Raw genomic sequence first — 121,958 nt, 5'->3', positions numbered from 1 at the left:
ATGTGCTGTTGATGGGTGCTGGGGTGATGGGGCTGAGCCATGGAGGGGTCACTGTGGGGTAAAGGTCCTGGCCATGAAGCATCGTGCTTTTGGCCCATCACTGGGCACCACCCAGAGGTGGTGGGTCCTCCCAACCAGCCCCAAAGCCCTACCGTGTTTGGGTCCTTCCAAGTAGCTCAGAAAATCCTACAGTGTTTAGGTCCTCCCAGTTGACCCCAAAGCCCTACAGTGTTTGGGTCCTTCCAACCAGCACAAAAACCCTACAGTGTTTGGGTTCTCCCAACCAGCCCTTGCATCCTACAGCATTTGGGTCTTCCCAGTTGGCCCCAAAGCCGATCGTAGGCCCCCACTCTACAATGTTGAGGTCCTTCCAACCAACACAAGAACCCTACAGTGTTTGGGTCCTCCCAGCCAACTCAAATGCCCTGCAAAGTCTGTTGCTTCCAACCAGCTCCCAAACTCTACAATATTTGTTCCTCTCAACCAGCCCCAAAGCCGTACAGTGTTTGGGTCCTCCCAACCAGTCCCAAAGCTGGTTTGTTCTTCCCAGCCAGCCCAAAAAGCCTGCAATGTTAGGGTCTTTCCAGCCAACTCAAAAGCCTTACAGTGTTTGTTCCTCCCAACCAGTCCAAAATCCCTATAATGTTTGGGGTCCTCCCGACCAACCTAAATGCCTTACAGTGTCTATTGCTCCCAACCAGCCCCCAAAATCTACAGTGTTTGTTCCTCCCAGCTAGCCCCGAACCCTACAATGTTTGTTCCTCCCAACCAGCCCCAAAGCCCTACAATGTTTTGGGGTGCTTTAGCATTGTAGAGGGGCAGAAGGGTGGGTACTTGGGTGCTGTACCTCCTTGCTGGTGGTTTTCTGCCATGTTGGGTGCTGGAAGCAGCGGGTGGGGAAGAGCATCACAGCTGCTGGGGTTCTCCCGGTCCTGCTCTCGCTTTTCTTTCTTACACTTTGTTGAAACGAAGCAGGGATCAGTGGGATGAGGGCTGTGCTGAGTCCCAGCTCGCTGGCTGATGCTGCCGTCTGCTGTTTGCAAAGCTCTTGGCAGGGATTTGCTGCAAACAAAACCAGACAAACAGAGCTCTGGTTGGAGTGAGCCGCGGGCTCCAGCTGCTGTAGGGTCACCGTGTCACAGTGACCACAACCAAAGTGCCACAGCCTGGGTGACACGAGGTGGGGACAAGGGTGTTGGTGAGGTTGGCAGCTCATGGTCTGTGCGCTCCCCATGGGGTGGGGGGGAGAAACAGTTCTGAAATGTCAGAGCCATGGGAGGATGCCTCATCACAGTCCAACCAGCACCAAAGCAGGAAGGATCATGTTAAATTCATGTTAAATGAGACAGGGGAGGTTTAGGTTAGATCTTAGGAGGAAGTTTTTCAGCCAGTGGGTGGTGAGGCACTGGAACAGGTTGCCCAAGGAGGTTGTGGATGCCCCATCCCTGCAGGCATTCAAGGCCAGGCTGGATGTGGCTCTGGGCAGCCTGGTCTGCTGGTTGGTGACCCTGCACATAGCAGGGGGTTGAAATCAGATGATCATTGTGGTCCTTTTCAACCCAGACCATTCTATGATTCTACAGTGTTATGATTCTATGAAATTCAAGCTAATGTCAGACAAAACAAGATCTGCTCAGGAAGCATAAATCCTAAGAAGCACCAGCAGCACTTCTGAGTGTGGCATTCCCTAGAAGTGCCTGCTCTGGCAGGGTGGAGATGCACAAGCAGACTGACTGTATACAGACACAGCGACTCCATGTAACTCACAGTCACACGTTGCAAAGAATCTTTAATCCTCTCCAGCAAAGATCTGTTTTACACTTTTTAAGTGCTATTGCACAACAAGAAGGCTGACAGACATTAGCACAGTGCTTCCACCGAGGGGCAAGTGAAACAGTGGTACAGGAGGAGGGCTTGCAGGAAAGCAGGGGTCACTTCAGCAACTTGAACTTCTTCAGGTGAGGGTGCACTTGGTCCTTTGGGTAGGGCCTGAGCGCCAGGCAGCTGGGGATGTTCTCAGGCTGCTCTGTCCACACCTCGTGGTCAATGCTGTGCTGCTGCAGGGTCTGTGCCAGCGCGGTCAGAGCGGCTTCATCCGGAGCCTGGGGACAGACAAAGCGTGCTGTGAGAGCTGGCAGTACCTAGGTAGCAAGTGGTTGGTAAGCAAACCAACCTATATCAATTCTGCCTTAACCAGAGTGGGAAATGTTGGAAATATCCAAATAATTTATCAGGATGGTATCTCTGATAAAGGAGATTTTATTTGCAATTGCAATGGCGGGTCTCCTGCAAGCAGGAGTGCACACTGAAAACAGTGTTACATCTTTTATGCTCTATTACTCAACACTTATCTCCTTCTCCCCTGGTTCCTCATTGGCTGAGAACTTCAGGTTCACAAACTTCCTGATGCTTAACAAAACATACGGATACTGGATAAACATAAATCTTTGCTGGCTAAGCATAAACCTCGAGTGATTTAATTAACTTCTAACACTTATTCACTCCACACTTGGTCATTGCTTCTGGACATCTGCTTGTCCTTCCTTGCATAGAGATAAGCTCGGAAGGAGGATAGGGAGTATCTTGATGCCTGCCTGTTGCATCCCATTCCTCCCACAGAGTGAGACAGCCCGGTCTTGTGTAGAGGCCCTGGCTTCTTTGATGTTTGTTAAATCTGTTTTTCTTTTGCTGGGACTCTCCTATCCTAACAGAACAACCCTACAATATGTTTCCTAGTCCCTAATACTATACCCACATTGTTTGGAACTTGCAGTTTTGCAAGAAAGAATTAACCACATAATTTAACAACTATGCTTCTAAAATATGCTACTAACATACACGGCACTCCTACTTTTGACATCAACTATTTCTAAGGGTAAGTTACAGAATACAAATACATGATGTTCTACTTCTTCAGATCAATTGCCCTTTTTAATATCTAATGCAGAAGCAATATTCCATTCCCACATCACCTCCTGTTTCCCCACTGGGTGGGTACTCCAGGTTGACAGTCTTATTGAAGGTTAACATTTGTTAATTACTTGTTAATTCGTGTTGTCTTCAAAGTCTTTGTTAAAGAAAGAGTACCAAGGGGGTAGGGGGGGTGCCAGGCCTTCCTCAATACCTTCTTTAGGCAACCCCTAAGGCATTTCAACACTTGTCTTTTCAATTTGTGCAGGATATTCTTGCAATGTGTGTAACATATCTTTTCATGCTGGCTATACAGCAGTTGTTGGTAGCTTATATATGTATGTTGCTCATAATTTAACTTCTCCAATTCTCTATTACTCGGGTCTTGTCTGCCCAGCACCAAATTTTAGTAAGGCTGGACAGACAGGAGCTGCAGTGTTTGTGCCTGTAAACCTGCTCCATCTACCTAACTTCTATGATTACAAATTACTTCGCCTATATATTAAGCATGCATTCCTGGGGAAGGTTCATCTACAAGATAAGTGATGAAAATTATCAGAGACTCCTGAAAAGAACTATGGCAGCATAGACCATAAAATAAAAATCCTTATTCTAATGCAGAAACAACATTTGATTCCCACACCAGGAACCTGCAGCAAAAGATACACAATAATAAAAGAGCACAAGCAGGCTTCTCACGCATCAGAGAAGCCAGGGCCTCCACACAAGGTCGAAATGCCCCATTACAGGAGCAGCTTGGAATGCAGCAGGCAGGTCCGATCCTCCTTATCTCCCCAAACACCAGTATATCATTAAAAGACACGATGCCCAACTTACCTCTATCCCAGAACCAGCAGATGTTCAGAAATAATGGCTGAGTGGGCAAATGTTACAATTTTGGTACCTATAAATTACTTCTAATGGGCATTCTCTTCCTGAGCATACAACAATGAAGAGAGTTCATCCAGAGGGCAAGCGAGGAAGACCTCTGGAGGAAGTAAACACGCTGCTGAGTGGGTTGTCATGGTGCTAAAAGGACACTAGGTGGCTGCAGAGCCCATGGAATAGAACAACTCTTTCTCACTTATTACTTGAGAGGCGTGTATACGTTAATTATCTCGTGAAGGCATTATGAATATGTAGGACCTGCGGAAATATAACGAGCTCTGATCTCATGTAATCTCAGAAGCACTTATGGTGGAATTATCCCCAGTGCTTCCCAGCCCCGCTATCAAAGAATACCTGCTTAACAGTAACAAAACTTGGCTGCTCAGTTCCTCGCTGCGATTCTTTGAGCCAGTTGGGCACTGCAGATGGGAACATCTCTGCTCGGCTGCAGGACCCGTTGAGAACAGGACTCCCTGGGCACCCCTGGAGAGTTCTCTGGAGGGACTCCTCGCCTCAATCGGATCGCTGCGGGAGCAGACAGGGAACATCTGACAAAGGTATTCTTTGCTTTCAAGTTCTGGGACTGGTTCATTGGAGGCTGCTCCGTGAGCCAGCCGAGATTGCGGGGCTGCTTTGGGGACCATTGGAAGCCAGCCGTGAGCTGGCTGAGGTCGCAGGGTTGGCATAGAGCGGGTTGGTAGACATTTGGAAAATACCCAGCTGTAGGTTGTGTCTTGCTGGTCATGTATGGGTTTTGAAATTCAGCTTCTGTAACTTTTTGCTTTGTTCAACGTATTGTATTCTGCTTAATGCCTAAGGAAGCGGGTACACAACAACAGGACCCATTCCTATAAGCAAGTGTCCCATTTGTGGGGCTCAGTGCTGGGTAGATCAGAACTTTAGGCAATAGCTTCACTGCTTTACTTGTAATTTCTGGAGGGAGTTGGATAAATTGTTTTAATGGTATACGGAATTATAATCGGTGGAGTTTGAGGCATCTTTGTAACAGTGATTCTGCTAAGTGTACGTTCATCTGAACTGCATATAATGGGTGGCAAACAGAGCAAGGGAATTGTGAAGCAGAGCCCCCTGGGATGTGTGCTGGCTCATTGGAGGGATATTGGGGGACCTCCTGGGGGAAACATAAACAAGAAAACTCTGATCAAATACTGTAACCAGTGCTGGCCGTCGTATAAGCTGGAATCTCAGGAAAGGTGGCCGTTTAATGGAACTCTGAATTATAAGACTATGCTGGAACTTATGTTGTTTTTGAGGAGAGAAGGGAAATGGGACGAGGTGCCATATGCCGATATGTTTTTCACTTTACGAAACCACCCTGAATGGCAGAAAGGATGTAGAATTAACTGGGCTCCACAGCGTCCTTTAGTGCTGGCTCTAGAGAAAGAGCAGAAGAGGCCTAATGGAACGTTAAAGCAGTGTTGCTCAGCTTGCAGCATAGGAGAGAAGTGTCTGAGAAATGGAGGTGGAAAGGAAAGATTAGAAGACGATGTGTCTCCGCAGGCTGAGAAGCAGAAGGGATTCTCAGATGAGGAAGAACAGGAAGCAAAGGCAGATCGAAAGGAGGCAGGAGCAGCCGGAGGGGGTTCTCAAATCACTACAAGAAATGGCAGCAAAAAGGAACCTGTAATACTGGCACCTCTAATGCAGGTTGTAGGACCAAAGGGACCAGTGAAAATCAAGGCCCCATTCTCTACAAGTGATTTGGATAGCTGGAAGGAAGCAGTGAAAAGTTACGGGAATGATCCCTCAGGGGTGGCAAAAAGGTTTGAGTTGATTGTTAAAAATCAGGATCTTAATTGGAGGGATATAGACATAATGCTCGATTTCATGTCTGAACCAGAAAAGCAGCTGGTATTGAGGAGTGCTCAGACTCAAGTGCAGGCACGAATCATTGCTGGTGCCCTGTGGGGAAGGCTTGAACAATACATCCCCTTAGAAGATCCTAAATGGAACCCAAATGATCCTGCCGAATATCAGCTGTTAAAGCAATACAGAGAGTGGATAAAACTTGGTTTAGAGAATGCAATCCCACTACCAGCAGCAAACTGGTCAGCTGTATATGCAGTCAAACAGGGGCAGACCGAAACCCCTACTGAATTTTTGGATAATCTCAGGTCTGCCATGAGAAAATATACTCTTTTGGATCCCTCATCAGATAGCGGGCAACGCATGTTGGCATCATTGTTTCTGAGCCAATCCTCTGAGGATATCAGGAAGGAACTTCAGAGGCTAAAAGCATCAGAATTAATGGGCCTGGATAAATTAATTGAGGAGGCCTGGAGAGTGGATAGAAACAGGGATAGAAAGGAAAGAAAGAAACTGAGAAGAAGAATAGCACTAGAGCATGATGTGGGGACCCAGAGACCACCACAAGGAAGAGGCAGAGGGGGTTCTGGAAGGGTCCAGGAAGGGTTTCATCCCCCACTGGACCAGAATCAGTGTGCAAACTGCAGGGAAATGGGACACTGGTGGAGAAGCTGTCCCAGGCTGAGGGGGAGGAACCATCCCTGATGGCAGGGATGACAGGAACCAGGGGAGTCTACCCTAGCAGACCCCCTGGTTACATTGCAGCTAGGGGAGCAGGGTAGGAAGTTAATATTCTGGTGGATACGGGTGCCTCTTACTCTGTGCTAAATGAAGAAGTATCACCCGTAGATGCTGATATTGTAACAGTAGTGGGAGCCTCCTCAATTAATTTATCCAGGGACAACCAGAAAAGGCTACTCTTCAAAACCAATTAAATACAGAATGGAAAAGCAAGCAGGAATACATAAATCCTTGTACAAGCCAGGTTCTCTGACACTGTTACTCAGGTGAGACTTATTAGAACAATAGAATGCAGAGATTAAATACAACAAAGGAAAATTGGAGCTAGGGGTCAAGGAAAACCAATTGATTGAAATTTTAAACCTGGCTTTCACACAGATTGGGAAGAACAATGTGATATCCCCAGAAATTATGGAAATCCTGAATGAGGAACATTTAGGTGTGTGGATGTCAGGGATGCCAAGCAGAACCAAAAATGCAGCCCTGATAAGTTAAAAACATGAGCCAGCCCTGTCAGGGTAAAGCAGCACATTTTGAGGATACAAGATCATAAAGGAATAAAAGTAATAACAGATAACTTTCTGGAGTTTGGATTAGTAATTGAATGTGAATCTGACTCTAACATCCCAGTCTTGCTGGTGTAAAGTCAAACAGCAAGAGCTGTTGCTTGGTGCAGGATCTGATGGCCATCACTAGGATGGCTGAAGATATAGGGTGGTAAATCTGTACCCTTTATTAACCAGGCTGAGGGATGAGCAGGTGTAGTTTACCGTCCTGGATTTGAAGGATGCCTTCTTTTGCCTGGCTTTAGCCAAAGAAAGTGCAAAGTTACTTGTCTTTGAATTGGAAAACCCCAATACTGGGAGGGCTCAGTTAACCTGGACAGTGTTACCCAGGGTCTTAAGAACAGCCTACAGTTCTTGGGAACCAGCTGGCTCGTGAGCTCAGAGCTTGGGCCCTCCACTCACAAGTGGAACTTTATTGCATTACGTGGACGACCTCCTCACTGCCACAATAACAAGAGGACTGTGTATAGTGGACTGTGAGCATGTTTAATTTTCTTGGTTTAAATGGTTATCGAGTTTCTCAACAGAAAGCTCAGTGAATTCAGCAGCAGGTGATTTACCTTGGATTTGAGATCCTGGGAGGACAAAGAGAAGTTGAAACAGAACAAAAGGAAGTGATTTGCTGAACACCCAGACTGCAGATGGTAAAAGATCTCAGAACCTTCCTTGGCATGACAGGTTAGTGCAGACTATGGATCTATAATTATGGGCCTTTGGTAAAACCTTTATATGAATTACTGAAAAATAATCAGTCTGTGCTGACATGGACTGGTGAGGCAAAGAGGGCATTTGAAGAATTGAAGAAGGAACCAATGAGAGCTCCAGCCCTAGGCCTCCTGGACAGTACAAAACCATTTTGGTTATTCTCTCACTGTGAACGCAGCATCTTTCCTCAGGGAGCCACCTCTGAGCCAGTAGTGCACGACTGCTTGGAAAGCATGGAGACTGCCTGTGCCAGTGGGCCGGACCCAAAGGCGGAACCATTGGATCATGCTGAGGATTCCTGCTTCACAGACGAAGCAGTTTTGTGAGACAAGGATATGCAGTAGCTACTACTGACAAGGTAATCAAAGCACAACCATTACCCGTGGGGACTTCTGCTCTGAAGGCTGAAATAACTGCCTTGACAAGAGCTTTAGAGTTGGCAAGAGGAAAAAGCATAAACGTATGGACAGATTCTAAATATGCATTTAGGGTGGTACATGCTAAGGGTGCCATCTGGAAAGAGCCAGGATTGCTCACAGCACAAGGAAAACAAATTAAGCATGCCAAGGAAATCCTGCATCTATGGGAAGCTCTAAATCTACCAGAGTGGCTATTAGATACTGCAGAGGACATCAGAAAGGTAACACTGTACAGGAGACTGGAAATAAGGTGGCAAAACAGGCAACTGAAGGAAAAGAAATCACTGTACTAACTTTAATTCCAGACGGTAAACTTCAAATCTCCAAACCTGAATCAGAACCTGCAAAGTATTCTAGAGAGGATAGGGATTTAATTAATGATATAGAAGGAAAGGAGCTAACTGATGAACGGGCATATACACCTGAGTCACAGAGATGAGGTAATGGGGTAATGTATAGGTACAAAGACTGCAGCTCTTGTCTGTCCAGCCATCTGGAATACTTCTGAGCCTTGAGCTAAAGAAAAGTTAAACATCCCACTCCTAAACAGTGTGATAATGCCTTTACAAATCAAAAATACTTGACAAGGATATCAATAGGCTCGTTCTGTTGGAAGACTACTAATTTTTGGTGCAGGACAGACAAGACCTGAGTGATAGAAAATTTAAGGAGGAGAAGTTAAATAATTAGCAATATAAATGTATAGTTAGCAAATTTATGTTTAGTCAGTATGAATATATATGTAATACCTTGTTGCATGCTCTACACATTGCAAGAATATCCTGCACAAGAGATTGATACAACTTGGAACATGCCTACCTGAAGAAGCAAAGGGAAGACCTGATAACCCCCCAGTGCTCTTTGTTTAACACATGGAGCGTCCTTTGGACAGAATGGAAGAGGCCTTGGAGAGATTCACCCTGTCAATACGATAAGGAGAGTACTGAGACATCCTGGAAACAACAGAATGGCAACAAGACAGACTGTGAACTAACTGTCAGAATGTAATTAACGGATGTAAACTTTCAGTAAGATTGTGAACCTGGAGTACCCAGAGAATGGGAAAACAGGGGAGGGGGGAAGCTTGGGGGAGACAAGGTACAAAAGCTGTCATATTGTATGTCCACAGGTGCACTCTTACATTTCTTAGCTCCAATTCTTGTAGGTTCAGCAACACCACGTGCAAGGGCTGCACCTGGGTCACAGCAACCTCTACTGTTAATAAGAGCTTGGGGGCAAAATCATAGTATCATTTGGGTTAGAAAGGCTGCTAAGGGCATCAAGACCAACTGTCAACCTGATACAGGTTGGTTTGCTTAGCAGTAGTGTGGGAATCAAATGTTTTTTCTGCATTAGAACAATATAAGAATTTTTATTTTATGGTCTCTGCTGTCATAGTTCTTTTAGTTCTTTTGGGGAATCTCTGGTAGTTTTTATCACTTATCTTTTAGATGAACCTTCCCCAGGAATGCATGCTCAAAATATAGGCAAAGTAATTTGTAATCATAGAGTTTAGGTAGCTGGAGTAGTGACTTGTGGAATCAAACTCTATAACCTGGAGATTAGGTTATAAAGCAGGTATGATTTATTCGGCGAATGCGCAAACGTTGGGTGCAAGGGGGATCATTCCAACTACTTTGCACACCAACAAGCAAAAGCTGTACAGATTTACAAGCAGATTTTATACATACTCAGAAGATTCCTTGGAGCTCATCTACATATTCATTGTTTTTCTGCGACCTCATTGCTGTCCCCCCCTCTGATGCGTGTGCAGTTCGTAGGGAGGGTCTCCACCTGGTGGTCGTGGGGATGAAGTCAGAGGTCTTCCTCAGCCTGACCTTTTTACATTACAATAGCCCCCCCATTCAAACTGGTCAAAATCAGTTGCTTTAGGCTGTTCTTCCCCTTATAAGGGGTAGATTGCAAGACATAAGGTCCTGACTGCAAAGAGGTCCACAAGTCCTGCTGGTCTTCCCTTATTGTTTTTCTAAGTTTAGTCTACTTAACCCTTATGTGAGTGGCCCTGCTTTACTCAATTCCTGATCTCAGTAGGTTTACAGGCACAAAAACTGCAGCTCCTGTCTGTCCAGCTTTAGCCTTACTAATATTTGGTGCTGAGCAGACAAGACCTGAGTAATAGAGAATTGGAGAAGTTAAATAATGAACAATGTACATGTATAAGCTACCAACAACTGCTGTATAGCAAGCAATTAACACATGTAAACCTTTGATAAGATTGTGAACCTGGAGTACCCAGCCAATGGGGAAACAGGGGAGGGGGGGGGAGACAAGAGGGGGAAATGAGGTACAAAAAGCTGTCCTTGTGTCCTTAGGGATGCTCCTGCTTGTGAGACAACTGCCATTGCAATCATGAATAAAATCTGCTTTTATCAGAGATACCATCCTGACAAAAATTATTTGGATATTTCCAACAATTTGGGGGCTTGTTCAGGATTACTGTCACCTCTTTCGGGGTCCCCCTACTGCTCTGGACAGGATAGGTGCACCCTGCTGATTACAGTGGTCTTGTCTGGGTGGTGAGGTGCCTCCTTGGGATGGCCTATAGGAAACTGATACTGTTGCATAAAGGACAGGATATGTGAAAGCCAAGGGGCAGGTAAGCACAGTATTGATCCCTGCAGACCCAGTAACTTTGTGCACGGACCAAGGTAATGGAATTTAATTCTTGCCTTGGGGGTCAGGGTGAGTCTCAGCAGGAAGCTGTTGCTGTGTGGTACCCTGTGCACTTGACAAAGTGGCAGCAGTACAGCCCTACTGAATCTGAGAATTGGAGGGAGAATTGGAGTGTGGTAACCTGTGAGCTGGGGAATTCACAGCAGTGTTCCAGAGGGATGGGGAATAGGAGCTTCCAAGAACAGGGGAAAAGGGTCCCCAAATTCGTGCCTAGAGATAGCCCCTTGGGAAAGAAGCTTCAGAATTGGAAAATAATCCCAAAACTAGGGACAAGAAGAGGGAAAAGATGTTTAAATACTGTATACAGACATAGCCTAGAGAGCCACTACAGGGAAAGTCATTATTTTGACCAAAATAAGGGTCTGACAAAGATTGGGCATGTCAGACTTTATATGCAAACTCTTTGAAACAGAACTGGCTTTTGCCGCTAAATGGGTGCAAGAAGTAAAACAGTTCTTCACAAGAAGGAGTCGAAGTTCAAAAGAAAAAGGAGAAGCAGAAAGATCATAAATGGGATCCCTTAGATAACTTCCCCCCCTTCGATTTCTAAAGCAATGTAAGATGCAGTGACCTCCCTCTCCAGAGAAGGGGAGAGGCCGTGCTGCTGATCCCATGCAGGGTGCTGGAGAGAGGATGCACTCTCAATTAGTGAGGGAGCTGGAGCAATGTGAATGGGACCTGGAGAGTTTCCCTTTCTCTAACACTAACCTTACTAATACTTCACTGTATCCTCTTAGGGAAGTCTCTTTAGGTCAAAGGAAATAGGGTATGCTGATGCCTGCTGATCTTACTAGCAGAAAAGTTAGAAGTTTCAAGAAGGAAATGAATTCCTTAATTGAGGACCTTGTAAGTGTAGCAGAACGATTAGATCAATTTCTAGAGCCTAATTTCTTCTCATGGATGGAAATGATGTTTATCACTGATATGTTGTTTATTGGAGAAGAAGGAGGTGTGATTAGGTGGGCATCTATGCAAGTGTGGGAAAGAAATGCAGAGGGAAGGTTGGCCCTGGAGGAAGGCAGAGAGAAGAAGGATCCTGAGGATAAATTGTACAGATTGTCACTGTCTTTGTGATTGTTCACTGTTTATGTTGTTAAAGTGTTACTTAAGAGGCTCTTATGGAACAAGAGGTGTCTACAGTGATATGAGAAGACCCCCTGGGTTGTATTTTGGCTCACTGGAGAAACATTGCTGGTGAGCCAGGGGGAATATTGAATAAGAAAACCAGGAACATAAATGGAGTAATGGGACCAGTTTTATAATTGAGTACCCTAATCATGAGACCAAGCGCTGGGTGTTTGTGGAAGTTGAAGAATTCTATTGTTTGGTTTTTGGATTTTGAAGGGAGTGGGAGAAACTGTTTTGATGGTACATGGAAATGCAATTGTGAACGGTACGTGGAAATGTAATTGAGGGTACAGATAGTGAAATTGGTCGGGGGGATGGCAAAACAGTTAAGGAAAACAGTGAGTTTGGGATATCAGATTTTGCACCAGCACAAGAACACATACCCAACACTGCCCCCCCACCCCCCCACATGGCTTGTAAGAACAACTGGGAGTGGATGGGATGGAACACTGGAAGTGAGAATAGCCTTCATCTGCAGAGATCTAAGGAAACCCGATATCCCAGTGTCAGCCCTGGAAGCCTGGGCAGAGGAGGGAGTGAAACTGAAATATAATGTTAATAGCTTCTGTAATGATGAAAATTTGGAAAGTGAAAAGGGTTTGGGAAAGACAAAGGCTGAGGGAGGCAAAGTTGAGCAAGGTATAACAGGGATGTCCTTACTGAGAAGAGAGGCGAGGGATCTGGAAAAACTGATTGAGAAACAGAGATAGCAGGCAAGTAAGGAAATTGGGAAGATCAACAGCAGCTGTTACTGTTGCTGCACTAGAACAGGGCCTGAGGACACAGAGATTCCCTCAGGGAAGAGGTAAGGGGGAGCCTGGAAGGGCCCAGGGAGAGTTCCACCCCCACTGGACTGAAAGAAGCTGAGGAAGCAGGGTAAAGAGGTTTATTTTCTGATACAGCTGCCTCTTACTCTGTGCTGCATGAAGAATTATTACCCGTAGATGATTTCTGTAATAGTTGTAGGAGCTACTGGCAAGAGAAGTTTACTTTTTGGGGACCAATCAAATACAGGCTAGGAGAACAAGTAGGAATATATAAATTCTTGCATATACCAGGTTCTCAAAAAACATTACTTGGGCATGATGCATTAGAGCAGTTGAATGTAGAGATTAAATTCAGTAAAGAAAATTGGAGCTAAGTGTCAAGCAGGACCAACTGAATGAAAACGTTAAGTCTGGCTTTAACACAAACTGGGAAAAGCATTGTTGTACCCTCAGAAGTTACGTAAATCCTAAATCAGTATACACAGGGTTGCAGGCATCAGGAATGCCTGGCAGAGCCAAAAATGCAGAAGTCAAGTTAAAGATAAAAGCCAGCCCAGTCAGGGTAAAGCAGTGACCTTTGAGGATACGAGGTTGTAGAAGGATAAAAGAAATAATAAACACTTTTTTGGATTTTGGATTATTAATTGGATAGAAATCCAAATACAACACTCCAATCTTGCCAATGAAAAATTGGATGGCAAGAGCTATAGCTTGGTACAAGATTTGAGGGCAATTAAAAGGACTGTTGAAGATATACAACCCGTGGTGGCAAATCCATGCATTTTATTAACCAAGTTAAGGGATGAGTAGGTGGGGTTTGCCATTCTGGATTTGAAAGACACCTTTTTCTGCCTGGTTTTGCCAAAGGAAGTCTAAAATTATTTGCCTTTGAATAAGAAAACCCCAATATGGGGACAAAAGATTCAGTTAACCTGGACAGTGTTACCCAGGGTTGCTAGAACAGCTCAATGATTTTTGAGAACTGGTCAACTCGTGAACCTGGGACTTGGGTTCCTCCATCCCAGGGTGAAACTTCACTTCACTGCAGTACGTGGATGCCATGGAAACAAAGTTCTTTGCGTGCAAAGGACTGTGAGTTTGCTGAGTTTCTTGGTTTAAATGATTATCAAGTTTCTCAACAGAAAGCACAAATAGCTCATTTTGTATGAGATTACAGCTGGATGTCAAACCTTAGGACTGTCAGGAAAGAAGCCATCTGCCAAACCCCTGAGCCACAAACTGCCAAGAACTCCATACATTCCTAGGAATGACAGGATGGTGCTGACTGTGGATGCACAGCTGCGGACCGTTGGTAAACCCCTTTATGCTCTTTTGATGGGGAGGCAAAGAGGGCATTCTATCAGCTTAAACAAGAATTCATGAAGGCCCCCTGCTTTGGGGCTATCAGCACTTTTGGCACTTCTTGCATGAAAAACAAGGAACAGCCTTGGGAGTCCTTGCCAAGAACCTTGGACCCTATCAAAGGGCAGTGGCACACTTCTCCAAACAGCTTGATGAAGTGAGTAAGGGATGGCCAGCGTGTTTGAGGGTGGTGGCTGCACTAGTGCTCAATATCCAAGAAGCCAGTAAATTTACACTATGCCAAAGAATAACAGTTTTAATATCTCATACAGTGTCTGCTGTATTGGAGGTAAAAGGGGGGCATTGGCTCTCACCCCAAAGGTTTCTGAAATACCAAGCCAGACTGGTAGAGCAGGATGATGTAGAAATAATTGTAACTAATATTATCAACCTTTCCTTAGCAGAGCTCCTGGAGAACCACTATTTCATTGTCTGCTTTGAAACAACTGAAGCTGCACATTCCAGCCGGTTGGACCTGAAGGACAAACCCGTAGAAGGTTGCAGAAGACAACAGTAGCAGTTTCGTGAGACAAAGAAACCGTAAGGCAGGATATGCAGTAACTGCTACTGAGAAGGTAATCAAAGCACAGCCATTACCTCTGGGAACTTTCCCTCAGAAGGCTGACATAACTGCCTTGACAAGAGCCTTAAATATATGGACAGATGCTAATAATGTATTTGGGGTGCTACACGCTCATAGCACCATCTGAAAAGAGCAAGGATTGCTCACATACAAGGAAAACAGCAGATGTAAATCTACCAAAGAGCGTGGCTATTATACATTATATAATATATAAACATTATATATTGTAAAGGATGTCAGAAAGGTAACACTGTACAGGAAACTGGAAATAAGATGGTGGATCAGGTGGCAGAACAGGTAGTTGAAGAAGGCTTTAATTCCAGATGGGAAACTTAAAATCTCTGAACCTGAGTCAGATCCTGTAAAATATTCTGAAGAGTACAGGAATGTAATTAATGATTTAGAAGGGAAGAGAGCAAGCTGACAGATGGGTGCACACCCAGATGGACACACTGTTATGTCCTTTAGTATTCTGTGGAAATTGGTTTTAAGGGAAGATAAGAAAATACGTTGGGCAAACAGACACTACAAAGTATCCTAGTACCAGGAACAGGGTACAAATGGGTCTATTGGGAAAGAGAACCTTCCAGGGCAATAATGGCAAGTTGATTTCTCAGAACTCCCAAGAAAAGTGGGGGTATCGCTGTATGTTGGTACTAACCTTTTTTTGTACCTTTTTACAGTGGCCGAAGGCATTCCCTTGTAGAACTAATAAGGCACATCGAGTATCTGAAGTGTTGTTACAGGAGGTTATTCCAAAATGCTGAGGAACCACTTGGTCTGTCAAGGAAAGTGTATCGTTGAAAGTTAAACTCATAAAGAGAAGATGAGTCGGTTACTAATTTGCTTTATCTCAATGTACACGGGAGGTGTTTCAGCCTAGGAAGAGAACTCCTTTTTAGTAACTGTTCTAAAACTTTAACTTATCTGACTGCTGGGTCTATACATGTCTACCAAAGGCAGGATGTACCATGGCTTGGGATCCTGTCACTAAATTGGTCTGCTCAGTACAAATATAAAAGCAGTCAAAGGGAGTCCATTTACTTAGGTGCAGGTGAGGAAGCTACTGTTAACAGCACTATTATTCTAGGACCAAAATTCAACCTACTTTGGATCAATCTTACATTTCCAAATTTACATTAAGGAAGGGCTTCTCGTGGTTGTGTGGGGATGAGAGAGAGGTAAATTGGTACCAATCGAAAATTGGTACCAACAACTTGGAAAGGAGATTGTATAGGAAGATTTTTAGCATCTCCTACAAGCGTCCATCCAAAAGAACTCCCATCAGATATAGGGAGAACTATGTGGGGCCAATATCAAAATACAAGGAGAGTAGGAAGCCCCAATATATTAAGTAAAGACTCCGCAGGCCAAGAGGAGGTGTCCTCCCTATCTAAAGTCGTACTACAAAATAGAACGGTGCTGGATTTGTTGACTGTGAAGGAAAGGAGAGTGTGTTCCATTATAAATCAAAGCTTTTGTGCCTACATAAGTAAAGATTGGAAGGTCGAAAGAGATCTAGACAATATCTGGGAGCAAACAAAAGCCCTACATGAAGTGAGTGAGGATAATACTGACTGGGGAACAGCTGTCTCTGAACTATGGGACAGACTTACTACCTGGCTACCAAATTTCAGATAGCTGAAGCAACTTTTCTTAGCGAGTATTGCTCTACTCTTTGTGGTAGCTGTCACATCTTTAGTGCTACGGTGCTCAATGTGCTTATGTCAGAACACAGGGAAGGAATATGAAAAGTGGAAGAGGCACAAACTGAGATAAAAGGTAGAAAGCGGGGCCTACTTTCAGAAATCATTTGAAAGGAATGGGACAGTCTAGCAGATAGGTGTCTCTGCTAGATCAAAGAAAAGGGGGGAATTGAGGCATGAAGGGGTTAAATTACATTAAGTGAATAGAATGTGAACAAAGATAAAGGAAGTTTCAAACATATGGGTGTTGTAAAAGCAAGATAAGAAAACCTTGGTATGAATCTTGACAGCCCAAGGACCTTAGGGAAGGATAAGGGAAACCACAAGACAGGCTGAAATCGGTTAGGGGTAGCCCCTCCTGGGATGGTTAGAAGTTGATAGTGAGGAAGACTACAAGCCCTCACCCAGCGACCACCAGGAGAAGCCCCCTATAGCTTACACAAGCGCAAGGAGTGAGGGCCATATGCAAAGGAGTTCTTCAGGAAATATGTTGAATACGTATGAGCTTGACCTATATATGTAACGAGCTTTTGATTGTCAGTGTACAAGCTAGGAGAAGCGATCCCCCTTTCACCTGGTGCATGTGCAGTGCTGAATAAACACATATTGCTTTATAGCCAGTCTTACTTTACAAGGGGGAATGGTTTTAAACTGAGACAGGGGAGGTTTAGGTTAGATCTTAGGAGGAAGTTTTTCACACAGAGGGTGGTGAGGCACTGGAACAGGTTGCCCAAGGAGGTTGTGGATGCCCCATCCCTGCAGGCATTCAAAGCCAGGCTGGATGTGGCTCTGGGCAGCCTGGTCTGCTGGTTGGTGACCTGCACATAGCAGGGGGTTGGAACTGGATGAGCACTGTGGTCTTTTTCAACCCAGGCCACTCTATGATTCTATGATAGCCTCATTCAGGTCATAGAGTTTGATTCTGCACATCAGGGGGCAAAATCATAGTATCATTCTGGTTGGAAAGACCACTAAGGGCGTCATACCCAACTGTCAACCTGATATAGGCTGGTTTGCTTAGTAATAGGGATTGGTACATTAGTTTTAAGATGCAATATATTAGTTTAGCAAAAGCAATCCATAAGTGATAATTCTAAATCTTTTCATTTCAGCTTCAGTGGGTGAACCGTCTTGTTTTTCCTCAATAATTGCACACTGGGACATAATAGAATACTTTTATCTTCTGCCTCAATGTTTTGCCTTATGAGAAGTACTGGAGTCACAATAGAACACTTTTATCTTTTGCCTCAAAATGCACAAGGACATTTTCCTCGGGTTCCACAGACACTGTTTTTAATCAGTGGCTCCCTGTGGCCTAACAGGCAATGGAAATCTTCCAACCTGGGGAAAAGTGAATGAAAGCGAGTCAAAACTTTACGTGATGAGGATGATGGTGAAAAAGGGGAAGAAGTAGGTGGGCACTCGACCACTCTAAATACCACTGAGCACGTCCAAAGGGACATTAGCACCTATCTATGAGACCTTGAAAATGAGTGCATATGCATGCCAACGTCTCCCCTGAGCTCCTCTGCTCCACACTGACCCATCGCAGTGCCCTCAGCAGCTCCCCTTCACACCTGTGTTCCAGACCCCTCACAGCTTCGCTGCCCTTCCCTGCACACGCTTCAGGGCCTCGCTGCCTTTCTCACAGTGAGAACACAGCACTCGAGGTGTGGCCTCACCAGTGCCAAGTACAGAGGAACGCAGTATTACCGATACAAGCCGAGAAAATAACTGAGCACAACCACGCAGATAAAGGAAGGACTCGGGGGGCCCCAGAGCCGAGAAAAGACCCGCCCCAAAATGGCCGCCGCCCGCTCCCCACAGCGCGGAGTTCCCGCCATGCCCCGCGCACCTCCAGCACCACGGTGCGCATGGCGCCGCCCGCCGACAGGTAGGCGCGGGTGTCGGGGTGCTGCCAGTGCGCGTGCGCGGCGGCCAGCGCTGCGTGGCACCCCTGGGCCACCACCGCACCCAGCGACCACGAGCGGGCCAAGTCTCCCCGCAGCACCACGTACTGCACCAGCACCGCCGTCGCTGCTCCCGCCGTCCCGGGCGCCGCCATGCTGCTGTACGGGGGGGCGTGGCCGCGCATGCCGGGTGCTGAGAGGTACGGGCGCCGCCATTTTGTTGTACGGCTAACGTGAAGGCGCGGTGGTGACGTAGTTCCGGTAGCGCCAGAGCGCGAAGTTCGAGCGCTGAGGTGAGAGCGGGGCCTTGGGGTTTGGCTGCGGTCGGGGCGTCACGGCCGCCCGATCCCCTATCGGCGGGGGTTCTCGCGTTCCTTCACTCCACAGATCGTCCTCGTGACGGGTCCTTAGGCTGCTCGGCTCCCACCCTCTCCCCCCGTCTCTCTGGGGCTCTTTGTTTGCTGTCCTCAGGAGGCCACGCTGCTCTGTCCCACTGACCCCTCAGTGGGAGTCCCCAGGCCCCGCTTCCCCTCCTTATCCTCCTGTCTCTCCCTATATGAGGTCCCTAGTTCGCCTGTCACCTCCCTATTCCCATATGGGGACAGCCCGAGGGGTTCCTGTCACCTCCTTGGGGCTGGTTTGAAGGGATGTATGAGGATATGGGGATGTATGAGGGTAAACAAAGGGATGAAAGTTTATAACGTGCTGTTTCAGCCCTCAGGACTGCCCTTGTGTGACGCCAGCCCCAGAGCCAGACCTGCCCCCAGGCTTCATGGAGGAAGGACGTAACAGTGATGAGAAGAAAACTGCCCTGTGTGGAAGATCTCTCACTGCTGCCTCCCAGGATGGAGGAGGGCGAATGTCTGCGGTCCCACTTGCACAGGGGAAGGTGGAAGGAGGGAAAGTGTATTCAGGAGATGGTGAGCTTGTAAAGGTCATTTTCTGCATTATATGCAGTCCTATAGACTTGGGGCAGAGTTCAGTCTGGATCAAAGGGGGCCCAGGGGAGACCTTATAGTTCTCTCCAACTCCCTGAAAGGCGCTTGTGTTGAGATGGGGGTTGTCCTCTGCTCTCAGGTAACAGTGATGGGACCAGGGAAGGTTCAGGTTGGTATTAGGAAACATTTCTTCTCCAAAGAAGCAGTGATGCAGTGGCACAGCTGCGCAGGGAGGTGGTGGGGTCACCATCCCTGGAGGTGTTCCAGAATTGTGGGGATGTGGCACTGAGGGATGTGGGCAGTGGGCATAGTGGGATGGGTTGGGGTTGAGCTTGGTGATCTTAGATGTCTTTTCCAGCTTGGTTGATTCTATAATTCTGTCCAAGTATGTTCTCTCACAGGAGCTTGGGACCAGGAGTGACACCTGGCTTGTTATGATTTGTCCCAAATTTAGAGTATAGGCACACCAGACAAGCTACTCTTGGTTCGAAATGAAACTTGAGGTTGCAGATCTGTGCAGGGCTGTGTATTTGGTAGCTTACTCTGCTTCTCAGGATGTTAGCTAGCTAATATGGGAAACACCTGGTCTTTGTTGCCTACTGGCATTCAGTCTTGGTGTTTAAAATTCCTTAAAGCAGGTCTTTGCCTGTCCTCTGCCCCCGAGGAGTTGTAAATAATTTCTTTAAGTATCTATACTGGGCCAACTTTGGTTTGTGTCACACTGTGCAGATGCCAACTAATGACAGCTGAATTTTTGAGCATGTGTTGCTGTTCCTTGCAGGGGTGTTGGGTTATCTGGAAATGCTGGAGGCACAGGCTCATGAGTTAGGCCTGAAGCAAGAAGAGAAGGAGCAGCAAGAAAAGAAGCTCAACAGACTGAAAGCCAAAGTGCAGGAGCTGAGAACCCGGAGGGATGAGCTGCGGGCTAAAGTGGAGCTGCAGGAGAAGAGGGTGAGAAAGGGCTTGCTGCAGAGATCTGACAGAGGGGCTCTGGTATGCTCCTGCTCTCACAGATGGATTTACTGAGGTTCTTAATTTATTTTCTCTTTTTAAGTAATGTACAGTTCTGGCATCCCCTGTTCTCGGTACAGTGTTGTCCAGGACTGCTGGATCTTTATGTTTTGAGGTTGTATGGCCATTTATGAACTCTTTTTCCCTTCTTCAGTTTGAAATGCTGCCTCACATTTCTCAGAGCTGGGTTATTTCTCTGTAGCTCGAGTGTGTTCCCTGCAAGTGACATGTTTGGTGTTGTCAGTTCCTGACCTGTCTCATCTTTTGGCTTTTGTAGCTTCTTGACAAGGAAGGAGTTGTGACAGATCCAGCACGGCCCAGTGCTCAGACTGTTTTGGAGTGGAAAGTGAAGAGCATCAAGGCCATGCTGCAAGTCTTTTACCTCACAGGTAATGCCTCAAGACTTGCGTGCGTTCTGCTGATGGCTGCATTTTTGGGATGCTAAATTTTGAATAAATTTTGAATTTGATGTGAAGTGCAATTTCCCTATTAATGTTGCTTGTGTTGTGCTTGAAGCCTTCAGTCTGAAAGCATAGGAAGAGCAGTAATGCTGCAATTTTCTCCCTCTCAGGGAAGGCTTCTGGGATTCTGCAGAAACTCTTGCTTACTGAGCTGCATCATTTGGACTAAGATCTAGATTTTAGGAAGCATGTAAATGCCTTAGTTTTAAAATCTTTGGGCATTAGGTTAAATATTCAAGGGTCTGGGTCTTCTAAGCAAGCTTAGAATGCCAGCACCCTCTTTTCAGCTATTCCTGAGCTTGGTTTAATATATTACTTTTTTATTTGTTACCAATGCAAGTCACCTTTGCACTCTGTTCCAGTCACTGGAAGGACAGTGTGGGAATACAAATCTTATGTTGGTGAGGTTAGGTTGAGCCCATGAGTCCTTTTGCCACTCTTTTTGGGGCTGTTTTCTTTCACTTAGGGCATCCTGTTCTGCACTGTGGGAGTCAGTACTGAGTTTGAAGTGTCAGCATAGCTCAGTTAGTGACAATTTGCTTGAATTTATCTGATGTCCCTTTGTAAAAAGTTGCTGTGTTTTATGTCCCTGAACTCTTGCAAGTCCTTAATCCTCCCATGGACCTCCCCAGGCTGCCATGCTAAGAGCATACAGCCCCTGCAGCCTGTGCTGTCCCAGCAAAACTTCCTTGAGGTGACAAGTTTCTATCAGTGCTCAGTAAAACCTCTCTCTCTGCACCCAAGGGATCAGTGGGAAGCTGACCAAGCAGGGAATATGTTTCTGCATCAGCACTGCTTATGAAGGCACCTACCTGGATTCCTATTACGTGGACCTCCTCATCAAGCCAGAGGTGAAGATTCAACGCCACTCTGTCCCCATCTTCATCCCACTGGAGCAGATAGCCAAGAAATACCTGCAGACGGACATCAGGCGCTTCCTATCCGTCCTGTCTGACCACCTGAATGCTTACGTTGGGCGGAGGCACCAGGCAGACCAGTTGGAGGTACCAGTGGTCACAGCAACAATGCTTGCCCATCTTTTTGCTTTTTATCTACCAAATGTTAATGAGTGTGCACAGCTCTGGAGTGCTGGGGGAAATCTAAGTGGTTTTCTTTATATGGAGCGCTCACCATTCTGGTTTTCAGAGCACAGCAAATGACTGCATGGCTGTAAACTCCTGTGTCATTAGTACATGTATATTTGGATGTCTTGTGGCTCGTTTAAAATACACAGCCAAGTGCAAGGAAAGCTGTCCTCTTCCTCAGAGGTCCCTAAACTGAAGGAGCTGTGCTTTTGTAAAATGCCTCTGGAGGATGTGACTTAAAGATGTAAATGAGCACTTGTTTATTTCAGACTTTCCCTCTCAAGGCTTCTTCAAGGTACAGCACAACAGGGCATGCCAGCCTGGTGCAGGGGGTGGGGCCACTGTCCTTTGTTAGCTCCCAGCCCTACAGTGATGGACTCCTGCCCTAGCTTTGTCTTTCAAAAATTGTCTTTGTCCCTTCAGGAGCACTTTTCAGACCGAATAGAAGGAACTTTGCAGAGGAACTCTTTGTGTAACTTGCTGGTCTTTAATTACACCGTGTCAAGTGACAGCAAGACCTTTCCATTCAATGTGAGGCTGCTTTATAGAGACCTCTGTTGCAGCCTCCCTACTGAAGCCATCATTTCTTGTACACGTAAGTGGGCAGTGCAGGTGTCTGGGTGTGTGGGGAGGGCAGGCCGTACTGCAGTGGATGAGTTCTTCTCTAGTTCAGTTTGGGAACAGAAAGAAGCATGCTGTCATATTTCTTTGGGAGGAAAGATCTTTTTTTGTAGCATGGGGGATAGTGGCAAGGAAATAAGACAAGATCTTATTATCATGAGAAATTTCTTTCAGAGCAATTAGAAAAATGATAAAGGTAGACACTGAGGCCTACTGTTGGGTTGTTTCACACTGTGAAGCCAGGCCCTAATTGGCCACATTGTACCATCCTTGTACCACACTGGCACATCCTGCCATACAGTAGCATAGATGGAGGCAGGAGAGAGATTTACAACTTCTTTCAAAGTATCAGTGAGATTGTGAAATGCTCCTAACAAAGATCTCTGCCTGGAAACCTTTCCTGGTACCACTTACTCCCCCATCTTTTGAATGATGCTACTTCCTCCTGGTGTTGTACAGACTGGCTGATACTGAGTGTCTTCTGCAGCCTTAGCAGTATGACATGGCTTAATCCCAATCTATGCTGTTTTATGACTAATTACTGCAAATGCCCAACTGAGCTGAGGAGGCATTTTCCCATCTCTTCCTCATGGTTGTGCAGAGCTGTGGGCCCACCTGAGCCACCTCACATCCCATTCACCTGCCCATGTGGGCTGGCTAGGCTGGAAAGCTAGATGGAGCTCTGAGCAGAGAGAGACTCTGCCAGCAGTCATGGTCTGAGGCCTCCTTCTGGCAGCAGAACCCAGCTGTGACACTCATTGTGTTGCAGCTAAGCTGCAGAAGGAATTGTGCACTGTATCAACAGCTCCTCCTTTCCTTTCCCCACAGAAATGACCCCTTTATAGGTGAAGTTCTGCACTTGCTCAAAAACATCAATGTCTTTTGAGCTGATAAGGCAGCTGGGTGGCTGAGGTGCTCTCACACTGTTGTCCCCTCATGAGCAGCCCTTCAGCTCTGTGTTTCTTGTGCTGTTTGTGCTTTGTAGCAGTTCAGTTCCCCTGGGGGAGATGCAGGACACAAAGGGTTAGGAAGGAGAAAGAAGGGTTATGAGAAGAAAAACTGTGGCCAGGGAGGAAACTCCCTAGGGGAAAGGAAAGAATGAGAAGCGAATAGTTTTATGCTGGTAAAACTGTGTTTCTCTCCCCACTGATACATTTACTTCTGTCTCCTAGCTGGCACTCTTTCACTCCTAGCAAAGGTGGCAGCAGCTCACTCAAACACATTTCGACAGATGGCTCTGCACAAAGCCTTCGACTCTATCATCAATGCTAAAGAAAGCCAGGACTGAGCACCATAAGCTGCCTTGACTCTCCTCAGTAACGTGCATCTCCCGACTACTTCTGCCTGTGGGGAATGCTCTCAAAATGCAAATGTTTGCCATGGACTGCGGCACTGCTGCAGGGAATCACCCAGAGGAGCAATTGGCCCAGTTTAAATCTTGAGAGCAATATTTCCTTGATGATTTTGGGTGTCTATTGCAGGTAATCTTTCCTCAGCACTCTGCTTCTCGCTTGTCATTTAATTCCTTCTCGTGATGCATCACAGTGTTTGGTGCCCCAGAGCTCCACGGCTATGAAGAATGTCTCACAATTAGAAGGAGAAGCTATATTAAAACATCAACAGCTCAGAAAACCTTTTGGAACAAGAACCCTACAGCTCACCACTGCATGTATCCAGGCAGCAGAACTCGGACAATAGGGAGCAAGCGGAGTAATCTGTGCCCTCCTTATAAAAGCCAAGAAAGGACTTCATGTTAGAAACTGGTAGAGGCTGAAGGATAACCAGGATTGTTATGGCAGCCACTGAACCTCCCCTGGACAAAGGTGAGGTTTCATTTTGCCAGCAGCAGACTGTGCCCTCACGTGGGCTGCATTAACTCCCCCAGCACATTAGTACTGAGCTTTCCAGAAGGTTTCACACCAGTGGTGGTTTTGGACATCTTGTTTTCTTCCTGTCATGGCAGAACTTTCCTGGCATCCCATCTTTGTGCTTCCAAGTTTGGATCGGATCTTAAAAGCTTGCTGTACTTTTATGAGCACTCTTTCAATGTGTTAATTTCAGTAACGTAGAACTTTTACTGTGGTATTTTTAAGAATCTTCTTCTATTGATTTTTTTCTAGACTCATAGGACATGGCTAGGACATGAGGATTTTCTCCTGCCCCGTTTTTGTGCCAACACTGCAAGTGCAAAGTTTATAGTTTGTTTTTAAATTGTTTCTGTAGTTTAAGCTTTGTCCAAATGGCTTATATATAACCTCTGGTTTTCGGATGTTGCAGCTCCAGGTAACAATTTCCTGATGACCCTGGGAATTGAGTAATGGGGTTGGGATCAAAATCTTGTATCATTCTTTCTGTGATTTCCAGTGTTTTGATACTCTGCAACAAGAGAAAGGAGCAAAAGCCACCAGAGGCATCAATCTCCCCTTTGGGACCCCCTCCCAACCCAGTATCCCCTCAAAGAGGTGGTGAAGCCTTTCTCAGCATCCCCACAACCCCAAAACACAGCAGACGCAGAACCAGGCTTTGAAATTCAACTGCTTTCTATTCAAGAAACTAGTGGCATAATTACACTCTGTGTGCCTCCCTTCTCCCCCTGGCCCTGGCAGTGTCACGCTGAATAACACAGTCCCTTCTCAGCCAGTCCCAGGTCCTCTCTTCCATCAAGCAGTGACAGCAGCTGACCACAGCGTGCACGGGGGGCGAACAGGCACAGTTAAAAATATAAATGTCAATCTGTACTCTTATGTATATATATTTATATATCTGAAATACACAATATTTTGTATTTTTTTCTTTTTTTTTCTGAGCCCAAGGTGGTACTGCACTCTCTCTCCCCGATCTCCTAACTATGTTGTTTGTGACAAGGATGAACTCGGTATGGACTAACAGCAAAGCCCGGATGCTCCTGTGTGTAGGAGAGACGTGTCTTTCCATCCGACCCTGAGTTTGGATCTCCTTGTGCTGAGTGCATGGCAGCTGGGGCCCACAATGCTACTTGGATGCCATACTGCTGCCCACCCTGCAAAGCCCTGGGTTGCCTGGGGAAAGGCAGCCCCAGCCCCACATCCACTGAGGGCTGTGAGCTCGTGTGCAGGCACGATGGAGCGAAGGAACTTTCCAGCAGGGAAAGGGTTGTGCAAAGGGGTTGATTTCTCAAGTCTGGTTTCAGATCTGGACCTCAGTGGGACAGATGTCCCTGCTGGCTGTGGTGGTGGGCACTGGGCCCCCCTGGCCGCCCCTCTGGGTGCTGGGGAGGCGGTGGCTGTGCTGGCTGGCAGGCGCCGGGCCCTCAGGAGCTGTCCACCACCTGATGGGGCAGGGTGACGGATGAGCCGTTGACGAAGGAGCCCTGCTTCTCCCGGCCCTTGAGGAAGAAAGTGAGCAGCTCCCCTTTGCCCTTGACGTAGATGGCCCCACGGCGTACAAAGCGGAAGCCATACTCCTTCAGGATGAGGTGCGTCTCCTCTACCACCTGCAGGGACAAACAGACACAGTGGGAGGCTGGGGAGACCCTGCCCAGTACACAGCATAGGGAGCATAGACCCCCATATGCTGCTTAGGCAACAGATTTATCCACCCACCAAGCTGCCCATTGTTTTCAGGTGCCCTACTTTTAGCAACACCTTGCCCCATTCCCAGCTTGGAGGAGCTGTCAACCACTCCCAGCCCTGCTGAATACTGCTGGCAGTGCTTTCCCTTCCTGTGCAAAGCACAGTGCAGTTCAAGGGCTGTGAACACTTCTGAATAATTCTCAGTTTGTCCCCTTGGTTGCCCAGGTTGTGCTGTCCCACCTGTATGTTCCCCATCACACCAGTGGACTCCATCCTGCTGGCCACGTTCACTGTGTTGCCCCAGATGTCATAGTGTGGCTTGCGGGCACCAATGACTCCTGCTAGAACAGCTCCCTTGTTCATGCCTGTGCAAGAGCAGGGTGGGTGTCACCTCTGTGCTTGGTGACATCCAGATGGGACTCCCAGGTGCTCTGGGAGACAGGGCATGAGGTCACCCCAGGCCTCATGAGGTCCCACCACTCACTGGGAAGGAGGAGAGAGCCCCATGTTCCCAGACTTGCCTATGCGCAGCATGAAATTGTTGAAGGACTGGTAGTTGATGTTCATCAGTGTCACCTTCATGGCCAAGGCAAAATCGGCGAGGTCAGCCAAATGCTGCCAGCGCTCCTTATCCGAGAGGGTCTCCTTCTGCAAGAGCAGTAGGTCAGGAATGTCCCCCTTTGCCCACCATCCCCTGCCACAGGGACCCCTTACCTTGGTGCTGTAGCCGTTGGCATTGGCATCAGGGGTCACTCCAGACGCAGCCATGTAGGTGCTGCCGATGGTTTTGATTTTGGTAATACACCGGAATTGGGGTTCATCCAGGAGCTGAACCACAGGAATAGATCTTCAGGTGCCTGAGGCCACTGGCCAAAGCCCTATGTTGCCCCCATGACCAGCTCCAGCCCAACTCACTGCGTCAAAGTCAGAGATGATCTCATTGAGGAACCGCAGGCACTCGATGCCCCCATTGTTGATGCTCTCCTCTGTGTAGAAGTCGGCGAAGTTGGGGAGAGAAGCAAACATGACGCCAATCTCATCGTAGGACTGGCTGTACAGCTCCTGGGGAGGGGAAGGACAGTGGTTGTCAGCTGGAGATGGAGATGTGTCTGCACCTCCAGCAAACCCGAAACCTCCAAACCCAACCCTCCTCCATCTGAAAAAATAAGGGTGCTCTGCAGTCCTGTGCAAGGCCAAGAAATTGCCTCCATCCAACCAAAGATGCTTGACTAGTGTCTTTGGTAACCTCTCCAAATACAGAGGCCATGAACAAAAAAAAAACCGAGTTGAATCACTAAATTTAACCAGGACTCTTGGGGATGCTGCTTGTGGGACAGAAGGTCTGTGTTCCTGGGTGCCCCTCACCTCATCCCGCTTCTTGGAGCCCAGGAAGTGCCGGGCCACGTGCTCGGGCAGCATGTTGGTGACAAGGGCTTCGTTCCAGCGCCGCATCTCATAGACCCGCTCCTTCTGGTCATGGACATCAATCTTCCAGAGGAAGAGTGTCCTGGCTAGCTTTTCCACCTGCAGGCAGGGGGAGATGGGTGCAGCAGGGCCTCACCAGCACTAGGAGCATGCCAGCTGGTGTGGGGCTGAGCCGGGCTTGGATGGAGGCTATGGGGCAAGGTGAAACCGTAATGGGAGACATAAGACCTCATGTGAGAGGTAAATGGGACCTTCATGGTGAAAGCATGGGGTCTGGAGCCACTATGATGCTGCCTGCTCTAAATCTTGGGGGAGATGGAGGTGCCAATGTAGTCCTAGGCTTCCGTGGAGAAGAGCTGCAGGTGGTTCCACAGTTGGGGACCAACCGAGCTTCTTTGGAGCATGCAGAAACCAGGCTTGGGGCTGCAGTAACAACCCAGAGAGAAAGGAAGAAAGGGGGCCTCCTAAAAGGGCTGAGTCACTCACGTGGCGAGAGAAGTAGTAAAAGCTGAGCATCACGATGAAGATCATGGCTGTCATGGAGTACTTGGAGGGGACCAGTGAGGACCTGCTGGGGGATGTGGCAAGGTGTAGGTGGGTGGTGAGCTGGGCCGTGCCCCCTCACCATGCCCTTACCACCCCTTACATGCTCTGCTGGCTGCGGCGGCGGTCGTACTGGTCGAAGATGTGCTCCCAGGCGTAGATGTTGACAGTGCCGGCTGCCCCAGTGATCAACACCATGAGAGTCAGCTTGACCATGTGGCTGACCTGCACCAGCATGATGGTGGCCACCAGGGCCAGCATGGCGATGTAGCTGTAGTACTTGGGCTGTTCCCAACAGCCGCCTGGCCGTGGTGGCACCACCGTCCCATTGCCTGTCCCACTGTAGTCCTGCTGACAGCTGAGCTGGGGGCATGAGGGCAGGATGAGGACGGGGGGCAGGGAGCGACGATGTCCCCCCAAGAGCTGGAGTATTTTGCGGGAGAGAAGAGGACACCCCAACTGCCAGGTGTTAAAATCCTCCCCAGCTTCAGCACAGCCCTCATTGATTTAACAATTGGCTGTGCATGGGACTGTGCACAATTATGGGCTGCTGGGACACGGAAGGTCAGAGAGGGTTCCTGCGCTGACCCCATGTCTCACCATGTCCACAATATCAGCCATGGTGACAATGATGATGGCAGCCATGGCCCAGGTGTTGCGTGCCCAGCGAGTCCTGTCAATCCAGGTGGAGAAGGCCACGAGCTTTTTGGGGAAGACCTGCCAGGAGAAGACAAGGGACTTCACCCAGGTGGGACACAACATCACGGTGGCCATAGAGAGAACAAATAGCAATAATGGGGTGGCACAAAATATAGACGGGGAAGGTGTTGGGGGAAAGAGCAGCCCCCAAACCTCACCCATCCTCAGTGTCCCCCCCTCCTGAGGCTGCCCATCCCGCTCTCACCCGGGGAAAGATGGCAGCCAGTGAGCAGAGGGTAAGGATGAGCAGCAAGATCTCCCCCACCACGAAGGTCACGTAGTTGGCCACCAACCTGTCGCAAAAAGACCCAGGATGGGACCGATCTGAAGCCCTGCGGGGCTGAAGGCAAGCTGGGGCAATCCATCCCCAATGTCTCCCCACCATACCAAGGGTCGATGAAGACCTCCACCAAGGCAGTGAAGAAAAGGACAACACAGGAGCAGCTGAAAGCAGCACCACTCTGCTTCTCCTTCTCCACTGAGTAGCGCGTCTCCATCTCAGGGTCAGTGAAGCGCATGGAGAGCCGGAAGGTGCTCTTCCCCTTCAGCCTGCCAGCAACATTGGCCATCAGCACCCAACAGGGCTGGGCTGGGTCGCACCGCCGGCTGGGTGACTCACGCCTGGACAGATTCACGCTCCAGCAGGGCCTCGTTGAGCAGCTTGTTGAGCTCCTGCTCATTCTGCGACGCGTCGATTACCCGCTCAGCCAGGTCCCGTAGCCGCAGCCGGCGCCGCGGGTTGGGGAAGGATGGGTTCACAGCCTGTGCCACAAAGCAAAGCATCAGTGGGAACGCTGAGGCCATCGTGGTGTGATCATCACGGCAGTCCCCAAAATACAAGCTGAAGGGGGTGCTTCCCACGCACCGTACCTCTCCATCCTCCTCCCCATTCTCCAGGGTGCCCCTCACCCTGGCGTCGGACTCATCAGGCTCCTCCGGGCTGGTGCACGCCAAGCTGGCACTGCCATTGCGCTCCTTGGTGTTGATGAGCAGTGGGGAGCCTCCGTGGGATGAGGTCAGTGACAGCTTCTGCAAGGCCGAGGCGGTGGCTCACAATGTGCCAAGGACGCCTGCTGCGGTGGCACCGGTGCCCACGCCACCACTCACCACCCCATTGATGCCATTGCGTAGAGGCTGCTTGGGCACCACGATGAGGTAGGTGACAATGCCCTTCTCCTTCAGGTACTCGCAGCGAGAGCCACCCTCGCCTGGCTCCACCTCGAACTCACCCTTCAAGCAATCCATGGTGCTCTGAGAGATGTGCACACGCCTGCGGGACACGAGGTGCCATGAACTGGGGCTACCCTATGGGTATGGGATGGTGACACCATGTCTCATCCCCACCAAGAGATGCTCACCCAGGGATGCCACCCGCCTCCATCTTGTTGGCCACGGTGACGTCGGTGGACCACACGTCGTACTGCCAACGCTTCTGGCCCAGCACGCCGCCCAGCACCGTCCCGCTGTGCACTCCCACACGCATGTCCACTGCTGTCTTGGTCTTTTCCCGCACGTAACTGGGAGGGTGACATGGGAGTCACTCGCTGCCCCTTCTGCTTCCAACCCCAGGGCAATAACACTTTCCTTAATTGAGTGTACTTGGTACAGGAGAGGAGACAGAAAAGGGTAGGGTGGTGTCCTGCCTTGGAGAAGCCCAATGGGGTGACCCTGGTGGGGCACTGGGGAGCCCCTGCCTATATCAGTATCCATCACTGGGTCCTCCCTGCCTTCTGCGAAACCCCAGGGACACCCTTGGGACAGTGATCAGCACACGATAGACACGATGAGGATGTACTGGAAATGATGACAAGAACACAATGGGAATGAGGACAAGGACACTATCATTGGTATTGGCACAGGTTGCTGCGGGTGCCCCGTTCATGGCAGTGCCCAAGGCCAGGCTGGATGGGGCTTTGGGCAGACTGGTCTATGGGAGGTATCCCTGCCTACAGCATGGGATTGGAACTGGTTGGGCTTCAAGGTCCCTTCCAACTCAAGGTCTCTTCCAGCCCAAGTCATTCTATGATTCTAAGTTATGCTGAAAACGATGATGAGGACATATTGGGAACAATGACAAGAACACCGTGGGGACAATCCTCTTACGAAATGGCCTCCACCATGGCAAGCCCCATCATGATGGAGCAGACAGCGTGGTCCTCCCGGTAGTCAGGCAGCCCACAGATGCAGTAATAGCAGTCACCCAGGATCTTGATGCGCAGTTGGTGGTATTTCTGGGGAGAGGGGCATGGTATCAGCTCCCTCCCCCTGGCTGGGCTCCCCCCATCTCTCTCCCAGGCAGGGCTTGCTCCATCCTTGCCCATGCCGAGCTCTTCCATGCTCACAAGGGACACAATTAATCTGATTTTCCATTCCCTCCCTGTCTCCCTGAAGATTTGGCCAACTGCAGCCCAGATGGTGGAGGCCCCCACCCCTTCCCCGTTCTATTTTTGCCAGTACAACATGGGGCATCTCCAGCCCATCCCCTTGCTGATGAGCGGGGACACTCACGGCTGCCAGCTTGTCGAAGCGGGCGAAGAGCTCGTTGAGGAGCTTCACCAGCTCCTGGGCACTGCAGGATGAGGAGAGCTGCGTGAAGCCCACGATGTCTGCAAAGAGGATGCTGTGGGGAGCGAGGTGTTACAAATATGCTCCTCACGGGGAGAATTTGCAGCGAGAATTTCTTTTCCCATAACGCAGACATGTCTGCGACGATCGGTTCAGCTATGTCCCTACAGGCTATTTTGGGACGTGGCTGGAAATGATGCTCTGCAAATCATGTCTGGATCAAAAAGTGGCCCCAAGCCATAGTCTGGCTGGCAGCTGTCCCCTGTTACCCTTTGCTTTAGCCACCACCACCCCCTCCTCCCCCCAGTCTCCTTCTAGGGCTTCTCTGGCCCTAAATACAAGAAATTGAGAGATTTTCCCCATTGACCATGGCATGGATAGGAGCCAGCCCTACCTGACATTCTCATGGCGGTACATGTACATGGTGTTGAACTGCTGCATCTCCTTCTGGCTCGGGTCCTTCTTCATATCCTTCAGCATCTCATCCGCCACGTGCTTGGGCAGGATGGAGAGCATCAGCCGCTCCTGGGGGACAGGGCAGGAAGCTGAGTGTAAGTGCACTGTGCATGTGCTGTTCTGAGCAGCCCCCTCTCCATGCGGACAGAGTAGCAAAGGTCAGCCCAAAAACCCATGCCAGCACTAGAAGGTCTGCAGCAATGTCTACTAGTGAGAGGAGAAGAGGTGATGGCCTTAAGTTGTGCCAGGGGAGGTTCAGGTTGAATATCAGGAGATATTTATTCTCCAAAAGAGCAATGATGCAGTGGCACAGCTGCCCAGGGACATGGTGGGGTCACCAAACCTGGAGGTGGTTCAGAACCGTGGGGATGTGGCACTGAGGGACATGGTGGGGTGGGCTGGGATTGGATTTGGGAATCTTGGAGGTATTTTCCAACCTGAATGACTCTGATTTTATGTCCCTGCAAATTGCCCTGGGGATGGGACATCTACACCATGGAGGATCTCTTGATTTAAAGGCATGGTGTGTCCACATGCCACCCCATAGGGCAGCAGCACTGGCCCCAAGGACGAGTAAACCAATGGGGGACATCATACTCCCTGCTTTCCCCACAGCCCTGCAGCTGGAAAGGGGATGCATCCCCCATCTGGCTGCACGTGAGGATCTGTGCTATGTGTAATTAACATTGTTAATGAAGTGGGTTTTCCCCCGGGTTTCTGTGCACAATGGGGCTGTTGCTGGAGGAACAGCTCCATGTCCCCGCCTGTGGCTTTCAGAGCTGCCACCATACAGACAGCACACAGTGAGACACTGCTGCAAGGAAAGGAGTCAGGGATTTCCCAAGATGTCCACTGGGGCTTGATGCTGAATAACCCTGAATTCACCCAGTCGCTTTGCAAGCTTCAAAGCTACTGACCAGCCAGTGTATGGGGCAATGCTGGTGGGAAAAAGGCCACAAAGTGCTCCCTGTGATGTGGGTGTTGTGCTGGTGTCCTCCCACCCCAAGAAACACAGTGCTGACAATGGGCTGGACCCAACACGCATCTCTGTTGCCATTGGGAGCAAATTGCTGGCAGCGGATCAACGAGATAAGAGATGGGAGATGGGGAGAGAGGCCCCAGATAAGGTGCTAAAATTAGCTGGGCTCATAACTGGATACTGGCTGGAGAAAATGAAGCTTTCCAACTGACTTCTGTCAACACCGTGCAGGTTCTCCACCTGCTGTTATCACTCCTGTCCCCACAGCAGGATCAGCCCCGTGAGAAGTGAGGTGGCCAAGATCCCAATGGGGACATTGCTGGCTGGGGATGGGGAAACGCTGCAGGGCCATGCCTGGTGATGGGGACATGGAGACTTCTTGTGTGGCCATTATTTAGGGACAGAGAAATGTTATGTGGCCACACTGGATGATGGGGACGTGACATATGGCCATGCCCAAAGATGGGAACTGTGCACAAGGCAGGGACATACTGCATGGCCATGCCTGAGGACAAGGACCTGCCATACGACCATGTCTATAGACAGAGACATTCCAAGTGTCTGTGACTGGGGAGGGACCTGCTGTATAGCTGTGATCATGGACACATGCTTGAGGACAAGGACCAGCCACGTGTCTACGTCCAGTGATGGAGACCTGCAGCCTGGCCATGCCTGGGGATCTGCAACATGGCTCTGCCCAAGGACAGTGACATGCCACATGGACGTGCCCAAACAAAGGGACATGCCATGTGTCCATGCCTGATGAATGGGATCGACAGCATGGCCATGCCCAAAGCTGGGGACTTGCCATGGGAATGGGGACAGTTTGGAAGTGGCCATGTCAGAAGCTGTGAGGTCTTGGAAGAGGACAGTTACATGGTGAGTCCTCACTGAAACGCAATTCCCACTTCTGGTCCTCTTATCCTTGTTGTCAGCCACCTGTGCCCCATCTTGCTGTCCCCATATTGTCCCCAGCCACAGCTCCTACCTGCTGCTGGCTCTGCTCCTCCAGGTTGAGCTTGACCTCGAGGGACTGCCGTGCTTCCAGGAAGGCTTTTCGGTGCTTGCGGTCAGCCATGTAGTAGGACATGGTGCCCACCGTGATGGCACAAAGGTAGATGGCAATGTTGGACAGGATCTGTGGGGATGATTTGGGGTGAGAAAGCATTCTGATGATGGAAGACGAAATCAAATCTGGGTGCAAGCCTCTGTGCTATGGATAACTGCTGGGGGGACTCACTTCACTGCCATGAAGCGGTAGCTCTGCAGGAGAGGTTGACAGGAGACCTCATGGCCCCTGAAGGCTGACTGCCTCATTAAACTTTGCAGAGATGTTTTGGAAAATGGCAGTGGGTCCACAGGGGCAGGAGCTGCCCTGGGGACAGTTACGCAGGGGCTGAAGTGTAGAAACTAATGAAAACATGGCCAAACCCTACACATATGCACGCTCCCATCCCTTCCAGCTGCCAAAACCTATGGTATGAGGTGGCAGTATGAAAGGTGGATGTGCCCAGGTGCTGCTGGCCATGAAAATCCATTCTGTTTGCTGTGAGCATGGTGACCCATAGGTCAGACCCCGTCAATGGGACCATGGAAAAAAGAGCAAGAGCCCTTCATGGAAAGTATGAAAGTGAAAGTTGAGAGAATTCAGTTTGTTTAGTCTAGAAAGGCTAAGTGTGGCAGGAAGGACATGATGGCAGGTTGCAGCTCTGCTGAAGGCAGCTCTCAGGACATGGAGAAGCTCTCCCATCCCAGAGCACAGTCTAAGTGACAGTCTGTCTCCATTGGGGACTTGCCACCATGCTCAGTGTCCACCTCCTGACCCCTACTCCCCAGCCTTGCATGCCAAAGCCCAGCTCTCCGGCTTGTGCCCATCCCCCATCCCTGCAGCTCGGGATTCCCGGGAAGCCCCAGTGTGGCAGCTGGCAAGTGAGAACCATCTGGAGGTGGGCACGGAGAAGAAACCCCCAAACCAGCCGCTTCTCTCTATTTTTAAGCAGTTGCCATGACAATGCACCGCTCCGCCGAGCTCAGCACTGTTCGGCACACACGGGGTCACTGGGAACCCCGCCTGGATGGAGACATGCCTACCCCAAAACCCCACGTCACGTGGCCATATACCACAGCCAAGCACATCCTTGCGCTGTGCCAGGGATGCTCAACTCCCAAAGCATCCAACAGGTGCTCCAAGGTGGGCCTGCAGACCGTGCCGTTTTCCTCCGGCCCCACCAGTGTCTTGCAGGCTTGGAGGCCATCCAAACTGAGGATGAGTCAATGGCCCAGCCCAGTGAGTGACAATGAAGCCACAGGCAGGGGATGGAGACCCCATGGTAGGATGAGAGGTAATGGCTTGAAGTTGTGCCAGGGGAGGTTCAGGTTGGATATTAGGAACAATTTATTCTCCAGAAGAACAGTGATGCAGTGACACAGATGCCCAGGGGGGCAGTGGGGTCACCATCTCTGGAGGTGTTCGAGAAGCATAGAGGTGTGGCACTGATTGATGTGGGCAGTGGGCATGGTGGGGATTGGTGGGGTTGGACATGGGGACCACAGAGGTCCCTTCCAACCTTAATGACTCTATGATTCTATGGACTGAGTCCCATGCATCCTGTCTATCTCACGGCATGGAGCACCACCAAACCCAGAGCCCCAGACCCCCAGCCCCATTCAGCCTGTGGGCTCCTTCTGGACAGCTGGAGCAGGGCAGAAGCTGCTGGCATTTCTCATCAACCCTCTTGGGCTGCGCCGGTCCAAGCAGCACCCGCTGCTTCATCCTATTAATAGCAGTGCCCTCGGGGAGCCGTACAAACGTCCATAATAATAAAGCATATGATGTTTATTTCTGGACATAATGTTCCTCTTTTGCAGCAAGCAGAGGCTGAGGCATGCGGCGTTGCCAAGGTTTTGCTGGCCTCAGACTTGTCGTGCCACAGCAATGATGAACGCAGGCGCTGCTGGCTGGGGGGATGCCTGCAGAGCCCCCAAATCCAGGCACGTTGTCACCATCTCACTGCAGTGCCAGGAGCAAAGGCAGGAGATGGAGTCCCTGTTGCATGCATCTCCTTTGGGTTTGCGTTTTTTGAATCAGCAGGGAGCAAAACCTGGAAAAGCCACTGCTTGCACAGGTTTCCGTAGCATCTTCTTACGGAGCGCACATGTGGAGCGGGCAGCGTGGGCACTTCCAGCAGGATTTTCCACTGTCAACAGCCACTGCTGCACAAGTTTGCAGCTCTGCCTTTTATTTTCCCATCCCCTGAAGAAGGCCGTGCTACTAGCAGGCCTGGAAATGCTGTGTGTGCTGCCTGCTAGAGCACCCAAGATGGATGGGCATGGGGGACATCAGTGGGGCTTGGGTCACCTTCCTGCTGCAAAACTCATTGCTCTGGGGCAACAGTGACAACACTGTAGCTGCTCCAGGCAAGAATTTCCCAGGAAAAACTGAGGTGATAGGCCAAGGACCACTCTACCCCTGCATCCCCATCGTTTGCTGCCATGCACGAAATGGTGGCCCATCCCTATGGCAGCATTGGAGCTTGGGGATGCTGTTTCTTTCGTTTTCTTTGGCAGAAAATCATCCCCAAAGCATCCCCAAGCATGGGGCTGAGCAGCTTCACATCGGAGCTCCAGCATGGGGGGGTCGATGGGTCCCAGCCCTGTGGTGGGGTGGCTGCAGGGCTGATGGCTGTGGGGCTGGTGCCTGCTTGGGGCCATTTAGTTCTCCCAGCTCCATCCTCCTGGGAATCCTCTGGTGGCTGTTTGTGGACCTGGAGGAAGGCCCACGCTGGGCTGCTGCCAGCCTTTGGCTAAAAATGGCCTTTTAAAGATATTTTTGTAATTTAAGGGGAAATCAGCACAAGTGGGGTCCCTTAGCAGGGAGGATGGGGATGCCCTCAGCTCACCGTGCCTCAATTTCCCCAGCAGCTAAAGCACAGCCCATTTGTCTACACAGCCTGGGTGGCTCTCAGGGTTGAATCTGTAGCTTTGAGGCCAGGTCTGTGGCATGGGTGCCATGGGGGTGTTTTAGGAGAGCACCCTGCATCCAACAAGCACCACCATCAGCTCAGAGTACACAGATCAAAGAAACTCTAGGGTCAAAGCATAGAGCACATGAACACGAGGTTAAGCCATGGGAACACAGTTGGCCTCTTCAGCCTAACTAGAGATAGGATGAGAAGTAATGGCCTCGAGTTGTGCCAGGGGAGGTTTGGGTTAGATATCAGGGAAAGAGTGCAGAGGTATTGGAACAGGGAGGTGGTGGAGTCACCGCCCCTGGAGGCGTTGAAGAACCGTGGGGATGTGGTACTTAGGGACCCAGCCAGTGGGCACGATGGAGGCTTTGGGGTTGGGTTTGGAGATCTCAGAAGCCTTTTCCAACCTGAATGATTCTTTATGACTGAGTGTGGTGGTAACGGGTTGATGCTTGGACTTGGTGATTGTAGAGGTCTTTTGCAAGCTTAATGACTTGATGATTGCACGATTCGCCCTATGCCACCCCCGGGTCCCAACATCCCCCGTCCTGTCCCCGTGTCCCCGTACCTGTCTCAGCAGCGTGCCCTCATCCAGGGCATCCTGCCTCTGTTGGGCGACGGTGACGCCAAGCACCAGCGTGTGGACGCCGCAGGACACGGCGGTGATGAGCACGATGGGCGCCAGGCGCAGCGGCAACGTGATGAAGAAGGAGAAGACGAAGAAGGCCTGCCAGCCCACCGTGTCGCTGGCCTCGGGCGAACGCGAAAAGTTGAGGCCCAAGTAGCAGAAGATCTGGGCCAAGATGAGGACCCAGAGGACATAGGGCAGGAAGCGACGGGCGATGCGCTCGGGTAGCAGCCTGTATTTGCAGAGGGCAAAAAGCAACACGTGGGCGGCCAAGCCGGTCCCTGCTGCCAACGCAGGGGCCAATTTGTCGGCGGCGTAGACCGTGGCACACATGAGAAGGACGTAGCAATCGAAGAGGGCTGCGAAGACCACCAGCACCAGGAGGGTCTCGTGGCGTTGCCGGCGGAAGTAGGTCTGGTAGAGGTTCTCCAGGGACTCGGGAGCGAAGGTGAGGCGCATGAAGCGGGGCAGGCAGAGGCACGGCCCCGAGCTGCGCACCGTCACCTCGTGGGTCCGGCCCACGGCGTGCTCGGGGTCCGACGGCAGGCTCACCGAGTAGTCGGCGGAGTACTCGGCCGAGTACTCGGGCTCCGAGAAATCCCTGTTCCTCGGCATCGCGATGCTTTTCCCACTCCGATCCCGGAGAAACGATGCTCAGCGGGGCATCGCCCTCAGCATCCCCGTTCGGCGGAGCTCCGCGGTCGCTCTCCTTTCCGGGAGCCGTTCTCTCCGGGCTCTCCTCTCGCAGAAGAGCGGCCGGAGGAGGCGATGGGGATTATAAATAGCGAAGGCCGGGAGCCGTGCCGAGCCGGCCTGCCCAGCCCCTGCGCACTGCTTGGCTGCGAGCGGAGCGACGCGGAGAGGAAAAATGTCGCGATGCCTCCTTCCCTCCTTCCCTGCCCCTCCTTCGAGGGCAGCCGGCTTCGGGGGCGACCCCGGCGCTGCCCCGGCCCCGCCGCTCCGCTCCCTCCCTCCCGTCCCCCGCCCCAGCCCCGCCGCCTCTCGGTTGCGGCAGCGCAGGTGCGGCCCCGCCGCTCCCGGCAGCATCCTCTGCTCTCCTCCCGCATCCCGGAGGGCTCCGGCCCCGCGGGGGCTTCGCTCGGGGCTTCCCCGGGCCGGGGGAGGGAGCCCACCGCCGGTCGTGCCCGTACCGGTGTGGCCCCGGTGCGTCCCCGCCTTCCGTAACCCTCTCGCTGCCGGCTGCGGGGAGGCCGTGGTACCGCCGGGGTGGGGAGGTGGGGGTGGGTTGGGAGGGGTTGTACCGCTCGCGGCCCTTCCTGGGTTGTGGGGAAGGTTGGGGAGCGCAGAGGACACTGCTTTGGGGTTTGGGTAGCTGGCAATGCTCCTGTGCCGGTGGGGTTGCTCATATTGCCCCCTTCAGCATCCCAGCCTGCTCTACTCAGTGCTGCTCCCTGCTTCGTCCTTCCCATCCCCTTCTATGCACCAGGGATACAGTCTCCACGAGGATGTGCATCTCTTGAACCAAGTCTTCAGCCTCACTTGGTGCCAGGAACCCCAAACCCAGAGCTCAAAAGATGCATAGGCCATCCATCTACCCATGGCCCTCTCTGGAGTGACAGCCACTTTACAATATCCCCACTGAGGAGCAGAGCAAACCAAGGCTTTCTCACATGTACGTCCCCTTCATCTAGGCTGTCCAAACCACCCCCATTGAAACCTCTTCAGAAAAGTTCCCTCTCCCTCATGTTTCACTGCTGCTCCATTGCCTGCTCCTCTCTTGCATCCCTGATCTGGAAAACTGGCAATGCTACACAGCTGACAGAGATGCCCTGGACTGTAGTTGAAGGAACCCTGCCAGATACCCATGCATCCTCAGCTGAGCTCTGGGCCAGCAGCTGTAATGGGAGACAGTCCTGGCTCCACTGCCAGTAGGAGTAATTGCTTCTGTGTAATAATTAATACCAAAATGAGAGTGCTGAAGCCCTCAGGAGGCTTCTGGAGTGCTTGGGGTTATCCCTGTCCTGCTGTGGCTGAAGGGGAGTAACTGAGCAGCACAAAGCAGACCTGACTCCCAGACACAGTGGCTGGGGGTGATCAGGCACTGGGTCAGACCAGAAATGCCCGTGTGTTCCCCAGCTCCTGCCTCCAGCAAGTGCTGGGAGGAAGGTGGGCAGTACCTGTGAGCCACACTGATGGAGGCTTTGTGCCTTCAGTGGTCTCTAGAAGCAGTTGTTGAATTTCTGGATGCTGAAGGGAAAGTCGGTTTGGCTGGTGCAGAGCCAGCCTAGATGGGAACATCCTTCCTGAAAGGAGCTGGAGTTTGGGGTCCTGAAGGTACAACACAGGAAGCAGATGAGCAGGGTTGTAAGCGCAGAGATGCTGCAGGATGGAGCCAACCCTCTGCCTCTGGGTGTTTAGGGGACCCCTGAAGGGAGGCAGGGAGAGCTGCAGGCCCCACTGCATCCCACATTGCATCCCTGCAGGAGCCACATCATTCTCCTTAGCCTGGCTCCCCTCCTGCAGAGTTGATTCACAGCCTCCATCACCCTCGAGGGCAGCTCTTCACCACCAGCCTCGGCCAGACCCAGCTGGGGCGGAGAGAAATGAGTCAAAGGGCAATTAAACATTAACAGCAAGCAGTCACAACAGGAGGACAGCTCATAGGGCTTTTTTGTTCCAAAGGGGGGGGGAGGGGGAAGGGTTAATTTATAAAAATAACACAACATAGAAGGTCACCGACATCGTTAGACGTGACATGCGTGTGTATAATCGTCCCCAAACATCCGGTCAGCTCAGTAAACAGACAGGAGGAACCCCAGAGCAGCAGCAGGCAGTCACCTGAGAAGCAAACGGAGGGATCGTGCACGGCACAGCAGAGCTGGAGAGCCCCTGAGTAGTGGGAATTGAGGCAGCCTTTAAACTGCTCTGAGATGTCAGCCTGAAAGTGAAGTGCGCCATTCAGCAACGGGATTATTTACCCTCCTCGGTGGAAAAAAATGCAGAGAAATAGGTCTGAAGCCAGAATCAAGTGGTTTCCTCTGGCAGGCAAGTGGGGAGGTTTCCGGTGAACTCTGCAGTCTTATAAAATGCGTGGAACAAGACTCAGAGCAATATACTGCAGCTCCAATCCCTGTCTTGCTGATGTCCCCCAGCCCAGCTCTTTATACACACAGCAGAGGATACGTGGAGCTATTTAAACACTGACCCTTTATGACAACATTTCCCCTTGTGATATCAACACTGGAAGAGCAGAAAGTGCTTCTCAGCAGGACAGCTTGTTTCTTCTTCCCAGTAACCTAGCACCAGAAACTAAAGCAAGTGCTGGCCTTAAAGATCCTTAATGCTTGCTGACAAGAAGAGGGGGATCTACTGTTGATTTATGATACAGTTTGAAAGGGAAACACAGATTAGCTGCCTTTAAGTGAAAAAAATATATATATTGCACTGACCATTGGAATAAACTTTTGAACAGGATATTTCTGGGGGTGAGATATGGGCACAAACACTCACTCACTCACTCACTTAGTCACTCAGTGGCTTCAGTTTCACAGCTTAGTGTCTTGTCCTTCTCTGCCAAGCTCACAGAGCAGCAAGGTAACAAAATTGTCTCCTGACAAAATCACAGGATCCCAAGGGATCTCCCACTTGAGTCAGGCAATCGTTGTGGCTCTGACCTCTCTCAGGATCCCAGTGGCCAGACCCAACCTTCTGCAAGCACTTCCTGGGGTTACCAGCAGTGCTCCTCTCTGAATCAACAAGAATATTCTAAGAAAGCAGCAGCTGTGACTAAGAAGAAGCACCCCAGACCCACCTGCTGATCAGTGAGGCAGAAACAAACCTGTAACACAGCCAGCAAAGCAGGGTGACATGTTGCTGCTGTCAGAAAACAGGGCTGAGGAAGAACATGCCCCTCTACTGCTAACCTAACCAGAGGGAGACACAGGGCCAAATGGGTAGGCAGACTGGCACATGTGAATGGGGTGCTGGATTTTTGGGGGTGCTGTCTTACATAGCCAGGCCTAACACATTCCCTTTGGGGATGTAACTCGTGCAGGGACTCAGCTCCTCTCAAGCAGGCCTGCAGAGCCAGCTGCCACTCTCAATGACACCAACATGCAGCTCTGAGGTGTGGGTGAAGATAGAGAGACCCTGAAGTCAGCACCTGGCATCTGTCTGCAAATAGCCAGGGCCACCCACACCTGAGGACCGTCATACACCAGGAACAAGGGCATTTCCCCAGAGTTTGTCAGAGCAGTGCAGATGGCTAGCAGAGGGCTAGGAAGGAGGGACCATGCAGCTTGAGGGACTGTAGCTCTCAGGGCTGCTGTCCCGAGTATCCCTAACCCATGACCCCAGCACTTTCAGGTGCAGGAGCTTTCAGGCCAGATACTAGGCTCGAAGCTTGAATGTGTCTCATTCCACCTTCAGCCTTTACATAACCCTTCATTCATTTCCATCCCACATAGCCTTGCAACCAAATTGAACCTACCCTCACTGCAACCAGAGGCTAGAGCTGCACATCCAACCTCCTCTACAGCTGGTAGTTTGTGAGAAATGTAAAACAGCTGGGAAAGTGGGCAAGGCAATCACTGCTTTCAGCACTTAAGCCAACTTGAGGCCACAGATGCATGGAAGGCTTGAGGGTCCCTCTCCCCTCCTCAGCACTCTGCCCCCCCTACAACTCATTGCAATAAAACTACGGTTCTGCTCCCATGCTTGGTGGTGGGAGTGTCTTTGTCCAAGCCAGCGGATGAATCTGAGGAGGAAGGAGGTGCCCCACGGCAGTGCAGCTGCCTGGGAATTAGCTGGGAGGAAGGGAAGGTTTCCAGTTCTCAGCAGCTCTGTTCCCTACTTGATGTTTTTGAGAAGTGCAGTTCGGGCGTTCACCACGGCTTTGAAGGCATCTTCACTCCCAGGAGCCACGCATTTATCAGGGTGGAGCAGCACAGCCAGCTTTCTGTAGGCTTTATTCACTTCGTCTCTAGGAGATAACACAAGACAACAGTGAGGGGACCTGAGTAGCAGACAACCATCGCCTTGCCTCTGCTGGCAGAGCACAGTAGAGTGAGAAGCTGCCCCTGCATTAAATACAGCTGTGTAGACACTTCCAAACCCTTCTCTTGCTGACACCAAGTACCTCCAGGCTTTGGAAGTGAAGCTATGGACAAAGAGCTGAAGAAAATGTGTCCACAGTACTTCTAAGCATGGCACAAGCAAAGAATGGGAAGAAACACTCTCCTGAGGCAGGTACACATCCACTGCAGGCAGAGGTCAGAGGGTTGTGATCAGCAGCACAGTCTGGTTGGAGGCCTGCAGCTAGCAGTGTTCCCCCAGGGGTTGGTACTGGGTCTGGTCTTGTTTAACATCTTCATCACTGACCTGGACAAAGGGATGGACTGCACCCTCAACAAGTTTGCTGATGATACAAAGCTGGGAGGAGTGGCTGACACACCAGAAGGCTGTGAATTTTGTGAGACCTGGACAAGCTGGAGAGTTGGGCAGGAAGGAACCTGATGAGATGCAACAAGTGTAGAGCCCTACACCTGGAGAGTTATCTGGGAAGTCAGATGTGGCCTCTACTCTGCTGTGGTGAGGCCACACCTGGAGCACTGTGTCCAATTCTGGGCTCCTCCAGTCAAGAAAGACAGGGAACTGCTGGTGGGAGCCTGGTGGAGGGCTACAGAGATGATTATGGAGGCCTGGGGCATCTCCCTTATGAGGAAAGGCTGAGAGATCTGGAACTCAGCCTGGAGAAAGGATCTTATCAATGCTTATAAATATCTAAAGAGTGAGTGTCAAGTGGATGGAGCCAGGCTCTTTTCAGTGGTGCTCAGCAGTGAGGCAGTGGTCACAAGCACATGAAGTTCCACATGAACATGAGAAAAAACTTTGAGGGTGACAGAGCACTGGCACAGGCTGCCCAGAGAGGCTGTGGAGTCTCCTTCCCTGGAAATACTCAAAATGCACCTGGACGTTTTCCTGTGTATCCTGTTCCGGAGAACCAGCTTTAGCAAAGGGGTTGGGCTCGATGATCTCCAGAGGTCCCTCCCAAACTCGATGATGCTGTTTTTCTGTGGTTCTGCAGGCACAAATGCACCCACCATGCCAGACACGTGCCTGAGCCATGTGCCCTGGTGTGCTGAGTCTCTGGCACCACAAGCAAAGAAAGCTGGGAGACAGCGTGGGGGCACATGCACCCTGACTCAGCTCCACATCAAACTGCCTACACACTCAGGGCGAAGGCACCTCACATCACGTCAGCCCTTTAAACCCTGGTGTCTGGTCCAAGGCAGACACCTCGTCTCCTGCTGCAGGCTGTGGAGAGAGGGGGGCACCCAGTGAGGGAGGTGAGTCCATCCGTGCCAGTGATCACAACATAACCTGCTCTGCAGAGCTGCTGATCTCTGCCTGTGGATGCAGAGGGCCTGGAAGAGAGATTGTACTCAACACCTACATTTCAGAGAGCTGACTGGAGAGTGCTGAATGATGTATATTATCCAAAAATCTACTCTCCATGCTCTCCACAATGTGTACAAAAGGGCAGTTCTTGAGTTTCAGAGAGAGAGAGAAGTAAAACAAAGCTCTGGGGCTTTGTTTTAGCTGCCCAAGTCACACAGCAGAACTGGAAGATTCAACATCCAACCTCTTACACAAATATTAACCAATTCCACCTATCTAGAGATCTTTTGAGGAAGGCAAGAGAAAAGCTTGTCTTGTGGGAGGTACAGTAGAAGAACTGTAATCACTTTTTGATAATGTGGGCAGCAGCCTTACAGCAGCCTAAAAGCTTCCCTCGATCCAGAGAGAGGGCAAGAAAGGTAAAGCTGAAACCACTCCAAACATGACTGGCAACTGAGTGACTACAAACAGCTCAGCCTGGACTCAGGATACAGAGCTGGGTAGATGGAAGAGATGAAGTTGTCATGTTCAGCATCCCCCCCCTTAAATTCAGCCTGGCTTGTCTGGTAGAAGAGGAAATTTGGTGCACAGGCCAGAAAGTTTCTTTTGCATTGCCCTAATTTTGTGGCTAGATCAACTTGTACCTGGCTGCTATGTGAGAAGAAGTGAGCAGCGGGCACCTTACCAAGAGACCAAAGAGGCAAAGAGAAACATTATGGACTGTTTGGCAAATGCCAAAGTCTGCCTCACCTGGTGGCTCCAGGCTTGACTCCCAGCATGTCCCAGCTGTCCTTGCTGTTGCGAATCCTACGAATGGCATCTGCCTGCTCTTTAGTGAAGCCAACCCCCATGCTGGAGGGGGGACGCTTTCCCCCGTTGTCACACAGGTCAATTATGGCAGAGTAGAACGTCTATGGACACAGGAAGGAGTTAGCAGAAGGGAATGGTTTCTGAAGGCAGTAGCAGTGACACTGGAACACTTCTGCCACTCTCACTGACTGATCCTCAAGTGCAGGGGATGCATCTGCGTAACTGCTGAATGCCCACAGTTCCCCACTGCATGGCTCTCCCTCTGCTTTTCGAGCTCCGTGCTACACCTGAATCAGCAACAGGAGCATTTCTGGATCACGTTCCCAGAGCAGCCAGAAGGATCATCAGCTCTGAGCCATGCAATGCTAAGGTCAGCTTAGGACTGAGAGGACCAGTACTGACCCTGAGCTACAGCTTTCTAGGGGTGTCACTTCACTGGGAAAAATCCTATGGTGCAGTGGGCCAAAGAGCTCTGTGGGATCCAGAAGTTCAGAGAATATTTTGCAATCTGCCATCCTGGCTAAATACAGTGTCTGTACCCTCACAGCCTTCTTTCTACATTACCTGGAACATCTCATTGATTCCCTCTCCTGTTTGTGCCGATGTCTCAAAGTAAAGAAAGCCCCGGCTCTCTGCCCACAGCCGCCCCTCGCTTTCATCCACACTGCGGTGCTTTGTGCAGTCAATCTAAAAGAGAGAAAAGGGAAAAGTCAGAGCCCAGTTGAGGTCTGCAGTGACAGCTGGAGGAGCACAGAACCTAGAATGATCATCTAGTGACAACGTCTTGTTGGAGAAGCTGACTGTTTATCTTGAAGGGATGGAGGCAGCATGGACAGAAAACACAACAGGTGTGAAAAGGCCTCTGAGAGCTGATTTAATTCAGAGATAATGTAACCTCTGCTTGATCCCTTTCTGACCAATGTATGGTCATCATATTCCCCAAAACCTGTTGAAATGAGGCCTCCAGTACTCATCAAATACAAGCTCTTAGAAAGTCTTCCCTATAACCTAACAATATTTCCCTTTTGGAGGAAGCTCAATAACTTGGCTCATGCTGGGAACACAATGAGCACTGAGTACCTTGCAACACAAATGTGGCTCCCTGACATGGCCTACCTTGTTTGCACAGACAACGAAGACAATGTTGTCCATGTTTCCATGGGGGCCCAGCTCCTGCTTCATCTCAGCCAGCCACGCATCCAGAGCGTCAAAAGACTCCTTTTGTCCAACATCATAGACCAGGATGACTCCCTGCGTGTCCTTGTAAAACTCATTCCTCACCTGCAGGAACAAAAAGCAAAAAGTTTTTTGTACCAGCAAAAGCTAGACATGCAGTACCCTTACTGCAATAATCCCAGGCCCATCACAGGAGTGATCAGCTCCTAAAAGACCAATCTCTGCACAACAGAGAAAAGAGGAACAAAGTGTCATATTGACTGCTGGGGAGACAATAAGGTCTGGGAATTGTCCAAGGGACCCATTTGTATGAGGCAGAGTGATGATCCAGGACCAGCCACATCATTCAGACACAAGATGAACTGATGTCTAAGCCTCCCAGAGATGCTGAAGAAAGCTGACAGGTGCTGAATGCTACAGAGACTTGCAGGCTCAGGGCAGCTTTGTGGTGTGGTGCTCAGAACTGGGTCTGCCTTACCTCATAGAAGAACGGGTGCCCTGCCATGTCAAAGATGTTCACTTTGATCTCTCGGTCTCTGACTTGTACTCTGAAAGGAGAAGTAAGAAACGGTTCAAAAGGCTGTACCTCAATCCCTGTGCAAACTGTGTCCCCATAGGAATACTCTCTTCTCTGCCAGCCCTCTGTAGAGAGGGAGCTGAGTGATCAGCCCCAGATAGATCAATAATAAGTTCTGATTCTGGGGCTTAATGGATAGAAAATTACACCTAGGGCTAGTCAGACAAGGAGGAAAGCACTAGTTCTGGATGCAACATGGCAATGAGGTTTTATGCTACCAGGGGTACTTGAAATGCAGATTATTTGACTGTTGTGGAAACTAACATGGTTCTGTTCTGTGCTCCACAGCAAGCCTGACTCAAGGCAGAGTAGTCACTCAGAAGCAGTGGGACAGAAAACAGCACCACTGATGTCTTCCCTCTGTCTGCAGCTGCAGACACCTCACTTTGCCCCACACCATCTGTGACCACGCAGCCCACCCCGCTCTCCCAGCTCACCATGAAGGTACTTACTTGGTGACGCCATAGTCGATACCAATAGTTGCAAGGTATTTGGGAACAAATCTCTTCTCACAATAGCGCTTTATAATGCAGCTCTGAGAGAAAGAAAAAGGGAATGTCACTGGGAAGAGACCACACTGTGGGACTAGGATTCACATTAATACTGAATTCACTGACAGGCTGCTCTGTCTGTCTCTATGTCCCTAAATCAACAAAATGGTGGCATCATTATTTACCAAGAGAGGCTTTATTTATGCAAAAGGAAGAAGAAAACAAGATCTCACTCCTGAGTGTTTGTTATCTCTTAGCTGTTTGGAAGAGAAAGCTCAGAGCCCAAGGCCTGACCTTCAGGCCACATTCCACAAAAGAACTGGAAACTGTTTTGAGTGACTGAGATGATAGTGATAGGACAAGAGGGAATGTTTTTAAACTAAGAGAGGGGAGATTTTGACTGGATGTCAGGAAGAATTTTTTTACTCTGAGGTTGGTGAGGTACTGGCACAGGCTGCCCAGAGAAGCCATGGATGCTCCATTCCTAGTAGTGCCCAAAGTGAGGCTGGATGGGACTTTGGGCAGCCTGGGCTGGTGGCTGGCATTCAGCCCACAGCAGGGGTTGGAACCGCATGGGCTTCAAGGTCCCTTTCACCCCAAGCCATTCTGATTCTATGATGTGTAGGGGTGAAAACAGCAGTCAAAGTGACCTCTCATCCTGGCAAAAGGCTGTGGAGCCAGCCAAGGCCACATTCATTACCATGCAGACTCCAGATTGTAAAGTCTACATGTCTGGAGACAGGAGCATCACAAAATTGATTTATTACCCTCTGTAAAACATCAGGACTGCATGACCTACATATCTGGGGGCCTCAGTTCCCCAAAGAACATCTCACGCTGTATGCCCAGACTGCTAAAAAGTGCAATCAGGGTCATAATACGTCCCTCCAGCCCTGGTTCTGTCCCTGACTGGAGGATAAGCCTCATCCTTTATTCAAGGCCAGGCTGGATGTGTCTCTGGGCAGCCTGGTCTGGTGGTTGGCGACCCTGCACATAGCAGGGGGGTTGAAACTAGATGAGTACTGTGGTCCTTTTCAATCCAGGCCATTCTATGATTCTATCCTGGAGAATGGCCAGGCCACTTGCTGCAACAAGAGGACAGTGAGCTCCTGATGGAAGCTGGGATCACCTCAGAGCACCCGAGTGCCTTACAGAGAGGCACTGACAGCGTGGAGCAAAGGCTCCTCTCACTGCAACTCCAACAAGGACTCTCCCTGAAGAAAGCAGAGAGGGATTCCAGGACAGCTAGTTTCTGTTGGCTATAGGACGGGCCTATCCAGAGGGCAGGGCACAGTTTCTGCCCGGAAAGGCCGTGAGAAGCCGTATGAGAGCCGCCGAGTCCGGAGCTCAGAGCAGGGCCCCAACGCCGCCATGACACCCACCAGGAGCCGCCAGCCAATAGAAACATAGCTCAGGCCGTAGTCCCACCCTGCGGAGAGCCGCACGGAACGGCTCGCTGTTGATTGGCTCCCGCCGTCCGCCAAGGCCACCAATCCACCGCCTCTTTGGTAGGAAGCCCGCTTCCGATTGGACGGCTAGCCTGCCGCTCAGCGCCCAACCGCCAATGGCCGCCTTCTCACCTTCCCCACCTCCGCGTTGCCCATGGAGATGACTTTGATCCGTAGCGACTTTCGCGCCTCTTTCCGCTTCGGCGCGTTCGCCTCCATGGCGGGGGCTCTGCGCGGTTGAAGCAACGAAGGGAGGGGAAAAGGAAGGGAGGGAGCCCGGCGGGCCCGGGGCCGCCTCACCGCCCCTCGCCACCGACGCCGCGCCCCGGCCGCTCTCGCCCGACACTTCCGGTTTCCCACTCACGATGAGATCTCGCGAGATGTCGGAACGTTGTTGGCAGGGCGCGTTGCGGCCCGTAGGGGGCGGCCGTGAGGTGCGGGGTGGGGGCAGAAATGGCGGGAAGTGTGTGCTGAGGGGATTGGGTGAATGTGGGGCTCACAAAGCAAGGCCCTTAGGCCTGAGGGATGGATGGAGCTGGTTGCTGTGAATGGAAATGCAGCGTGTTACCAGAGTGGACACTGCAACAACCCCATGGCACCTGCGGACACAGCCCAGAGATCTGAACTGAGGGGCTCATCCCTGTGCTAGCCTGGAGCAGTGCCATCCCTAGGGGACCTCGTAAATAACTCTTTTGATTGCTCGTTCTAGGCCTGGAAGCGTCCTCTTGTGATGGAGGATTTTGGAGTTGTGCGTGGGAGACAAGGTAATGGGAAGGAGGGGCACGTGGCTGCTCTGTAGTCACTGCCTCACAAAGTTTGGATGACAGCTGTGAGACAGGGGGACCTGTGGACACTGGTGTGTGTGCATCTCCCTTGGGAGGTTGTGCAGTAGAAGCTGCTGGGGTTTTTGGGGATTCCCTGCCTGGAGGTAGGGGTCACAGCCACTTGGGAGGGCTGCCTGAGAGACCCTCTTGCAGAGAGTGCATGATCTGAGCATCTCTCAGCTCTTCGGAGACTTCATTGTGATGGTACAGATGGACAACTAGCCCTGCCCCTCACCTCAGTGCCACCCCCAGGAAATGGAGGGGATCCCAAAGGGTTCCCTTGGCTGAGATGACCCATGGTGGTGTGATTGCCCCTCCCACATCCTGCTGGGAGTGTGGCTGGTGTGAGGTCCTGTCTGGAACAAAGGGAAGCAAAGCATTTTCTTGGAAAGGAAAGGTAGAAAGAGTGATTTTATCTTACAAACCTTGGACTAGAGGACTGTACACACTCACTTGCCTTCTCACAAACATGGGGTTTGGGGATCACTGGTGTGTGCCATGGACTAAGGATATTGGATGTTGAGTCTTCACTACCTCTCACTGCTTCCTCCTGACTCGCTCCAAAAAACTGCTTTTTGACAGATCTGTTATGGGCAGTTTGGGATCTTCTGCCTCATTATCTGGTCTCATAAATCTTTGCCAAAAGAGTCCTGCTGTCATCCATCTCTGGGTGTTTTATGCCTCCAGCTCTGTTCTTCATCTTTGTTGTCACCTTATCTTTAGGTTAGTTCTTTGTTATCTTCAGTCTGTTCTTCATCTCCCTGCTGTCTGGCTGTATGATTAAACCAGGCACACTGTGCTCTGTGACACTGTAAGCTGATGCTTTTAACCCTTTCTCCATTGGTCCTGAACATCCAGCCTGTCATTTTTGGTCATATGAATGCTAATCACAGAATCACAGAATCACAGGGGTTGGAAGGAACCTCCAGAGATCATCGGGTCCAACCTCCCTGCCAAAGCAGGTTTCCTGCACCAGGTTGCACAAGTAGGTGTCCAGGCGGGTCTTGAATATCTCCAGAGAAGGAGACTCCATAACCTCCCTGGGCAGCCTGTTCCAGTGCTCTGTCACCCTGTAAAGAGGTTCTTGTGCACATTTGTGCGGAACTTCCTATGCTGCAATTTCTGGCTGTTTCCATATTACTTACAAATCTTCTGATCTGGGGAATTCAGCCCTTCTTCCTTGAGACAGAGAAAGCAGCCAGGAGATCTCTGGGCACAAACAGGTTGCCCAAAGAGGTTGTGGATGCCCCATCCCTGCAGGCATTCAGGGCCAGGCTGGATGTGGCTCTGGGCAGCCTGGTCTGGTGGTTGGCGACCCTGCACACAGCAGGGGGGTTGAAACCAGATGATCATTGTGGTCCTTTTCAATCCAGGCCATTCTATGATTCTATGATTCTGTCTGCTGGTGTCCTTAAGTTAGGAATTTTCTTTGGGCTCTTCAGCTAAGCTGAGGGCATCCTTTAGTCTGTTTGGAACAGAGGAGAAAGAAAGGTGGCTTTTTCTTCTTGTTTTGCTACGAGATATAAAGACTTCTGCAGGCTTTTCTCAGGGCTGGGGAGGACAGAATGCCTCCATGAAGGAAGAGGAAGATAGTTTAGCACCATGCAACATCTTCCTTGGGTTTAGGACAGCTCTGATGTCTTATTCAAGATACAGTAACAGGCATCAGATTGAGAGCTTTAGGGATAAGCAATTTATCTCTAAATAATGCTGCAGTAATAAATACAGATCAGTAATGCAATTACCCAAGTCATAATGATGGTAAATCCAGTAATTCACTAATACTGGGCTAGACTTAGTATCTGGGCATGCAAAGACTTATTGACCCTGGCTATCAAGCAGGCAGGAAGCAGGGCATGGCTTCTTCTCCAGACAAGTCGCTTAGACTACCCTAAGTAAGAATATGTAATTTGGTGAGTAAAGTAATAAAGAAATGGCTCAAAATAAGGATAACAGCTGAGAGATGAAGTTAGATGTTGAACATTTCTGTAGTGGTGGGGTCCCACCAATAAGGGAGATTCTCACCAGCTATGTGTGACTATTTTAGAGCTTGTTTGTGTTGTCTCTGTACTGTCATGGTGAAGAGATATTTATATTTGTCTTCCTGCTCCCTCACCTGTTTCAGTAGTCAGTACAAAGCTGCATGTTTACAAAGCTATTCAATTAGAGATTGGGGTTGAGGTGATATGGTGGGAGGGGTCTGGTTAGTTGGGCAAGCAATAATAGGGGCTGCAGTGTTAAAATAATGATCAGGTGATTGGTGGGTTAGATGACAGGCATGATGCAGCATAAGCCCGGTGATGCAGTGGGGCGGATTTGTTCCCTAGTGGTGTTTTGTGTAGTCAATATGCAGGCAGCAGCTGGGTCTGCATTTCTCAGAAGCACAGAATTGCATTTGCATTGTGAGTAAAGTGACAGCCAACACTGTGGGTTCAGCCTGGATACGCTGCTTACTGCACATTTTAAGGACCAAAATTAGTTGTTGTGTGATTTTCAGAGTTGCGTAGAAGTCTGCCTTGAGATGAAGTCAAGGGTGAGTTGGAAAGGACAGCTGAGAGATTTCCTGACTTCAACCAGGGAAACCAGGGATGTAAAGTGGGGTTGGTCCTTTGGGGCTGTCTGCAGACTGGTAGGCTGAGGCTCCCCACAGACAATGGGGACATTGCTGTGTTGGTTGGACCAACACTGGAATGAGCTGCTCTGTGAGTCTTAGCTTGGTGTGTCTGTGTGAGCCTGCTTGCTGGCAGGGGTGTAGCCAACGTTTCTGGCTGCTAGAAACTGGATATTTTTCTGCCTTCGTGGCTGAGTTGGTCACCATCAACCAGCTGCATTTGGTAGCTTGGAGCAACTTCAGCTGAAGTGTCCGTGTAAAGTTGTGTTGATGACAGTCCTGGGGACCATCAAGCAAGCACAGGGACTCCCTGAAAGTGTGCAGGGAGCTGCTTTGCTGCACTGCAGTGGCAGTCCCATTGGCTGGAGCTAGATCCAAATTAGCCCAAAGCATCAAGGAGAGGTGGTTTGGGCTCAGGTGACCCGCAGCACCTTCTAGAGCTGGGGCATCCCGAGCTGCCACTCTGGAAACACCAGTGCTCCCAGCAGAGACACCCACACAGTCCCTGTGCAGCTGGAGGGAGGGCATCAGCTGCCTTTTTGGCAGAGATCCTTCTCTGTCTGCTGCTGAGGGTGGCCTCACTTGCTCTGCCTGGCACCGTGACAGCATCCTTGTCCTTCCTGCACCACACATGTGCACGAAACTGATCCTCGTGCCAGAAGTGCTGCGAAGACATGCGAGGAATGGTGTGTTGGACATGAGAACTGCCAGGGCTTGAGAACAGCCCGTCCCTGGGCGCTGTGCGAGCGGTGTGGCAAGCGATGGCAACAGAGCAGGCATGGGGGAGCAAGAGCTGGTGCAAACACCCCAAGGCTGCAGCAGCAGCTACGGGCAGCCAGTGTGTATGCCTAGGGCCTGGCTGTGCTCCTGGCTCATGGCTGGTGAAGGGATGCACGGCTTGGTGCCGGAGACCCCGCTGCGGCTGCAGCAGCAGCTCTGTGTCCATGGAAACAGCTGCAGGAGGAAGGAGGGAGTAGACGGACCAGGGACGGACGTGCCTGACAAAGGAAGTGCCCGGGGCGAGCAGCTCCCCACCATCCTCCTGGCATGACCGTGGCTGCTCCAACTGCCTTCGGCTCACTGCCTTCCCCCTGTGCCTGCCAGCCACCTCCCCTCTGGGCTACCCCCAAGCAGGTCCCTGGGGCTTGGGGCAGCGCAGTCTCACATGTCCACCCTGCACACCATGCTGAGCTCTGCACGGCATTTCTGAGCCCAAGGTGGGGACAAAGCCACCTGTCCCAAGAGCATCCTGGACCTCAAACAATTTGGCATCCCCTCTTGCCTGACGGCTGGTGGAAAGGAAAAAGGCTGGCCAGCTCCTGGGAGCAGGGACAGTGATTGTGCCACGTGGAGAGACGTGCTTGGATCCCTTGAGCAAGGCTGGAGTGCACTGGGGTCCCAGTTGTGGCACAACCCAGCATGGCAATGACAGGTAGGGGCTGATGGTGGTGGTGCTTGTGGTGGGGAGGGTTTAACTCTTTTCTGTCCTTGTTTTGCGCCATAAATGAGCAGTAATGTGCTGGAGGCAGCCTGGATTCCACCTGGGCTTCGGGTACGGTTGCTCATATCTTTACTATGAGGGCAGAAGTTCTGCAGGGCTTTTCCAGTGGTGACAAATTTGGGGGTTCACACCAGCCAACCCTGTGTGTATAGGGCAGAGCTGAGGGGACCCTGGGGCTTGTGAAAGCGATGGGACTTGGGTCTGGCAGCTGAGTGGGAGCTGCTACCAGGTCCCTGAAGTGGGGAGCACAGCCCCTTCTCAGCCAGGAAGGCCTCAAAGGAGAGATGTGCAGTACTTCGATTCTCCCTTGTCCCCTGGCCTGCCCTGGACTCAGCTTTGACCAGGATTTGAAGCACAGGAGCTGGCTGGTGCCCACTGCTCCCACTGTGGGCATGGACTGTTGGAAGCAATGAGCAGCTTGGGGGCAGGACAGGCTCAGAGGTGGGACTCTCAGCAATGGCAGTTGCTGGCCAGCGAGCACAATCTCACAAGAGCTTCAGAAAATAGGATAGGGTGAGTAACGTGTTGTGCTTGTTCCCTGTAGCACTGTCTTGATGACCTCCATGTTCCTTTGCAGCAATAAACCGTGATCAAGTCAAAGGTTTCTGGGATGGAGAGATTCACCACATCTGGTTCAGGCTCTGTCCTCATATCACATTCTGCTTTGAGTCTTTTGATTTATTCTGGGCTGACCAGAGACACTCGAGAACCTCCCTCCCTTGGTGTGACAGCTATCATGTCCCCTGTGAAAGCCCCCCAGTCCCCAGGGCTGCGTGTGTAGCTGCTCCACCACCCAGGGAATCAGCAACACAGATTAACTCTCAAAATGTTTTAATTAAAACATAATTTCCCTGCAAGTAGGATGATGAGGCACCAGCTATTGCCTAATTAGCAAGCTTGGAGGCTTTGCTGTGTGGGAAGAGATTCAGCGAGGGCTCAGGGAGGGGGAGATGTGTGGCTGCCTGCTTGGCAGCACCTTCCAAGTCCCCTGGCCCTCCTTGGCCAGGTGCTGTCACCTCAAGCCTTGCCTCAGCCCCAGCCAAGGCCCAGGGCAGCATCTTGATGGGTTACTCGTGCTTTGACACAAGGGTTCAGTATGGATGGATCAGTCTTGCCAGTACGTGGGATTCACTCTGTGGATGTGGGATGGCCGTAGGAAGCGTGTGGGCACTCTGATGTTGAACTTACCAGCAGGGAAGAAGGACAGAATGGCTCTGTATGAGTGGGATGAAGGTAAAGGAGGAAAGCTGGTGCTGTGCCGTGCCATGCTGTGCTGTGTCTTTAGGCTGCAGTGCTCTGTAATGCTGTGTTGCATCCTGTGGTGCCATGCATTGAGAGCACCAGGACACTGTGTTCCCATTTCGGGGTGCTGGATGGGAATCGTGGGATCTGGGAGATGAGAGCAGTTCTTGCAGGCTCTGCACAGGGACAAAGCATGTAGGCTGATCACTGCTCATATACCAAGAGCTGTGTCCAGGCACTGATGCCTATGGCACACGTGGGGCCACCTCTGTGCGGGTATCCTCCTGCTACGGCTCACTGCCTCAGTTTCCCCATTGGCAACAGGAATCGCTGCATTGCTTCAGTGCTGCGAAGGGCGTGGGGCAGGGATGCGGGCTCTGCATTGCGGACAGAGGGGGCACAATGGGACGAGGGCCGATCGGGGCCGAGTCCCCCGGCATCCTGCGGGCTCCATGCCGAGCCGAGCAGCGCCGAGCCGTGCCGAGGGCGGGCGCTGCCGCCGTGCCTGCGGGAGGAGTCCCTTCTGCGGTGCCGCCCCCCGGTGCCGCCCCCGGCCAGCAGAGCCAGGCCGGGCACCGCCGCTTTCAGCCGCGCCGAGTCGAGCCGGGCTGAGCCATGTACGGTGAGTTACCCCCGGAGCCCGGCCGGGTTGGGGCTGTGCGTGCACCCCCCGGATTCCCGGGGACTTGGGGCTCACCCTTCCCCCCCGGGGTTGGGCTTTGTGGCCCCAGGGCCCGATCAGGGTTGGGGGGATCTCGGCCCTAAGTAAGGCTGTGCACCCCCTATTTATTGCGGTGTGTTCCCTTTTTGGCATTTGTGAGGCTTTGGTCCTGAGCATCTCCTGGTTGCTGGGGGTGTATCCCGCTGGGATGGATGCACCTCGGTCTTGTATAGGGCTGTGCACCCCGGAGTTACTGGTGGAGCATCTCTTCTTTGGGATGGGGGGGTCACTCCATTTTGGAAAGAGCTGTGCACGCCCCCATTTACTGGGGGTTGAGCCTTATCTGGGCGACCGTGGTCTTTTTATGGGGCAGCACACCTCTCAGGTTAGTGGGGATTGATCCCTGTTTGGTTTTGGAGGGACCTTGGTTCTATACAGAGCTGTGCATCTCCTCAGTTCTTGGAAGTGACCCCTCTTTGGGGCTGGGGGGAGGACTTTGGTCTTCTACAGGGCTGTGCATCCCTCTGGTTACTGGGAGGTGACCCCTCTTTGGGGTTGGGACACACTATGATCCCTTAAGGAGCTGTGCACCTCCTTTTATCGCTGGGACATTGCCCTATTCCTGAATGGGTAGAATGGGAATCTGTTAATCTCTCCCCTCCTCATTAGCCACCCCACTAGGCTAGGTTGTGGGGTCACCTGCTCCCCAGCCCAGAGAGGATCTTGCTTCTTTATGGGATGAATGACCCCCCACATTGCTGGGGAAGCACTCAGTCCTTGGGGTGGGGAAGCCTGGGGTGCTCTATAGGGTTCTTCAGCTCCACATGGCTACCTGGGAAGGGTCACACATTCCTGCCCCAGATAAGGAGAGGTCTTGGTTCTATATATGAACACCCTGCATGGTACCAAGGTCCTGACGTAGCGCAGACCTCATTCCTACATAAGCCCACGCACCCTGGGGTGCTTGTAACTTGATGTCCCCGATGTTGTCACTGTTCTCACCCTGCAGCATGGCACAGACTCGTGGTGTCCTGCATCCCACACTGGGGCAATACCGGGTGTAATGGGGAGCAGCTGGCAGAGCAGCTGGCCAACCCCCCCCCCCCCGCCCAGGGCTGCGCTAAGCTGCTGGGAGCTTTTGGGAAGAGCTGGGGGGGGAGGCTGGGTGGCAGCCGGCTCTTAAATCCTTGCTCCCTGCTGCCTGAGCATCCTTTTTGGGCAGTCAGCGCAGGGCGAGCACTGCAGACAGAGGTGGGAACCCCACTCCTCGCATCTCTCTGTCCACTGGGGTTGCTGTTGGCTGAGCCTCATCTATGCAAGGAGCTGCGGTGCCAGGGGTGAGTGCTTGACGAGTTGGGGCAGGAGGGAGGTGGATGGGCAGGATGCTGCCCCACTGCATAATGGGGTGCTTGATCTGGGGTGAGCACAATGTGGGGAGATCCTGAGATGCACTGGGACGCTGCACCCATCTCCTGCAGGGAAAAGAGCAGAGCCTGGGGGCTTGGCAGATTTCAACCTAGCGGGCCCGGGGGAAGGGAGGCCTGGGGCGGGATGCCTGGTTTCCTTTCCTTTCCTCCCCTCCTTGCCACTGTGCTGACTCCTCTGTGGCCTCCGTTGAGTCATTCAGGTCTCCCAGATGGTATTTTTCCACCCGCAAAACAAGAGGGTTGCTTCCCTCTTCTCCTCACCGATGGCAGCTCACAGTGACGGTAGCTGTGTGCTCCAGGGATGCAGCCCCTGTGCCCTACAGCAGAGCCCATCTGTCTGCCAAGGGACGGCTGCAGCATTTGAGATGGCAGCTGCGTTCCCCAGGAGCCCTGCCAGCCCCTTTAGTGATCGAGCTGAGTGATGTGATGTGCTCTGGTTGTCCCTTGGACACCATGGGGAAGTGACCCCATGCAGCAGCCCACACCAGACCACAGCTCCATGCCCTCAGGTTGCACCTCCGCTGGCATCTCGGGGAAACCCTCGCTCCAAAATAGCAGGCATTTCCTTCCAGGATGTGTGCAGAGTGAGGAAGGGCAGAGAGTCCCTGTGGGGACCTGAATGTGAATCTGAGGACAAACGCCAGGCTGGTCCCTTCCCCAGCAGCGGCTTGCAGTCTTGGAAAACATCCAGAAGCTGGAAAGCTCTGTGGGATACTTCGGATGAAAGGTGCATTAGGAATGCACAGGATTATTGGTATCTTTTTAATCTCTCTTTTAACTGTCTCTTGGCCTGTGAGAAGGATTAGATGGGTAACTGGGGATAGTTTTTTCTCTGTAGGCAAAACAAAGCAATGCGGGAGAATTGCTCCATTGCAGGGGGACCTGCATGCCTCCCTGGGAGGTGTGTGGAGGGGCAGCAGTGGGAACACATGCCACCCTCCTCCCTGCATGTTCCCTCTGATCCCGCAGTGCTGGCACCCCGCACGGAGCTAGCATCTGTGTGCACAAGCTGCTGCGGAACCATGCCTACTTTCTGCCCACTTTGGTTTCCTTTCACAGCCACTGGTGAAAATGAGAGAGCCAAGCTTCGACCCCAACTGTGCCAGACCCAGCTTGAGTGACTGATGTCATGCTAACTGAGAGTGCACTTCTATGGCCCAAACTGGTGGGAGCTCACTGTACTGAGCCATGCTTGGGGATTAGCTTCTCCTTAGGTTATTTTACAGTGCAGGAGCTGGAATGCTGCTGTTGGGGTTTGGCAGGTAAATGAACCCAGTTGCCCCGTGCTCAGGGGCTGCCCAATGGCTGCAGGGGAAGTGCAGAGCATCTTCAAGAGGCAGGGGTTTAATTTGGAACCATATACAAAAGGCAGTGTAAGCCAAAAGCTCTCCAAGAACGGGGTTGTGGATGCAGAGTGTAGGGTGAGAGTGGGGAACAACGGAGCTTTGGAGATGGGATGGAGTTAACATTTCCATGGGTGGTTCCCAGAAGGGCTTGGCCATTCCCCGCTATATTTGGCAGCTGTGGGGCCAGAGCATGCACACAATGTGTTGGTGCAGCCTTGTGACCCGTATCCAGACTGGCCCTGCAGCCTCTTGCTGTGGTTTGTTTCTGCCACGCTTCCTTCCCTGTGCGTTCTGGTCGGCGGCACGAGCTGTCTCCTCCCACGCTGGTGGAGCTGGAAATAGAGAAGGTTCCCTTTTTCAGCAGCAGCCAGTGCAGGGGAAATGAGGCTTTTCGACTACCCTGGGAGGAGGCGTTGCCGAAGGTGGGCAGCAGCAAGGTCCCTGTGAGCTGTCTGGGGCTGCCAGCGTGCCACTGAGTCACAGCCAGCAGCAGCAGCCTCGCGATCGGATGGGTTTTGCACTAAATGAACAGTGCTCGGTGGGACTGGATGGCTCAGCAGGGGAATGTGAAATGCAATTAAGCCTTTTTTTTTTTTTTTTTTCCCCTTTTCCCTGTGCTTTTTAACTAAATGATCCGCAAATTAATTCAGAAAAGGGGATGATTGTGGTGTTGGCAATGCTAGGGGCTTTCCCAAGCCACTCGGCTTCAGATCCTGTATGCTAAGCTGTGGTTGAGTCTCATGCTTTACTTCTGGATGGCATTGCCACATCCCATCCAGCAGAGTTTGACACCTGCAGTGAAGGTGGGGACTCCTCTGCCTAAGAGGGGATTATGCCAGGCCCAGAGCTGGCATTGCTCACATTGAAGCTCATCAAACCCAACAGCTTAAGGGCTTTCTTAATCAGTTGCACAATCAGTAATTGCACAAGCAAGTGCGCTTCCAGGGATGCTGAGCTCTTTGCAGCATGGTAGCTCCATTGCAGGTTGCTCCCTCTCCACGGGGGCTGCAAACAACCCAGAAAAGATGAAGAGAGAGCGTGGCCAGGGCTGTTTGATCACACTTCTCTCTCTGGAAATGAGGGTGTTTGGTTATGTTTTCTGCCAAAACCTAAAACTAGCTGTGGGCTTTGATTTAGCATATCATGAGAAAATAGGGAGCCACAGCAACAAGGGTGGGCAGTGTCTCACTAAGATCCTTAATGTGGTGTTGTTTTCTTTCTTTCTTTCTTTTTTTCTGTTAAACATGCACAAATACGTATTTTTTTCTCTTCTTTAAAGACCTTTGAAACTTGCAAGCCTTCTAGATTCCTTGGCCGTTCTGCTGCATGTGGCTCACAAAATGAACCTGGCTCTTAATTCAGCAGTTTTCAGAGGTTACTGAGGGCTGCTTCTGTCAGCACTTCCCTGCTTATGGGGCCTGGACCAAAAACACTGCGTCCCCACAACACCCAGCAAACGTCTCGCATCAAGGAGCCGTGCTGCTCTCTGAGGCCACAGTTGGAGTGAGATTTCCTGCTATTTAAGCTCTTTCCTCCCCCATGTATTGTATAATGAAACCAGCCACCCATTAATGCGCTTAACTCCCTTCTCCTCCCCTCGAAGCTGGGCTGCCCTCATGCCAGGTACATAAAGCAAGCTTCCCGGCACGGAGTTCTGCCCTTAATGGGTGGTTTCCCCTGCGTGTAACAGGGTTGGTGCTGTCTGAATGCCCGAGTCTAATCACCGCTGTGAAATATTAATTAATCTGTCTACTATTGAAGCTTTGCGCTCGTGCTGCAGTGTTGGACTGGCAGGCTCAGCTGGGCGGTGAGGTGTGAATAATGGATGGGCAAATCCATCACTGGTGTAAGCTGGCAGTGGGACTGATTTATGTCCCACCGCTCACCGTGGAGTTGTTAAAGCTGCATTTGATGCCTGAATACCTCGATAAAGCTGTTTGCTGCTGACTTTTTCTGAGATCCAACAGGTGCGGTAGTGACTTTGGGTGCTCTGGGACACGACCCTGTGAATCCTGTGTGTGTGTCTCTCATTCCTTTGGAATCAGAGAGATTGGAGGCAGCACGTTTGGGCAAATCTAGGTGGGTTTCAGCCATGCCAGCACCACAGCCAGCATGGATTTGACCTCAGAAGCAGTTCCCATGCAGGGTCACCACACCAACACAGTGATGTGTTGTCCCTGCAGGGCCACGCTGTCTGCCCCACAAAGCCTGGCTGCATCGGTGGAGGCGAGAAAGGAGCGTCGCGTGGAACTGTGCCAGGGGGAAACTGCAAATTTAATTGCTGAGCTAAAAGGATTTGCACCGACGGCTCTGAGCGGGCTGCGGGCGATGTCTGGGAGAGCGTTTGTTGTACTGACGTGCTCCTGTCCATCCTGCTCAGAGAGATGAGAGAGATGGCCTGGCAGCGGCAGCCTTGGCTCACCAGTTCCGTGTGTCACTGCTCTGCTTTGGCTATCAGTGCTTTGAAATGCTTCACAATCCCTTTGTGTCAGCGTCTAGAACTGTGTCTCCCTGCAGCCTGTGCTGGTTCTAGCGGTAGTTGGAGGTTTGGGTCTTCTGCAACATCTCCAAAACTGTCTGCTCACAGATTTGCTGTCTACTTTTCAAACATAGCCTTTGTAGATCCTGGCTCTTATAAAAGGACACTTAGGTGAGCAGCAATTAATGAAGAGAGAAAGGGAACAAGCTGCAGCCATGCATCTCAAACCATTTGGTGAGGTCAGGAGTTGTTAATTAACATCAGGACATTGCTCCAAGTAACAGAGCTGGGGGAGCAAACTGATTATGGTCTTCTCCCCAGCGCTGACTCCTCCACTAAATGTAGCAGAGGGCTCCCTTGTCTCCTCATAGAATCATAGAATGGCCTGGGTTGAAAAGGACCACAGTGATCATCTGGTTTCAACCCCCTGCTATGTGCAGGGTCACCAACCAGCAGACCAGGCTGCCCAGAGCCACATCCAGCCTGGCCTTGAATGCCTCCAGGGATGGGGCATCCACAGCCTCCTTGGGCAACCTGTTTCAGTGTGTCACCACCTTCTGAGTGAAAAACTTCCTCCTAAGATCTAACCTAAACCTCCCCTGCCTCACTTTAAAACCATTCCCCCTTGTCCTATTGCTATCATGATATCATGGCTGCTCTCTCCCAACAGCTCTCCTTTGCTCTGGGCTGATCCCCGTGGTTTGGACTGGTGACAAAGCCTCCTGTCCCAGTTTAGCGCCAGGGCACAGGTAGGCAGAGCCCAATGCTCCAGCCTTGCTCTCCTCTCCCAGTTCCCAGCACTGGGATCTAGAAGGATATGGGGCCGTGGTTCTAATCAGTGCCTGGTGTGTTTGGCTCTCTTAAATGTGATTAGAGAGAGATTTACTGGCTTACTTTACAGCTCTGTCAGCCCTGTGCTGATTTACATCAAGATCTGCCCTGGCTCTAACTGGGTGCAGAGGCAGATGAGGGCCTACTGGCGCAGAAGCTGGATTTTTAGTGTTGTTTTCCTGCTGCTTGAATTGGTGACAGAAGCTCAGAGGAACGCCTGAGAGAGCCTTTCCCTTGGGAGAGCTTCCTGCTGCACTCATTCATGGCACTGGGCTTTGCCCTGAGAATGGCTTTTGGATAGGAGCAGGATCTGCAGGCGGTGCCCTCCTTACCCACCAGCACCCACTGTGGCACTTTGTCTGTCCCTTCTCTCTGCTGGCATCACTTGTTTCTTGCTTTCCCCTGACCTGCAGCTCCCAGCTCCATCCCTTTGCCTCCACTGTGGTGGATGGAGAGCAGGACCGAGTGCTGTCTGGGTCAGTGTGAATATTGCTCAGTGACATTTCTCAAGCATCCCTTGATCCAGGCAGACTTGCCCTGGAGTCACATGCTAGATATGAAGGAGACATTGGCCAGGTAAATGAGATTTTGCTAAACAGATTACAAAAAGGTGTCTGTTTTGGCACATGGCTCAGGGAAAAATGGCACTGGGCTGATGGACACCCCCTGCTTTAGAGCCAATGTTTCTGCTTGGAGTTGAGAGAGCGACCTTCATGGCATGTTAGATTTAATGAGGGATTTTGCTTGATTTAATTAAGATATATTTGCAATCAGATGGAGTGCCCTTATTAAGTAAATTCCATGCCTCAAATAACATGACCGTGATATTTTCCAGCATTGTTTATTGCCGACATGATGTTAAAATGGGAAGAGGGAAGGGGATTAATGGGGAAAGGCTCAAGGTCGGAGTTGTGGTCTGCATGGGAATGAACTGGGCCTGTGTCCCAACCCCATCTGGCTGCTGTGCCATCCCAAACACCCCACTTACAGCTGGAACCAGTGAACCCCCTTCTGGAAATGGATTTATCTGAGAGCCTCGGGGCGCGTGCTGGCATCAGAGCAACTAAATGGGGGCTGTGCTTACAAGCCACAATCTCTGCAGCTGAAATACTGTAATTATTCCCAATTAGACTGACTTGCTTGGAGCTGAGCTGTCAAAGCAAAAAGCCCTTTTGGCTCACTTTGCCCCCCAGCGACAGAAGCAGATGGCACCTGCTGCAACTGAGAGCGGCGATAAAGAGCCCCAGAAATGACTCTGGGGTGTGAGACAAAGGTGACACACATGACGTCGTGCACATGGCATTGCTGGCGTGTCTGTAGGAGTCCCGGGGCTGATACTTATGGGTTTCCCTCCTTATTCCCTTCCCATGGAGAGTGTGACATCTCATTTCTCCCTACCTCCATTAACCTGTTCTTAAAGAAAACCTGTGGCCTTGGTTTTCACAGCTGCCGGCAGGAGGAGAGCTTCATGCACTGTGTGGGTCCGTGCTCGTGTCTCTCACATCCACAGATGCTTTTATGGGGTCAGCTCCGAACTGCTGAGCCTCCCGCTTGATAGCGCTGCCCGTGATGCTCATTTGCTTGCAGCGCTAATAAGGCAGAGTGCCGAATGAGATCTTTGGGCTAAGGGACCTTGGCATGCCGACCCCCAGCACCCCGTTATCCCTCTTTAAATCTCTGCCATGCCCAGCTCTCCATCTACCACCACGTACCGCTGCAGACGCGGGCACAGCAAAAGCAAAGCCAGCGCTGTTCCCAGCTGCCATCGGAGCCGCCTCGGTGACTCAGCAGCCGCGCTGAAAGCTCCTTTATTTATTTAAACGGCTGCTCCCGCTCGGCTGAGCATCCCCTGCAGCGATGCTGCTGCTGCAGCTCTGCGAGGACCAGAGCAGCACCCCAAGCCCCCCGCTTTGCTCTGGCTGTGATGGCTTTGAGTAGCTGGGTGCTCAGCCCCGCTCTGCAGCTCTGCGCCGCCGGCCCTGCCTGCTCCTGGGAGATGCTGCACGTGGCTGGAGCAGGTATCATCCCTTCTTCTGCTCTCCATCCTCTCTTCTCTTCTCCGTGCGGTTCTGGGATGCGTCTCTCAGCTGCTGATGACACCATCAGTGTCATCTTTCTTTGCCTCGCTCCACTGGGGCTGTGGGGCTGTTGAGATGGATGCTGGACAAAATCTGTGATGGTAGCTGGTGGGGGGAGGTTGTTTCTTGCCACGCGTTTGATTTTGGAGCTGTGAAGGTCTGGGAGCATCCTGTGTAGGACAAACACTGAGCTGATTTAAGAGCTGGTGTTAGGACTTGAGATTTTTGCTCTCTGCAGAGCACTCAGGGTGGGTGGGTGGGTGGGGGAACATTCTGTTTTCTTCAAGTTATATGCTGTTTTTCTTCTGGTTTCTTAAAGATGTAGGTTTTCACTGTCTGTGTATTTATTTGTCTGGGTCAAAACTGCCAAAGCAGAGATTTGTGACAGAAAAGTTTCTCTTGGTTTAATGCAAACAGAGAGAGACCCTTTCATTGCCTGACCTCAGTGAGCTCAGCCCTTTGATTAGATATCAGAGAGCCTCACCTGGCAGAGCTGTGGTGTGATCTGCCCACCAGTGTCCCAACATAGCTTTGGAACAGCAAGGTACCTGCCTTCCTCACCCAAGCCGCGCTCATCCTCCTCCTGCTGCTGCTCTGTCCTTAGGTGAGGCCGTAAAACCTCGTGCTTCTGGAAGAAGAGTTCATGTGAGGTGAGAGGGAAGGCATTAGATTTAATTACGCAATTATTATTGGTGGATTCACGCTGTGTCTGCTCTTCAGCTTCATTCATCGAAAGAGGGTGGCAGGACGGGAATGTGGCTGGGCTGTTTGCTCCCCTCCCAGGGCTGAAGATGGGAATGTGCATTCAGCCTGAAAAGTACCCTGAAGTCCCATTGCTGGAGATGAGATAATTACCGATGAGGCTGCAGGGGGTGGAGGGACCCAGCTTCTCAGCTAATGGGATTGTTTATAGGGGATCTTTCAAGCTATTTTTGGGGATGGCTCGTGCCCTTTGAGGATGGGGCATACACCCAGCAAGGCAAGTACTGTCATGCTGCCTCAGCTATTCTGGGTGAAGGAAATTTCTTAAGAGGATCCAGGAAATCATGATGTGCTCGTTTGTGTGAATAGCAAACGAGAATTTATTAAGAGTCCAGATTAAAGGTACTTTGGGAAAAAAGCAGAATCGATCCAAGGCAGCTGAGGGAAAGCAGGGCAGGGAGAGCAGCAGAAATGGAGACTTGGAAATAAAATACAGGATAATAGGGAGCTGCAGAGGGGTTTGCAGGGAGAGCGCAAGAGGTGGAAGAGCGAGTAAGCACATTGCAGGAAGTGAGCACTACCAGCACTGGAAGCCTTTGTCCCCATGCTTTTGCTTCTCAGCAGCAGTTGCTAAAAAGCTGCCCTAAATTACTCACACTTCCCTGAGCTTGCTAAGGCTGGTGGTGCTTTGGGATGGCTGACATCGGCCTCCTCTTGATGTGATCTGAGGCACCCCCAAAGATCAGCTGGGTGACTTGGGCTGCCTGTGATAACCATTGGCTTTCACTCCTAGTTCTGAGTGGTTCTACCTCAAGATTCCTGTCTGCTGAATGCTGTTCTGGGCTTGTTGTAAAGTGGCATTCTGCAATACACAGCTCACAACTGTCCAACTGTCCTTCAGCTCCTGTGGGATACCAAGGGAGTTGTACACAGGAGGACAGTTGAAGGTGTTGTTCAGTTTTGGGGTTGCAAACAGGAAAATGCATTTTCCTTTCACAACCCTAAAGAAGATATCCTATCTTCCTTTTATGTCTTGCTTTCTTCAGTGCTGTTTCCTAGATGTAGGGGAACTTTGTATGCCTTGGGACTACTTTCTTGGGTGAGAGAAGCAAATTACCCCGTGGTCCTACATAAATGATGCTCATCACCCTGCCTCTCAGCTGTAGTTTTCTTCCTGTTTTTTTTTTTTTTTTTGGCTGCAAATCTCAGGCTTAGTACCCTGTGCTCTTCCACATCTTGTGATTTGGTGCCACCAAATCCAGGCATGTGTTTTTCACCAAGGTCATCTCCACGCAGGGCTTTGCCCTGGAGCTGAGGATTTTGTCCCCGCTGACCAGCTGCCTCCTCTCTCCAGGTGTGTGTGGCTGCTGTGGTGCCCTGCGTCCCCGCTACAAAAGACTTGTTGACAACATCTTCCCTGAGGACCCGGAGGTAAGTGAGGTGCTGCTTCACCCTCCAAAGCATCTGTGCTCTCCTGGGCTATGACACTCCTATATCTCAGGTTCGTAAAATCATAGAATTCCAGAATGGCTTGGATCAGAGATCATCCCGCAGTAACTCCTTGCTGTGGGCTGGTTGCTAGCCACTGAATCAGGCTACCCAAAGCTCTGTCCAGCCTGGCCTTGAGCATCTCCAGGGATAGGGCACCCACAGCTTCTCTGGGCAGCGGCGCCAGGGCTTCACCACCCTCTGAGTAAAGAATTTTGTGACCTGCCCAGAAATAGTTCCTGGGAGGCAGACAATACTTTGATTTCATAAGACCGTGTGGAGGGATGGATTTTCCTTTAAATACTGTTTATCAGGGGGAAATATAGAAGCATCTCCTCTATCTCTCCATGCCGTGGTGGGCTGGCTTCCTTTCCCAAATGTGCTGGTGTGGATGCTGAGTGCGGGTGGATGGGGACTGGACTTTACTGCAGTCTCTTTGCAGGATAAGGAAGGCAGCTTCCAAGAGAGGCCCTCCTGAGGCTTCAGCCTGGCTTTTGAGCTGTTTGTGCTGTTAGGATGCAAGAAAGCTGATGCCTTGCTTGCTGCCTCGCTGAACAGGAGACAGGGGGATGTCCAAGGGCTGCCAGCTGCTCCTGGAGCATCCCAAATCTGGTCTCTTTGTCTCCATTTCACAGCTGAGATGCTATGGCAGTGGCAGAGGTGCTTGTGGCCCTCCTGACTGAGGGCAGAGGGGCTGGGATTGCCCAGGAAGGTGATGAGTGCTTGTTTTGTTGTGGAGCTGACAGCAAGGCTAAGGCTACAGGGGGATTAGGACTGGTAGCTTGTTTGGTCTCAAGAGACCAGGAGTGCTGATGCCCCTGTCTGCTGCTGTCCTCAAGTGGTGTGGGGTCACTGGCAAAGTGGTTTACATTACATTTGTGGTGTGTTATTTGCACCACTGCTTGCTGCTGGGGCCAAATGCAATCCTTATAAGCATTCCCTACTGTATAAGATATGGAGAAGTGTAAGGAGGTGGCTGTGGTGCTCCAGGCATCTGACATCACCGCTGTGGTTTGCCACAAAGATGCTCCTGATGCTTGCTTGCTCTGGTTGTGAAGCCTTGACACCCTGCATTGCTTTCTTTCAGGATGGGTTGGTGAAGACCAACATGGAAAAGCTGACATTCTACGCCCTGTCTGCTCCAGAGAAGCTGGATCGCATCGGTGCTTACCTCTCTGAGCGGCTTATCAGAGATGTGAGCCGGCACCGATATGGGTAAGGGCTGGGACGTTGTTTCAGCCACACCAATTCCTTCTAGGCCACAGTGAGGAGCCTGTAGCATCCTTCTGGCCATTAAAAGCCCCCAGTGGCTCTTTTAGATCTGTAAGTCTGACTAGACATGGACAAGTTTGGGTGTGCTGTATCCCATGCACATCTCTGTTGAGCTACAGAGTGGGACTAGGGATTAGGGCAGTGTGATGCTTTCCAGGAGAGTGCATGATGGAGATACCTTGGGCTGGATGAAGATTGCTGTGTTTGCTCTGTCTGGCTTACCTTATGTGGTCCTGTCTGGTCCCTATTCCTTTCATCTTCCCTCCCTGCAAGGCCTTGCTTTGTTTACCACGGGGAGAGCAGTGCTTGCCTGAAACTAGCTGACTGCCCTGGTTAGAAACACTGGGGGAGCACGGGAGGGCTCATTCCCTTTGAAATAGCTCCTGGATTGATTTTTGTTGTCTCCTGAACAAAGCCACAGCAGACAAACATAGCTCAGCTTTGTAGTGCGAACTTCAGCCTGCCTTTTATCCTGGGGGAAGAGAAGCCAGCAGCCTGCCTGAGAAGTGTTGAAGTTGGAAAACCTTCAAAGCTTCACATGCATCACCCGTCATCAGGAGTGACAGGACATTCAAAGCTATGCCTGATGTTCTGCAGTTAACAGGCTCTGCTTGCTATGTTAGGAAAAGAAGGGTTTTCAAAGACTCTTGACATCTAATGGCAAGCTTTGGCAGGGGGGATATATTCCATCCCCATCTGCTTGTGCATATAGGCATTTAATTGGGTTGAAGTGCAGGCTGATTTTCAAAGCCTAACTTTGAAATGCCTGAAATAGGTTTGGATAAACTTTTTATTTATATACCAGCGTCAGCAGCAGGGCTCATCCCACTGCTAGACACCAGAGCTAGGCTCATGGGTGCCTGTCTTCTGCATTTGAGGTGAAATAGCCTTGATTTCAGGCCTGCTGGGTGTTGTCCTCTTATTACCTTTTGTTGCTAGCGGGGAAAGTGTTTGAGTTTGCAGCCTGCCAGAGTTCAAGAAGCTCTCAGAAACATGGATTGAATTCTGGGTCAGCCTGTGTGGAGTCCAGAGTTGGATTTGACAATCTTTGTGGGTCCCTTCCAGTTTGGGATACTCTGTTATTTCCCCAGTGTCCCTTTTCCCTTTTGAAAGCCTTGTTTCCTTTGAGAAGGGAGATTGATGCTTCATGCTGTTGTTTTTCTTTTTGTTATCTCTTCATAGCTTTTTTCCCTCTGGGCCAGTTTTAACCCAGTTTGACAGATGGTTAGGAACTTCATGGATTCAGGCTGCTCATTTTCACGATGTCTAGAAGAGCTGTAATGGTGCCTGAAGGTGTGCATGCCATAAGATACCAAAGGATCTGCTCAAGAATGAAGCCAGATTTCACCATTTCCAGGGAAAAGGGATTAGTCTTGCTGTCATTACCAGCTGGAACTTGGAAGCTGGGGGCTTATCCTTTCTCTTGAAAGAGTTGTTTTTCTCTCCAGCTGCACTTCAATGTGCAGACAGGGCTGATGGGCAGCTCCTGCCTGCCCTACTGTCATGAGCTTGCTGCATTGAGCTGCTTTGCTGCTTTAAGGTTTCACCCTTGAGCACAAGCTGGTAGCTGTGCAGATCTGGCTATGGAAAGGAGTTGGAGCATGAAATTGAGGTTAAAGGACAATTTGTGCTTGATACAAAGAAGTCTGTGCTTGCCACCTCTTACTATCTTGGCCGTGGCAGGAGATCTGAGCTTGATTCTAACCAGTAAGATACAAAGATATGGAGATGAAGGGAGGTGGTAAGGAGCTGTACAGTGCCAGGTGTATTGGATCGATATCATATGTTTGGGCACCTCACAGATCATGCAAGAGGAACTGGAGCCGTGAGACTGAAATCACTTTTTATGTGGTTTGGGAACCTCTAACTGGCATAAATGCTTACTCACAGCACTTGGAGCTCAGGGTTTCTTTTACTGGGTTTTGTGCACAGAGAGGAAAACCAACAGCTGAAGGTCGTGTGGTCATAGCACGAAGCTGCTGCATTGTTCATGAGGAAGTGCTGCAGGACCAGCCTGCAAACAGCAGACTTCCCCAGAGCCACTGTGAGCAACCAATCCAATTTGTCTTGGAAACATGAAGTGACACCCGACAAATTCCGCAATAGCTGTGTAATCAGTCGCCACCTCCGTAATGGGCACCCGAGTGAGATTTATCACTGGGCATGAGCTTTTCCAACTTCCTCTAGAGGCACGAATGTGGCAGGAATGATTTAATAAATAGCCTGGAAGACACACTGTGACAGCTTGCGGAGAAGCCAGCTGCTGGAAGGAGGTCTGCAGTGAGTTGTAACCAGCTCAGCCTGGTCGGGAGGGATGACAAAAGGAATGTGTTATGCTCAGAAATACCCCTTGAATGGCCCAGGGACCTGTCATGAGGACATCCTCTCTGGATTTGGTTCTGGGCTTCTCTTGTCCCTGTGTAGCACACACACCCAGGACTGACTGACCAAAAGCTCTATCCCTGGAGGAAGGATGGGGAGTAAGGCATGGTTTGCCAACTTCTGCTGGAGGAAACACCGCTCACCCAAGGAACGTCTGCAGTGATGCAAATATAGCCATGCTGGGGTAGCCTACTTTGTCCCAGCACTCCCTCACAGGGCAAAAAGACCAGTTCAGAGCAATGGAAACCCACAGGAGAGGCCCCCTCATGGGGGAGAGAAGCAAGATGTTGCTGTCAGCCCCAGTCCTTGGGCAGCTTAGTCTTCCATAGAAGGCAGGATACTGGGAGCATCCACCTTCATCTAAAAATCTCCCAAGGGTATTTAGAATGTAGATTTTTTTGCTATTGGCCTGGCCAGGGCAGGAGGTTAGCATTAGGCTGACTTTACTGGTGAGCACTTGGTTGGTTTGGGAGTGGGGAGGAAGAAGGAGGGCTGTGGGGCCATTCCATTCTGCTGCTGAGGAATGATCCTGGCTTCTGCCTGCTCCCAGGTATGTATGCATTGCCATGGAGGCCCTGGACCAGCTCCTCATGGCCTGTCATTGCCAGAGCATCAATCTCTTTGTGGAGAGCTTCCTGAAGATGGTGGCAAAGCTGCTGGAGTCAGAAAAGCCCAACCTACAGATCCTGGGGACAAACTCAGTGAGTAGCAGTGCAGGGGAAGTTAGCAGCACCCTGCTAACCTGGTCCTTTGCCTTATGCATTGCCTGTCACTCTGTGTTTGAATGTTGTTGGGGTGGGAATCCCCATTGGGAAAGGGTGGGGGATGGTTTCAGTTAAGGATTTAAGATGTTCCTTCTGTGTGTCCTGCCATGTGTGAGGTGTCTGAGCCCTTAGCTGTGCTGTGTATTTTTCCTGTTTGCTGTTTGGGACCAATTACTGGGCAGTAATCTCTACTGTCATGCTCTCCTGCTCTTGAATTCATCTTTTCCTAAAAATCCACAGGACACGGGGGGCTGTCAGCAGTTTCAGACAATAGACCAACTTAGGAGGTGATCTCTGTGGATTTTAGGAGCTCTTCATGTTCATAAAAGGGCTGGCTTAATCAGAGCTGTAACTTGCAATAAATGGCTTAGCCAGACCAGGAGTCTGTCAGTCACAGCTATCAGATGGGGGGAAAAAGAGAAGCATGAATAAATGACATGACATCCTTGTGGCTTCCAAAGTGCTGACTGTGGCTGTAGCGCACTGCCTTTCTGCTGGTGAGACAGCTTGCTCTTTGCTGGCTTTTACTGGGAGGACTGGGTGTACCTGACAACTGGGCTTCTAAGGGTTCTGACAGCACCCAGGGGCTTGGCTTGTGCAAGCAGCATCTGTTCTCACTGCTTTTAAAAGTTGAAGTGAAGCTGGTTGTCCTTTGGACAGAAGGGTGGGCTAGGCGAATTCTTGAGTGTCTGGGAAATGCAAGGACAGCTCAGTCCTAAGCTTTCATTTTGTGCTGCATGTGGCAGCCAGAGGAATCATATTAGTGCTTGATAGCACCTCCTGGCCAGGCAACACTCCACCCCCCTGTGCTCCTCTCCTCCAGGAGACAGCACAGTTCCAGGCACTTGGCTATAAATACCTCTGCTGAGGCAGGGGCAGTGAAGTGATGACCTTTCACAACCCCTTCTGCCTGGCAGCTAATTGCTCCCAGCTGAAAGCAATGTGAGCTGCCTGTCAGCAAACCTATTAATCCCCAATTCTTGGAGAAGTAGGACTGATGATTTTGTGGGAACCAACTGCTTTCTGTCTACAGCAGCTTGCTGTAGCATTTTGACATGCTGCTGCAAGCTCCAGATATGTTGCAGGGACTACCTGGGAATGCACCTTGTGATGGGAGCAGGATCCGCAAGCACCCTCATTTCTCTGTGCCCAAGCATGACCTGAATTCTTTGGGGATATGAGAGGTGCTACTTGCTCTCCAAGCCTCTTGGTATGTTCCAGAACCACCTGGATCCTGCCCTGTGGCAAGCAGCTGGTTCTCTTGCTAAGAGAGTGCCCCGTGCTGTAGTGCAACTCTGCCTTCAAGTGCATGCAGTTTCTCCTGGTTCATCCCCTAAGCCATCCCATTTCATGATGCCCAGCAGAGGCTTCAGTTTTAAACTCAAAGAGAGGAGATTGTAGGTTAGAGGATAGGGGGAAGTTTTTCACCTGGAGTGGGGAGGTGCTGCTACAGACTGCCCAGAGAGTTTGTAGGTGCCCCATCCCTGGAAGTGCTCAAAGCCAGGTTGGATGCAGCCTAAACTTTCAGGTGGCAACCAGACCACAGGAGGGGGTTGCAGCTGGGTGGGCTTTAAAGTCCCTTCCAACACAAGCTGTTTTATGAATCAGGGTTCCAAGCCCAACTAACATCCTCAAGCAGGAGGAATTGTTTCTTCAGTGTGGTTTCCACTGTGGTCAACAATCAGTGGTGGATGTTGTAACGAGAAGTCCAGATTGAGAATGATGGTTTAGTGGCTTTGTCTTTCTTTTTCTGGAGTGTGGTGGTGTTCAGAGGGCAAATAGCACCAAAACCTTGTGGGCTTTTATAGAGCAATGAGTAATGATAATGAGACACTTCTTCCTGTATCTGCTAATGAGGAATGCGCCTTAGGCTTGTGCTTAATTAGAGGGTGCTGTCTCAAGCAGGCTTCACAATAAGGGAGCTGATGGCAAAGGCGGGAGGAGGTTGTTTATAGAAACCTGCTCCAAGTGAGTCATTCTCACGGCGTGAAATCTCTCCTTGGACACGTCTCACTCCTTGCAGCGATGTGCAGCTCTGTGCTGTGTGGGGCTGATTCCCAGGGCCTGAGCTGCACAGCCACAGTGCTGGAGGCAGCGGGTGGCAGTGAAAATCCAACGTCCTGTCATCATATAATCCCCAGGGTGAACATATGGAGCGGCAGCTTAAATCCACTTTGTTTTCTCATCCTTGTTAGGAGGCTGCTGGGCAATCTCCCTGCTTTGGGTAGGAACCATCTAATTTCCAGCTCAATGTCATTCATGTTTTATTTTTTTCCTCAAACCAGTGTTGATCTTTCATTTTAAGCAGCTTTTCCCCCTCCTTGATGTTCCTCTTCTGATGTATTTATGTCTGATATATTTATAGATAGCAGCGTTATCCCTTCCCAGCCGTTGTTTTGTATCTCTAAGATAGTTGCCCTCCTTGCATTTCCCCCATGCTTGCTCCCTGCTCATCCCAGCTGCATTTCAGTTGGAACATGCTGCCTTCAATCACAAGAGCCTGAGCCCAATGCAACGTCCCTTCAAAACACAGCAGAAATAGAATCACAGAACTATAGAGTGATTTGGGTTGGAAGGGATCTTAAAGCCTGTCCAGTCCAAACACTTCCATGGACTGGTTGCCTCCCCAGGATTATGTCCAGCCTGACCTTGGGCACCTCCAGATGGGGCATCCACAGCTTCTCTGGGCAGCCACTGGGCAGCACCACACTCTGAATGAAGCATTTCCTCCTGATATCTATCCTAAATCTCCCATCTTCTCATTTAAAACCATTCCTCATTACATCACTATCTGCCTCTGTAAAAGTCAGTCTCCTCTTGTTTCTAAGCTCCCTTTAAGTACTGGAAGGCAACAGGGAGGTCTCCTCAGAGCCTTCTCTCCTCTGGGCTGAACAAGCCTGGCTGTCTTAGCTTGTCTTTGTAAGAGAGCTGCTCCTGCCCCTGATATAGTGCTATATTTCAATGTTTTCAATTGTTTTGTTGATGACAGATAGGTCACGAAGCCATGGAGCAGCTTTTTACCTGGGATTCTTTGCCACACTTTGTGTGAAATCTATTGCTGAAAACATGTTCCATCTCTGAAGGTTTGCTGCCTTCTTTCCTGCTAGCCCAGCAGTCTGCCAGCCCTGGGTCTTTTTTGTGTGTGTCTGATGCTGCTTTTTGCCATGGGGCACAGGTTGGCAATGGGACCAGGGTGGGCATCTCCCACATGGTACAACACCCTTGTAGGGCAGCCAAGTCTTAGAAAAATGCAATAGTCTGTGAGCAAGCGGCAGAGTTCTGAAAGTGTCAGGAGATGCTGGCAGAGCAAGGAGGCATCAAGGCTCAGTTCTCTCTGTTCTCAGCTGCTGTTTGCAAGCTTTGGCCCTGCCAGAGGCTTTAGGTTGAGAATGGATGCAGAGAGGGCAGCTGCCTGCAGTTGTTGGCAAATGTGAATGCCAAATGTGCCACATGTGGTGTCCCCAGGCAGGGTGGCACCATGCAGAGACATCTGTCTCCTGAGGACAGAGACGTTTGGGGCTTGCTGTGCCTGGCAGCTGCCTGGGAATGCTGCCAGCCACCTCTGTCCAAGATGTGCCATTTCCTTCCTTTATTATGTGACTCTTCTCAGCCATGGGGCAGTTGGGGCTGCTCTCCCAGGAGCTGCTATGAGGAGCCCCATTACTGCTCCTCGCTCTGCATCCCGCCCTCGCCTCCGGCTGCACGTGGAGTTGCCATGAGCTAAAAAAAACACTTTGTGCTCTGCCTGGTACAGAGGTTTCTTATGTAACAGCCCTGCATTTTTCTGGTGAGTAAGAGGAGTTGATCAGTCAGAGCTGGTCCCTGTGCTCTGGGAACAGTTTCTGGCAGGGCTGATCCATCTCCTTCACTCATACAGAGCCAGCCTTTGCAGCTGACGTTATTAATAGCCCTGCACAGTGGGTGCATGCTGATCAGTGCCTGTCCCTCAGTGCCAAGTGGCATGCTGGGATGGGTGAGCTGGCTTTGCCAGCTGCAGAGGTACCAGTTGGCCTTTTGCCTGCTGTCCAGCAGCAAATGTGGAAAGCAGGAAGAGAGGAAAGCCTGTCCATGGGGTCAGAGTGAGGAAGGAGATGCTATGTGGCATGGTGGTAAGCACCCTGGCAGTTGCTACGTGGACAGATAACTTCTTAGTGATAAATTAGATCCTCCCAGCTGGAGGGTGAACCCAGCAGTCCTAAAACCTTGGCCCAAAGCCTTTGTGCTGCCCTGGACAGTCTGCATCAATGATGTGGAACTGCTCAGTGCAACTGCAGAGCTTTGTATAGTGCCTCTGGAAGTGACTGGCATCAGCACCACACTGTAATGCAGCAGCTCTGTCTGGCATAAGGGGTCCTCTGTGCAGTGTGAGCATGTTCCTATAGCAGGAGACATCCTGCTTGGAGGACAGGTAGGTGTGTGCAGCTGAATCTTCCACCTCTGATGTGGGGTCAGGGCTTGGATGTTTCCCAAGGGCTCTATAGTGTTTCCTGGCTGATTTCCTATTCTGGCAGAGAGTTTCTAGTGAGCAGCTTCTGAGCTTGGATACAGTGGCATTGTTCTCTTGGTGTTGCTGTTAGTAGTTGGGGTGGTTTGGGGATTGCTTAAACAGCAAGAATCCTTTCCCTTCCTTGTGTGCCTCTGTAAGTGACCTCAGCTTTCCCATCCTGCTGATGTGGTAAAGCACAGGAGCACAAAAACGACCTGCAGATTTTACTGCTCAGATCTCTGCTAGCAGCTTCTTGTGCCCATGTTCTAAGTGGGAGGAGAAAGCACAAGGACTTGGTAGCGCAGTTCTTTTCTCAGGCCAAAAGTAAACCTCATTCATTCTCAGCACCAGTTGCTGTTGCATGAATACAGCCTCTATCCATGCTTTCTCTGTGTGTTGAAGCCTTGGATTTTGTGGCCACTCTTGTGCTGTAGATGTTCTATTTATTTTTCCTCTTTATTTTCCCCTGTCAGTGTGATTAGATGAACCAAAGTCTCCTCTTCCTGCGCGACGCTTTGTTCTCATCTCTTTGTGAATAAGCTTCTGACTTCAGAAGAAAGCTTGAAAACATCCTTGTCCTTTCCTGCTCCTTAACTTTCTCCTTGAAAGCTGAAAAGCGAAAGTCAGGTCTGTTGGTGAGCTGGCTTTTCTGGCAGGCTCTGTGTCTCTTGGCATGGCCAAGCTGGAAGGGAGCGACAGGACCTTGGGTTGCCAATGCTGCAAGCTAGATCTATTAAGAACTCACTCACGCTTTGTTTCTTCATTGTCATTTTCAGGGCCATTGTCACCTTAGTAACTGCATTTGGGAAACGTCCCCCTGGCTGCACATCAGCCTGCAGCAGCAGAGCCCTATGTTACATTGCCAAAGCCTGCAAATGTTTGCAGATTTGGAGAGGTATTTTAAGGCTTTGTTGTGCCTTCTGTGCTGATGCTCTGTTTCTTCTGTCCCAGTTTGTGAAGTTTGCCAACATTGAGGAGGACACCCCGTCTTACCACCGCAGCTATGACTTCTTTGTCTCCCGCTTCAGTGAGATGTGCCACTCTAGCCACGATGACCTGGAGATCCGGACAAAGTGAGTGCCACAAGTGAATGCCAGCAGCATCCTCCCTGTCTTGCTGACTCTGCAGTCATGCTGGAGTGGGGTAGGGGCTTTCACTCTGTCTCCAACTTTTGTCTTTCCTGGAGAAGCACCTGCTTTTGGTGGCAGGTTGGATGCAGGCTGCAGGGACCAGTTACTTTGTGCTGTGATGTGCGGTGACTATCCAGAGCTGTATACACTCAGGTTTAAAAACGGCCACTTCTCTGTACCCTCCTCTATTTCCCTGGAGGCATCCAAGACCAGGCTGGATGTGGCTCTGGACAGCCTGGTCTGATGGTTGGAGACCCTGCACATAGGAGAGGGATTGAAACTAGATGATCATTGCGATCCTTTTCAACCCAGACCATTCTATGATAAGTAGCTCTATTCTGTGATTATTTTCCAAACATTAAGTCCTGCTGACTGTATGGGAGGATGAAGCAGAGGCATAGAAAATGCAGTGCAGCACGTATCCAGCTTCTAGTGCTATGTGGGTTGTGTGCAGCATTAAATGTGTGTGAGAAAAGATGGTTTGCATTTTTTATTCTGACAGCAGGGCCATCTCTGAATGCCAGTTCAGGCATTGGCTTGCTCAGACTACGGCCGATGGCAGGACAAGGGGAAATGTGCCCTTGGACACAACACACTTCAAACTTCTTGCCTTTGGGCAAAATGTGGGCAGATAACACCTGCAGCCTGCCCATCACCAAGCTGCCTCTGCATCTTGAAGCATTCTTCACCTTTGCTGCAGGGCTGGATCCCAGAGATTGAAAGAGCTCAGAGTGGGAGGCAAGAAATGATCCTGGTCCCAAAAGGAGTGATGATGGTGGGAAGAAACCCACTATTAGCAGAATCAATATTCACTCAAAAACTGCCTCCTGCAGCTGTGATCTGTTATTTTCCATGTTGGAAGGTGGCTACATCTCTAGACAACACCGAGGACTGACTTGCTGTGTTGTGATGGGAAATGTACCCCAAGAGGATTAATTATGACTAAAGCAGACAGATTAATGTTGTTTACTGCTGCCAAATCCAGGTCTTTTGGTGATGTATTTAAACAGACCCAGCATTTGAAATGGCCCTGTACATCCCTGTGAGGCACTGACAGTTTACTGGTGGTTTACACCCATGACTCTTGACAGGAACCTGTGCACAGGAGGTGACTGCTGTCGGAGATGATCATGGTGTCAGGCAGCACTTCAGCAAAGCCTGTTGGTGCTGTTCCTGGAGCTGCAGTGCCAGGTCAGACTCCTTACAGAGAGGTGAACCCTTGAGGTTATCCATTCCTCAGAGAGGCTCCTCTCTGGGGACTTCCATCCTCCTGTTACTGCTGCAGACTTGCAGGTAGCTTTTTTCCTTAATAAGGAAGTAATGCAGATTGCTCATCATTTCCACTTGACTTTTAGGGCATCAGTGACACTGGGTAAGTTGTGTTGAAGGCCAGAAGAGAGAAATTCTGCCACTCCTGTAATTAAAAAGGAGGGCACTGCTTTTCTGTGACCTTGGTCCTGCTCAGTGGTCATTCCTCAAGAATTGTGTTGCAATCATATTATTGCCTGTAATAAAATCAGAAAATTGCCTGCGAAGTAAAAAAAAAAAACCAAAAAACCCTGCTAAGGAAGAGACCTCAGAGCAGATTATTTAATGCATTTATTTCTGAAGATAGACACATACTATCTTTCTCAGGCACCAGCAGTTGGTGTTGAGAGGCTGATTTCAGAGCAGGCAATCCTGCTGTGTAAAGGGATTTCTATTGATGGCTCTGTTGTTGATTAGAGCAGAGTCAGGATCTTTGGACACAGGAAAGACGAAGGTGCCAGACTGCATCTGGGTTTCCTTGGTATCCAGCATCCCTGTGGGCACAGCTTAGCAGTGTGGCTGCTAGGAACAGAGGAAACAGCAAAACCATCTGTGATGCTGAGGCCAATACCAACCCTTTGGACAGGCCAGGCTTGCTAGTGCCACCTCTCAATGTTGGTTAGTATGTGGCTGCAGCTTGCCTGGGGCTCTCCCAGTGAAGATGGTGGATGGAAACCGGCTGCTGCTGCCAAAACAATTTAAGCTAGTTCAGAACCTTTCCTGCTTGTGTCTGTCACTTAGAGGAAAGCTGAGTCTCTCTGGGATGCAAAGTGGAATGATTGCTTTGGGGCATAGCAGGCCAGGTCTTGGGGTGTCATCTGTGTGAGCACCTCCAAGAGCGCAGAAATTGGTGCCTTCTCTTCAACTTCTTTCACAATTTCACCCACATATATATATGTATGTAAACTAATGCATAGAGATAAATAACATTTTGCTATTAATTTGTTCCCTAGGATCCGGATGTCTGGCATTAAAGGCCTGCAGGGGGTAGTGAGGAAGACAGTGAATGACGAACTCCAAGCCAACATCTGGGACCCGCAACACATGGACAAAATTGTGCCCTCACTGCTCTTCAACTTACAGCATGTGGAGGAGGCTGAAAGGTGAGTGCTTGCTGCTCCTGTGGCCTACATGCTCTTCCTGCAGCTTCAGGGCTATTTTCAGCCAGGTTTTATAGGGGAGAGACATTGTGGGCTGCGTTGTGCCTGCACCTCATGTGAAAAAGGCTGTGGATAGCCAGAGAAACCCTGCAAGAGTCCTCCTTGAAGGATGGCGCAGATGGCAGGAGCTCTGCTTGTTATCCAGTGCCGTGAAGGTTATTGCTGTCTTGGCCACTGCAGGGCAGTATCACTCCTGTGAAGGAGAGAGCTCTCAGCACTGTCCCTGCAGTTAAGCCATGCTTTCTTTGCAAAGGCTCTGAGCTGTCTGTTCAGTGGGCTGACCACTACTAAGATTCCTGCTTAAATGCTACCTATGCAATTAGTTTAAAGCTCAGCAAGAAGAATGAGGGGAGCTGAAATACAGCTTTGCTCCCTGTCCTTCCATTCTTCAAGCGTAACTCCCTGCCAGATGAGTGTTTGAAGGGGAGGTGCTTAGCTGAGAAGCATTTTGTGGAGAAACAGGCATGAATTCCTCCTGAGATTTTCCTTTTGAAGGTTAGGAGAGATGTGTCAGTCCTGGGAAGATGACTTTTGGCCAGTTACATTTCCCATTTCTCTTGTAAACTGAAGCACTGAAGTGGAAAAAACATTTGCTATGTTTCTGCAATGCCAAACAGCCCAAGTGTGGAAAAGGGGGGTGGATGCCCCCTGGGATGTGTGAGTTCAGGGTGATTTGTGCTGTGCTGTACTGACTGCTTTGCTTGTCCTCCCTCGAGAGTTGTGTCTGTGCTGGGAGGATGTTATGCCCCGTATCCTTGCTGATAAGCACTGAGCACCACAATCCTGACACTGGATGTGAGGGCTGTTTCTGCTGCATGGGGCTGTGAATGGGGCCATACCAGCACAACTCTCTCGCCTGTAATCCGTGCACCTGTGCTGCCCTCTGATCTGGCTCAAATCCAACGTTATCCCTGAGTTCTGCTGCAATGGAGCTACCCCATCTGCCTGGCAGGGTGACATATGGCTGCTGTGGGGTGGCTGCAGGCTGTGTGAGGGGTAGTCCATGGCCCTGTGCAACGAGAGGTACAGGCAGATGCCACAAACATTTAGCTCTGTCCCGCCCTGAATGGGCGCTGTGCCTCTTCTCCCCCACTGCTGCAGCACGCTCAGCTCCACTCTCATCACCCTCCTCTGCTTTCACAGCCGCTCCCCCTCCCCGCTGCAAGCCACTGAGAAGGAGAAAGAGAGTCCCACAGAGCTGGCAGAGAGGTGTCTGCGGGAGCTGCTGGGCCGGGCGGCGTACGGCAACATCAAAAACGCCATCACACCTGTTCTCATGTAAGTTGTGCATCCTTTGATTTTGGCACAAGGGCACTAAGGCACAGAGAAACAACCAGCGTGGATCAGAGCTGGGGGGAAGGCAAGGGCTCTTCTGACTGCCCTTGGCATGGTGCTGGAGGTAGGAACTGGGTTTCAGCTGTTGTTTTCAGAGGAAGGTGGCTTTGGATAGATAACCTGTCACTGAGAAAAGTCACCTCAGAGAATGATTTGTATCCCTGCTCTCATTTACTCCATTCTGCTCCTGGCTGTCTCTGCTCTTGGTGCTGGTTTGCACCACTGCATTGTTTGGGGAACACAGTTACCATCTGCTCTGTTTCCATCTCTCCCCAGCCACCTGGATAACCACTCGCTCTGGGAGCCGAAGATCTTTGCCACCCGCTGCTTCAGGATCATCATGTACTCAATCCAGGTGGGAAACTGGTGGGATTTCTGGCCTTTGGAACCATCTGGGGACACGTGTGCGTGCCTGGGAGCACCCAGTTCTGCCTCTATGGCTGGACTGAGTCAGAGCAGCTACTGTGTTGCTGCATCCTGACAGCTCTGATCTGAACACTTACAGTGGGTTTGGCCTGTGAGCACGTCCCAAAATGGGCACCATCAAGATGCACAGCAATGTGGGCTGGGGGCCTTAAATGTCTGATACACCTTAGCCTTTCTGTGTGACAGTTGTGCATGGTTTAGCATGCTGTGCATGGAGCCTGTGTCTCAGTCCTGGGAGTGATTGCTTCCCTCTCAGCAGAAAGAAAAGACTTGCTGAGTCAGATGGGCTATGAATGTGCTGTGAAAAGGAAGCAGTTGGACTTTGGTGAAAAGCTGCCTCTTTCCAGATCGTTCCTGTGGAAATCAACACAACTTTCCTCCTTATCCCTGTAGAAAAGGAGAGGCACTATTTGGGGTTAAAAATGTTCTGGGCAAACCAGGTATAGTGAAGGTGCCTGCGCCCCAGTATCTCTGTCCTTTGATAGGTACAGACCTGCCAGACTCTTCAGTGGGAGCTCTGGCTGTGAAAATACAGTTTAGGTAATCCCCAGATGGCCCATTCTCTTTCTCTTTGCATGGGTCAGTGCATGTTGTGAGGCACGGTGCTGCTGTCCTATCCTGCTCCCACTTTGCTAGAGCAGCCCCTGGACTCCCAGACTTCCCCCTTTGTGGTTTTTCTTCACTTTTGGATTCAGCCATGCCATAGCTTGGAGAACCAATATACTGAAAAGCAGATTGCCCTCCCCCACTTTTGTTTCATGTTTCTAATCCTTTAAACTGCCTAAAACCCTTTATAGTGCTACTAGATTTTATAAAATCCTGTTAATGCATCTTGGAGGTGTAGGGTCACAAATAACTCAGCAGGACCCTACTCCCTGAAATCCTCAGGATTAATCATTGCTATTTCCTTAGATCTCAACAGCTCTTTAGATCATTTTTTCATGCGCAGATTGCTCCAAGCTCTTGCTCATTCTTGTAAGACAGATTTCCTTTGGGTGCCCTCTCTCATTTTGCATCTGGAGAATTGTCAGAAAGAGCTAGGCAGGGGCTTGATACAGCTGGGCATGAGTCCGCAGTAGCTGTGTGTGTTACAGAAATGGATCATCACTTCTTGCATGTGGCACCCTCACTGATATTCACTCTCTCCTTCCAGCCACAGCACTCCCATCTCGTGATCCAGCAGCTTCTTGGTCACCTGGATGCCAACAGCAAGAGTGCAGCCACTGTGCGTGCGGGCATTGTGGAGGTCCTCTCAGAAGCAGCAGTGATTGCAGCCTCTGGATCTGTTGGTAAGTACATAGATCTGTCCTGCATCCATCCTGTCACTTTTTTATTTCAGCTGCTGAAGGTTTGAGCTGAACTCCAGCGTGTGGAGGATCTGCTTTGGAGCACCCAGGAGTGTTGGGGATCTGTTTGGTGCCATTTCAGTGCACCCGAGCACAACGCCCACATTCAGCTGTCTGCAATGGGAGCTGCAACGCCCACATGCAGCTGCCTAAGTTTAGGCAGCTGAATGCAATGGAAGCCCTCACCTCCACGTGGGGGGGGCAAAGGGATTTTCAGGGCTCTTTTTCTGATGCTTGCTGTGATTACATTGAACTCATGTTGCCACTGGAAGACCACGTCTGTCTTGACTTGGGGAGTTGGTAGGGTTAAAACTCTACATCTGGCTTTCAGTCCGTTTACAGGGGTAGCAGGAGGCATAAATGACACCACCCCTGGGGGAACTACAGGCTCCATCTCCGTGGGAAAAAAACACTGCTTCCCCCATTCCTATCTCTCCCTTCTCATCATCTCAGGCCCCACGGTGCTGGAGGTGTTTAACACCTTGCTGAGGCAGCTGCGGCTCAGCATCGACTATGCGCTGACGGGGAGCTACAACTGCATCACTGGTGTCAGCACCAAGATCATCAAAGAGCACGAGGAGAGGATGTTCCAGGAGGCTGTCATTAAAACCATAGGTGGGGAGTCTTGCTGTGCCTGCTGTAGGTATGGGCTGTGCTGGTGGGTGGCCTCCCATGTGGTAGGTTTCTACTTCTGCATCTTAGGGTGATTCAGGACAAAAGAAAATTGCTCTTGTCCTAAAAGCAATGATGGGAAATGAGATTTACCCATTGCAGCATGTGGGTTATCAGCAGGTGGCATTGCAACCCCATTGATCCCAGCAGAGTTGCCACATGGAGGCTGTTGTGCTTCTTCTTGGCTTGGACACCCTGAGGAATGAAGGAGAGGAGAAAGAAAGGGCAGGTGTGAGCCTGCTTGAGTTGATGAGGATGGAGATGCATCCAAAACAGGGTGCAGAGGGAGGGCTTGGCATCTCTGCCTCTCTTTGTCTGGGCTTAGGGCTGTTCCTTCCAGGAACATTTTGATGGCTCTTGAATCCCCCTAAAGGAAAAGTTGCCAGTAGATACTGGATCCAGTGAGGCCTTTTCCTATTTCAACCTGGCTGTGAGCCCAGCAGCTGGCTTGGAGCATGGCAGTACCGAATGCTTCCCAGGGTGTCATTGCCTGTGGGTGGTCACTGTTCCTCACACACTGCCAGTGCACTCTTGTGCCCACAGGGTCCTTTGCCAGCACATTGCCCACTTACCAGCAGTCTGAGGTGATGGCCTTCATCATGAACAAGGTGCCTCTGCCATCCTCGCAGCAGTCTATTGAGGCTGGTAAAGCTGGGTGAGTATGGATACTTTTCTCCCTCCTCTTCCTAGCCCTGCCGTTCTCTTCCTTCTGCTGTCCCATGCATTGAGATAAAAGACTTTGAATGCAAGATTGAAAGTGCAGGAGAGCTCCTTGAGGTGGCCTTTGGGGGCAGAGTGAAACAAAGACAGGGTGGGATATGGTACATTATAAGAAAGGCTGGGCATAAAGAGCTTCCACCAAAGACCAAGGGAAGCTGAACAACATGAGATCTTCGTCAAAATACTTTGCTGTGTGCTGCAAACATGATAACAAGGGCAGGGATTTGAGGCCCTTCAAAACACCGATGCTCTAAGGTGGAAAGGTGTTTACAGCTACTGATGCTGCAATTGAACTTTCCTCTTCTTTGGGCTCCCGCTGAGAGATTGGGGTGAGGAGCTCAGTCCTGAGGTGTCATCCAAAATTTAGCAGGGAAAAGGGAATAATATTTGGAGGATGACTTCATATGTGATGATCGGGTCAGCAAGGTGGCTGCTGGCCATGACTTTCGAGAAGCACATTTTTGGCTCTGTGGGTACCAGCAGCTCATTGCTACCTCCTCATTTTATGTGTGGCCCCTCTGAGCTGCCTCCAAGCTTTTATTGACACTGAATGGTAGGCGGTATATATAACTGGCTGTGGAGGAAGAGAGGGAAAGGAAAGCACCCAAACAACATAATTACTTGAGAAGTGTGGGAACAGAGTTTGAGAGCTATTTGGAGCGAGGGTATCAGGCACTGAAACATGTAGGTAAGGAGCAAACAGATTTTCATGCTATATTTATTTTCAAAGTATGGCCCGGCTGCTCCCACTCATTTCTGATGGGAGAGACTTGCTGCCTGATAGGAGACACGCTCTGCTCCTCACTGATGTGGGGGTGATTCCTGGTGCCCGTGTTCAGTCTCATATCACATGGTGTGAAACATATGGGGCTCCACATACTGTTCAACTGGGGCAGCTCTCCTTGCTACAGAAGCACACTCGTAGCCCTGGGATGCCAGTTACCAACTGCTTCTCAGTGCTGGCTTGGCCATGCTGGGCTGTTTGTCACTGCTCCTTTTCCATCTCATGAGATTCTTCTGAGAGAGCTTTTTTAAAACACATGAGATGATGTTTGTTCTGGATGTCCAGGTAGGTGTACCAGCAGTTAGCAGAGAAGCTGCAGCCTACAGTTCAGCCTCTGGGGATGCTGCCACCTCAGTGTAGCTCAGTCCCGTGGCAGGGGTAGGCAGCTTAGGCCAGTGTGTTGTGGATGATGGGACAGCCTGGAAATACTTACAGAGCTCCACATGTCCCTTTCTTGCCATACAGGGTTAGGAAAGACTGATTTCAGACAGTAGTGAATTCAGGATATTTTCTATTTGACTAAAAAAAACCCTAAAAAATGCACATCCCTGAAATGGAGGCACAGCGTATGTTGCCTTAGAAGAAGAGAAATGGGAGTGAGGAATATGGATACCGCCATGCACAGGAAGGCTTGTGCTTCATCTAACTGGTCTTAAGCTTAACAGCTTAAGAGTGAGGGGCATGTATAGAACCTGTATAGGTGCCTGGCATCCCTCAGGGGTGGGATGGGCACCTTGTGCCTGCATGGAGTTGTAAGTGCTGCCTTGTTTCTGGTACCTAAGCTGGGTTGAATCCTTTCATGTTCATCATTCCTTTAGCAACATATATGGTACCCATTTCCTGAAGACTTTTATAGCTGTATGCAGTAATGACTCAGGAAATGGGTCTTGCCCTTTCTGAAGTTTTCTAAACTTTGGGCATGGAAAGAGGATTGTTTTTGTTTTCACTCAGATTTTACCATTTATGTCTTTTCTCCTTGGCAGGGAGAATCGAAATCGGCTGACACAGATCATGCTTCTCAAGTCCCTCCTACAGGTATGAACATGTCACTGTCCCTGCAGCAGTGTCCGATCTCTGCAAGACCTATAACCAAACACAGTTGCTAGCATGGAGACCTGACTTGAGCTCAGGACCTCTCTCCCCGGGTGTGATTTAGCAAGAGCTGAAACTGTACTTAGTCTTCTCTGCCCACATTCCCTCTTTCTTGATGTGTTTTAACCTAAGTGACACTGTCATGTTGCCTCCCTTTTTAATTGATGCTCACAGGTCTCCGTGGGCTTCCAGTGCAGTAACATGCTCACAGCACTTCCCAGCGCCTTCCTGGACAGGCTGCTTTCTGCTGCCCTCATGGAGGATGCTGAGATTCGCCTCTTTGTCCTTGAGATCCTCATCAGCTTCATTGATCGCCATGACAACCGGCAGAAGTTCTCTACCATCAGGTGTGTGCCTCAGGATCCCCAGTAGGGCTGGGGCTGGCAGACCCCACAGAGCAGGCTCAAGAGAGAGATCTGATGGGCTGAGAGTGCCTGCAGACTTCGGGGCTGCTGACAGGATTACTATTAAATCTGGTACCAATCGTGGGGTGGTCTAATGCTGCAGATGAGCTAGGAGCCAAATGGGTGGGGGGAGTCTCTGAGAGGCTGTGCCCAGAGGGATGTGGGACCACCCTGCTGAGGATAACTGTGGTTAGGCAGACGGTGATGCCAGGAGGATGTGCAGGAGGAGTAACCTCCTCGAGTGGGTTCATCGACTGCATTGCATCCCCACAGATAGGCCTGCTGGGCACTGGCATTGCTGCGCTGCATTTAGCTAGCCTTACTCTGGAGAGGAATGAAGCTAAATCGGAAGAAGGTGATGAATCCCACATGGCAGTATCTCCATGGGGTTTGCTGTGGTCCTGCTAATCTACTCTGCATGCACGCTTGTCAATTTGCCTTTGTATTCCTGAGTGCAATTTTCTTGAAATCCTGTAGTGATTTAGCTCTATTGAATATCTGGATTGCTCAGATGGGTTCTAAAACCAACCTTTAGCTTCTCCCCCTTGGTTCCTCCCAGTGCCTTGTTCCTGGCCAGCAGCTCTACTGGCATGTGGGGATTGCACATCCTTCCTCTGGTATCTGAGTTTTCCCTTCCCCTTGGCCTTTCCTTGCAGCACCATCAGCGACATCTCAGTCCTGAAGCTGAAAGTGGAAAAATGCTCGCGCCAAGATACTGTCTTCATGAAGAAGGTAGTGTCAGAGTCTGGGTCAAGCTGTCCTGATGCACACCTGTGTGTGAACAGTGCCTTGGTTTCCCCAAGCCACACTGGAGGCATGGAGTGAGGCCTCTGAACCTGGGGATGTCACAGGGAAAGGACAGTGGAATTCAGTCTACATCAGTGCTTCATGTGTGAACCTTTGTAGAGCCTGAAATCTGCTATTTGTTCCAAGAAATGAGTACCCCAGGATGTGCTGGTATCCCAAATACCAAGTGATTTTCAAAGTTGCCTAGTATTTAAAAAAAAAAAAAAAAAAAAAAAAGCCCCACAGAATTTTCTCTCACTTCAAAATATTTCCTGTGAAAACCCCTCTGAAACTAATTTGAGGCCAAGAGAGGATCAGTTTATTATGTTACACACCTGGGAGCAGTCCCTGCATTGAAAGCAGTGGAAGAGCTAAATTTCCCTTGCACCCGTGTGTGCCCGGCTCTATCCCATGCCTTGCTCTTGAGCAGTGTGGCTCAGGTCTTTATTTCTCTGCTGTGGTCTGAGCTGTCATTTCTATAATGCTGCTGCAATAGGAGCATCATTTCCCTGAGCATGATGCTGTGAGCAGTAGTTGTCTGTTCTGGGCTCTGCTCTCAGACCTGCTAGTGCCTCTTCCCTATCAGGGTCCAACACCACCTGGGAGTCACAGCTCCCAATCCCTGGGGCTTTCTCTGTTTGCTTGTCAACTGGAGGAGTTCTGCTCCTTTGTGCGTGGATGAGAGACACTTTGCTGGGCCCTGCTGCTTTTTTGTTTATCCTTTTGTGTTGACTTTACTGTTGCCTGTAGAGGATGCTTAGAAGGTGACCACATCCTTCTGTGTTCCCGCAGCATAGCCAGCAGCTCTTCCGGCACATCTACCTGATATGCAAGGAGGAGAGCAACATCCAGGCTCACTATGAGGCTCTCTACAGCATGCTGGTGCTCATCAGCATCGAGCTGGCTAATGAGGAGGTTGTAGTAGACCTCATCCGCCTGGTGCTGGCAGTGCAGGTAGGTGAATGGGAAGCTGAGTGTGCTACTGTGCCAAAATGCTAATGGGATACCTGGCCTGCTGGGTGAGAGCCCCTTCCCTGGCATCTTACCTGGCATTATCTCTCCGGAGCTGAGGTGTACCTGGGGAAAGGCAATAGAGGTCATGAAAGAGCCTCTGGGAAGGGCTTTTTGGTTTTTTGTTTGTTTGTTTTTTCTGGGGTTGGGGTCTCTGAGCAAGGGGGATACAATTTCCTCACCTGCAGGCTTCTTCTGCCACAGTGGGATCAGATTAGCACAGCGGGGAAGAGTCCCTGTCAGCTTCTGAAATGCCCCAACCCCTTGCTCCAATAGCTGGGATGTTTGCAGGCAGCAGTGCTGCAAGGTGGATGGGGACCACCCTGGGACCTTGCCCATCCCTATCACATGGGGCTGTGTCTCTGCTGCAGGAGATAGCCCAGATCAACGAAGACAACTTGACAGCATACAACCGCTGTGCGCTCTTCGCCCTTGGTGCAGCTTACCTGAACCTCATCAGCCAGCTCATCACCGTGCCCACCTTCTGCCAGCACATCCACGAGGTGAGAGGGCTTGGGCTGGGTGCTAAGGCCTTGTCTCCTGCAGCCTGCCTGGCTGCCTGTGAAGTTTGAGCCTGACTCCTTGTTTGACTTCTGCAGGTCATCCAGATGCGACAGAAGGAAGCTCCCTATCTGCTCCCTGAAGATGTGTTTGTGGAGAGACCCAGGTAAGCATCTTTGCTGGAAACATCCTCTTCCCCAGATCCCAAGGATTTAGCGTTTGTAGGAGCATGGGTGATAAAGAGTTTGTCTACCTTTTGTTTGCCTGTGCCTATCTGCATTTCCCATCTGGGCATGTCACAGTGGTAAGTAGTTTTCAGCTTTTTTTTTGGATCCAAGAACGGTGTCATGCAATCAGAGGAGGGGCTGGCTGCCACAGTTTGTGCTCAGAGCTGGTCATATACCCGAATTGGCTCTGCTGGCTGATTCCTTCCCCACCCAGCCAGCAATGTGGATGCAGATGTGGCATACCTTCCTGCTGCTCTGCTCTGCTGCTGGCTCAAGGACATGTGCTGCATGCTGATTGGCCTTGGGCTGCCTGGGCTGTCTCACTCCTGCTGGGATAGCCTTTGGCACACTTTGCACGTTTAGTGAGGAGGTCCCAAAAATGGAAGCAGCCCCAGTGAGTTATTTTAAGACATTCCCTAAGTTGGGGTGATGCTCCTTTGCTGAGCACATCTGTATCTGTTGTGATGGGTTGAGGGCCCTTCTGGTCCTCTGTAGCTTTGTACTGGTGTACCCAGAATCAGAATCTTAAAATGGTTTGATTAGGAAGGGATCTTGAAGCCCATTCCATTCCAACCCCTGCCATGAGCAGGGACACTTCCAACTGCGTCAGATCACCCAGAGTCCCATTCAGCCTGCCTTTGAACACCTCCAGGGATGGAGCATCTACTGCTTCTCTGGATGGCATATTCTAGTGCTTCACCATGCTTGTAATGAGAAACTTCTTTGTAATATCTAATCTAAATATAACTTCTTTTAGTTTAACGCTGTTACTCCTCATCCTGTTGTCAGTACACCCCCTGACAATGAGTTCCTCTCCACCTTTCTTACAGGATCTAAGTACTGGAAAGCTGCAGTAAAGTCTCCCCAGAGCCTGCTTTTCTCCAGTCTGAATTCCTCTAGCTCTTAGCTTGTTCCTGTAGGAGTGGTGCCCCAGCCCTCTCAGCATCCTTGTGGCCTCTAGGCCTGCTTCAGCAGGTCCATGTCCTTATGCTGGGGAGCCCATACTTGCATACAGTGCTGCAGGTGGGGTCTCATGAAAGAAGAGGAAAGGGGGAGAATCACCTTCCTTAACTCACTCATCTCAATAATATGATGTATCCAACTCTGATACTAAGCAAAGCCATATGAGCCCTCTCTTTCTGGCTGAAAGGGGCTGGAAACCCTCTCCCTTCTGGTACCGTTTCCCAAGAAGAGAAGGTGTAGCCATATCCCCTGTTTTTTTCCATCCCTGTAGGTTAAGCAAGAGCCTTGACCGTCTGGGCCCAGAGGTCTTCTTCTGGCAGAGCAAGATCAGTGAAGTGCTGGGTGGCAGTGGTTACAATGCAGACCGGCTCAGCACACCCTATGTCCCCCAGCTGACTGGTATGTACCACCCTGTGCTCTACTGGACAACCAGGGGGAGGGAAACGTTCTACACAGTAATGGGAACATGAAGTTCTTGTGCTACACAAGGGTTGTTTTTCTGTTGTTCTTCTGCCTTTCCTTAGAGGTGTAACATTAGAGAAACTGTCACAAATCTGACAGTCGGGAGATTCCTGGGGTTGCCACATGCGTGGTGGGCTGGACTGATGGTGTCATAAAGCCCACTGGGTTTGGCTCAGTTCTTAGTTGTGCTGGGCTGGGTGAATTTGGGTGAACACCTGGACAGATTGATTGCTACTCTGGAGATGAGGCATGGGGCAGTTCTGCAATTGGAGGAATGGCAGCAAATCAGCTTATCTATCCTGGTTTTTCCTAGATGAAGACCGCTTGTCCAAGAGGAAAAGCATTGGCGAGACCATTTCCCTGCAGGTTGAAGTGGAGTCTAGAAACAGTCCTGAGCGAGAGCAGGTACTGTGTTACACCTGAGCTGTAGAAACTGCATCCTGACAGCGTGCAATTAAGTCTTCTATAATTCTTCATTTGGCTGCGTGCATAACTGCTCTGCTGGCTATGAGCACAGGGATCCATTATTCAGCCCTGGTATGTTTGGCAGCGAATCAGGGACAGAAAGGTCCCATCTCCTACTGATGCACCCCTCCAGGTGCTGTTATGTGTGTTAGGAGAGTTACACATCTGGAAGGATCTCATGCTGCTGTTTGGGTGGCAAACCTTTCATATGATCATAGAATCATAAAATGGCCTGGGTTGAAAAGGACCACAGTGATCATCTAGTTCCAACCCCCTGCTATGTGTAGTGTTGCCAGCCACCAGACCAGGCTGCCCAGAGCCACATCCAGCCTGGCCTTGAATGCCTCCAGGGATGGGGCATCCACAACCTCCTTGGGCAACCTGTTCCAATGCCGTCACCACTCACTGAGTGAAAAACTTTCTCCTTTATTTTCCCACTATCAACATTTCATACACCCAGCAGCCTTTGAGAAGGTCTGAGGCCACAGTAGTCCAGCCTAAAAAAAACATTTTAAAAATACAGGTTGTCAGGAAGGATGTGCCTGTATGTTAGACAGGCTGTGTTTCAGTTCAAGAATACAGCCTGAGGCACTGGTTCTTGGTTGCTGTGATTCCAAAACACTGTCTTGTGCTGAAAACTGAACCATCTGCTTTTCCTCTTCCTCTAGAGAGCACCAGCTGAAGAGATCACGTATGAGACACTGAAAAAGGCAATAGGTAAGTGAGGGAGAGGTGGAGGCTGACATGTTTGAATATGGGTGGGTGATGTGTGGGTCCCATCACCCCTGTGTGTGCTATAGATGGATGGATCCACAGTGCTTTTGCCGTGGTGACATTGCACCCAGGTAGCAGCATGGCCAGACAGCTTCATCTCTGTGCCTCTCTCTAGGGTGTTCCTGGGAGGCAGGTCCCAGATTCAGGCACCAAAGACCCTCTGCTTGGCTTACTAGTGATGCTCAAATCTACGCTGTCTGCTGGGGGGTGGGGATGTAGTGTGGATGATCCATGCTGAGGGGAACAGCTGAGAGCCATTTCCCCTTTGCTTCAGTAGACAGCGTCGCTGTGGAGGAGCAAGAACGAGAGCGGAGGCGACAAGTGGTGGAGAAATTTCAGAAAGCCCCATTTGAGGAGATTGCTGCTCACTGTGGTGCTCGGGTGAGTTGAAGCTGTGGCCCTAAATCCCCACATAGTCTCAGTTGGGGATGGTGGCAGTGCAGCTCTGAATTTTGTGAGGCCACCTTCTTCCTTCTCTGGTGAATGGGGAAGGCCGATGGCGTGTCTATCCTGTTTGCATTGCTGTTGTTCCTGGGTTGCACCCACACTGATACAGCTGCTGTGTGTGTTACAGGCGACGCTGCTGCAGAGCAAGCTCAACCAGATCTTTGAGATCACCATACGGTGAGTTGGGGTGATGGCTGAGCACAACCCAGTTGTGTTACTTGCAGGGTGCTGGGGGTGGGTGCCAGCCTGGGACTGGGTTACCTGTGGTAGCAAAGGAGATTAGGTTTGATGGGAGCAGCCTGTGGTTTGTTTGCTGCGGTTCCCTTCTGCTACGGGGGCACTGAGGAGAACTGCAGTGGTGCAGGATTGCGATGTTTTCTGCTCTGCAACAAGCTTTGCTTCCTCATGAAACACCTCTGTAAAACACCTCCCTCCGTCTCTCATGTTTCAGGCCACCACCGAGTCCATCAGGCACCATCACAGCTGCCTATGGCCAGCCCCAGAACCATTCCATCCCAGTGTATGAGATGAAGTTCCCGGACCTGTGTGTGTACTAAGGATGGCTGTGCTGGTAGGACAGAGCCTGCTGCACAACTTGTGCCAAAGGACCTCCTGGGGAGAGACTGCCAACCACCTGGAGAGCGCATCCTTCTGCATGACAGATAGGGACGTGGACACTAAGACTATCCCAAGACTCATTGGCACCACAAACCTGTCTCATGTACTTTCTTTAGTGATCCCCTGCCGATATTCTGGGGGCAGCTGGTGGTGCAGGAAGGTGTGTCATTGCTCTGACTTCCCTCTTCAGTTTTGTTTTTGGGGAGGGGATAGGAGATGCTCTGGTTCCTGGCAGAGCTTTGGGCATGTACATCTTCCCAACATAAAGCAAACCTGTTCCTTGGGGAATCCCTCCCCAAATCATCTGTTTAGCCATGTTGAGATCCCCTGGCGAGGGTGCAGGGGTGAAGCTGCAGGGTGTGAGATTGTAAAAGAGGATGTGTGGTGCAGTGTGCCGGAGCCTGGGGCAGCTGTAAAACTAAATCCTGCTGGAGCTCATGCACAAAGCAGGTCACTGGAAAGGGTGCAGTCCACACATCCAGCTCCTGGCCTGTGAGCTGCATCTTCCCAGCAGCTGCCCCAGTGTGTGGCCAGTTGTTCAGGTACTTCATTCTGGACAAGAGGAGTGCCTGGAGTGACAGGAGGGCAGCAATTGTCCCATTCTAGTGTTGGGATACACAACCTGGCTGGTTCCAGGTCACTTGAAAACGTGATTTATTTGGAAAAACTTTTCTTGAGAAGGAGGTGAGATCCAAAAGAGCTATACTTGACTTGTCCATGTCATCAGCAGGGTGCTCTTGGGAAGCCCATACAACAGCCACAGCCAGTGCTCATGCAGTGAGACACCTGGAGCCACCGTAAGTCATGAGTAGAAACCACATTTGGGCATATCAACACACTAACCAACTATTTTCATGCTTCTGGTTTGGGATTTCCTGTTTGAGGAATAGATTTTTTTTTTAACAGAATCCTTTTGAAAAAAAAACAAAAAAAGGCCTCTGCTGTGGTCAGGCAGCTTTTTGCTGAGCCTGCTGCATGAGCCATGGAGCCTCCTGCACCAGGGCTGCTGTGAAATCCCACCTCACCTCTGGGGCAGCCCCTTTCCTTCCAGCTGGACACACTGCTTCTGACTTCACTGCAGGAGGAGACACAGGAGGATCTAAAACTCAAAACTGGAGGTGTGGGAGATGCTGCTGTGCACAGCAGGGGGGCAGCAGTAAATACAGTTGTCACAGTGGTGCTGCCTGTGCCCAGCTGGATTGCTTCAGCGGCCACTCATTTCTCTGCCCTTTCTCACTGTAGCTCTTCAAGACAGTTATTTGAAGGTGTAATTGCACGTTAACATGCTTTTTTTTTTTTCTCTCTCTCTTCTTTTTTTAGTTTGGTGGCGGGTGCATTTTGCAGTTGCCCCGAGCTTACTGCTTGTTTGTGTGGTTGTCATGTAATCCGGGTTTAGGAAATGACCTAGCTTAAGAGGACAGGAAAAACAAGGGTTTATTTCAGTCCTGGGCTGGGATTGCAACCCTGCTGAGAGCTTGAGGCTGTCCCTTGCCACAGCCACTCTTGGGGGTCCCCCCCATCTTTCTGTTCCCAGCCTGTCCCTTTTTGTTCCCTTAGTTATGCCTAGTCCCCCATGGAGTCTTGGCTGGGTGAAGTTGTGGAGCTGGCATTGGGAACATGAGGAGGCTGTTTGACAAAGGAGGGTTTCCTCCCATAGCTGTGCTAATGAAAAGCAGTAAAAAGTTCAGCAAAATGCAGTAGGAAAAGCAATTAACCCCCAGACTGTGTGTGCATGGGGGGGAAGACACTTCCAAACCCCTTCAAATTCATAAGGAAGGTGGGAAGATGAGCACAAGGCTTGCTCCTTGGAACCATGGCTGCCATGGGGATGGCACGGGGCTGGGGTTCCATTGCTGCTCAGGGAACCTGGGGCAGGACTGCACCTTATCCCCTATCCCCTGGCTGGGGGGTTCGGTGTGGTCTCCCTGGTCCCAGTGCTGCTCCCTAGCTTTATCCCCCAGCACATCCCCTATTCCCCTCCAAAAGCAAATGCTGGCTGTGCTCAGCATTGCATTTCAGGATCCAAACTCCACCTGTAAATGTCCCTACACAAACACACACAGTGTAAGTGACTTGTTTGTACATCACGTTTAGTTTAGATACTGGTGTATGTATAGATGACAAAGTATATTTCTATAAACTTGGCAGTTAGGTGCATGTGTGCGTTTCCATCTCTGTATTTCAGGGCACTGTGTTGTTTCTGTGTGTAGCTGAGGGCAGGAGGGGAGTGGGCTGTGAAAGGGCCGAGATGCTGTCGATATTTCCAGGCTAGCCCTCCAATAAATGTTGATGTTGCCACATTATGGGATCTGCTCTGTTGGCACGTTCATGGCACCGGGGGCTCTGTGAGGCTGGGGGAAATGGTGAGGATTTGTTATTCCTGGCACAGGTAACAGCATTTGCTCTTGCTGATGGTCCCACATCCCCCAGCTGCTCCCTGTTTTCATTGCCCCTCTGTGCAAACGATTTAGCAACATGACTTTATAAATAATGTCACTTTCTTTTGTACCTGAGAGTCTTCTGTGTTGCCATTCAATAGGCAATTAATGAGTTTACCTGGGAGAGAAGTACTGGGGAAGCTGCCGAGGGATGGGGAAGCCTGAATCCCTTCCTTGGAAGTAACCTATGCTGAAATTTAGCCCCACAGCCATCTCCCATGCACAGCCCCAGTGATGCCTTTTGGTCCCCAGCTACAGGGGCTTGGAGTTATTCTAAATTTCACTGTTAGATCCCTGGAGGTGTTCAAGGTCAGGTTGGATGGGACCCTGGGCAGCTTGGTCTAGTATTAGATATGGAGGTTGGCAGCCCTGCCTGTGGTGGGCGGGGATGGTGGTTTGAGCTTCATAATCCGTGAGGTCCCTTCTAACCCAAGCAATTCTGTGATACGATTCTCTGTTGATCATTAAGGTTGAAAAAGACCTGTAAGATCATCAAGTCCGACTGTCAACCTATCACCACTGAACCATGTCCCTATTTCCTTCGTCCCTTTGCAAGACACAGCCCCACAGACATTGCAGACGCATGGCTAGCTTGCAAAAATTATATATATATATGTTCTTTTTTTTTTTTTTTTTTTAGAATTCTTTTAATCCATCATTTACAGTATTGTACAGCTTGGTGAATATAGGAAAATGACCCAGCGTGAGCACTGCTCACATTGGTGCATTCAGCCCCAACCTGTTGCCATCCGTTCTCGGGGCAGGAGGGCTTCGGAGTAGTAATTAACGACATAACGAGCGATCTGTGGATCTAAGTGACACACATGCCGGCAGGACACTAAAGCTGAGTGGGGCCACGTGGGCCGGGCTGCCCCGCGGGCCGTCCCCCCTCACTGACCCTTTTTGTAGGCGCTTTTGACGATGGCGTTTTTGAACAGAGTCATCAGCGGGGTCTGGCTGTGCTCCAAGGTCATGAAGCCGCCGTAGCGCTTGTCCTTCAGCGGCGCGTGCCAGCGGAAATGCCGCATGCGATACGAGCCGCCGTCCTTCTTTTCCTCCTCGCCATCCTCCTCCTGCTCTTCCTCTTCGGAGAGGCTGAGGGGATCCTCATCGGCCGCCATCTCCCTCCGGAATTCCATGGGGTAGCTCTCAGCCGACTCCTCATCCACGCCGTTGGGGTACACCTTGATGGGTCTCCTCTTCCGTCCCACCGGCTTGCCCCAGCGGAAATGCTCCATGGAATAGGAGCGCTTCCCTTCCTCTCGCTCCAACCCTTCTCCATCTTCCTCCTCCCCGGCAGGGCGGTGGGGTGATGTGATGGGCAGGGTGAGGCCGGCCACCTCCTCCCTTTTATGCCCTCCGCTGCTGCTGTTGCGCCGGCCGAACTTGTTCCAGCGGAAATGGCTCATCACGTACTTGCGGATGCTCTCAGAGAGGGGCTGCAGGTGCCCATTGCCAGGGTACACAGGTGCCTCGGCCGACAGCTCAGCTCGGCACGCCTTGGCACACGCCTGCATGGGGCAAAATGGAATCAGAAAATCATTCAGCTTAGAAAAGACCTCTAAAATCACCAAGTCCATCTGTCAGCCCACCCCACTATGCCCAGTCACCATGTCCCCAAGTGTTGTGTCACAGTTCTGGAACGCCTCCAGAGACGGTGACCCCCACCACCCTCTGGGCAGCTGTGCCACTGCATCGCCACTCTTTCGGGGAAGAAATCTTTCCTAATGTGCAACCTGTGGCCATGTGCCTTGGTGACATCCCCGTGCAAGTGCCACTCTATGTGTCCCCCAGGGGGAGCATGGAGCATCGAACACATCCTATGGGGATGTAAAAGGTGCTGGGGGAGCATGGACCACACATGGAGGCTGTGTGTTGGGTCCCCAGAGCACACTCAGCCCCTGCAGAGGATGAAGCATAACCACCATCCCATTACCACTCCCTGATTTCCTTGTTTGTCCCAGGTAGGAGGGATGATATCAGTTCAAAAACTGATTTTACCCAACGTGAAGATGTTTTTTATGATGAAAGTGATGAGGCAGTGGAACAGAGAAGCTGTGGGTGCCCCATCCCTGGATGGGGTTTTGGGCGACTTCATCTGGTGAGAGGTGTCCCCGTGGCAGGGGTGGGGGCTGTTGGAGCTTTGAGGTCCCTTCTCACCCAAACCACTCTGGGATTCTGTGACTCTACGAGGCCAAAAGCCACGAGCACACAGAAACCCACAGATCACAGTGCCTAAGGCATCGCTCCACCTCGTCATGTGTCACCCAGCAGGGACAGCATCCCGTCACCTCTTCCATTTGGGTTAGAAAGCAAACCAAGCCCGGGGCAGCCCCACGCTTCCACTTACCAACACACCAGCCTCGGTGGCCAGGTCCTGGCACTTGCTGTTCTCCCAGCATGGGCCGCTGGCGGTGGTGGAGTGGCACAGCAGCAGCCCCAACACCACAGGCAGGCTGCGGCACAGCGCACCCTGCATCCTACCAGCAAGGGATGGGCACCCAAACTGCAGAGGAGCTATGGAAAAAAAAAAAAAAAAAGAAAAAACAATAACAACTATTTGCCCAAATATGGGGCTGCTGCTTCTGCTGGGATTGCATCCCCTCCTTCCAGCCCTTTGTGGCTTTGCTGTCGCCATCCTTTGCCTGCGTGATCCCGGATTCTTTGTCACCTGCATGAACACCCGGCTTTGCAGGTGACAGCTGCTGCCATGAGGATTTCTGCCCCTCCTGAGAGCCACAAGCAGACGAGTGATGCTGCAAGGGGAGAGTGTGGTGGAGCTGCCTGCAGGCTGAAGCCCCTGCAAACCCTCCTTAAGCTGAAATGGTACATGAAATAACATCAGACCATCGCTTGGGAAGCACTCTGGGAGATGCTGGAGGTGTTGGGGATGCTGGCGTGCTCAGGGATGGCCCCACTGCTGTGCAAAGGATTTACTAAAACAGACCCAGGCTGAGCAGGAAGCTGAAGGCTGTGCTGCAGGGACTGCTTTGGGTGAGTCCAGACAAGGTGAGGGCTGTGGTGATGGCAGCAGTGCCACGCGGATGTATCCACACGCTTTGCTTTTGCCAAACCCAACTCTTTCCCAAGTTGTTTTTAACTTTGTGGGGACTCACATGGTTCACCTTGGGAGTGCCAGGGGAGGAAAACCCCATCCCACAATTAGAAAACAATAGGCAAATTAATGAAAATCTCCTCCTGCTCCACAGAGAGTGAACAAAGTGTGGGCGTGGAGGTGCTTTTTGGTCTTTTGCCCCAAAATCGTGGGAGAAGTCGCCTGGGACCTCCCAGCTCTGGCACAGCAGTGCTGGATCTGCGACTGCGGGGACCACTTCTGTAACACATCAGCATACGGTAACAAAAGCAGAGAATAAAGGGGGGCAGAGGCTGGGGGCAAGGATGCACGAAGCATTTCACGGAGGAGGGTGCTTTATCTCCTTGCTGCCACCCATCTAACCATGCAAACAACCCACCGCAACCAAGATTTTACCAAGTTTCCCCCTCCCGCACCCCCAGAGGAGCCCTTCTGGGCCACGCTGCGTTCCTGAGATCTCACCTGTGGCGTGGGCTGGAGCGCAGCCGCCACCGTCCCCGTCTCCCGGAGAGCGCGTCTGCAACGTCCCCGCATCCCCGCTGCCTTATATACCCCCAGCGCCGCGTCGCAGCCGCCCTCTGGATGGCCCTTTTGGGGGGGGGGGGGGAGGGAGGGCGGAGATGGGGACGGAGGGACCCTTCCAGGTAGCGAACAAAAGCGGAGCAGCGGGGGGCACGGTGCAGATGTGGCTGTCCCCGAGGTGGATGGGATTAGCATCTCCCTGCCAGCTGCAGCCAGCCAAGATTTCCAGGCGAAGCTGCTAATTGCTTTCGGGAAGGGGGGGGGGAGGGGGGGATGGGGGGTCGGACGGAAAGTGCTTTACTGGGTGTTTGGTGCAGGGGCATCTGTTCCTTTTGGGGATCAGGCGTGGAATGGCTCCGTGCTCTGACAGGTGCTGGGGGTGTGGGGTTGGCTTTTGGTGGGATAAAAGGTTGGTTTTTTTTTAAAATAAACCTCTTGAGATGGCACCACACACAGCCCCCTCCCAGTGCACAAACCCCTGATCTCTCTGCTTTACCAGACTGCTTTTACCAGACTGCTTTTGCCTGCAGATTCCTCCCCTGTAGCAAGGAACCCAAGGCTTAACAGGATTCATTTTCTTTAGGTCTCACCTGGGCTGCCTTATATGTAAAATATAGTGCTGTAGGGGCTGCCAGGAGGCTCCTCCAGGCACTGGGACCAAGCAGTGTGTGGGTGAGCAGAAACAGCGCTCCTCTCCTGCAATGGGATGTGAGTGCTCCCCTCTTGCAATGGGATTTAGATTCTCTCCTCTTGCAACGGGATGCGGGGTGCATGAGGTTGACATCACTTCTTTGGGATGGTGCACAAAGCTCCATCACAGGCTCCATTTCACCCACTCCAGCATTTCAGTTTGCTTCATGCTTTCCCCAGTCCCCCAGTCTCCCCTAGATCCAGGAGACCTCTGTGGCACAAGCAATTCATATCTCTTAACTGTATTATCTGCCTCCACCCTCCCTGGCAGATCCCCTGCTATGCAATATTTTTTCATGACGGAGAGCTATTCTGAATGCTTTATGGCCAAAAAGGAGCTATGATTCCCACTTTAAAAGCTCTTTCATCTTTATTAGGCCTCTCTGAGCCAGTTATTTTTATAAGGAAGAAATCTGTTTAGGAAATAGGGAAACTTCGTTGAGGTGAGGCGTTGGGATGACGAATGCCTCCACGCTCACCAGCTTTGGCACAGCCCTCAAAGCTTGGTCTGAGCCCATCCTCTGAGCTCCCTATGGCACCTCCCAGAAGCCCAGAGCCTCGGGATGGTTGGGTTCCCAGCACCACAGCCAGGGGCTGTGGGAGATACCCAAGCAGGACCCCCACAGCTCTCTGCTCCATGTGCCAGGGCTCCAGCACCCACTCAGCACTGCAGTGCTGCTGATGGGCAGCTCTTGTGCTCCAGGTTGTGTCCTGTGCCCCCGGGCTGCCCTGGGCACTGTTGTGCAGAGCCCTGCCACATTCCCTTGCACTTCCTATGGGGATTTATGGCCAAGGTATGATCCCCCAAGGCCTACTGAGGGTGCTGCAGCCTGAGAATTCCTGGAGCTGGGGCTGGCTCTCTTCTTGGGCAGCATCACCAGCAGCAAGACACGGTCCATAGAATCATAAAGGTTAGAGAATACTTCTAAGATCAAGTCCAGCTGCCAACCCATCACCATCACGCCCACTTACAGAGTCATTTGTGCTGGAGAAGACCTTTGAGGTCATCAGGTCCAACTGCTGACCTATCACCACCATGCCTACTCACAGACTCACAGAATCATTAAGGCTAGAAAAGACCTCTTAAACCACCATCATCCCAATCTAAGTCCAACTCCAACCCACCCCCACCATGTCCACTAAACCTCAGTGCCACATTTCCGTGGTTCTTGAACACCTCGAGGGACAGTGACTCCATCACATCATTGGGCAGCTTGTGCCAATGGCTGACACAGCAAGGCTGGAGGCTGAATTTTGGAATGCCTTGGGCAAGGGCTGATGGCTTTGCCATGCTGTTGTCCTTAGGGAGGATCACCTGCAGTTGAGCAGCTCATTGGCCACGTGATTTCTGGCCTTTCCATTTTAATTTGTTGAGCAAGTCGCACTTTTGTGCAAATGAGTTCTGGGCTGGGGTGTGAATTTCACAGCTGTACTCAAATCCTGCTGGGCTGTGAACAGCAGTGCTGGGGCTTGTAAGGGCCTTCTGACAGCCACGTAGTGCTGCCCAGAGCCTCGTCCCTCTGGCGTCACATCTCCACCTTGCAGCCACATGCTGTGTGCTGCTGGGTCATCCCCATCCCTATCATCTCAGGTTAGAGATTTCTTGCAGTGCTTTACAGAGTTGACCTGGTGGCTCTTGTTGGTTTCCCCATAAGAGTAGGACATTTCTGGGAGCAGACATAGGAGTGATCACTCCTCCGCACATACATTGAAATGCAAGCTGTGCAATTTGCTCTTGGAAAAATGGTTGTGCTTGGCCATATGTTCACTACCAGAGCAAGAGCAGCTCTGGAAGGGGCTGGAATCCCATCACCAGCCTCTTGCTCCTGAGGTCATCGGATTGAAGTCAGCATGAAGGCACTTGGGCACTTGGGTAGGAAGAGGCAAACAAAGGCATTTGAGGCTCTGAAGTGTTTGAGAGGATGCTCTGCATCACTGAGAAGCTCCAATGGACCTGCTGATCCCTCAGCAGTGATGAGTATCCATGCAAAAGGGGAGGGAGTGTGACAGCCTGCTGCATGGGATGCCCTTTCCAAGCTGCTACTCACTCCAATCCAGTAGCTGTTAATGACAGAAGGCAGTCATTCACTACTGCACTTTGCTTTTAGACTGAACTCTGCTCACTTCAGCTCCTGGATTTGGAGCTGTCCTGCTCCATGCAGTGCTGGGTTAGCCCAGGGCAGAGCCATCCTAGGGGGAAGGTAGAGTCAGGAGCCCCTGTTATGTATTTTGCCCAATTGCACATTTACTTCTCTCATTCCTGCTGCTTTTCTTCTCCTTTTTGAGCTGGTTGCATCCTGCAGACTTACACTTACCAGGCACAACAAAGCTGTGATGCATGCACATGCTCGCACGCTTTGCCCTGTGCTCATACACGTTTGCACGCCTGGAGCCAAATCCCTGATTACTGCCCGTGCCCCTAAGAGGGATTACAGCTTCTTAGGGGGGATCTGGCTGTGGGTTGGGGTTAGAAGCCTGGCGGGGGCTTCCTTCCGTAACTCAGTTTCCACACCATATTCCTGCGTTCCAATTGTACCCAGCTCTGTCTCCATTCCACTCCTTTCTGCTCCCACCTAGAACCCAGATGGAGCATGGGGAGGGTGCCCAAAGCCAACACTGGTGACTGGGGTGATGCCAGCTACGTGACTCTACACTGGGGGTCTGGAAACAAAGTGGATGGCAAAGCTGATGGCAAAACCGATGGTAAAGCTAGTGGGCAAGGCTGATGGCAAAGCTGCGGTGGCACTACATTCTGGCATCTTGTTCAGCACTGCAACAGACTGGGTGGCGCTTGGGTGGCAGATCTGCAAGGACAGTAATGCTGGCCATGTCCTCAGTCCTAGCAGTGTGTTCGAGGCTGGACAACGATGGGTTTGGGGAACTGGGAGAGCCCTGGGACACTTGGCTCTGAAGCAGCTCCATGTCTGCATTGCCTGCTTTGAGATGGGCTGGTTTATCCTCTACAAGAGGCCAAGGTAGGATCAGGGGATACTGAATTTTGGGGTTCCCCAGGGGATCTCTTTACTCCATGGGCTAGAAATGAGAAATGGAGAAGCATGATGTTGTTTCTTTTTTAATATTTCCTCCTCAAAGAGAGATGTCTGCACACTGAGAAGCACTGAAGGCTGGCTCAGCAAGGCTGCAGGGTGTGGGTAGGGACAGTGGGGACCTCATGTCCTGGAGAAATGAATGTAGTGCTTCTCTGAGCTGTGATCAATCTCAACTGTGCTGCCAATAGAGAATGGGGACCTCTGTCATGGATGTTGCCAGATTTAGGGACTGAACCTGGATGGTTTGATCTGCATGGCCCCATCCACTGCTCTTTGTACAAGGGTGTGAATTTGGGATGGAGCAGAAAGAGCAGGAGATGCCCACAGAAATGGTATGTGTTAGGGAGGATTGAGAAAAAGGCATGGTGATGGCCCAGGCTTCATGATGACCCTTAACAGCATCTTCTTAATGCGCAATCTGCATCGATGGCTTTGGGAGTGTGCAGACGTGATTCAAGAAACATGGAGATGTGGCACTGAGGGATGTGGTCAGTGGGCCTGGTGGTGATGGGTTGGGGTTGGACTTGATGATCATAGGGGCCTGAATGATTCTGTGATTCTGTAATTCTATGAAAGAGTTGGCCAAGGGGTCCCAGGAGTTGGCTTCAGTTGACCTTGTGCCATCAGAGAGGCTGCAGCTGACGTATATCCACGAACATGGAAAGGATGCTGGGGACAGTGAGCCAAGCGCTCAACCTTGGGCATTTCAGAACTTCATGGTTATGACCATGCACATCACCTGGGCTCCCACTGAATTCCTCCCCCCTCTCCCTTCCTTCTTTTCACTAAATGCTCCCCGAAGAGCTCAGACATCAATCGAAGGCAGTCGAAATGGCTGTGCTTTGTCTCCCTGAAGAGGCAGCTCCAACACAGCCCTGCCTGGCCGCCCCACAGCCGCGTGCAGGGCCCATTTTCACATCTCCCTTTGTGAAGGAGCAGCCTTGAGCTAAACGGCACTCGAGGGGCATTGAACGAAATGTTCGTTCACCTCTTCCATGTGGCACTCAGCGCCCGTCTCCGCCTCTGACGCTAATGATCCGGACGAGTTTTTTCCGAGTATAATGGGGAAAAGAAATGAAAGGCAAAGGGGCTGGGGGAGGGGAGGTGAGATCCATTAAGAAGCCCAAACATTCACGGGGAAAGTGGCTTCTGAGTGGCCACACAAAGGCCCGGCTGTGCCCGGCTCCGTCCCTCCTCCAGCTTGCCTCCCCCGCCGCCTCCGGCCCCGCAGCGGGACCAGCAGGATGAGGATAATGGATTGCATTATCAGCAAGCACGTTAAATGTCCATCCACTCATGTGCAATAAAGAGAAGCTGGTCTTTAGCTAATCGCACTGGAGGAGCTCTCAGCTGGGGTTTGAGAGCGAAATGTTTCCCTTGGTCTCCCGCCCCAAGACAGCCCCGTAAGGAGCTGGCTGTGGGGTGTTGGAAAAGACCACTCAGATCATCAAGTCCAACCACCAACCCATCCCCACCATGCCCACTAGCCATGTCCCTTGTCTACTAAACCATGTCAATAGGAATCCTACCATCACCTCCCATCTTACCACAGCACCCTGGTCGTCTCCTGGGGTGGTTCTGGAGGGAGAATGTCCACATCTGAGCAGCAGAGTAGTGGATCTCATGGTGGGATTTGCTATTGCAATGAAGGGCTCCAGCCCAAGTGGACCAGTAGGATGCTCTTGACGCCTGCCAAGGTAGCGTTTTCTCATTAAGCAGATGTTTCTCAGCTCAAGGACCTATATTTTTGGGAGGATAAAGTGGCTCCATTTCTCCTAACCCCACCCAGCACCATTCCCTTCCCCAGGGAGGGAAGATGCTCGCAGTCCTCAGTGTGACGCCATGGCTTAGGTGTATGCAGGGCACCTTCCTCCCAGAGGGATGTCTCCTAGAGCCAAACTTCTTGATTTGGTTTTCTTTCTTGAAATAAATGCCTTAGCTGGTGCAGGCAGTGCGTCCTCCCAGCCTCGCTGAGGACACTGATGCTGCAGGAGATGTATGCCCAAGAGGTGACAGTCTTCCAAAAGACCCTCACACAGCCCTTCTGAAGGACTCACGAGGTTTAAGAACTCTCCAAACCACTTGAGCAGATGTTTGCTCATGAACTTGCCCTTCTCCAGGCTGTTTCTGTGCTTTTGGAGGCCACATGAGCATCTCTTTTGTGAGGATAAGCCTGTGAATATCATCTGGAAACTCTTAGTGAAATGAAGAAAACCCAATGTGTTTGTCCAACATGGAAACCTCTGGTTCCAGCTTACATTCCTGCATCAGAATGATTAGCATATTGAATTAAGCAGACCTGTTGGCATTTCTAACTGGTTAGATAATCAATCTTTCTTCTCCCAAGGAGAAGCAGAAGAATCAGAACTGCCCACTCCCCCCAGAGAGATGCACACAAATGGATTCATGCAGCTGGCAGGGTTTGTGTGCAGGGCAGATGGAAAGCCCAGGGAGCAAGTGGGCTTTTCACAAAAGTGAAGAGGCTAGGACATCCAATAAATGGAACTGCTCCAGGACCCGAGTCTCCAGCCACAGTAAGGGGGTCCTCTTCTCTCCAGAAATATTGGCACGGATCAGGTGGATGCTGGAAGAAAGGACGAGGCAGCTCTCTGCCCAGAACCCATCATGAGGACAGGATGGGGGTTCTAGGAGCAGGGAGTCATGCCCTCCTGCCGAGATGTTGGCTTAATCCCCCGTGTGCTGATAAGGTCATGCCAGGACCCGTGCTCCTCCCTCCTGTGCGCTGTCTGAGTCTGGTGGCTCTCTTGGCCCTATTTATAGTGCGGTGAGAGGATCAGGGGGAATCAGTGCCCAGCAGCCCCCGACGCTCACCCCACTTCCCGCAGACAGTCCCTGCTCGCTGCCTGCTGCCGGAGCACCAAAGCAGCCCTCGTGAAGGTATGTGCTGGTGCCAAGGGGAGCCAACCTACCACATCTTCGTTCCCAGAAGGATGGGATGGGGATTTTTTTTTTGTTGAGAGAAAGGTGTGGAGCAGGGCTGCGGTGTGGTGGCATGGTGGGGAGCCCCAGTGTTGGAAAACTCTGGCTGATTTCTCTGAATAAAGAGACAAAGTTACATATTTGTCTCACACTGATGGTGGCAAGGTCACCATCCCACCATCCACTCTTGCACCTGAAGTCACCTGGATTAATAAACCCATAGCTACAGGGAAATACTGACTTCAGCAAGGCCATCTAGCCACTCCAGGGATGAGTTGGAGATCTGACCCTGACCAGGTATTCTGTTGGGTGTTCTGTGTCATGGCTAGAGCCCCAGGTCCATGTCCTGAATCCCTGGGGTGCAACAGAGGTGGTTGGAGGGGGCTGGGGAGGTGGTAGACCTTGATATGCTGAGTGGAAGGCAGCATGTTGGATTGGGCTGGATTGGATTGCATTGGGTTGAATTGGATTTGGTTGGGTTGGATTGGGTTGCGTTGCGTTGGATTGGATTGGATTAGGTTGGGTTGGGTTGAGTTGTGTTGAGTTGCATTGGGTTGATTTGGTTGCTCATTTCTACCAGCTCTGGTCTACATTTCAAAGAGTGTCGGAGCAGCAGGATGCTCAGAAAGACAACGCCTCCCCATGCATGGTCCCGCGTGGACATAAAACCCTGTCCAAGGTGGTGACGAGGCCGTCCCTGGGAACCATGCTCAGCATCCTGATGGAGCTCTGCCCCAGCACTGGCTTTGCTGAGGCACGTTGGCTCTCCCTCCTCTTCCTGGCCGCACTGAGTGTTCCTTCGCTGCCAAGATCCCTGCCTGCAGCGTATGGTGACAATGAAGGGCCTCAGGAGGGCACAGGCCTGATTCAGTGTGGGGAGTACAGCAACCAGGTGCTGCCCAACGGCCGCTGCAAGATCGTGGCCACGCTGCCCCAGGGGGATGAGCAGCGGTGCCCAGATATGTTTCGCTGTACCGACGAGGTGTCTTACTGGCTCCACGAGAATGAGGAACGCAAGCAGCAGATCCTGGAGCTGCGTGAGCTGATCTCAGAGCTGCAGGAAGAGCTGAGAAACCACCGACATCGCATCAAGGTCCTGGAGCTCCAGGTAAAGCTGTCCTTGGTAGGTCCCCTCTGTGTGGTGCTTCTGGTTGCAGGGAGAGGATGCTGGGAAGCTCATAGTGTTGTTGTGACCACATGTTGGGATATCCATTGAACCCCTCTTACTGTGCTGGCTCAGAGGCCTTCCAGGGCTAATCTCTTTTATCATGAGCCACAAACCCTCTAGTGTTTTACCTGTGGCCCTGCTGTGAGACAAGTAAGGCCTCCACCGCTGAGCCTGCCTAGAATGGGTTGGAGTTGCTGATCCGATCCATTTTTTGCCCATGGGAAAAAAACAACTAGAGCTGAAATTTTAGGTAGTCAGGGAGGAGACACATCTTAGGAGGCCACAGTTGAACCGAATCCCAGGTGGCCAGGGCTGAGCTCCCTGTGTAACACAGGGCACGGAACTGCAGTCAGCAATGAACAATTTGGCTGGAAGCGTATTTTTAAAACTCAACAACTGTAAGCAAGTCTTGTCTTTGGGAGAGATGAGGTCTGATATGGGCTGGCACTAAGAGCTGGTGTGACTCACTCACTGTTTGGCTTTGCGTCCTTGCCTACACCCTTCCCCTGGGCTCCCTCATTGCAAAGCTTCCCCTTCCCAGGCTTGGTGTGCTCATGTGGGGCTTTGTTTCCATACCTCCCTCCACAAAAAGTTCTCATCTGCCCCACACAGGGCATGACTCACAGTTTTGCCATATGCCAGATACCTGCAACTGTAGGTCCACGTGAGAGACCCAAATCTGTGTGTCTTGGGTACTGTGGTCATTCTCACCATCTGCCCTTTTGGACCATGATGTTTACATCATGCAGACCAAAACTCTCTCCTGCATCCACCACTGTGTCCCACTTGGGGAGACCTCACTCATCCCTTCTCCACTTTTCTTCTTTCTCCTCACACTGGGACCAGAACAGATCTTCCAGCCTTCACTTCTCATGTCCACGCCCTAATTACACGCAGACCCTTAGGACTGTTCAACCCATTCTTCCCTACTTCCAGCTTAAAGAGGACAGATTTAGGTTAGATATAAGGAAAAAGCCTTTTACAGTGAGGGTGGTGAGGCACTGGAATGGGTTGCCCAGTGATGTGGCTCATGCTCTGTCCCTGGAGACTCTCAAGGTGAGGCTGCACCAGGTTCTGGGCAACCTGATCAAGCTGTGGTGTCCCTGTTCATTGCAGGGGAGTTGGACTGGATGGCCTTTAAAAGCCCCTTCAAACTCTAAGGATTCTTATAATTCTAAGAAAAATTGTGGAGATGTGACACTGAAGGACATGGTCAGTGAGTGTGGTGGAGATGGGCTGGGGTTGATGATCCTGGGGGTCTTTTCCAACCTGAATGATTCTATGATTCTATAATTCTGTGCTTGGAAGACCTCATTCAGGTGCAAAGACACAGTCACTGTGTGACCTAAACCTGTGATCCCTGTGTCTACTCCAAGAACCATAAAATCATTCAGATTGGAAAAGACCTCTGAGATCCCCAACTCCAATCCCAACCCACCCCACCATGCCCACTGCCCATGTCCCTCAGTGCCACATTTCCTCAGTTCTTAAACACCTCCAGGGACGGTGACCCCACCACCTCCCTGGGCAGCTGTGCCACTGCATCACTGCTCTTTCTGAGAGGAAATGTTTCCCAGTATCCAACCTGAACTTCCACCGGCACAACACGAGGCCATCACCTCTCCTATCAATTATCCATTTGATAATTCCTGTGCCTTTGCACTTAGTTTATTCTGCTTTTCCCTGTTAATTGCTTGTTTTTTTTTTTTTGCACAGAATAGTCCTTCACCAGATAGCACAGTGAAGTGGATGCTTTCTTGGTTTGGTGGTGGTTGATGGGAATGCTTCTTGAGCAGCCACCAATGATGGCATTCCCCCTACCTACACTAGAGTGTATATATAATTGTCTCCATGGGATCCAGTAGATCATGTAGAGATCTGAGCAGTGAATGTGGAGACACTAACACTGCTGGGGCTCCTTGGATGTTTCCTGGTGACAGGAATGAACTGGGAGAGCTTGTTTCTACTTAATGGAAGCCCAGGTGGGCAACAGTGAAAGGGTTTTGTCTGCTGGGGCTTCTCACCCTACCAGCAGAGCAGAGGGCTGCAAGGGGCACACAGGCATCCCCAGGCAGCCTCCAGCCCCATTGAGATGTCCCCAGGAAGGTCACACCTTGAGAACCACCAAGGTACAGCCACGCAGGAGAGGGGATGGCCTCTGGGAACTTTTGAGATCCCTTTGGGTTGGACCTTGGTTGGAAAGGACCCTGAGCAATCGCAGCTGGCTTTGCAGTCACCCTGATTCCCTGCTGTGTCCACCACCCAGCCTCTCTCCGCATCCCTTCCTCCCACCCAGGAGCTGCTGCTCCCTTAATCCACCGTCATAAATCACCTCCTGCTGGTTTGCCATCAGTATTTCTCCTGGAGCCTGGCGTGGGCTTGTCCATTCAAGCAGACATCTCTCTGAGCTCTGCATCCCGAGGTGATGGAAAGCAGCTCGCAGCTCCTCCCACCATAATGGGGACACCAAAATGGGTCAGAGTGAGTGGTCCCTTCTCTGCCTCAGGATGAGTCCCACGAAAAGCCATCACCAGCCACTGTCTGGGATGAAGCATCATGTGTTTACTTGAAGAGCTGGAGTGTGCATGCAGGCTGCTGGTGTTGGTCACAGCTCACAGAGCAGAGCTGCTGTATGGAAGAGACAGAGATGTTACAGCCCTGATAAGGAAAGCACCATGTTGTATCATGCCATAATTTCCATTTTGTTGCCACTGCTTGGGATCCTATGAGCAACACATGGGTGAGCATGGCACCAGGGCCAGGCAATGCTCGGTGGCACTGGGAAGGATGCTACCTTGAGTTATTGGTACCAAAACCCGCAGTGTTGTACCATCTCCTGGGAACAGCAATGTGTCCTGGCAGCAGTGGGTGGCAGGGACTGAGCTGTGAGCCAGGTCCTTGGGAAGAAAACACCCTCTGGCTGCACGACCCCTTTCTAGCTGAAGGAAATACACCTGCTGTGGTTCTGCAGGTGGCTGGGCATGCCTTTAGGGTGATGCTGTTGGGAGATGGCCACGATACAGGGTCCCATGTCAACCATGCTGGCAGAGCATCCCATGTCACAGCACAGGGACCACCACCAGAGGCTAGGGGGGAAGCAGCATCCCTGCAGTGCGGGCAAAGGGCTGCGGGCTGCCAGACCCCAAAGGGATGGGTGGTGCAGGGGTAGGGAGGGTATTTCAGCTCGGCTGCTGCAGGGTTGGAGGGGCTGCCTAAAGCCTGCTCTGCCACCTAACGGGCAGCCCGAGGAGCACCGAACAAGGCAGGTGAGCACCTCTCAAGTGACTGCATCTGGACAGTGTTTTAGAAGGCAAACCAAATGGTGGTGGGGTTCCAGGCTGGAGGATACGTGGGGAGCAATCCCGTCTACTTGCACTGCTCTGGCAGCACTAGGTTTGCCTATGTGCATCCTGCTTGGGGGGACAGCAAGGCTGTGGGCTCTGCAATGGACTGGGGGCTGCAGAGTGAGGGTGAGGCTGTCAGCGTATCCGCCCAACCCATCTGTATCCCTATCTGCAGCATGAAGAGGCAGTTGGGAGGAACCACAGCCTGGAGCAGCGGGTACAGGACCTGGAGCAGAGGTACAGCGAGGCCAGCACCCTGCAGCACATCCAGGCCACGCTGCTCTACGACATGCAGGCACAGATCAACAACATCTCCGTGCTGACCGACTGGGTCTGGCGCAACCCCACCTGCCTCAACCCTGCTGAGATGAGGCTGCAGGAGGAGATGGAGCGGCCAGGTGATGGGGAGGTGCTGGGGTGGGGGATTCATACTCATCGAGTGGAGAAAAGGCCTTAAATCACAGAATCCCAGAGTGGTTTGGCTTGAAGAAACCTTAAAGCCCATCCAGTTCCAAACCACTAGTCTTTTGCCACCCACCAGATTGTGCTGCCCAGGGCCCCATCCAACCTGGCCTTGAGCACCTTCAGGGATGGGTCACCCACAGCTCTCAGGGCAGCAGTGCCAGGGCCTCACCACCCTCTGACTACAGAATTTCTTTCCTAATCCAAATCTCCCGTTTTAGTTTTAAACCATTCCCTTTTGTCCTGTCCCTATCAGACCACGTAAAAAGTCAGTCTCCATCTTTTTTTTTTTTTTAATTATCATCTCTCTTTAAATGCTGAGAGGAGCCATTGTCTGCCTATCCAGCGAGGAGCATCCATTGGATGACTCATGTGTTGCACACGCAGGAGCCACTAATGGCTTTCACCTACCAACCTTGATCCGATCTGAGCTGGTGACGTCAGGGGGAAAGGCGTGTAACTGCTCCCCGAGCCAACGAGTCTGAGACTTTTCCATTGCGCTGGTGTAAAGCTCTTATGGCCATTCATATCATGGTTGAGACACTGGGAACAGTTCCAGCAGGATTGGCTTCCAAGCACCTCCACGCCCTGCGCTTCTCTCTTCTCCATTTTATCTGCTGAAAATCACATTTCTCTGCTTTCTTGCTCAGATATGAGGCACGTCAGGAACTGCCCCATTGACTGCGCTTCTGTTTACTACAATGGGCTCCGTCGATCTGGGATCTACAGCATCATGCCCTCTGTTGGAGGGATGCCCATCGAAGTGTTGTGTGAAATGGACACTGAAGGTACCGCACCTACACTGTCTCCCAGCAAAGCTTTGGGTGGGGGCTGCCTAACCTGAGAGTTGTATCTTAGCTGAGCTGTTTGGGGATTAGATTACAGTCAGCGAGAGCAGCATTTCCAGTAGGGCTGAACCACTCTACTGGTGAAATAAGGGGTTTGGATGAATAATTCTAATCAGATATTATGGCTCTCGCTCAGATACTTTTGTGGATGAGGCCTCCCAGACTCTAGATTACCTAATTATCTATACACAGCGTATCACCATCATCCCTACCCACAAACTTACTGGCAAAATTAGTTTACAATACTCACGTTTTGTAAGAATACTGTCAACTGACAGGGAAATGTGGTGGATGGTCAGTTCTTTTCCCCATGGGTCTGCTCTGGATAGGATGGATGTGTCACATCAACACATCCCATGCTGGAGGGTCAGGTGGGAGGGATTTGACTGCCCACATGTAGGCAACTGGGGCACATTAATTCAAAGGAGCTACAGGTGATGGCAGCTCTGGGATACCAGTGCTTGTTAAGGAGCAGACTGTTCTGACAACGTGATCTCTATTATCTCATTACTATTATTTGCATGACCATTGCCACATGGTCTTGGACACCGCAGGGTGACAGCCTGTACGAACAGCAAATGAAAACATGGCCTCAGCCCCTTCCTAAATCTTACAATATTGGAATGAAATGAGAGAGGAGAGAGGGATTTGGACAGATGGGAGAGCAGATGGAGACAGTGAGACAATACTGTAAGAGACCTCATGTGCCTCTATGGTGCTGTGGGAACAGTATGTAATAATCTCCATACTTCAGGAGACACCTACAGATGGGTCCTCAAAGATGTCACTGTGTGCTGGCATTGGGACCCACAGACATTACCCTTTTGCTTTCTTCCCTGGCAGGTGGGGGCTGGACAGTCATCCAGAAGCGTCAGGATGGCTCAGTTGATTTTAATAGAACCTGGAATGAGTATAGGGAGGGCTTTGGGGATCTGAATGGTGAATTCTGGCTGGGCAATGAGAACATCCACAAGATAACAAGCCAGGGAGACTACTCTCTGCGTATTGACATGGAGGACTGGAACAACAAACACAAGCATGCCTTCTACCAGATCTTCAGGTAGGCTTTCCCTGGTTCTTGGTAGCTGCAAATGGTTCAATGCCAGAAGACATTGAATGATAGGACAAAAGGGAATGTCCTCAAGTTTTGTTCAGGTCGGATGTTAGGAAATGCTTCCTCTCTGAAAGAGCAGTGATGCAGTGGCACAGCTGCCCAGGGGGGTGGTGGGGTCACCGTCCCAGGAGGTGTTCCAGAACTGTGGGGATGTGGCACTGTGGGCAGTGGGCAATATTGGTGGTAGGCGGACAGTTGGACTTGATCTTAGAGGTCTTTTCCCACCTGAATGATTCTATAAAACCTCCAGGTATGGGAACCCCACTGTGGCACAGTCCCCTGCAGCTAAATGGTGATTCTGCTCAGACTACCAATTTCAGTGTCAAAAACAGGGGCTTGAATCCCATGGTTTTTCTGGACAGGTTCTCCTGCACCTCCATTCTTTGGGGTCGTGTTTTCATTTTTACCCCCTGTATTCATGGATTTTACCTGTTGTGTCTGACGTAATATTATTCAGCATCTGCAGCTTTTTCCCTCCTCTGGAGTTTGTATTACCCATACCACATCAGCCACATCCTTTCTGAAGCAAGGATGACCAGGTGGCTGTCCCAGATGAAATACTTCCTTCTCTCAGCTGGAAATGATTGTGGGTGACTGTGGAATAGCCTGCCATGGGAGGGTGTGCGAGGCAGCACGGAACATTTGGAGCTTGTGGGCTTAGAGTAGACACCAAAATAGCTGAATCTAGTTAAAAGCAAAACAAAACATTGCCTGAAAGTGCCTTGGAGCATCCTCTGCCATCAAACACGTGCTCTGAATGGTCACCCTGACCTTTCTCATCAGATGTCTTGTGCAATGGCAATGACCTTCAACCCTTGCTAGCTCAGGACTAATTACTAATTGTCTCAGTATAGGTGAAGAATAAGTTGTGGAGAGGAAGTAGTGCTGTGTAATTAGGGAACTGTCTTGCCAAAGCTTCCGAAGCACTTTATTGTGGTTTTAGAGTCACAGTCTGCCCAGCTCAAACCTATAAGAGCTGCCCTGAGTCACGACACAAGCATGCACATCCCACAGAATGGAGAAATACAATGTCTTTGGCTTTTAGAGGTGATGAATCACAGCGGGGATCATGGCCAGAGCAGCTCAATGATTTCTAGGTGTCCCCACCAGGAATGCAGGCTCTGCACTCCCCACCTGCATCTTTTGCTTGCAGCATCGAGGACGAGGCCAACTCTTACCGCCTGCACGTGGATGGGTTCAGCGGGACGGTGGAGGATTCCTTTGCCTGGTACCACAACAAGAGGAGCTTCAGCACGCCCGACTCAGGCAACATCTGTGCTGAGATCTCCCACGGGGGCTGGTGGTACCACCAGTGCTTCTTCTCCAACCTCAACGGGGTGTACTACAAGGTGAGGCGCAGGGGCAAGGAGCCAGGTGTTAGCACACAGAGTGCTTTTTCAGTGCCATGGGCCAGACACGAGCATTAAGGCACGCCGTGCCTTGGGACCGCATGATGTAAACTCGCAGCGTGGGTGATTCATGCGACCTGAGTTGCCACCTCCATTGGGAGCATTTGAAAAATGTTGAGCTTTACGTGCTCTTGTCACTGCATCGCCGTTAAGCTCTTTGCTCGGTGTTTCAGAGCAATCTTTTTTCGGATGCTCCCATCCGGATGACACTTCTCATGCCCGACCATCTCTCTTTCTCTGCCTCCCAGGGTGGCCGATACTCCATTAAGAACCGCAAGATCCTCGGGCCGGATGGCGTTGTGTGGTACTCATGGAAGGACACAGACTACTACTCCCTGAGGAAGGTCGTCATGATGATTCGACCACGCACTTTCCGGCCCCACATTTCCCCATGAAGGAGCCATGGGCATTCTTCAATCCACCTAAGAGTGAATGCTGGGAACAGAAGGCTGGGAATAGCTTGTTGTGAGGAAAAACTGGAGACCCCCGAGGAACTGAGCCACCATCCTTCCTGAATTAAACCAACAGCAGAAGCGTCAAGGCCTTCAGCAAGTGGCTGGGGGATAAAAGCTCTTCTGACAACATGGAGGTGAGTGATGAGAACTGCTTTGCAGAGATGAGCATGGAGCTTGCTGGTTCTCCAGGTAGCAGCAGTCCTTGGTGTGCTTGGGCTTCCTCAGGGCCAGAGCCCAAATCTGGACACTGGTTTTGGCTGGGTGATGGGAGTTTACGTCTGCATCCTGACTACTCTGGATGCAAATCTGACAGTAATTTCAGGCCAGGAATCTTGTGGACATTTTCCACATAGGATGTGATTGATCAGTTCTTTCTCTGTAAAAGATGAGCATCTCTCTGGGCATGGCTGTTTCTGTGTTCAGGTGAAATCTGCAGTATTTAGTACTGAAGATCCACCACTATCACAACACGGATGTCCTAGGGTGGGTTCAAGGTGCTAAGACAGCCCTGGGGATGTGGGGAAACCAAGGTTGGATGGATTCCAGAGATGAATTCATGGGAAAAATAGGAGGAAAGTCTGCAGTGGTCCCTGCTTCTGTAGCAGAGACGATTTAGCTGCCACAATTACACTCCAAATAAAAGGATTTAAGAATCAAATTGTTGACCGCTTTCCATTTTTCACCTTTCCAACCTTTTGCTGGCAAAGAACTTCTGATGAACTTTCTATCCACCTCAAAAGTGGTCTGCAGGAATGGTTAGGTATGACTTTAAGTCTTCTTTAACTGCCTTACTCTGGATAAAGATTATCACCGTTCTCTTTTAATTTATGTAGCCACTTATCAAGCAATCTAAAACTGAGTATCTCCCTGAGAATAAAACAATATTATTTGTGGTTTGCCTTGGTAGCCTTCTACGGCAGTTGTTTCCAAGACTGATGGTGTTTGGGGATTGCAATGTAATGTTCTTTGCCATCATGTGCAAGGAGCACCAGGGCACTACCAGTGATGAATGGAGAGCTTTCTTGCTTCATGACATGAGTGTCTTGCTTGGCACCATCCTTTTAGGGTCCTACCTTTGTATTGCAGGCCATGATGTCCGCTGATTAACCAATATTCTACTAAGGGACTAATAAATTACTTCACCAATGCCTCTTTAATTTGCTGACACCATTATAGTGCTGTCTAGAGTGCGATGGGGCAGGAAATTGTACTGACAGAGCCTCACTGAGTGGCAGACACTCTGCTGGCTCCTTGCTGCCCTCACTGGACAGCCCCATGGACCCACATTTGTTGCTATGTCTGCAATTGAACTTTGTATCTTGCTGGGGGTCTAGCTACATGACCTGGCATGATTTTGCTGCCCAAGTCAGAAGAAAGCCTGGAACAGTTCTCTTCTGATGTCTTGTGTCAATGAAAGCATTTCCATCTGTGTGATAATTGAAAACCAGTGCATCCACTGGAGATGGAGAGCATCTGCCCGTGCTCCACAGGTCTCCATGGCTGGAAAAGGCATCTGAACTGGGGATGGAAGAAACACAACAAAGTCAACAAAAACTCCTTGGTGTGCATGGCGTGAGGCTGGCAAACACCTCGAGTGGGGAGAAGGTGCTGGGGAAGAGGAAGAGCAGGGAAGCTGTTATATTAGCTGTCGTATGATACAGTGCTGAAAGATAGTGCTGGAGATGTGCAATCCACAGGCTTCTCCCCAGCAAAGGTTGTGATCTCCTGCCTCTGCTCCCCATGTCCCCACTGCCCTCCTCAAAGATTCTGGGGCCTTTCTAAGTCTCCATGGTGGGAGCTCCCGCAGTGTCTCTCTGCCTCCTCCATCCTCAGCCCAGCACGGGTTCCTCTTTCCATGATGTCATGATTTTTCCATTCCTTCAGGCCCCTCTCGGCACATGCTGTTGTGGTCTATGACATAGAGTCCTTGGGTGAAGCAGTATATTCTCTTCTTCTCCATTTTCTTTTCTTGTAAAACTTTTATTAAAATAAGATGCACTGAACAAAGCAGAGAGATTTTTGCTGTGAGTTTACACAGCTCCTACAAATCTGCTGGTGATCAGCCTCAAGAATCACGCTGATGTCGTCTGTACAAGAGCTATGCATCTTGCCTATTCCTTTTGCCTGTGGCTCTTCTTCCCTTTTCGGATTTAACAGGCTCTTTTATTGCCCCCAGCTCCTCTCCCACAGAGGATGAGTGTGATGGGTACTGAGCATCACAACCCTGCTTCCACAGGAAGGTCTGGATTCCCTCTGGGATTTGCATTAATGCTGGCACTGAATCCCACACCCATGGGAGCATCTTTCCTTTGGTAAACTGGTTCTAAATTTTGCCCCCACCCAAAAGAACACAATACACACACACCACACACTGCACAGGTCATGAGAAAACAAAAGAAATGCCAAGGCAGTTTATTTACAATTGTTGTATACAAAAAAAGGACAGCTCGTGTCACAGCTAGAACAGCCCCTTCCATCTCCTTCACTCACTGCCTTCTCCCACATTCCCATTTTTGACAGCCCCTCCAGGCTCAAGGCTGGCCCCATCCCGGCTCCAGGGTTGGGGAAAGAATCTCATGGCAAGAGAAAAGACATGGCTCCCCCTGGATCTGAATCAGTGCTAGGAGAACCTTATCTGGCCATAGAGGAGACTGAGACCTTGGTTTGGAGCAGGGTTAGAGGTGCCAGGGTCAGGCTGCATTTTGGGTGTATCCCATCCCTGCTTTCCAGCGTGGGGTCATAGAATCATAGCATGGTTTAGGTTGGAGGGGACCTTAAAGATCATCCAGTTCCAACCTTCTGCCTTGGGCAGTGCTGCCACCCACCAAATCAGGCTGCCCTGGGCTCCTTCCAGCCTGGCCTTGAGTGCCTCCAGGGATGAGGCACCCATAGCTTCTCTGGGCAGCCTATGCCAGTGTTGGTCCTTTTTGCCTCTTGTTTTTTTTTTTTGTTCTATCGCAGCTTCCACAACCTTGCCCAGTTTCCCTCTCCTGCTCCAACCCTCCCTGTTCAAACACCCATTTAAGCTGCTGACTCTGAAAGCTGACGGCTTTCCTGCTGCCCTAAAGCAGAAAAGGGGATTTCATCCAAGAGTGCCCGAGAAGATGAGCCTTGGGAGATCTCTTACAAAATCCAGCAGCTCTTTGGGAAGTCATGGGGCTTTCCAAATTCACCCTTGGAAAGGATCATCCTGCAGCCAAGTAAAGCCTTTGGACTCCCTCCACGGAGGGCTCTCCTCGCCCCCATCCCCGAAACAGTGCCGTGAGGTCTGCGGGGCTGTAAGCTCCAAATCCAGGCCATGAAGATGAGGTGGGATGGAGAAAGGAGGGTCACTGAGAGATGCCATTGCCCCACTGGGGTGGGACAGAGGAGAATCACAGCTGGAGGGGCTCTTGCCTGCCCAGCACCAAACGAAAGTCACACACAATGCACATTCCCCCTTCCCCTCCCCACCCACTCCATCCCCACTTCTCTGGTCCCAGGTTGGATCCTTCCGACCTCCTGGACGGGCGGCGCTGATGGACCCCATGAAGACGTCTGCCTCGAGTCCCACCCGTCCGCTCACCTCCCTCCCCACCCTCCCCAAAACGACTAGGATGGCTTCACTGGTCAACTCTGTACATTCACAAACAACAAAAGCAGAGGGACGTCCCTTTCCGCCGGCCGGCCCGGTGCTGCGGCAGCCTCCACACCTCCCGGAGCTGTCAGTCCAAGCATCGCCTCTTTACCTGGAGGCCTCTTCCTTGAGCTCCTTGTTTTTCCTCACTTCTTCCGCATGTTTGTCCTGTGGGGAGGTGGGAGGGAAGGAGGGACGTGTTAGATCGCCCGACTTCGGGCCGGCGGCTTCGCAGGGGTTTCGAAGGCACGAGGTTCGTCCCCGCGGGGACACCGGTGGGTCAACAGCGTCCTCTCCTCCCCCAGGGTGTTTTAAGGACGGTGGAGGCACTCAGGGACAGACAGAACGATTGTCCTTGCCCTCTATCTAGGAGGTAGACGTCCACCAGACAAGATGGAGCGGGAACCCCGAGGAGATGGGGCGAGCTCGGATTGTCCGCCATTATCTCGTACTCTCTGCCTCTGACCCAAGGCTGGCTGAGGAGCTTGGAGAAGGGCACTGGGTGGGCTCCGTGCAGAAGGAATGGTTTGGAGGGAGCTGGAGGTGGTGAGGGTGGGACCTTCCGTGCGGAGGTTGGGAGCAGACCTGCTTCAGGGAGAGAGAGGAGGTGTCTGCTCACACCGGCAGGGTGGGAGCACCTCCGACATGGCGGCATGGCCCCTCCAGCTCCCACCAGTACATCGGGCTCGCAGTGTCCCCATGCGTGACCCCCCACCCCGGGTGGGATGTGGTATTGGGGTAGAAGAAGAGGCCCCCCATTGGTGGTGCCCCCAGGGGTTAGCGTCACATCAAGAGCCATGTATCCCACCCCTGCTCTCCAGCGTGGGGTCATAGAACCAAAGAATGGCTTAGATTGGAGCGGACCTTAAAGATCATGTAGTTCCAACCCCTTTTCATGGGCAGGGCTGCCAACCAGTAGATCAGGATGCCCAGGGCCCCATCCAACCTGAGCTGGTCCTGCGGCACCCTCCTGTCCCTGTGCATCCCCCCTCCATCCTTGCAAGACCCTCACCTTTTCCTGTAAGCGCTCCAGCATGGCTGCTAAATGGGCCTCGCGGTTCTCTTTGTTGGACTCCATCTTCTGCGCCAGCTTCTCCTTGGCCATTTTGATGAAGTTGTTGTTTTCCTCAATGGCCTTTTGGATGACCTCCCGCTCGTGCTCCCGCTTCTCTGCCAGGTGCTTCAACAGCTCGGCCTCTTGGTACTGTGCAGACAAAACCGTGGCCATGTGGACCACAGGGACCATAGGTTCCTTCCCGTCCCAGCTGAAAATGTCCCCTCCAAACTAAGTGATGGCCCCAAAGTGGGCTGTGCCATGGGAGTGAGAACCCCAAGTGCGAGGCTGTGTGTCCCCGTGGCACATCCCTATGCTGCCGTGCTGAGGAAGACCCCTTGCGCCTACCTTCCTCCTCTCCTCTGCTGCCTCTAGCTTCTTCTGGATCTCCTCCAGTGATGGGTCGCGCCGCCGGGGCAGTGAGGCATTGAACTCAGGAATGCCATCGAATGATGGGGGCTTCAGGATGACCTCGAAAGATTGCCCCGAGGTGCGCTTGTTGAGTTCAATGACTTCCATGTCGGAGATGACACACCAAGTGAGGTCTACCGTGTCTGCTGGAAGAGGGACTTGGTGTGACCTCCAGCATTGGCACATCCCACCCTCTGCCTCCCATGCCCTGCGTGATGAACAGACAGAGAGCAGCCCTGCAGGGAAAAACCTGGGGAGGCTGGTTGATGAAATGGACTGCCTGTGTTGGAGCCAGGCCAGAGGAGGGCCACAAAAATGATCAGAAACCTGGAGCACCTCTTCTATGAAGAGGGGTTGAGAGAACTGGGGCTGCTCAGCCCCAAGAAAAGAAAGCTCCAGGGAGACCTAATAGCAGCTTTCCAGTACCCAAAGGGGGCTTATGGGAAAGATGTAGGCTTTTTGCCTGTAGTGACAGGACAAGGTGCAATGGCTTTAAATAGAAATGGGGTAGATTTAGACTGGAAATAAGGAGGCTGGTGAGGCACTGGTCCGTATGTACCAGAAAAGTTGTGGGTTTTCCATCACTTGAAGAGTTCAAGGTTGGATTGGATGGGGATTTGAGCAACGTGCTCCAGTGAAAGATGTCTGTGTCTATGCAAGAGAGATTGGACAGTATCCCTTTGGCCCAAAATGATTCTTTATCTTTGGATAAGCATTCTACATGCCACCACCTTCCCATCTCTCCATGGTTTTCAAGCAAGACCCATACCCCAAATGCATCCCATATTTCCACCCTCTATCCTGTGAGCTGCGGCAGGGAGCCCAGCCTACCCATTGGGTCCTACCTTCATATGTGTATGCTGGTTTGTTCAGGGGGTCTGAGAGGAAGCAGGAACAGAAGAGGGAGACGAGAGGCAGCTCCTTCATCTTCTCTTTGTAAGCTGGGGAGAGATGGTGGGAGTGGGGTCAGGATGTGGGAGTCTTGCCATTTGCCTGGGATGGGGATGGTGGCTGGCATTGGAGTTTGCCCAGATGTTGCCAACAGGCTGATGCAGGAGGGATAAACAAGGTATGTAAATGCATTGTGTAATGGGGAAACCGAGGCACTCAGTGATGGGGTTCTTTTCTCAAAACAGGAAACATCTGTCCTGGTGTGTTAACCGCACATGTGACCCCTTGCCTGGCACTTCTGGGATGCCATCAACACCCCAGGGCAGGGATTAATCCAGGGCAGGACCATTTCTGGGTGGTCTGGATGAGGCCCTGGTCAGATGAGGGGATCAGGGGATGCTCCAAAATGGAGTGGATGTCTGGATTGGGTACACAAAACCGTGTTGTCCCTTGTTCCCACACATGGCCCCATGACATACCGGCTAGAGTCATGGCTTGGCAATCCTTGAGTGTCTGCAGCAACAACAGTTCTGAGGCCTGGAGATGGAAAGAGGCAGGATCAGTGCAAGGGATCCAGGGTTGGGGGACATCACTCTTCCCTATCCTCTCACCCTGGGACAGCTGCACACTGATACCGTGCCACGTGTTTACTCTGGGTTCTGAGGGGGGCACGTACTGGTGAGATCAAATGGGCACATACTGGTGAGATGGGGTGGGTACATCATGATAAGATAGGATTGGTATATGGTGGAGAGGTGGGATTAGCACATCCCGATAAGGTGGGGTGTGCACATCTTGGTGAGATTGGATGGACATATCATGATGGGATGTGATGAGCACACATTGGTGAGATGGGATGAGTACATCATGGTGAGATGGGATGAGCACACACTGGTGAGATGGGATGGGCAGCTCCTTATGAGATGGGACTGGAACATACTGGTAAAATGGATTGAGCACACATTGGTGAGACGGGATGGGCACATCCTGGTGAGATGAGGTGCCAACACACTGGTCAGATATGATGGATACCCAGTGATGGAGTGGTATGATCTGAGGGACACTCAAATGATGGACACACACTGGTTTGCTGTGATGGTCTCATGCTGTTGGAATGGGTATCTAATGGTGTGATGTGACGTGTAAACACCACTATAGTAAGCACAGGGGCTGTGGATGTGATGGACACACACTGATGGCAGCAGCCAACACAGTGCTTTGAGCATGCATAGTCCCTCCCTGCTCCACACTGCCCGATATTTGCACAACCACACGTGTGCCCATGCGTGACTGTGCTGTGACCAGCATGCACCCACCCACCCACAGCCCACCACAAACAAGTGCAAGCATTATGCACAGCCTCTGCTGGTGCACAAGCTGAGGCTGTGCCATACCCCACGACCTTATGCATCCTTCTACAAAATGGGAGCTCATATCTATGGATTTCCAGCAACCTCCCTGCAGATGCCCTGATCCTTCTCATCCTGTATTATCCCAGAAAGTCTTGACCCCTCCCATCCCACTGGGATCCTACACAATATTCTCTTTCCTTTAGATTTTGTAATCAACCTGGCTGCTGCGTGGCAATGCTGCTGGGAGGGGGGGGAAACTGGAATGGTGTGGTGGCAGCCTGCAGGAGCACATTGACTGCAGATGCTCTCCTCTTTCCGGTGACCCTTGGAGCCAGGGCTGTTCTGATGTGGGGTTACCCACAGGTGTGACCCCTCTGAGGGCTTTCCCCATTGCCTTCCCATAGAGTTTGGCTTTGAGCAGCTGTTGCCCAGCACGGTGCCAAGGCGGGGTGGGGATGCTCTGATGTGCTCACACGAGGCTGTGCATGGAGATATGACAGCCTGGAGGAAAGAATTTGCCATGCTCCTGCCTACAAGCCTCCCATTTTTCCCCCAGGTCTTCATTTTGCCTGGGCTTTTATTGGGAACATGGTTGTATTTGGGCTCCAGAAATCCATTTTCTAGACCTGAATTTTATCTCCCAGATAAAATTCATCCATCGCCTATCAGATCCCAGGGAGGAGACTGAGGTCCATCCCTGTGCACGATGCCAGCTGGATCAAGCACCCATTGGGGCATTCGGAGGATTCCCCCATTCCCAGAGGAGCTGGGTGTGGCTGGAGCCCTGCTGCGGGTCACCTCTACCAGCTTCCTGCCATCATCAATAATTCAGTTACTATTGCCCTCTGGGTGCCTATGGGCACATCTGGGCACAGCTGGGGGCTGTGGGGTGGGGGTGAGGCTGGATGGATGCTGCAGAGCACCATCCAAGTGTGACTGCGTCAGGGGAGCGGGGAGCATGGGAAAAGCCTTGGGATTAAAAGCAGGGTGTGGGGCAGGGGGGTTCCAGGCTGTAAGGACTGGGGGGGCTGCTTCTTGCTGTATGACTGGAGGAGGTTTGCCTTACTGGGGATGCTGAGCCTGCTGAGGTGAGGGCACAAGTGTGGAAATGATCAAACCCCCTCTTCCACGACCCCTCCCCAAACTTTTCAAGGCATTTTTTTTCCAGAAACTAACCCCCCAATACATCCATCCAAAGCTATGCATCCATCCAGAGCAACATTCATCCGAAGCAGTACATCCGACATCCAACCCCCATCCATCCATCCATCCATCCATCCATCCAACTCCATCCATCCATCCAATCCCATCCATCCATCTGACCTCATCCATCCAACTCCATCCGTTCATCCAACTCCATGCATCCACTCAATCCCAGTGCATACATTCAACCACATCCACCCATCCGACTCCATATACATATCCAGCCCCATCCATCTATCCGACTCTATCCGTTCAACTCCCTACGTCCATCCAACTCCATCCATCCAGTCCCAATACACGTATCTCACCCCATCCACCCATCCAACCCCGTCCTCCCATCTGACTGTCTGTCCGTCCATCCGTCCATCTGTCCATCCATTCATCCATCCAACTCCAGTACATATATCCTACTCCAAATGTCCATCCAAAGCAGTGTACCCATCCAACCCCACATGCACCTATCCAATCCCATACACACACCCAAACCCATACCTCCATCCTGTTCCACGCATCCATTTCACCTCCTCATCCACAAAACACACCCCACCCATAAGACCCCCCCCTCCCCTCCCCATACATCTATCTAAGCAATACATCCATCGGACCCCTCAGACACATATCCAACTCCAATACATCCGTCTGACCCCCTCCCCAAGAAAACAACCCCCCCCATCCATCAGACCCCCCACCCCCCCAAGCATCCATCCATCCATCCGCCTGCTGCACTCACCGCACTGTCGGTGCCTGCGCTGCCTCCCCGTGCTCTCCAGGCTCTTTAACGTGGGCGCGGGGGTCTGCACTGAGCCTCCCCCCCCCCGGGGGGGGCCCATCGCCCTATGACATCACCTCCCCGGCCGGGGATTGGAGCAGCATTCAATCGCTCTGATTGGATCCGATCTGTGCGAACCCGGGAGCAGCACGGTGATGTCACAGCCCGGCAGCTATTTTCAGGGATTGGGGATGGGAAAAAAAAAAAAAAAAAAAAAAGAAGGGGAGACTGAAAAAAAAAAATAGAAAAAGAATTGAAAATAAAAAAATGAAAAAAATGGTGAAAAAAAATAATGGTAGGGAGGCTAGGTGGCAAAAATGCCCCCAAATGGGATTTTTTTTTTTCTGTGCGAGCAGTGGTGGTGATGTTGCTGTCACCCAATGGGGGTCCCAGTGTGTGCTGGGG

The 121,958-nt window shown here is 51.0% G+C and overlaps 8 protein-coding genes across 25 annotated transcripts; 3 read left to right on the top strand and 5 right to left on the bottom strand.

Annotated features, from left to right (window-relative positions):
- Positions 1–1,772: 1,772 nt before the first annotated feature.
- On the bottom strand, positions 1,773–18,391 carry PTRHD1 (peptidyl-tRNA hydrolase domain containing 1). 3 transcript variants are annotated; one of them, XM_090136556.1, is made up of 4 exons: positions 18,152–18,391; positions 8,876–8,976; positions 4,153–4,323; positions 1,967–2,102 (listed from the first exon to the last, which is right to left on the bottom strand). In XM_090136556.1, the coding sequence occupies exons 1-4, from the start codon at positions 18,389–18,391 to the stop codon at positions 2,081–2,083; spliced, it is 534 nt and encodes a 177-aa protein (XP_089992682.1). In that variant the 3' UTR covers positions 1,967–2,080. The 3 variants fall into 3 exon arrangements, with proteins under 3 accessions (XP_031459729.2, XP_089992682.1, XP_089992683.1); XM_090136557.1 differs by lacking the exon at positions 4,153–4,323; XM_031603869.2 differs by lacking the exons at positions 4,153–4,323; positions 8,876–8,976 and having other exon boundaries at positions 1,773–2,102.
- Positions 18,385–25,052, top strand: CENPO (centromere protein O). Of its 3 annotated transcripts, none has more exons than XM_031603867.2 (7): positions 18,385–18,499; positions 18,921–19,126; positions 19,926–20,095; positions 20,433–20,544; positions 21,361–21,620; positions 22,125–22,296; positions 23,495–25,052. In XM_031603867.2, exons 2-7 carry the CDS (start codon positions 18,979–18,981, stop codon positions 23,608–23,610), a joined length of 978 nt encoding a protein of 325 aa, XP_031459727.1. In that variant the 5' UTR covers positions 18,385–18,499; positions 18,921–18,978; the 3' UTR covers positions 23,611–25,052. The 3 variants fall into 3 exon arrangements, with proteins under 3 accessions (XP_031459727.1, XP_089992680.1, XP_089992681.1); XM_090136554.1 differs by lacking the exon at positions 18,385–18,499 and adding an exon at positions 18,508–18,609; XM_090136555.1 differs by lacking the exon at positions 18,385–18,499 and having other exon boundaries at positions 19,024–19,140; positions 23,495–24,834.
- On the bottom strand, positions 25,040–38,083 carry ADCY3 (adenylate cyclase 3). 4 transcript variants are annotated; one of them, XM_090136552.1, is made up of 20 exons: positions 37,077–38,082; positions 33,529–33,678; positions 31,500–31,630; positions 31,049–31,160; positions 30,644–30,771; positions 29,899–30,057; positions 29,648–29,810; positions 29,411–29,569; positions 29,160–29,302; positions 28,928–29,089; positions 28,746–28,833; positions 28,442–28,558; positions 27,945–28,204; positions 27,785–27,869; positions 27,239–27,397; positions 26,789–26,935; positions 26,588–26,701; positions 26,395–26,521; positions 26,114–26,238; positions 25,040–25,794 (listed from the first exon to the last, which is right to left on the bottom strand). In XM_090136552.1, the coding sequence occupies exons 1-20, from the start codon at positions 37,749–37,751 to the stop codon at positions 25,612–25,614; spliced, it is 3,387 nt and encodes a 1,128-aa protein (XP_089992678.1). In that variant the 5' UTR covers positions 37,752–38,082; the 3' UTR covers positions 25,040–25,611. The 4 variants fall into 4 exon arrangements, with proteins under 4 accessions (XP_089992678.1, XP_089992679.1, XP_089992676.1 ...); XM_090136553.1 differs by having other exon boundaries at positions 27,785–27,866; XM_090136550.1 differs by having other exon boundaries at positions 27,785–27,866; positions 29,160–29,569; positions 37,077–38,083.
- A 1,678-nt stretch (positions 38,084–39,761) lies between these two features.
- DNAJC27 (DnaJ heat shock protein family (Hsp40) member C27) lies at positions 39,762–48,369 on the bottom strand. The gene is made up of 7 exons (XM_031603874.2): positions 48,131–48,369; positions 46,512–46,594; positions 45,961–46,030; positions 45,423–45,587; positions 44,871–44,993; positions 44,247–44,407; positions 39,762–42,078 (listed from the first exon to the last, which is right to left on the bottom strand). The coding sequence occupies exons 1-7, from the start codon at positions 48,215–48,217 to the stop codon at positions 41,946–41,948; spliced, it is 822 nt and encodes a 273-aa protein (XP_031459734.1). The 5' UTR covers positions 48,218–48,369; the 3' UTR covers positions 39,762–41,945.
- Positions 48,370–48,449: 80 nt separating this feature from the next.
- On the top strand, positions 48,450–93,026 carry EFR3B (EFR3 homolog B). Of its 6 annotated transcripts, none has more exons than XM_031603871.2 (23): positions 48,450–48,762; positions 65,055–65,131; positions 66,276–66,403; positions 69,393–69,543; positions 75,044–75,165; positions 77,484–77,633; positions 78,834–78,968; positions 79,302–79,380; positions 80,605–80,740; positions 81,251–81,412; positions 82,013–82,124; positions 83,957–84,008; positions 84,240–84,412; positions 85,126–85,201; positions 86,048–86,209; positions 86,638–86,769; positions 86,866–86,933; positions 88,229–88,356; positions 88,733–88,824; positions 89,553–89,601; positions 89,933–90,039; positions 90,233–90,282; positions 90,557–93,026. In XM_031603871.2, exons 1-23 carry the CDS (start codon positions 48,729–48,731, stop codon positions 90,660–90,662), a joined length of 2,481 nt encoding a protein of 826 aa, XP_031459731.1. In that variant the 5' UTR covers positions 48,450–48,728; the 3' UTR covers positions 90,663–93,026. The 6 variants fall into 6 exon arrangements, with proteins under 6 accessions (XP_031459731.1, XP_031459732.1, XP_031459733.1 ...); XM_031603872.2 differs by having other exon boundaries at positions 48,708–48,762; positions 89,936–90,039; XM_031603873.2 differs by lacking the exon at positions 48,450–48,762 and adding an exon at positions 54,691–54,798.
- Positions 93,027–93,811: 785 nt separating this feature from the next.
- POMC (proopiomelanocortin) lies at positions 93,812–95,675 on the bottom strand. Of its 2 annotated transcripts, none has more exons than XM_031603877.2 (2): positions 95,512–95,675; positions 93,812–94,672 (listed from the first exon to the last, which is right to left on the bottom strand). In XM_031603877.2, the coding sequence occupies exons 1-2, from the start codon at positions 95,638–95,640 to the stop codon at positions 94,052–94,054; spliced, it is 750 nt and encodes a 249-aa protein (XP_031459737.1). In that variant the 5' UTR covers positions 95,641–95,675; the 3' UTR covers positions 93,812–94,051. The 2 variants fall into 2 exon arrangements, with proteins under 2 accessions (XP_031459737.1, XP_031459735.1); XM_031603875.2 differs by lacking the exon at positions 95,512–95,675 and adding an exon at positions 94,754–94,789.
- Positions 95,676–97,924: 2,249 nt separating this feature from the next.
- On the top strand, positions 97,925–112,911 carry LOC116235654 (angiopoietin-4-like). Of its 2 annotated transcripts, none has more exons than XR_016464571.1 (7): positions 97,925–103,415; positions 104,038–104,565; positions 108,145–108,367; positions 109,082–109,219; positions 110,123–110,339; positions 111,504–111,742; positions 112,051–112,179. XR_016464571.1 is itself a non-coding variant. In XM_090136540.1 (7 exons), exons 2-7 carry the CDS (start codon positions 104,104–104,106, stop codon positions 112,195–112,197), a joined length of 1,383 nt encoding a protein of 460 aa, XP_089992666.1. In that variant the 5' UTR covers positions 97,925–103,415; positions 104,038–104,103; the 3' UTR covers positions 112,198–112,911. The 2 variants fall into 2 exon arrangements, 1 of the variants encoding a protein (XP_089992666.1); XM_090136540.1 differs by having other exon boundaries at positions 111,547–111,742; positions 112,051–112,911.
- A 1,726-nt stretch (positions 112,912–114,637) lies between these two features.
- STMN4 (stathmin 4) lies at positions 114,638–121,628 on the bottom strand. Of its 4 annotated transcripts, none has more exons than XM_031603928.2 (6): positions 121,515–121,628; positions 118,709–118,766; positions 118,184–118,279; positions 117,276–117,484; positions 116,886–117,077; positions 114,638–116,041 (listed from the first exon to the last, which is right to left on the bottom strand). In XM_031603928.2, the coding sequence occupies exons 2-6, from the start codon at positions 118,719–118,721 to the stop codon at positions 115,982–115,984; spliced, it is 570 nt and encodes a 189-aa protein (XP_031459788.1). In that variant the 5' UTR covers positions 118,722–118,766; positions 121,515–121,628; the 3' UTR covers positions 114,638–115,981. The 4 variants fall into 4 exon arrangements, with proteins under 4 accessions (XP_031459788.1, XP_031459790.1, XP_031459786.1 ...); XM_031603930.2 differs by having other exon boundaries at positions 117,276–117,481; XM_031603926.2 differs by lacking the exon at positions 114,638–116,041 and adding an exon at positions 116,048–116,458.
- Positions 121,629–121,958: the final 330 nt, after the last annotated feature.

This window comes from Phasianus colchicus, chromosome 2, assembly GCF_987193195.1.
Source record: "Phasianus colchicus chromosome 2, bPhaCol1.hap1.1, whole genome shotgun sequence".
In the NCBI taxonomy this organism is placed as follows: Eukaryota; Metazoa; Chordata; class Aves; order Galliformes; family Phasianidae; genus Phasianus; species Phasianus colchicus.
The sequence above is the reverse complement of the archived record's forward strand: the minus strand, read 5'-3'. Positions and strand labels throughout refer to the sequence as shown.

Coding starts and splice junctions, on each gene's coding strand:
- PTRHD1 (XM_090136556.1), bottom strand. CDS start 18,391: ATGCGCGGCCACGCCCCCCCGTACAGCAGCATGGCGGCGCCCGGGACG. Junction 8,977..18,151: donor TGCGCACCGTGGTGCTGGAG/GTGCGCGGGGCA, acceptor TCGTATTGACAG/GGTGAATCTCTCCAAGGCCT. Junction 4,324..8,875: donor TCTTCCCTTTGCTTCTTCAG/GTAGGCATGTTC, acceptor CTGCTCCCGCAG/CGATCCGATTGAGGCGAGGA.
- CENPO (XM_031603867.2), top strand. CDS start 18,979: ATGGAGGAAGGACGTAACAGTGATGAGAAGAAAACTGCCCTGTGTGGA. Junction 20,096..20,432: donor TGGAGCTGCAGGAGAAGAGG/GTGAGAAAGGGC, acceptor TGGCTTTTGTAG/CTTCTTGACAAGGAAGGAGT. Junction 22,297..23,494: donor AGCCATCATTTCTTGTACAC/GTAAGTGGGCAG, acceptor TCTGTCTCCTAG/CTGGCACTCTTTCACTCCTA.
- ADCY3 (XM_090136550.1), bottom strand. CDS start 37,751: ATGCCGAGGAACAGGGATTTCTCGGAGCCCGAGTACTCGGCCGAGTAC. Junction 27,867..27,944: donor CGCCGCAGCCAGCAGAGCAT/GTAAGGGGTGGT, acceptor ATCCCCCAGCAG/GTCCTCACTGGTCCCCTCCA. Junction 25,795..26,113: donor GTGTGATGGGGAACATACAG/GTGGGACAGCAC, acceptor TTGTCCCTGCAG/GTGGTAGAGGAGACGCACCT.
- DNAJC27 (XM_031603874.2), bottom strand. CDS start 48,217: ATGGAGGCGAACGCGCCGAAGCGGAAAGAGGCGCGAAAGTCGCTACGG. Junction 45,588..45,960: donor GGCACCCGTTCTTCTATGAG/GTAAGGCAGACC, acceptor TTGTTCCTGCAG/GTGAGGAATGAGTTTTACAA. Junction 44,994..45,422: donor TCGTTGTCTGTGCAAACAAG/GTAGGCCATGTC, acceptor TCTCTCTTTTAG/ATTGACTGCACAAAGCACCG.
- EFR3B (XM_090136542.1), top strand. CDS start 62,845: ATGGCTTTGAGTAGCTGGGTGCTCAGCCCCGCTCTGCAGCTCTGCGCC. Junction 75,166..77,483: donor GACCTGGAGATCCGGACAAA/GTGAGTGCCACA, acceptor TTTGTTCCCTAG/GATCCGGATGTCTGGCATTA. Junction 85,202..86,047: donor ATACTGTCTTCATGAAGAAG/GTAGTGTCAGAG, acceptor GTGTTCCCGCAG/CATAGCCAGCAGCTCTTCCG.
- POMC (XM_031603877.2), bottom strand. CDS start 95,640: ATGCAGGGTGCGCTGTGCCGCAGCCTGCCTGTGGTGTTGGGGCTGCTG. Junction 94,673..95,511: donor CCACCGAGGCTGGTGTGTTG/GTAAGTGGAAGC, acceptor TGCCCCATGCAG/GCGTGTGCCAAGGCGTGCCG.
- LOC116235654 (XM_090136540.1), top strand. CDS start 104,104: ATGGTCCCGCGTGGACATAAAACCCTGTCCAAGGTGGTGACGAGGCCG. Junction 104,566..108,144: donor TCAAGGTCCTGGAGCTCCAG/GTAAAGCTGTCC, acceptor CCCTATCTGCAG/CATGAAGAGGCAGTTGGGAG. Junction 109,220..110,122: donor GTGTGAAATGGACACTGAAG/GTACCGCACCTA, acceptor CTTCCCTGGCAG/GTGGGGGCTGGACAGTCATC.
- STMN4 (XM_031603926.2), bottom strand. Junction 117,485..118,183: donor ACCAGCATACACATATGAAG/GTAGGACCCAAT, acceptor TCCCTCTTCCAG/CAGACACGGTAGACCTCACT. Junction 116,459..116,885: donor TGGAGCGCTTACAGGAAAAG/GTGAGGGTCTTG, acceptor TCCCTGAAGCAG/GTCTGCTCCCAACCTCCGCA.